This window comes from Chelon labrosus (assembly GCF_963514085.1).
Source record: "Chelon labrosus genome assembly, chromosome: 5".
In the NCBI taxonomy this organism is placed as follows: Eukaryota; Metazoa; Chordata; class Actinopteri; order Mugiliformes; family Mugilidae; genus Chelon; species Chelon labrosus.
This window is the reverse complement of record NC_140341.1, coordinates 5,007,541-5,149,796: the sequence shown is the minus strand read 5'-3', so window position 1 is coordinate 5,149,796 and position 142,256 is coordinate 5,007,541. Positions and strand designations below refer to the sequence as shown.

Sequence of the window (142,256 nt, the reverse complement as noted above, 5' to 3'; positions counted from 1 at the left end):
CCCCGAGGGCGGCCCCACCCACTCCTCTGCTGCCTGACACCTCCACCCTGCTGTCGGACAGAGTCGCCGAAGGTTTCCCTCGTAAATCACTGCGAACTCTTCCCAGAAACCCCCTGCTGAAACTCCTGCAGTCAGGTAACACTGCTTTGAGCTATTTCTAGTTTATTCTGAACTCAGAAACTGTGACCTGATAAAAAAATAACAAATTGATTTATCTGTTCTTACATTTGAGTGCTTATTGCCACTGAATATCTATTAACATTTACCATAAAAGTGCAAGTCAATAGATAAACCGATACTTTATTTATCCCTCTTACATGATTGTTATAACACGACCGACTAGTTTTGCCTTCATATATTGAAACTTGTGAGCTTGTGGTTATGACAAGGGAAGTTGTGTCCACAAAATGCTCAGTGTTCGATTGGTAGCACCGGATGAAAGTTGTGAGAACACTGCTGCTTGGTTACTGTTGACATCTAGAAGCCACCAAGGCTAACAGTTGGTGAGCTAACGACTGGTAACGACCGATTCATGTTGGAAATGCAAAGGCGTAATGAAAGGGTGAGAATGAAGAGACCTATATGACAAAATTACAATATACTGCATTAACTAACCATCCACCCACTCCCTATTTCTTAAATATCATGAACTCTGACCTTTAAGAAAATTCCCCCTTACAAAGACAAACTTTGAGTTACGCCTAAATGTGATGAATAGCAAAGACTTTATTGAACACGTACCTATAACCTGTATTTTGCCAGATACGCGGTTTCGAGCGCCGCCTCCCGCTTTCTGCCTCAATGACTTCCTGCAGAGCTGTAAAGGTTCCCAGCACAGCTCCCAGTCCACACCAACCAGCGCCAAGGGAAAAGTATCAAAAGGAAAAGTAGTCATTGTTCAGCAGAATAAGAGGGGTCTGTGTTATGTGTTAATATAATAAGTGATTTATTTCACAGGTGCACATTCAGGGCGTAGCTGCTGTAACGGCGTCATATATTATAAACTGATCCTCCACAGTCAGACATGAAATCCAAAGAGACCTTGCTGCATGTGGCCCTTTATACTGATGAACATGTTTTCTTTCATATCTGCACTTGATGATTTGGAGATTCAATCTACTTTCTTCAAATATAACAAATGATTGTCAGAAGCATCTGTTGACCTGAGTCATTGTAAATGTTTTGAATGATGAAAACTCATAGATCGCACATGTGGTTTTTATCTACTGTTTATCTGTTACTACTTTTGTTATTATATTGTTTGTTAAATTATAAAAAAAATTCACACCAAGACTAACTTCTGACTATTCATAGTCAACAATTGATTGAACATGACATTAAACATTTAAACATACATACATGCATAACAGTTTTTAATTTGTCTTGTATTGTTTTGTTGTCTGTATGTAAATAAAAGCGTGTGAGGGATTTTGATCGGATACTGAATATTCTCGTTCCTGTCATTTATTTTAGTTAACTGTCTAAATAAAATATGTAGTTTTAGAGCCAACTGTCAGCAAATAAAGCAAATATTGATTGAAACAATGAGAGTGGTTGTATTGTTTAGATATTGTGTTATTGTTATTACGAATATTATGTTTTTAACTTCTTATTTGTTATAGTACCAACAATGTAATAATAATAGTAGACATAGCATATTAGCATATTTAAAGAATACTTAAACATATTTTAAACTATCATACAGTGTATGAGAGTATAATTTACAAATCAATTGACAAAGCACATCCCTACTTGGGTTTTTAATTATATATAAATAAATAAATATATAAATATAAATAAATTGCTATTATTACTATCATTAACTTGACTTTTATATTACTAATTATACAAATAAATAAATAAAAAATACGTAAAGACACTAGACGTATACCCAATTCTGTGCCTATCAACGTAAATAAAAGTCACGTGTGGATGTCGTCGAGGTAAACAAACGCTCAGCCAATCACAGACCGGGCGCTCGGTCAGCTGACAGTAACTTCCGGTGGTGTCACGTCAAGAGTTGTGTTGTCAAAATGGCAGGACATGAGCATCACCACCACTTATCCCTGTGCTTTTGCGACTTAATGAGGTAAATGTCGTGTTTTTTTTGCACGTAAGTAATAAAATAATTTAAAACGGAGCTTGGCACGTAAATAAAACCGAGTTACGAGGAGTTTTGTGGCTAACTTTAGCCTAACTAGCGGCTAGCTTGCTGTTATCAATGTGAAACCAACGGAAGTAACTGACAAACGTTGGCCTCGCCTTCAAACTTCAGTGCTCGCTCAGTTTTCTGTCTCTCCCCCTTCGTCCTCTGCAGGTTGCTGTGGTCCCTGGTCGTACCATGCGTTTACCTCAGCTTGTTCCTGACCCTCGTCCTGCTCCTGCTGCTGCTGGGGCTCCGCATGTGGCTGCAGGGCCGACGCAAGGCCCGCCGGACCCAGGACGGCGGCCCGGCGGTGGCTTTCTTCCACCCGTACTGCAACGCTGGAGGAGGCGGGGAGCGGGTCCTCTGGTGCTCCCTGCGGGCCCTCATGCAGCGGTAAGTTTAAAGACCCCTTCCTCCCAGATCTTCGCCCAGTGAGACTACTGTATGTGTGCAGTGATCTGTCAGGAAGAAGCCAATGCCATGCGAAAAATAGTCCTATAATATGACCTTCTTCCAGCTGAGACTGTTTAAACTTGACCCTCCTGAATGTAAACAAAGCCCTCAACTCACTCCAGCTTCCCCTCACGCTCCCAGATATCCCGGCGTCTCCTTTGTGGTTTACACCGGAGATCAGGGCGTGACCGCAGAGCAGATTCTGGAGGGAGCCCGTCAGCGCTTCAACATCACGCTGCCTCGACCGGTCACCTTCATCTTCCTGCGTCACCGCGTGCTGGTGGAGGCCAGCTCGTACCCTCACTTCACCCTGCTGGGCCAGAGCGCCGGCTCCATGTTCCTCGGTAAGGCCGGACCAAAATAGGGATTGTAGTCTAAGTTGTAGGGGGCTGTAATCAAATAATACACCTCACGGCAAATATTTTATATGACACAGATGAAGTGTGTTTGTGTTTCAGGGTGGGAGGCGCTGGCGGCCTTTGTTCCTGACCTGTACGTGGACTCCATGGGTTACGCCTTCACTTTACCAATCTTCCGCTACCTGGGGGGCTGCAAGGTGGCGAGCTACGTTCATTATCCCACCGTAAGCACCGACATGCTGTCTGTGGTCAGAGAGAGGAACCCGAGGTAACGCGCCGCGCACACAGGCGATTAAACCATGCATGATTCATTCCACCCCTTATTGTCTGAAAGTGTTATCACCCGCACACACACCTGTTGATCTAAGCTGCAAGGACATCCCCTTTCTTGGGTTTATTTATGGTGTTTGTTTCGTTTCAGCGTGTGAAAATGCCGCCGTCAATTCTTCTTTTTGTTCGGTTCCTATCCACCAGAGAAAATAAAGTCCTAATGTCTTTATCTCAGTCTGAGCTGCTTCATATTGTTTTTGCATTTCCTGTTTTTTTTGTACAGACATCATGACACTGAAGATGTGTGGTTTGGCTATTTTGCGAACATAAAATGTTAAAATTAGCCAGTGTCTATATTTTCTGCACAAACATTAAAAGTTTAAATATTCCAAAGGCTGTTTTGTAAAAGCTCTTCGCTAACTTGAAAGCCGTTTTATTGCGGTTTTACTTTCAGGAAACAACACTAACCTGTCTGTCTTCCTCCACTTTTGATTCCAGATTCAACAACGCTGACTTGATCTCCAGAAACCCCGTGCTGAGCGCAGTGAAGGTGGTGTACTACTGCTGCTTCGCTCTGCTGTACGGCCTCGTCGGCTCCTGCAGCGACGTCGTCATGGTGAACTCCACCTGGACGCTGGGGCACATTCTGGCTCTGTGGCGCTCCCCGAGCCGCACCGGCGTCGTCTACCCGCCCTGCGACGTCAGGGCGTTCCTGGACGTCCCGCTGGAGGAGGAGGAGGACGACGACGAAGACGAGATGGACGAGGGCTGGGAGGAGCTCGGGCGGGAGCTGGAGGAGGAAGGCGGTGGAGGAGGAGGAGGAGGAGGAGGAGGAGGAGGAGGAGGGGGAGTAGGGGACAGGAAGTGCCACACCATCGCGTCGGTCGGTCAGTTCCGACCGGAGAAGGACCATCAGCTGCAGATCAGGGCGTTTCGCAAGCTGCTGGACAGGAAAGGGGACGGGCCTGGTGGGAGGGAGTCGCTGCGGCTGGTGCTGATTGGTGGATGCAGGAACCAGGAGGACGAGGAGCGGGTCCTGATGCTGCGTGGACTCTGCCAGGAGCTGGGCGTGTCCGACCGTGTCGACTTCAAGCTCAACATCCCCTTTGAGGAGCTGAAGAGAGAGCTGGTGAACGCTACCATCGGTCTGCACACCATGTGGAACGAACACTTTGGCATAGGTGAGGACAACACGCCGTGTTAGCATCAACTACATCTAGATTTATTCAACTATGTCAAGATACCTAAACAAAACATCTGAAATAACAATAAAACAAGACTGAATAAATAGAAATATCAATAGCAGTTAGTCCAGAAGAACGTCATTCTCCTCTTCTCAAGCTGTGCTTAATTTCTGTTGCATCAAATTTAGTGGAGTTGCAGCTGACAATTTTTGATCTACTGTTATACGGCTGAAGTTGTGGCTCATAAAACAACACGTTAAACCTCCGTCTGTCTCCAGGTGTGGTGGAGTGCATGGCCGCAGGCACCATCGTTCTCGCCCACAAGTCCGGAGGTCCAAAGCTGGACATCGTGGTGCCGCACGAGGGCAGACAGACGGGCTTCCTGGCCGACAGCGAGGACAGCTACGCCGCCGTCATGGAAACCATCCTGGCGCTGTCGCCGTCGGCCAGACTGGAGATCAGACGCAGCGCCCGGGAGTCTGTGGGCCGATTCTCGGACCAGGAGTTTGAGGCGTGTTTCCTGTCTGCTATGGAGTCTGTGATGACTAAACTGGAGCGATGAGGAGGAACGGGCGAGGCCGGGTGTCCGCCAGGGACCGGGACGTCACGTGTCCTGTTTAGTTGTGTTTAAGTAGTGCTACACAGATGTGTGGGGTGGCGGAGCAACGGTCATATCCATGTTTAAAATTAAGCTTAAGCAGTTAAGTATCAAGAGTTATACAAAAACTTCTGGTGGACGCGCAGAGCTAAAGTTATTCTTCTTATCTTATAAGCAAAAAAAAACATTTCCAGTGACTTTGCATGTGTCAAACCTGTGTGTGAATGAGTCGAGAGTAAAAATGGATGGAGACAAAAAACAACAAAACCCTGACCTTGTTTTGGAAATACAGATGTCTATGAAGGACTGATGTGAAGGATTTAAAGCAGAAATTGAAACATAGAATTCATAATTTGAATAGTTTTCATTAGTGTATATTCACCTGGAGACGACGCTTTATAACAAACAAACCGAACATTGACTCTAGAAAGGACCTTTTTGCATTTTTACATTGGAAGTATCAGCCACCATACGTTGGTCAGTTGGTTGCAGTCTTCAACCTCGCCACTAGATGGCACTAAGTTGTACACGGCGGTCCTTTAAAATGAAGACGTGATTGAAAAAGACTTAAACATTCAGAAAACTTTATGTTTAATCACATTTTTTTCCAGTGGGAATATAGGATTTCCAAGTTGGAATACTTTTGGGTTATATTAGACGAGAATATTATTACTGATTTCATATTTCTGTGATTATTGGGTCCAGAAACAGTTTAGCCTAGCCAGGCACAAACGCTGGAAGGTGCTAGGTTGCGTAAACTGATAAAAGAGAGATCTTCTTTGCAGTCCAGCTTTTGACAAATGCATCCAAGTCAGCTGGGTTTTGCTGAGATTGTTCTGTTCAATAGTAGCACAAATGTTGACCAAATTTTCCTGACTGTCTGTTTCCATCCACTCAAGTTGTGTGAATGTGGGTTAACCAGTTGAGGGGCATTGATAGCAGGTGGATCTTATTCTCCAGCCTGTGCCATTAAATCACTGTAGAAGAAGAAGAAGAAGAAGACGCGCGACGACGTCTTTGGATTTTTTTGATTTATCTCCGGTTATAATTCAATGATGGAAGTTCAATTTTCTGTTTTTACTTGTAGGAACACAAGAAACATGTAAAGAATCATTTAAAGCTTCCGGCGTTTGTGCTGTGCTAAGCTAGGCTAAGCTACGCTAAGCTAACTGTCCTTACTGCATCTCTGTAGTGGAGAATAAACCGATACTGAGCTGAGGAAGAGACATTTATTTTATATTTACATTCCCAGCCACGAAATGTTTGCTTAATGTAGAATTGATTTATATCTCGTTAACATGGTTTTTGGTTATGGCTTTGTTTCTGTGATGGTGTCGTTTTACAGTCTTTACTAGACACGAGGAGGTCTGAAGGAAGTTTAATGAAGACTTTTCTTTTAATGCTTTCTGTGCACACGAGAATCACTTAAACCACAGTGTGTTTGGGCCAACGTGTCTCTTATTTAAAGGTTTCACCTCCTGCGTTCCTGTTTGTGATGAGGTCCAAGCATGGAAATACGATTATGTGTAAAATATGAACTAATCTTTACTTTCAAAGAGGCATTACTGCTATTTAAGTCTTACCTATGTGTATAGAGGATGTTTGTTTCACTCAGAAACTTAAGTTCCACTTAGACAATTCTGCAATAAATGCAATCATTAAACTCTTCGGATGAACTGCTTGTTGTGTGCTGCTCAGGAAATAAACACGGCGCTAGAGAGAATATTCGGCTTTAAAGGACAAAATCTGGTGTGAACAAATATCTTTAAAAGACCAGAAGCAACATTACTATACGTACTGTGTATGTGAATCTTAAAAAGTCAGCTTATATATTTTGTCCTGCTGCCCCAAATACTCACTAGAGCTCTAAATGTGGATTAATCTCCCACACAAAATAGTTTCCTCCTGTTGGCATATATATATAGTTTTTTAAATTTTAGTCTAATTATGAAGTTACTGCTCTTTTAAAAAAATAAGGTACTATTATATAATTATGGGAACCAGTAGACCTGGAGCAGAGAGCCACAGACAGAGCAGGGAAGTCAGACACTATTGAGTAACACATTTGTTGTTGGTTTTGGTCTTTTTATGCGGTTTGTTCACATTAAGGAAAAAAAATACTGAATAAGACCAAATCAGCAGTTTGAGTCAGGGAAAGCTGTGTAGCAGCCATTCACACACTGACACACACACACACAAGCTGTGGTCAGCTGTGTGCGGCTGAGAAACTGAGTTGCTTCGAGCGTGTGCACGTCTTGTCTTCTTTGACTTTACATCTGTTTAACTGAGGCTTTGCACAAAGTTGTTCCAGGCTCCTTTTAAGACCTTTTAAGGCACTTTAAATGGACAGCTAGTGGGACAGTGAGTGTCTCAGGTGGAAGGTAACCTGTGGCAATATCTTGTAAACCAAAAATAGGTACACATTTGTTTAAAATAACTGGTGCAACTTTGCTTTCATTTTGGAGGCTGTGGTTTGTAGTACTGTTATGTTCTACTGTTACTTTGACATTGTAGTCAGAGGGCAACACAAACACTTTAGAGTTTAAATCAGTCCAGTTTAACAGCACAACCGATTACATCCTCCAAAATAATCATCCAGTTGAATTACCACCCTTCTGATGCTGTTTAAACATAAACAGAACATTATTCCAGGGCTGTTATATTAGAAAGTAATTTCACTAGTGTACCGGTTAAGTTTCTTATGCAGGCTAGTGAGCAACAAGAAATCAGATTTAACATAGAAGCTGTGTCAGTGAGTGAGTTTGTCCACAAGAGGGCACTGACAAGTTTTTATTTTTTAATGATTTAGTCTTGTACCCTTTAAAAGTTCCTGCTTGAGGACGTAGCGCTTTTCTAGTCCACTGATTGACAAGATCGTAGCTTATTTGTCAAACTCAAAAATGCATTAATACAGTTCACATTATTATTAAGCCTTTCTTGTTATGAATGCCTGGGAAAGCACCTAATTAACCATTTGATTGCCACCTGGCCCATTCAGATTTAATACAATTTAAAATGTTTTACTTTTAAACTACTTAAAAGGACCCTAGGTTGTGAAAAACAAAAAAAAAATGCATTTATAAATTTTTTTGCAGCATCCAAATGAAAACAGAGGTCTAGAGTGTTAAAAAAAATCTGTAATCGGTAATGAGTTTCAGGTTTTCAGAGAAAATTTTCATCTCTATTTGATCTCTTATTTGTTGACTGTTCACACATTATTCCAATAAGTAGCCCAAGCACTAATCTTAACATATTGGTGCATCGTCCTCAGTTCAAACTAAATACTTGTAAATGCTGCTTCCCAGTTTTCCACAGGGTACCTTTAAATAAGAAACCAGCTACGAGAATTTAGACCTTAAAGTTAGTGAGTTCTCAGGTACCCTGCTGATTTAAAGCTGTGTTATCATCTGTCTGGGACTCGCCTGAACACTGGGGCTGACGGTCGCCTTCTTCTCGCTCAGAGGAAAAGACCTTGGGCGTTGCTGCTGCGACATCTTCACGTGAATCCTCAACTCTTGGTTGGATTTGCTGAGGATCTTCAGCGCTCACTGCACTCCCAGCCTCCTCCTCCTCCTCCTCCTCCTCCTCCATGTCATCAGCCACCTGCATGTTTTCATCTGAACTCGTGTCGTCCATGACAAACAGGTTCCTCATGGAGTCTGCCACTGCTTCTCTCAGCTCGTCCTCCGACTCCTCAAAGTTCCTGATGAGAAACAGGTAAGTAAACTGAAATTAAACTCACTTTGGTCGGTCTGTCAGCAGTTACTAACTAGTTCTTCACTTCCTGATATTTAATAATGATAATAATCCTTTAGCTTAATGTAGAAACTTGAGCTCGACTTACGTGTCGTCGTCATCTGACCTCGGCTCCAAACGTTCTTCATCCATCTCCACATCAGAGTCCTCCTCCTCCTCTGCCTCTTCTTCTTCCTTTTCTTCCCTCCTCTCTTCTTTGACCTCCTCCTCCTCCTCCTCCTCGTCTGTTCTGTGCTCTGGATCTAAGTCCAAGAGTAGATTTCAATATTTCACATCATGTCCGTCCTGTCTGTAGCTGAAGTGTCAGATGTGAGTGTGTGAGGCCTGAACCTGTGATCACCGAGTCCAGAGTTGATGAGGTGAGTTGGGCCTGAGCCAGAGCGTTCAGCAGCGTGTTGGGGGGGCCGTCGACCCACTGCCTGCGAACTGTCTCTTCCTCACCTGGGGGGGGTGGGGACATTCACAGGACATGACATTAAGGTGACTTTTCTATTCTGAGTAATAATTGTTAAATTTCATCTCAGAGTAGTGAACATTAAAATGCATATTCACCTTGTTCAGACCCGACTGCTGTGTTGTAGACGGAGTTGACGTCCATGTTGGCGAGCGCGTCCAGCAGAGTTTGAGGAGTCCTGTGGCTCCACCCTCTCCTCACCTCCAACCAATCCCTGAGCTTCAACTCCTCCCCTTCTTGGAAGCTCAGGGTCCGATTCAGAGGGTCCACTTCCTGTTCAGAAAGAGAAGAAGAGGTGCAGTGAAAAAGAGAGAGAGAGAGATGAACTCCTCCTTCTTATGTCCTCCATCTCTCACCTTGTCCTCGTCTCCCCCTCGTCTCTCCTCCGTCTCTATTTGTGAATCTGCTGTCGTCTCTTCGTCATCTAACCGGATCTCAAACATGATTCCCTTCTGCAGAAAGAGAAAAAGAGTAAAAGATGCTGAAACCGATGTAGACTCTTGGATAAAACCTTAATTCTGTCTCATTAACTGTTTGTTTAATCTCACCTTATCTTTTTGTTTTCTCCTCTGATCTCTGTTCTCTTCTCTGATCTGCTTCAGAGCTGCTTCCACGTCCTGCAGCAGGAACCAAACACAGGAGGAAACATCACTGCTCATCTACAGAATAAATACTTTATTCCCAAACATGTGTTGCCATTAGTTTTTGTTTGAGCCTGGCTACTTTATTCAGGTGTTGGATAGATGTTTAAAAAAACTCTGTGTGATTTAAAATAATGAATGATTATATGGTGGTGGTGTGGCACATGTAAGCTATAAGGTACAGGTACATATGGCTACAGAGGTTTTGGTCTCACAGTCTCTTGTAGTTATAGCTGAAAAGGACATTAAGAGCCATGACTCCAAAAGCTGAGGCTCAAAAAGTTCACAATTAGAACTGATTCTGTTTTTAAAACACAACAGCAACAACAAAAAAGCTTTGTGCAATAATTCATAAAATAATAAGTGATTGTTGTGACGACCAATTTTGGTTTTGTAGGCGCCAATCTATGTATACAAAATGAGAGAATCTATTAAAAACATCAATAAATTGTAAAAGAAATATGTGATGAAAATACAGTTTTTGCTAATATTGCACTTTAAAACATTACAGTCAATATGACCTATGCCTTTAAAGTTGAATTGGTCCTTAAGCTCGTTATTAACAAAGCAATAATTCAGTATCTTTACTGTTCATCAGTTTTAAACTATCAACGTGTGCTATGCTCTGAAGTTTACACAGATTAGAATTATTATAAAATGTCAGCGTGGACAGAGTGAACTAATGTCTGGTCGGTGTTTACCTGTGCAGGTGCAGCTTTCTGTTGCTCCTTGTTTTCTACAGAATGAGATGGGTCTCTGGGTTTCTCCACCACAAAGGTCTCATGTTTGTGCCGTGGCTGAGCCTGACAGAGTGGAAATATGTTGACTAGAACACAGAAAGTAACTGTGGACAGGAGACGACGTGCATTTTAACCTAAAGTAGAATAAAGTGGTCCAGATATTTTCTTTATATATGAGTCTCCAACCTCTTGCATTTCTTGAATACTGAAATTATACCCAGTTGAAAGAAGAGGTAGTATATTTCAGAGATCTCTAGTTAAAAGTTGAACACATATGAAGGACTCAGTGTCAGTGACCTGAATATCAGTAGACCTGTGGTGATGTGTTTTTACTCTGACCTCAACTTCAAAATATCATACCGGGAAGTTTGTCGATCTCACCATCTGAAGGTTACATGGAACAATAACCCAGTTCTGTATTTATTTTAAAAATAAACTTGAGAGACCACTCATATTTTTTATCTAAAACCAGTAAGAGGGAGGACACTGCATCATGTTTAGGAAGATGATATAATGAGTAACTTCATAATTATATAATTATTATTAGTTTGTGTACCTCTGCTTCAGCTCTCAGCCTCATCTGTCTCATCTCCTGGTGATACTGTTGTCTGATGAGATCCAGCTGACGTACGTACTCCTACACACACAACCAACCAACAAACACACACTCAAATTTACTCTTTATTTTCTACCTTTATTCTTTCTTTCAGATTTTCATTTAAAAAGTTTTCATGTTTACATTCGATACTAAACACAGCAGAGCAGAACATTCACAGCTCATGCACCGTGCTACTCTCCTTCCCTACAACTCTATAATGTCTATAGCGAGTCTCACGTGTGTCCTACCTGCTGTCCCTCCTGTCTCCTGTCCTGGGGTGTGTGCTCAGGTCGTCCCACTTCCTGCTCCTGACCGCCAGGCTTCCTGTTGCGCTCAGCCGTGCACGGACGCAGACCCTGAGAGTCAGAGAGGAAAAGGTCAAGCTTAAAGGTTAGAGTGGCTGAAAAGAGCAATGGGGAAATTCTTTGTCACTTTAATCAACTACAGAAGCTGGCATTTACACTTTATTTTGTGTCATTTTATAATTGTATACTTCAGGTTTTTACTTTATACTGCAATGTGTTTATTTTAAAGGTTTACTTAGTATTTCATTTCTAGTAAATTTCAAGTAAACTTATAAAACTACAGACGATAATACTTCTGTACTTTGATTCATGTATGTTGGACCTTTATTTCTAATACAGGATGTTAACATCAAAGTGAAGCTTTAGACAAACACCCTACTGCACAGAAAAAGTCACAGTATACTCCTTATTATGCATTTTTTTCCTTATATGAAATGTTTTTAATCTTTCATTTGTTGCAGACTATATTTTAACTGATAAAACAAGCTTGGTGGCTTTTAAAATGCAGGATTTTACTTGTAATGGAGAATTTATTAAATAAGAAATAATACTCTGAATAACTAATCAGAGCTGCATGTAGAGTCTGTCAGTGTGTGTGTGTGTGTGTGTGTGTGTTAGCATGGAGCTGCTGAGCTTGGTCCTACCAGCTGCTTCTCTGCTCTCAGCTTGTACTGGTTGGCCTCCTGTCTCCTCTGCAGGTATTCATTACGAGCTGCAGCCACACTGACGGACACACGGAGAACAGGTGAGGATGTACAAACATACTGTTAAAGTCATTAGTTGCAAAAACAAACATAGATTGTGGCTTTTACAGGAGAAATGAACCGTTTCGAGAAAGGGATTTAGATGAGTAGAATGATACCACTATCGGTACAACATTTCTCAATTAATACAAAACAAATTTAACCCTAACAGTATGACTGGAGGTGTAATAATTATTGTTTAATGTAATGCAGTTAATTTTAACATTGTTTGTGTTGTACCCTAGCTTTTGCACAGATGAAACAAACAACAGATGATGTGTTAATTATTGAGATTTCTATGTGTTTGTAGGTGGACAGAATCAGGAAAGATATAGCCTCCTATTTCTAGAGTATTATGTATTGCCCCAAAATGTTGATGTAAAAACAAACCTGAATACACAAAACCTGCAACGTTGTATGTAGAGATGAATAAAGCAGATGATTATTGGTTAGCCAGTCAACAGAAAATGAATTGGCAGCTATTGTCGTTATAGTTTAATGGTCTTTTTTAGTCATTACAGAAGAAGTTTTTTTTAGAAGAGTTGCATTGTCAAACTAAATATTTATCAGACAAAACAAGTCACTTGAAGACGTTCTTTGGCTTTGATGAGCTTTTGTTTTCATGGTGGATGGAGAAAATAATAAATAAGTATTAACTACAGGTAGTGGCTCAGGTTATATTTATCAGAAAATATTTTCATATCGGCGACTCACCGCTGGTATGGTTGCACAGGAGGAGCAGCATAGTCTTCACATCTCTCCTGAGGAGCAAGAGGAGGAGGAGGAGGAATATCCTCCTTGTTCATCTGAAAAGCATCCAGCTGGGCGTGGTAGTGCTGGTAACGGCTGAGAGGCGACTGACCATTAAACCTGTGTTTAACAGTACATGTTATACATGTGTAAGGGAAGGTATTATTTGTCATTATACAACACTGGACAAGAAAATTGCATGGAGGGTTTGTCCTGAGCTGCTGCAACGGATCACGGCGCCACTGTGGGTCAGCCTGACCCAGCGCCTAGAACCCTAGTTTTTTTTTTTTTGATGAGTACCTGGAGGAAACATACACAAATTTGAACCAAAGACCTTCTTGCTGTGAGGCACCAGCGCTAACCACTGTCCCACCGTGCTGTAGGTGTAGATAAAGGTCCACATGTGCCACTCACTGAAATTACACACTGCAGATTTTAAGGATGATAATAGAATGTAAATTTATCTTTATTTATATTTGTACCAACTCGAAATTTGGTGCACTTCAATTCAATTCAATTCAATTTTATTTATATAGCGTCAATAACAATACAAATCGTCTCAAGACGCTTTACAAAAACCCGGCCTGAAACCCCCAGAGCAAGCCTGAAGGCAACGGTGGCAGGAAAAACTCCCTTTTAACAGGAAGAAACCTCGAGCAGAACCCAGCTCATATGGAGGGACCCATCTGCCTAAGGCCAGCCGGGTACAGACAGAAGAAAGAGAGAAGAGAACAGCAAGATAAACGTACATCTGTCATAGATACACATATCTGACTAAAGTGTACATGTGGAATCTTATGATACAAACTGATGATGTTACATGACAGTTTGAAAATGTAAGAGGAATCATAGGCAGGTTGGAGAATTGTTCATTCAGGGAGGAGTGGACGATAAGTCTGTGGACGATAAGTCTGGGAAGCTAGAAAAGTCAAATTTTAAATCTTCTGTTTGTTTGTTTTCCAGAAGAATATACAAATTTCTATGTTCCCCACTTCCACGGCAATATACTGTATGCCTGCCTCTTCCACTGAAGCCATTAACCATGGTCAGGTTATTAGTGTGTGCAAATAGTGCAAATAAATCCAAAGCAGGTGCTGCAGAAAGCGTTTAATCTGTGTGAAGCTCATTCTGAGCGGTCTTGCACCCACCTTTGTTTCCCTGCAGCATCTCTGTCTGCAGGTGGTTGTCCTGCTCTTTGATGCAGAGGCTGCAGCCGTGAATAAATTCAGTGTTAGTACAAAAGAAATACAAGAAGAACTTAACTGATGCATAAAGACAGTGTTTTAGACATTTTGGAAAAAAAGGGGGCCATCAGCAGTTAACAACAAGCGTCTAATGTCTGAATTTGTTCGCATGTCTTTTGTTTTGTTTTATTCAGCACCCTTGCTCTTTAACTGATTATTACTATTATTATTATTATTCCATGGTGGTTACTTTGTTGTGGGCAGGCGTGTGGACTCTGAGAGGGACTCTCCAGTCAGGTTTAGCAGGTAGTCTTTTGTCGGCGACACCAGGCCTCCCTGCTCCTCTGGGCTTCTGTATCTTCCCTGGGAAACAAGAGAATAACAAAAAGTGCACATTCACATATTATGTCTTTAGAGTCACATTTCTCTTAAACTGTTTTCTCAGTTTGTATGAATGAGACTGAACATGTTCTAGTTGCTCTTTTAAAAACAAATAACAGGACCAGAAATGAAACCTGAGACAAATGAGTTGCGTAACCTTTATGAAGCCAGCAGACACTCCCTGAATGATTTAAGACAGACACTGATGTTACCAAAACACAACGAGTGCCAAGACGTGGCGTGTTCACACTCTGGCCCAATCAGGATTCAGCTCGTGTTCCGTGAACACGGAACAATGTGGCCGAGGACAGTTTCCCTAAACTTTGTCAGATGTGTTCAAGGACAGTGGCGGCAGTGTCGGTAAACAACCGCTAGGTGGAGCCACAATCCTCACACATAACGAGAGCCCTCAGCGACAGAAGTGAAACTGTCTGGGGAATCCATTTTTGATTACTGCTGACTCTTTTTTTAATATACAGTATTTATGTATTAAGAGTCAGTCCGGATTACATGAAGACACAAACTGAATCCATCCATCTAATCTGAGTTCTCTGAGATGTCTGGAACAATCCACTTTGAAAGAATGAGCAGAATGTGCATCTCACCAAATACTGATTTGATTTAGCTTTTGACCTTTACTGCACTTTGTTGGAAGGCACTTGACAAATAAAAACTACTCATGTTTCTGAACGTTTTGCACCGTAGCACACTCTTTGCAGCCCTACCTCGTGTGTTCGCAGCTCTTGTTCTAGCAGATTGTGGTGCTGCCGCTCTGTTTCGATTCGGTACCGTGTGGTTAAACTCTTCCTGCATCACCTGCACACATGGGAAACCGCACACACACACACACACACACACACACACCCACACACACACACACACACACACACACACACACACGTTCATGTTATGATACTTCTGAGGACGCTCAACTGAGGAAACAAACACATTAGCTCATTTCCCCAGCAGCCTGAACATGCAGCGACAAATAAAAACTGTTCACACATTTCTGTTCTAAAAACAAAACGCCACAAAAATTATTCAGAATATATCTTACTACCAGACATGAACAAATGGTAAATGGCCTTGTTTTTATGCCGCGCTTTTCTACCTATTGGGCTTTGCAGTCACAAACAAATCCACCCATTTGCTCACACAAGTACACACACATTCACTGGGGGTTCAGTGTCTTGCTCAAGGACCCTTCAGCATGTGGCATATTCCAGGGGTCGAACCACTAACCCTCTGGTTTGTGGACAACCTGCTCTACCTACTGAGGCACAGCCACCCAACCAGTCAGATTATTATTATTTACCTGAGGGTCCAGGTGTTTGCTGATGTGCTTCTCCAAGAAGGGACGTCTGAGGACCGAGCTGACGGAGGGACGGTCCCGGGGGTTGACCTGAAAAACAGAGTTCCTCATGATTTCCGTGAAAACTGCCAGAATATTTCCAAGAATGTGATATTAATGGTAACGAAAATGTTAGTAAGTTAAGTTAAGATTTTAGGAAAGTTTAAATAATACCCATTTCCATCACCATTTTGCTTATTTTTAAATTCTGGCCTGCTGAAATTATGTGGAAATATATGTATTTGTATTTCTAACAGCTGAGTGGGTGAAGGTTAAAAGCATGAAGTGTATTTTATTTTGTTATTATTAACTTGAATCACAAAAACCATAGAGAGTTACAAGTGCAGGCAAGCATGTATTTGTGATTATCAGGAGGATTTTTAACATTAAGTCTTTTCAAAATTAATTCTGATAGTCATTCACATCAGCTTAGCTTTTATGTGACCGGGTTTATTTAGCAGTTGACTCTATTATTATCTATTCCCTTACATTTAATACCCTTTTGGCGGAAGCTTGCGCTGAAACTATCGCAGCAGAAAAGCATATTTACACTGACGGAGGCAATAATCAACAGCCTGCGTGCTGCAGCATCGACGGTGGAAGCTCCATTATGTGCAGCTCAGGCTAATTTCCTGAACAGCCGCTCAAACAGATTCTGACATTAGCTTCTATTGGAGATGGTCCAAAAAATGCTGTCAGAGTCAAAAAGAAACCTAAAACTGACCCCAGTCCTTAGAGCCTTACCGTAGCTAATGTTTGAGGTCATCGATATCGGTCAAGAACTTTTACTTCTTGTCTTTTAAAATGTATTAAAAACAGATTTTTGTTCAACAATCTCTCAGACATGTTGACTTAATATAAATTGATTAAAACAGTGTTTAAAAACAAACTGAAAACCTTTCTGTTTTCCTGCATCTGATTAGTTACAACAACATTATTATCAGCTTTATTTTCAGTAATGTGTTGTATTCTATTAGCAAATCATCTGTTTTATTGTAAAGCGACACTATTTGCCTGAAAACATTTAGAAATTACAAAATACTGTTTCATTATTTTCATTACGAAATCACACAAATTTCTACGTCTCAGTGTGACTCATTCATATCTGAGTCATCACGCTATAAAGTTCAGGTGAGTGACGTTCAAGTCCAGGGGTCATGTGCATACCTGCTGTTTGTTAATATCCACATCCGCTCTGAGGAATCTCACCTTAAAGAGCTGCGTGACCAGCAGGCGGAGCTCGTAGGAGTAGCGGGTGGGTACTGGGTTGTAGCGGCCCCTGCATATTTTACCAACCAGCTGTCTCAGGCTGCTGCCCTCAAACTGCAGGTAGATACAAACTGCTGTCAGTCGATTGAAATGGGAAGAGAAAACGGTATGAGGGGTGATTGATAGCTTTGTGGTATAAGACAGAAAGCGGCAATTTAGAAGATAGGCCCTTTCTATATGTGATGCTTCATCCTGCAGTCATGGATCATCATTACTGTCAGACTGGAAACCACCAAGCTAAATCCGGCAGCCCACTTCCACACCACGCTGTGAAAAGGGGGCGCCCCAGTCTAGTTAAAATAACTGACACAGCAGATAACTGCACAAAAGCCAGACGGGCAGTGCTGACTTGCAATTTTTCCAACATTTCACATAATCATTTAAAACAATGAACTACAAGTGGATGAAACGAGAGCTGTGTCAATCGTCTCCTTCTACCTGAGGCCTGCTATCGACATATTATGATTCCTCCTAAAAGGGGCAAAGGAACAGTGTCTATGGGAACACATGAAAACCTTGCCCCATTGTACTGCAGAAGATGTATTAGACCTTATTAGAAAGGTAGAACATTCATTCATTCATTCATTCATCTTCTATAACCGCTTATTCCTGTTAAGGGTCGCGGGGTCCGCTGGAGCCTATCCCAGCTGTCATCGGGGCAAGAGGGGGGGTCCACCCTGGACAGGTCTCCAGTCTATCTCAGGGCTAACACAGAGAGACACTCACACCTACGGCCAATTTAGAATCACCAATGAACCTAACCAGCATGTCTTTGGACGGTGGGAGGAAGCTGGAGAACCTGGAGAGAACCCACGCAGACACAGGGAGGACATGCAGACTCATGGCCCATTGATTCGAACCCGGGACCTTCTCGCTGTGAGGCATCAGTGCTAACCACCTCGCCACTGTGCCGCCCGAAAGGTAGAACAAACAAATAGAATCAACTCTTCAATGTTTTGTTCTTCAGTTTTTCAATCAAGCTCATTTTAGCTCAGCTTTGATTTCAAGATTTCAAGCATTCCAGACCAATAACATAATAGGACAATAACCCATGACTAACTCCAAATTCTTCCCTTAATTTGCACTATCTTTTTACAAAACATGTAATAAACAACCTGAAATGTAATGAACAAGTGCCATTTCAGCTAAGTTTAGTTCTGGGTGTTGTGTTCTGTCCACTACTCTAGTAGTTACTTTTATTGGACAACTGCAGATAAAGTCTTATGAGTAATTTCGTGCCGAGGGCCAGATTAGACCCTCTGATGGGCCGTATCTTTGACACCCCTGCTTTAACGGTAAGTGTCCCAATTGAGCAAACCAAAAAAACAGCTGAACTTAAAGGGGAACTACTGTTTTTTTCACAACCTGGACCTTATTTCTGGCATAAAATACGATCGTTTACTCACCCAAATAACTTTTGTGTGATTTGCACTCGTTTAGGAAATAATTAGATCAATGCATATCCTGAATATTTTTCCGATTCTGAGGTTGTGGACGAACCATAGCAGTAGCAAATTACAGGTAAACAAGCCGACCATAATAAAATCTAGATTATACAAACAGTAATACGTGTGTAACTCATGTAAAGAATTTTTAATGCACTGCTGCATGAGCCGCCTAATTAGCCTCAGTGTTGGGATTAGCACAGTGTTTGTGAAGCAGCTGCTGCTGCTGTGCAGGGTGTGGCGATTCTTACTGGATGCCTCAGGGTGCAGAGTTCATACAGGACACACCCCAGAGACCAGATATCCCTGCAGAGAGGACACACACAGGTTTGCACCGTGAAGGAAGGCCTTAAATGCAACCTGACGTTAATTTAGCCGTGTTTAAAGTCACTGGCAGACACCCTCATTTCCATTACATCACCCCGTGAATGTTCTGGCCATATGAGATTCAGGGCGTGCACCGGCAAAGCCATCATAAAACGTCACTCTCGGTTCATGTCAACTTGACATATTTCTTGTTGAAACAGGATGCAGAGGCAGGGTTTAACAGTATCCCGTTCCCTTGAGCTCGAAGGCGTAAACATTAAACACAAAGCAGAGATGTTAAGAGCGGTGAAGTCTCCGATCAGAGCACAGCCACCGGCAGAAAAGTCTAGTAAAAACGTTTTTTTTGTTTTTTTTTCTTGGCTCGAACTCAAGTATGTGTGCGCAGTGTGTGCTCTGGTACTTAACTTGGTGAGGACTCGTTTTTAGACTTCGAGAGTGGGGACATTTTCAGACATTTTAAGACAATTTTAAAGAACGGTTTGAGAGTTTATAATCAGGTTTAGATTAAGGTGAGGTGTAGGTTATATGCTGTCTGTGTGTGAGTGTGGGAAAGAGGAAGCGACTCTGACCTCGGCTGACTCAAAACAAGGTCGCAGAAGACAGAAGAACAATGATCCAGTCACAGAGACAGAGAGAGGAAGAGAATCACAGGCTTGAGATGTGCTCATGTGTGTGTTTGTGCGTGTTGTTTTTAAGATGAACTGCAGTCTCACGACGGGATCATTACAGAAAAATGCATTATTATTACACCCACATGACTGACCAGCAGTCCCAGCCAGGGACATCCGCAGACTCTCTGTCAAGAGCAGATAACCTCCTCACTGCACATACGGTTATGCTTAGGGATCATCTTTTACACCCTTACATCAAGCTGACTGACAGAGAGACGACCACACATACGTCTTGTTGTTGTACGGACGATTCTCGCAGATCTCGGGGGAGAGGTAGTACGGCGTCCCGACACAAGTCCTGGCCAGCTCCATGGTGCTGCAAACGCAACAAACTCAGCAAGGGTTCAAAATGTAAAGAAAGTGAAACCTCAAATAAATTGTAAACACATCGCTCTGTTTGTTGTTCTGTCGTCTGTGGTTTAACTCTAGAAGCTCTCCTCGTCAGATAATCTCTGTTTGAGTTAAAACTTTAGTTAGATTTCAATTCAATTCGATTCAATTTTATTTATATAGCGTCAATAACAATACAAATCGTCTCAAGATGCTTGAGACCCCCAGAGCAAGCCTGAAGGCTCCTTTTAACAGGAAGAAACCTTGAGCAGAACCCAGCTCATACGGAGGGACCCATCTGCCTAAGGCCAGCCGGGTACAGACAGAAGAAAGAGAGAAGAGAACAGCAAGATAAACATACATCTGTCATAGATACACATATCTGACTAAAGTGTACATGTGGAATCTTATGATACAAACTGATGATGTTACATGACAGTTTGAAAATGTAAGAGGAATCACAGGCAGGTTGGAGAATTGTTCATTCAGGTAGGAGTGGATGACTGCAGGATTCCATGAAGACTGGGCAGGCTGATGAGACCACGACAACAGATGTAGTATGGAGCTCTACAGGAAACGCACAACTCCAGGCCAGAGATACTCACAAGAAGATGGAGGAGGAGGGGAGGAGAGGGGAGGGGAGGGACACACAGCAGTTAACATGCTATACAGTAATGGCACAGAATTGCATGTAGTGGATAGGAAATTAGAGGGCAAGAGCTCTGTGCCAGAGAAAAGAAAGCGGAGGATGCGAGAAAGAAGAAAGAAGGAGGACCAGCTTTAAATACGACCACAGACACGTCTCTCTTTCTACATACGCCTGCTCAATTTATATAAAACTGTCGATTCTGTTGATAAAACTGACTTACAGTGAAACAGTTTGACATCTAGCAAAACTAAAAGCTGGGTATCAAAGTGTTTGGTTGTAGCCAAATGTTTCTGTGCACTAAAAACATGTGTAACAAAAGCTGGCTTTGAACGCCTGATCATACTGGTGGTCTTATTTACCCGTTTTCTGATCAGACTTTGGTTTAAGACAACCTGAGGCTACTTAAAAAAAAAAGAACAGAAAAGGAAAACCTGAACAAAAACAAACAGTGTCACTTCCCCTGCCATAAAATGAATGTACCATTACATTTGCATGAGAGGATTTCCTCTGGGACAAGAATATCTAAACACACCGTCAAGAATATTTCATACTATAAGTGTAAACTTTATCGTGCTGGCAGCGCTTTAGCCACGACTTAAAGGTCTTGCATACTTAATGTGTTATTTGTAGGACACACACACACACACACACATGCCACCCCCGTTTTGTCCCACTCTTAGTTTTGCATGTAGCAGCCAAAAGCTACAGACCGACCACTATTTCCACATTCGTATGTTTACACGTCCGGGTCGGCGGCTTGTGGAATGATAATCAGATGTTTGGACGTCTTCCATGTGCCGCTGAGCGCTCAGTGACAGACAGCTGCACAAGTCAAGATGACACTGACTTACTTATTCAACATTCTTGCGATTCCAAAGTCCCCCAGCTTTGCTTTCATCCCTCCGTTGGTTAGGAAGATATTCTGGACCAGAGGGAGAGCAGGAATGAAAGCATGTCTGTGTTCGACCAGATAAACACTGACTGGGCACGCAGTGTGTGTGTGTGTAGAAACAGATATGACTGATGAAAGACGGTGATGGCTGTGAACAGAGATCCAGTCTGTGGTCAGTTGTGAGGAGATATTTTGGGAGCTGGCACACAGCGAGGTCTTTGTTCGGGGCAAAGCTGATCTCAGGACAGTTCAGCCGCACAATCCAGTGAACTCTGTCATGATAATTCTGGTAAATTAAAAAGCTTAACCTCGGGGGTCTGCGGATTATGTTGTTTGTCGTGTATTTGTTCTGTGAGGAATGCATGACGGTGTACAGTCTGTGGGTTACAAAGCTCAGTTAAAGTGATGATCCACTCAATTTAGGATCAAACACTGCAGCCCTGAGAGGTGGCTGTGATCTGGATGGACCTTTGACTTTTACAATTTTTGCATGCAAAGAAAAACCTGTTATATTTTTGTCCCAAAACTAAAATTTGTTTAAACGCTTACAAAATTTGATCTCACAGTTATTACGTGAAATTCCATATTTACCGAAGCCTTCCTGTTCTCCTCCATCTGTCGGTATGTTTCATTCATAAACTAATGCAGCTGCCAACGTCATGTCATCAGAGCAGTAATGGGTGTGTTTGTGAATGCGTCATTGTCTCGACACGGTTATGAGCTAGTTTTGACAGTGATTTAACTGTATGTGTGTGTGCGATGTGTGATGTGCGATGTGTGTGTGTTTAGTGTGAACTGGGTCGGATACCTGAGCCTTGATGTCTCTGTGGAGGACCTTCCTGTCGTGGATGTGTTTGAGGCCGAGGCAGATCTGAACGAACCAGTCCACGATCTGAGAGACACACAAGTCATGTTTTCATATTTGTAGGCAGAAATTATTACTTCCTAACGGCCGCATCGATAGAAAACCTCACAGGTGTGTGTCTGCTTTGATTTATGAAGTTGTGAGAACATAAGCCGGCCTGCAGTGGCCTGTATTCGTCATTCTGAGTATCTGGAAAAGCTACTATTAGCTTGGAGGCTAAAAAGAGTGGGCCACTCCTGAATCATTCTAGATCAGTGGTTCTCAACCTTTTTGGGGTCCTGGACCCCCTGCATATTTTTGATCGGCCTTGAGGAACCCCCATCCGATCTGGGGGGGTGGTGGTGGTGCAATTTGATAGAAACTTTGAGGCAAACATGAGCTTTCAGTTGTGTCTCAGTCACATTTGAATAATATAATGCTATTTCTATAAATGTCATAGGATCTTTTTTAAAAGATAGTTTATGTTCACGGACCCCTTGCACTTACACCACGGACCACTAGGGGTCCACGGACCCCCGGTTGAGAATCTATGTTCTAGATGGTCATATTGTTGTGAAAATATTTGTGTTTTTTAATGTCCACTTGAGATTAAGATGTAAATTAAAAGGAGCCGTCTGTGTGCGCTACGAACTCGTTTATTCTTGTCACCTCCGTTTCACTTCTCACTGCTCAGCTGAATAGTCAATCAGCGTGGTCTCTTTTACCGACACGCTCCACCACCAATTATTCAACATGCTGAATTGGCTGAGAAAACACAGACAGGATCAAACTGGTGGCAATGGTGCAGGACACACTGCTCCAGACTAGGACCACAGAGGAAGGAGGAAACTTTATAATTTCAAGCTCAATTGTGTGTCTGTGTGGATAGATGAAGTTTGAAACCATCATAATGAAGACATTTCTATTCATATTAGATATTTTTTCTCTCTGTTTGAGGCTTAACGTAAAAGTAGGAGTGATGTTTACATCTTTAGAAAGAAAGATTCTGTTTGTGTGTGTGTGTGTGTGCGTGTACCTGTTCCTCAATGAAGGGAAGTCCTCTCTGCGTGTTGATCCTCTTCATCAGATCTCCTCCGTCACAGTACTCCATCACTATATACAGGCTGCCCCGCTCTATACGGACGCGTGAGAAAACTTTAAATGCAAGCTCATGAACTGCACGCTCTCCGCGGCGGTTCGCACACTCACCTTGAAATGACCTGATGAAAGAGACGATGTTCGGGTGTTTCATCTTGGACAGCAGCGTCACCTCCTTCTTGGACGCCTCCTTTTCCCTCGCTGACATCTGAGCGACAAACACACAATGCGGCACTGAACGTGTAAATGGATGTCAGTCCACAACAGCAGGGTAATATAGCACATTTCAGACAGGTTAGTGCAATTAAAGGTATGTTAGGAGATTGACAATCTGAAAGAAATAGTAAAGGAGACCATTAAAGGTGACAAATTAATACTAAAACACATGCCAACACCTAAATTAAAGGTTAAATTAAAGAAAAATGGCATAGAATTAAAAAGCTGCTGCAAGTCCGTCAAGAAAGAAAAGGAAACTTGAATAAACACAGGAAACTGCAAACTTAAAAATAGATATAAGTTAACGTAAAAAAGAAATGGAGAGTTTTGCCGCCGTACCTTCCTGAGGCTGATCTGTTTGACCACACATTGTCTGTCTCCACCTCCCCCTTTGTCTCTGACCAGGAAGGCCTTCCCAAACGCACCCTCTCCAATCTGACTGATAACCTCATAGTCGTTCATAACACCCGGAAGACCTGCAACAAGAAACAGAAAGAAAAAAATAAATGTTAAGATAAGATATGATTAAACTTTATTAATCCCAGAGGATGTTGTCGTTCCATGAGAGGATGCTTATCACAGCAAATGGAGCTCAATCACAAGGGCCTCTCCATGGACACGTCACCGCCATCCCACTGCAAATGTTCCTGTTGTTATATTTTTTGTATATCTGAGTGTGTATATATTTACTATTGCTATTTTATTTATGCATGCTGTGTGCAACAAACCCCAAGGCAAATTCCTTGTGTGTACAAACATACCTGGCCAGGTAATCTATTTACAAAGGCACAGAACAGAGGCAAGTGGAACATTTATTAATTTTAGAGGCTTAAACATTCACATTGACGATTAAATGACTAACCAGTTACCAAGATAGTTCATTTCTGCCAGTTATTCAGCTATGATGAGAAGCGTTGAGGTTGAAAAAAAGGAAACACACAACTTAAAAATGTTGTAGTTGGTGCCGTCTTTTAAAAATAACAATACTCCTGAATATTAGAGTACATGTCAAACGCTTCAAAGTGAATGTAAAAGTATTAAATATTACAAAAACTTCATTGATATGGCATAGACTTACAGTGAGAGCAATTTAAAACATAAAAATATTTAATTTGTATGCACTATTATGTCAAAATTTAACAAATGCTTCATAATTAATACGCAGAACATTGTTATATTATCAGCAGGGTAGCTTATAACAAATATAGTCGTTAGCTACAGCTAAATAAAGCAAATGTAAGAGACAATACTTGTGATATTGTTAGCAAAAAAAAAAAAAAAACATATATTCGTCATTGGAAAATAATAAAACCGAGCCTTAAAATCAATAAATAAATAATGATTAGTTGAAAACATGATACTTTCCTTTGATACTAGCCTATAAATATCATTCAATAAGTTAATAAACCGTTTTTTTTTTTTCCTAGTCCGGATGGAACAAGTCCGTTACCATGGAAACGGTAACACGGGCAGCTAGCTCTCAGGCTAGCATGCTAACTTAAGTTCACCGGCCATTAAGTAAAACCACGGGGTTTTCCTCTTTTCAGTGTCGCATTAAAGACTTCACTCACCTTTTAGACAGTCAACAGAAGTGGCAGAAACATCGTGAAGCAAACGGCGACTATATTTTAAAGCCACAAGAGCCTTAAAGTACTGGAATACTGTCAAGAAATACTGCCAGTACGGCAAGAGCAACGGCGAAGCTCACGGAATCCTGGGAGTTGTAGTCGTTTGTGATTTTAATAATAATAAAAAAAAAAAAAAACAGTGACTTTTCGCTGCCCTAATGGCACTTTATTGAGATTTCCTGTGGTATAACTTAAGTGTTTTAAATAAAACGTGGAAGAAGATGTAAAATGTGGTAAAAAAATTAAATAAAAAGAGATAAATTTATTGATTATTTCCAATTTCAAAGACTAAATTTTGCGTATTTAATTAAAGTAGCCATTAACCTGCACAGTTTTACTGCTTACGTGGCAAATATCACTGGTGCAAAAACAAATCTTATACAGCCAGAGTTCATATTTAAAGAAAAGTCAATTAATGTGGATTTCACCTTTGGTTAAAAACTATAGTAAAGAAAAAGTCAAGTAAAAATCCTATGTTTTACTAGTGAACAACGGTGTACGGCTTAATGATTGCAATAGAACATAAGATGGCTAAACAATGGTTTTGAGAATGACTACATTTTAATTTTTAGTAAACATGTTTTAATACACTTGGTTGGAATAAAAACAGAACCTCTTTGGAAGCTGTACTAATATGACATAGGCCAATAAGAAACTTATCTCACATGTAAACAGAGTGTACACACTGTCGGTCCATTTAAGCTCAAACCACATTCATTACCAGCATTCAGTGTCTAAATTTGCACCTTTTATCTGCACAATATTGTGAGTTTCTTCTGCCACATTCAGCTCACACCATCCAGCTCAGTGACAACATGTCCCACTCATCACGTCACACCTTGGAAAGGACCGTGTGTCTTTCACCTGTCTCGCCTGTAATCAGAGCTGAAGTCTTTGCGGCGAGTGCAAAGACACGGTCCTCCTTTAAATCCTCAGCGTGGCGGCAGAGGTTTTTTTTTTTTCCCTCACTCACAGATCATGTTGCCGTTGTCAGATTTAAGCCATCACACCCCGGAATGAAATGCCAAGGCAGCCGCCGTGTCTGGAGCATCTGAGAAAGAGTCAAGTAAACGTGATCTTCTGAAAATCTGCCACATTTATGTTTAGACGTTTTAAATTGGGGATGGGGTATCGATCATTAAAGTAAAGCAGCAACACAAACATGTAAAATACTTTGCTGCTGGTCAGATTTCCTGGGACAGATGAACTTTAAATTGCTGCCGCTGTGGCAGTTCATTAGATGTTTAACTGAATATAGCTCAATGTGGTGGAGGGAGCATCGTGGTTTGGGGTTGCTTCGCTGCCTCAGGGCCTGGACGGACCGCTGTCATCGACGGAAAAATGAATTCCCAAGCTTATCAAGACATTTTGCAGGAAACCCTCCGTCAGCCAACTGAAGCGCAACAGAGGATGGGGGATTCAACAGGTCAGTGACATAAAGCACAGAAGTAAATCAACAACACGCCAACCAGACATCCCAAGAATACAGCTGAACTGAAACCGTTTTGTAAAGTGGAGTCGTCCAAAATTCCTCCTGACCCAGGAAATGTTTGGTTGAGGTCATTGCTGCTAAAGGAGGGTCAACCAGTTATTAAAGCCGAAGGTTCAAATACTTGGCAACACTCCCTCGTTCCAACATCATATTAACAATATCACCCGTTCAGCCCATTTCCGTCTGCGCAATATCTCCCGTCTCCGTCCAACTCTGGTCCATAGCCTGGTCACGTCCCGTCTGGACACCTGTCCTGCAGCAACTCCACTGGCTTCCGGTTAAATTCCACATCTCCTACGAAATCCTACTTCTCACCTTCAAGGCCCCTCAGTGACTCACTAACATTCTCCACATTAACATTCCCGTCCGCACTCTTAGGTCATCCTCATCCATCCAACTCACTCTCCTGTCTGCTCGCTTGACCACCACAAGGTCCAGGGCCTTCAGTCACTCGGGCTCCCCACATAAAAAATTCAGACTCTGTCACCACCTTTTATTAATTTCTTCAGACAGGCCTACTCAGTTCCATACTTTCACTTTTATCTGCTGTCAAATGTGGATCAGGAACTGGTCGCGGCAAGTGTATGTTATTTTTTTATATGGTATTTTGGAGTTGTTGAAATCAACCGTGTTTATTCCTTCTTGATATATCCAACAAAGGTTCAAAAAAGGCAACTGGACTTGTAGAGTTTTTTTGAGAAGACGTTTCACCACTCATCCAAGTAGCTTCTTCAGTTCTAGGGGACTGGTGGGAAGTTTGAGTTTGAACCAGAAACTGGTGCAGCTAATTTCCAAAAATTAGCTGCACCAGTTTCTGGTTGTTAGCATAACAAGGAAGTTTTCAGGAGGAGTTCCCATATAAACCTCAAACCTCCCACCAGTCCCCTGGAACTGAAGGAGCTACTCGGATGATGAGTGGTGAAACGTCTTCTCAAAAAACTCTACAAGTCCAGTTGCCTTTTTTGAACCTTTGTTGGATATACCATGACCTGGATGACTGAGAACCTTCACAGACTTCCTTCTTGATGAAGCTAGGCTAGCAGTTTCCACCTGCTTCCAGCCTTTGTGCTAAGCTAGGCTAAACCTGCCCAGGATGCTCTTTGGAATAAACTCAATATATTTAAATACATAAAATGTAGTCAGATTTTCATCAGAGTTACATTTATGAACATATACACTCTATTTTAACTGCCAACACACATTTACTGCATTGTTCTTGTCGCACACAATAAACAGGAGCACGTGCAATCTGTATACGATAAGTATATATTCGCATTTATTGTACAGAGATAGTTTTTTGAAACTGAAATGCTGCTGTGTCGCCCCGAAATATTTCTCATATTGGACCAGTAAAGGTGCATCTTATCCAGTCTATCAAACATTTTACGGTGTAGGCTGGAAAATTAGTTTGAACTTCAAATAAATGCTTCAGGTACCTTAACACCCGGTTCTGGCGAGTCTTAAATCTCAGAAGCAGCCGACAGTTTCTTCTCTCAGGACGGTAGCTCTGAAACACGGTCAAACGTGGCCAGGAAGAGCATCAATGGTACTCAGTAAATCTTCAAATCAATGTTGAACTGCAGTTCATCAGTAGTGATTCTTAACGTGATGTAATTTGACCTCTTTTCCTGGTTCACGCTGAAATCAGCTCTAGTCTGGCGTCAACAAGAAGCTACCTGGAGTCAGAAGATTAATATTAAAGGCTTAATTAATAATAAAAGCATGATTAAACTGTTATAAGACCAGTCTGCTGCTTTTCAACAACCTCTTCTCCGGACCTCCAAGGTGACCCTCCATCCACCGCTAAACAGCTGGCCTGTTTCCCGTGACCCCCTCCTCCTGCGCCAGGGCCCTCTGATTAGCGTTTTAATCACAGACACATTTCCACCGGGGTCGAGTGACAGAGCCCGCCGTGACAGCTGATCCAGTGTCGGCCCTCTGAGGTGGCGGCCGCATGCGATGACAGTTAGCACGTCAGCGATTATTCACTGCATCAGGTCCGTCCTCGTTGAAGGTTCTCAGTCCTTCAGGTCGTGGTGTGTCCAAAAAACAGCTGAGATGAGACAAAGGCAGCCACGCTTCATCCGAGTCTTCTGTTCTAAGTGACTGGTGGGGAGTTGAGGAACATCTGTGGGTGGTGTCCACCTGAAACTCACATGACAAGAGTCTGTTAACAACCAGATAGTCGCCTGTAACTGGAGGAACTTATTTTGATTTTCTTAATCCTATAGACTCTGTGTAGTATGAGAGGTTTAGTCAAAGTCAAAAAGTCAAGAAGAGTCCTGAGTTAGTGTGTGCAGGGAGCAGAACGGGGGAGAGGGGACAGAGCAGGAAGAGTTGAGCTTCCTGACATGGTGGATGAAGCTGTCCTTGCGGGTCCCGGCCTGAAGACTCCATAGTCTCCTCCCTGATGGCAGCAGACTGGGATCACCTGCAATGCAGAGGGCTCTGTGGGTGAGACGGGTGTTGTAGATGTCCTGGAAGGAAGGGAGAGAGGCACAGATTACCTGAGAAGGCAATCTGTGCCTCTCTCCCTTCCCACCAAGAAGAAAAAGTACAAAAGTATGATCAGTGTCGGTTGTTAGGTGGGTACTCAGATCCTTTGCTAATCTGAGCTCTTAGAGGTTCCTGAACCAGAAGAAAAACATAGTAGGGTTTAATTATTATTCAACTAATAATGGACGCTTACACCGATCAGGCATAACATTACGACCACCTTCCTAATATTGTGTAGGTCTCCCTTGTGGTGACTCATCAGAGAATGGACATAAGCCTTCTGAGGGTGTCCTGCGGTGTCTGGCAACAAAATGTTGTTAGTGGGGGGGCATTTGAGGGGAGGGGCCTCTGTGGATCATCCCACAGATACTTCATCAGTTTTGGATCTAGAGAATTTGGAGGCCAGGTCAACACCTTGTGCTTTTTTTTAGTTGTTCCTAAAGCGTTTTTTTGGGTTTTGGACAGTCCTTGATGGCAGCAGCCATTGCTATGGGGTGGGGGTGCCTGGTCTGGTCTAGGTGGGTGCTACATGTCTAAGTAACATCCACACCAATGAATGCCAAGTCCAAAAGTTTCCCAGTAGAACACTGAATTGTCACAAGATGGTTTAAATGTTATTCACTTCTCCTGTCAGTGGTTTTAATGTTGTGGCTGATCGATGTATATTGCAATATTAGGAACTTCAAGCAACCACATACACATGAGCAACATTGTAGTTATCAAATACCAAAACTAGGCGATGAAATGTATATTTATATTATTTGTGTTGCTGTTCCCCTCAATTAAAACTGTATTTAATAAAAAAAAAGAAACGACAGCAGAGACACCTTATTTTTTCCATTTTGTTTATTGTGTTGGTCTGTTTCATATCTTTAAAGAGATTATATACACAAATTAGTACAAGAAGAGTTATCCAAAAAAATTACACATTCATAAAAAGACAGACAACCCTCGTGGAAAAAAGATTTTAACATAAAAGCGTGAGGTTTATTTTTCCTGTGAGCTCCTTTTCTTTTTTCTATTTTTGAATTTACATCGTTTGCTGATTTTTTTTTTTTTTTTTTTTAAAGCTAAACAAGAGAAGCACACGTCCACACTCTTAGTTTAAGATCATTTTCCAGTTTAAGAAACAACAGGTGCAGTGTATTAATAGCTACAGCAGATAAAATATAAAAAAAAAAAACAACAAAAAGTCTCCCTGGCCTGGACTGACGAGTTTACAATCGCTTCCCTTTCTCTTGAAAATTTATATCTGAGCTGAAAGAAAGGAAAAAGGTAAATTTAACCACGTCTACTGAAATAAATGTTTATGCTACTTTTAATTTTTTTTTTTTTGCTGTTACTTTGATTAAAATAATTTATTACTCAGCTGAACGCGTTATGATCTGAAAAGATTCCCAGAAGCTCCCCGTGCAGAAAAAAACAAAAAACAAATACATGACTTTTCACCTTTAATTCTTTCACAATCAAAGAACATTTACCAAACAGCTTCACATTACACTCTCCTCTCACTCACTCAAACTACCTGAAGTAAAGGACAGAAAGAAAGACAGGTGAGGATTAAAAACACAATCTCACTGCACGCCAGTGACTTTAAGAGCAGTGGAGAGACGGCGAGGCGTCCTTAAGGCTCACAGATCAGAGTTTCCACCACAAACTTGTTCTCGAAGTGACGGATCTTGTGGCAGTTGAGAGCTTCACGCTTCTGCATACCTGTCAGACCAACGGAGGATTTTTTTTTTTTTTAATAGCTTGCACGATTGCATTTTGAGACATATGATGTTGTGAAACTATTAAGCAGGGCTTAGACTACAGGAGTTTAAAAACCGCACCCAATTCCCCACATTATTTTATCCAACGTCAAACTTGGACCCTCAACAAAATTTAAAATAACAGTCCCAACACGGTGTTCAGGATATAATTTAGGTTATTGTTCTAGATCAGGGAGAACTGAATGTTTAAAAATCAGACTGGACTGTGGTGCAACAACTTGCTGTAAATCTACTAATCCACTGTCCAGACCAGTAGGTGGATGGAAACGGCTGGTTTGCCAAGTGCCAATCAAACTAGAAGAGGCCAGTTAAACCCTGTAAACCCTTCCATTGCCAAATAATCTGGATGGACCTGATTTCTCCACTGACTGTTGTTGTTGAGGAGGAGGAAGAGGAGGAGGAGAATTATGCTAGAAGAAAAAGTACGCTAAAAGAAGAAAAGAAGGCTAGAAGAAGAGGGAGAAGCAGTATACTAGAGGAAGAAGTACGCTAGAAGAAGAATGCTAGAAGAACACAAGAACAACGCTAGAAGAAGAGAAAGAAGACGTATGCTAGGAGATGAAGAGAAAGAAGTATGGTAGAAGAACAGAAAGAAGAAGAACGCTAGAAGAGAAAGAAGAAGTACGCAAGAAGCGAAAGAAGAAGTATGCAAGAAGCGAAAGAAGAGGAAAAAGTGTGCAAGAAGAAGAAGAGAAAGAAGAGGAAGAAGAAGGCTAGAAGAAGAATGCTAGAAGAACACAAGAACAACGCGAGAAGAAGAAAAAGAAGACGTATGCTAGGAGATGAAGAGAAACAAGTATGGTAGAAGAAGAGAAAGAAGAAGAACGCTAGAAGAGAAAGAAGAAGTACGCTAGAAGAAGAGAAAAAAGTACACTAGAAGAGAAAGAAGTACACAAGAAGCGAAAGAAGAGGAAGAAGTATGCTAGAAGAAGAGAAAGAAGAGGAAGAAGAAGGCTAGAAGAAGAAGAGAAAGAAGAGGAAGAAGAAGGCTAGAAGAAGAAGAGAAAGAAGAGGAAGAAGAAGGCTAGAAGAAGAGAAAGAAGAGGAAGAAGTACGCTAGAAGAAGAAGAGAAAGAAGAGGAAGAAGTACGCTAAAAGAAGAAGAGAAAGAAGAGGAAGAAGTACGCTAGAAGAAGAAGAGAAAGAAGTACACAAGAAGAATGCTAGAAGAAGACAAGAACAACGCTTGAAGAAGAGAAAGAAGAAGTACGCTAGAAGTAGAGGAAGAACGCTAGAAGAAAAGACAGAAGTATGCAAGAAGAGAAAGAAGCAGTACGCTAGAAGAAGAGGAAGAAGAACGCTAGAAGAAAAGAAAGAAGTATGCAAGAAGAAGAGAAAGAAGAAGTACACTAGAAGAAGAAGAAGAAAAACAAGAAGAAGATGGTGTAACTTTGTGTTACACCAGTGTGGATGAGAAAATACTTTGTCTCTCGTAATTTTTTGTGTCAAAGTACTGAGGTAGTCATCCAGATGTATTTATTTAGATAAATGTTAACCTAAAAACCTGTTTGACATTAATTAGTAGCTCTGATGGGTCTGTCAGCAGTTCAGGAGACTTAGGAGCAGATCTTTAAACCCTAACTTCACCAGATAATCTGAGTGACGTCTAGACCAGACCTCTCCACTGACTGTCAGGACGGTGGAATTGGGGAGAAAATCAAACTCCTGCAGTCTGAGCCCAGCATAACTGATATTCTTTAGTAAAATCTACTGAAGGCTGTTCTATTATCTGCCCCCCCCCCCCCTACTTACCCAGAATCCTGTCTCTGCGCTGCAGCTTGTAGGTCTCCTTGTCGCGGCAGAGGTTGTAGATGAAGTAGCCGAGCTGTTCAACGTGCTCCAGGCGCTCGGTCACCACCATCTCCTCGTGGATCAGGTAAGACTGGGGCAGGTAGGTGCCGGCCTGGGGGGGAGAGGGAGGGGCATAGCAGACACACAGGTTACAGCACAATGTGACTATCTTTCTATCTACATTTAGTCATTCCTGTCCACATCTAGAGGCTGTTGGCGTAAAAGACTGAAACACACGGTATCGACTTTGACATTTCACTCGTGGAGGAAATGAAAAACAGAAGGTTTTTGGCGCGTCACCGAGGCGTTACCTTGACGTTGACGAGCAGCTCCAAAAAGTCCCTGGGTGGCATGACGATGGAGGTGTTGAGTGGGATGACGTAGCACTTGTCCAGGCTCAGATCCAGGTAGGCGGTCAACCTCTGAAAAGCAAGGGAAAGATTTACAAATCAAGAAAAACAAGGAGTGTGCTATGTGTCAAACAGAATTAATAATGGCAGCGGATGAACAGCTGAATTAGTTTTCTACATGTAAAACTTGCTTGACACGTTGGTAATAGTGGTGGACAGACTGTTGAAACCATAGACTGTATATAAATATGGACAATGTGTCACCGCTTCCTGATCAGTAGCCACGTGGGCGGAGCCACACTTCCTCCAAACTCACCCACGTTTTTGTTTAATTTAATTAATACTACGCTCTGCTCCACCTCCACCAGGTACAAGGAAATGTGGGATTATAAGATGTATTTATTTTATTTTTTTTACAACCCTCACGGCCTGCTCCCAAGAGACCGCTTTACAGAGAGGTTGGCATGGCAACTGGTAGTCGCCATTAAGTCACATCCTCTTTCTAGAGCGTCAAATATTCTAACTAAAATGAAACGTATCCAAAGAAATTACACTTCAAAACTACAAAAATGTATTTGATGTGTATTTTTAGTGTTTTAGTTTGGTCCAAGTCCCGCCCACTAACATGGAGGGGGTGGAGCTTATGAGCTATACTGCAGTCAGACACCAGGGGGAGCTCTACTTGCTTTGGCTTCACTTTTAAGGAGCTGTTCATCTGTCTTTATACTGTCTATGGTTCAAACTAATTGCTTATTAACCCATCCAGGAACTACAGGTGGAATTTAGCACCTCACATTTAAAAAAAAAAAAAAAACAGCTGAAACATAGCTAAACGGGTGAAAAGTTCGCAACAAATTTGTCAAAACCGACTTAAATACTGACAATTTCATTAAGAAACGGGAACAAGTCGACTTTTATACATTCAATATAACTCTCAGTGACTTGAGCAACTCTGCCTCACCCGCTGGAAGTCGTGGACGATGTCGGCCGGGTCTCCGTTGTCGAACTCGGGCACGGGCACGCTGATGAGCTCCACCTGCTCCCTCTCCAGCACGCGGATCCTCTCCTCCAGCAGTCGCATGTGTAACCCGTTCGGCAGCTCGACCTCCACCTGCGATCCAGTTAAGGAGTCAGTAAAGTCGCTCGGAGGGTTACAGTAACCGATGCCTCACTAGAAGGACCTGTCTGAGCTCACGATGTGGCACGATGCTGACTCAACACACTCTCAGAGTAACTGCTGTACTTGTCTAGAGTCTTAGAATATATTTGGTAAAGACATTAACTGAAAACAAACACACGTAAGGGACTTCAGCTTGCAGCGGACTCCCTTTGGAGTATCGCTATGGATTCGACTCAGTTTGATTCGATTCAATATCAAATAATTTAGAGATATTTCAGATTTGAAACTATTTAAAGTGTAATGTTGTGGTACGGGTTGATAAATAAAGTCAAGAGACTGGTTTCGCACGACAAATCTTTCACCGTCGGGCCTGAAAACAGATTGGATTTTAAAAGTATTGCGACAGAGAAGCAAGGGTGTGTATGTAAGAAGCAACAACTGAGGGTTAAATATTATAGAAATACCACAAATCAAAGGGATCTCTACATAAACCTATATTAAATCAGGAAATCGGCAGCGATATCCAGTCCTAAGGCGGCCCATTTCAAGCTGAAGTCAGTGAATCAATCAGTAACTCAGGTCGTCAATCACTTACTAACACACAACATTCAAGAAGAGGACACTAACAAACGGACAGATCGTACCTCATCCTCCTCCTGGATCATGAAGTCCTCCTCGCGGTAGTTCACCCCGCAGAAAAACACCTGGCCCTCCTGCAGGGACGAGAGAGAGCAGAAGAAGGTGAGGAGGTACAGCGGTGTGACTTACAAACCCACATTACAAACGGCTCCCGAGCAAATAACCCGAGTGGAAAGATAGATCCTATAACGTTTGTTATTAAGGTGTCAGAAACACAGCAGCAGCTCCTTGAAGCCGGTGAATATTTTACATTTTTGTTCGTTTCAGTTTTTAAGAGCTGCCTGAACACGTCGAGGACAGCGTGGTGGTGTAAACAAAGCTAAAATAAAGAGACTGAATCGCAAAATATGTCAGTGTTTTCTTTTATAAAGTGCTACAGGTGGCTTTCCAAATGTTATTTTCCCAATTCAAGACGAAAACTAATGTTTAAAATAGACATATAAATGAGAAGGAACAGGACATAGAGAGGAAATAAAAGGACAGAGGGACGACTACAACCTTCAGGCCACATCACCAGACACCTATAGCAGAGAAGCGCCGATTCAGATGAGGAAGTGAAGCTTTACATTTCCGTCTGACACGTGACACCGCTGCAGAGATCCGCAAAGTCTCTCAGCTCATTTTTTTCCTTTTTTGGTCAGTTTTAATCTTTTAGTCCTCAGGAAATACGCCACAGCTATCAAACACGGTTCTGCCTCTAAAAGCTGCCTGAGAACTGTTACGTGATGAAACAGCTCACAGCGCTTTACCTGCTCCGACCTGTTTGAGAGGTGAGAACATTCTCTGCTGCAGATTAAGAAAAAAAAAAGAAAAAGCCTCATTTTGTTTCTTTCCAAAAGTAGATATATCTGAAAATATTAAATCTGTAGCGTCACAAATTCGTATTGTATTGTACGTGAATTACTGACTTTACCAGTTTTTATTATTTTATATTCTAGATATTTATTCGATGTGTGTGACGTGTTTTTTTTCCCCAGGACCTCTTCATGTTGCCTTAAGCCGTGGGGCACTGGCGTACCGAGAAGCAAACGCTCTCAGACGTCCCGCCCTGACTTTCATCTGCCTTAAAACGGCCTCTACTGTTCCCATCGGGACGCTTTGATATTTGACAATCGGTCGCATTTACCTCTGTGCTGTACGGAGAGTAGTAGCGGTACAGGTAGGCCCCTCCGACGACCACTCCGGACAGCATGAGGGCGAGACCCAGGCACATGCACCAGCACCAGGCCCGGGACTGGTGGCGCACCAGCACGGCGGCCTCGGCATCCTGAGGGAGACAGAAGACAAAGGCTCGTTAGATGTTTGATTCGTGATTGTTTCCACCACATTTCCACATTGGGGAGGATCAGATGATTGAAATTGAATCCTCATAGTTTCAGCATGTGTCTCTACTTCCCCTCTCTTAGATCCATACCTTCACTCTGAAGTGTTTGAACGCTTCACCTCCTCACAACAGGCAACGTACACCAATCAGCCACAACATTAGGACTGACGGGGCAAGTAAACAACACAATTTAAACGTTTTGTCCTTAAAGTTTAATGACAGACGCAGGACAAACGGGCGAGAACGACTTTTACAAGGACCAACTGGATGCTAGTTCTGATAAAGATCACACCATCACACTTTGTTTTGTTTGGGGCCGTGCAGCGCCTGCAAACTCTCCAGAGACACGGACGAAGCGAGAGGACAAGGCGCGACGCGAGGCATCACCGTGGATGTGTGTGTGTGTGTGTGTGTGTGAAAACAAAAGGCTTGCTTCAGATCAGACGAACGAGGCTCCACGTCCCTTTTTCAGACACACACACACACACACACACACACCAACGAGGTGACTCATCACGATGCAAAACACCGACGGCAAAAACGGAGTCAAAGTGAAAATGTAAAGACGAAACAAAACTCTGGAAAGTAAAGAAAAAAAAAAACGCAGCGAAACTGAAAGTAAGGAGGAAGTGGTGGAGGTTGTTGCTTCACTCTGGAAAAGACACAACTTCCTGTGCTCGCTGTCTAAGTTGCGATGTTGATGGGAGTTAGAAACAGCTGATCGGGGATTTCGTCTCTTCTACCTGAGGTGTATTTACTGAATATGTTGGAAAGTGTTTACCGCCATCGAGGTTTTCTTTTGAAGGTGTCTTCATTTAAGATTTTATTACCATTTTAATTTGCTTTTCAGGTGAAATGTGCTCAATAAACACAGCTGGAATGATTAACTACTTCACTTCTTGAATAAAAACGACAGAAAACACAGTAAATTAAAATGTATTGCTCCAATCAAGGTGTTCTACGCGCCGTACGTTATTAGCATTTGCATTTTGGCAGCTTTTCATCTACGACTGAGTCCTTGTTTAGTTCATTTTGCACACACACACACACACCTGCAATTGCTTTCATGCCATTTCACTCACTCAAAAGATTCCGAAGATTTGTATAAAAACGCTATAAATATTAAGATAATTGTGCAGTTTGTGTACCTTCGGATTCTCAGCTGAGCACGCAAAGGCAGATTGTGGGTAAATGTTTGACGGTGCAAAAGAACCGGGGGCTTATCAGCAAAAAAAAAACCCAAAACAAACCAAAACAAAAAAACTCTCCGTCTTGAATTGCTAACATTTCTAACATGTCTGCAAGTCTGTGTTGTTGGTTTCCTCTTAAAACCGTCACTTCTCGTTTACGGGTAGTAAGTCTGAAAATAGAATCAGTTTCATAAAAAAAAAAACACAAGTTGGGCAAGACACGCAAAAGAAATTCACACCACACACACATTGTGTCTTTTTGTTTATGTTAGATCGCTTAAATAGAAGATAAATCCTCCAAATAATGTTTTATCGACTACCTGGCTGCTCATATTCCTGTTGTCGTGCAACATTAAAGGCTGAGAAACACAGCGGTGCCAGGAAGTGTGCACTGACTTAAAATTTGAGGAACGGGGTCTTGCGTGTTTTACTCGAATGCAAGCTGAACCCAAAAGAGCGTATTATTCGCAAAAGGCAAGGTTGCGAAAACCACAGGAAATGCACGGCTGAGTTGTGAGCGAGCAGCTTATACAAAAACAGCAGCTCTCTTCAAGCCCCGGGTAGAAATTAAACTCTGATTAAAGACAAACAACCGTGCAAGGAAACAGCTTCTTTTTTTTTTTTTCTTCCTTTAAGATTCAATGTGTGTGTGTGTGTGTATAATTAGACATGCTCCGCCCAGAAGCATAATATCTGCACGCCGTATCTGCTGCTAACAGCCCGCCCGGTGTAGGCCAAGATTGCCGAGATGACAAACTTCTAGAAGTGTGGTGGATTGTGATGATATCCGACGAGACACTCGTCTAGAATCTACCACGTGCAACGCCACAAGAGAACAAACTGTCCTCCTTCACACAGCACACCACAGTAACAGAAAACAACTAGCCTTCCCTTTTGAATGTTTGTCATGATCGAACCTTCACTTCTGCAATAAAACTGGTTTTGCACCATTTCTATACTTTGAAGGACAGTCCTGACAGATCGTTTTGGGAAGCAACAGGTGGACGTTTGTCTTTGCAGAACAACTTGTCCCACTGATCGTAGTTAATACACACTAAACTGCTAAAGAAAGGATCCAAAACAGGACTTATTTGAGAAATTCTCAACAGGAAAGCACCTTTTTCGTGATCGAATAAATACTTTAAGACTCAGTAAAACATCTCAGTAATCCTCGCGGAACAAAAGCATCCGGTTTAATCTTCTTTTACCGCTGGGGGGGAAAATGTATTTCTGCAGCATTTACAGCTTGGTAAATGGTGGTGCGTGTGAGTCAGTGCTTTGATTTCAGACATTAAAACTGTTATTAAACCAGCTTTTACTCAGAATCTGCAAGAAGTCGACTCAAACAGTGACAGTCAGCCCTTTCTGCCCTTTACCGCAACGTTACACAAAGCAAAAACAAGGCCACGAGAGAAAAATGGACCGTTGAGAAAAGAGGAACCAAAGAACAGATGTTAAGAGTTGGCATGAGAGCCAAATGTGAGGACAAACAAGAGGAAGTGAGGATGAAGTCCTTAAAAAAAAAAAGTTGACTGAGGGAGCAGAGGACTCTGGGTGAGAACATAATGGCGTTAGATGGAGTCGGTCTGGCAGGCCAACTGGTGGAGAGACACTAAAAGGGAATATATCCCGAGGCCTCTCTCCCGATCAGATGGAGAGCTCGGGTCAAACCAGCCGAGCTTTGTTTGGATCACTCACTCAACGTTTGACTCAAAAAAAAAATAAAATAAAAACAGGAAATAAAAGCGAAACAATTCAGCCGAGGCTTCAGCCACAAACACTTCAGCCACAAACACCTGTACAGTGTCTTTTACTGCTAATTTAAAATTAACCAATTTAAAATAAGTGTTTGACATCGCTCTTTTATGAAGTTCAATAAGGCTGTGAAGGTTCTCAGTCATCCAGGTCGTGGTATATCCAACGAAGGTTCAAGAAAGGCAACTGGACTTGTAGAGTTTTCCGAGAAGACGTTTCACCACTCATCATCCGAGTAGCTTCTTCAATTCAGTTCTGAAGAAGCTACTCGGATGATGAGTCCTTGAACCTTTCTTGGAAGTTCAATAAGGCTATACAGGTTTGCAGAACCGAAAATTTACAACAGAAATAGATGTGTTTTGGATACCGTTGCTAGTTTTTCCAGCCATGACAACGCGCCTGTTTGAATTATAGCTATAGGTTTAAGATCTGAGGTCTCGCAACTTGTCTACTCAGAGGCTTACGCAGGACGGCAACACGTCCAAGTAGATGGTTTGTAGGAGGCTGAACAAGACAGTGCCTAGTTCGAGACTCTTGGACAAGGAAGTGCTGTTTGGACCAATCACAGCTGTTATATTTTGCATTGCTACGAAGCTAGCAGTGATGCTCGACTACAAACCAAGCTCTGAATGTGGCTTCCAGCTAGATATCCTCAAAGTTTGCTAGGTGTCCGCCTCAACTCAAGCTCCAATCTTTGCCGAGTTCTGAACAGGCTTGGAGTCAGGACTGCCAAGATGGTGACGACTGAAAGACGCAACACTAAGCCTTAAAACGTTCCTGAGAAATCCTGTGCTTGACGTCACAGCGGCTTCTTCAGCGTACACAGTCGATGCAATCAGCTCAAGCTGCCTTCTCATACCTGTTTTACAACTGTCTCGTAGTTGTTCTCAGACGACAAGACCCGGCAAGTCTGCAGACCAACATTTCATAACTCCAAAAGACGCACACAGTCATCATCGCACACCACAGTGAAGTATGCCGACATCTCACACAGCAGGAACAATATGTACAGTCGGAAAGATACAGACTCTGGGAACAAAGGGTCTTTGATTTATAAATCTATCGTTAATAATGATAATGAGCCATAACTCATGCAGGGAATCTATTAATGTAATGTTTGTACAATGTTTAATACAAAATAAATGCATATAAAGAACTAATCTACTAACTGAACAACAGCAGACCTGTGTGTGTTTTAAAACAGGAAGCGATTTTGTTCCTCCATTCCGCAACCGTCTACTTCCGTACACTTTGTTTGACTTGGATGTCAACCATGTTAACACTTGTGCTCTTATATGGAAAGCTTCTTTGTTGTGTGCTGCTGCGGGCGAGATTGATGGCCGCCGGTTAACACACTGCTGAAAGGTCAACTGAGACCGCGTTCACATCTAACGATCACAACCGGGATCAATGGCCGTCTTTGTTTGCGGCTTCAGGATGGGCCGACCGTCCGAACGCATTAACGCGGCCGCAACAAGCAAAACACTTTCCAGTTGATTAAGTTTGTGGACTCTCGCGTTGTCAAGAGAGTCACTATTTAGATCTAGATTTTTTCCAAAGGTCATTGGGTGCGACATGGAAAATAAATTGATTCTTAAACCGCTGGGATCAAATCGATGAAAATCTGTGCTCCTAAATGGGCACCCACTGTTTTTTTGGTACAAATATGTAGACCTGACACAAAGATATTCAATATACGACCCAAAATGGAGAGCGATGCATTTTCTACAAATTTTAGAGACGGCAACTAAATAATATTTATGTTTACTTTACAAGTCATTATGAATGTAGTCATTGCCGTTTGTTTTTTTCATACACTCCTCCTGCTGTCCAAGTTAATAGTTATAATAATAATACATTTTATTTAAAAGCGCTTTTCAAGATACTCAAAGACACTTTACATAAAAAGGACATCAAATTAGCAAAACAATGTGAAATATAACATCAAAAACACAATGAACTGAGCTAAACATTAAAAGCAATTTTAAAAAGGTGCGTTTTTGTCAGAGATTTGAAGGTAGGATATAATAAATTAGCTATCTCTTTATCAGTTGGCCCAAATGGACACCAATGTTTTTTAGCCTCAAAATTAAGCTAAGATACGCAGTAAGAATTTTATATAATATCTCAGTTTGACGGCATCTTGCAGCATTTTCTTGTAAATAAAGTAATTATTTGTGTTTTGAATGCATTTCCTGCGGATCAGTGGAATAGTTTGTTGGTGGGCGTGTGATTAACAAGCCACTCAACAACACATAACATCTGGTAATATATAATTATACTTTTCAAATTTCTTGCCACTTTCTGGGAGATCAGAATTATTGCCTATAACTGGTGTGAACAAATAACGCACTATTCTCGGTTGATCTTCAGTCTTCCACTAAAACGTCTTAAGCGGATCAACCTTCAGTGTCCTGAGCGTCAAGTCCACCTGACAGCAGCTTGTGTTTCTGTTTCCATGGTCACAGGTGAGTATCGGTGTCCAGGACAGGTTTGATTTCAGCACACCACAACGCCAATACATGAAACTCCATCCTCTGATCCGAGCAGTCAAGGTTGCCATTGGGCTACGTTAGTAGAAATAAAACCTACTGGGGACAGCAAATCATCATGCGTAAGAAGCTAGGACCAGTAGCTGTTTGCCATTTAGGTAATGTTTTCTGAACATGTCCAAAGTGATGAAATGATTACATGGTTGTGCTTGAGATGTATTTCATTGTGATATTCTCCAAGATCCAAAAGTAGTCCTTTGTGATACTTATAGAGCAAAGGGCTAAATTCCATCTGCTCCCAATCCTATTAGGGCCTCCATAAAGTGCTTTACCATTGGCTGAAGTGCTTTACAGGAGGTTAAAATCCTAATCCTGGATTCAAACTGTCTGGAAACAAGCCTTGAGGCTCCCAAAAACTTCCCAACTAACTTAAATAGAAGGGGGATCCCCAGTAATGGCCCCATTAAGGCAATAATGTTATCATACGCAGCCGTAAGTGCTAGGTTATAAAGGAGGAGGAGCAAAGGCTGCAGGTCTGGGCATGTGCATCTGCCTGGTTGCTTAAGAGCTCCCTCTTGGTGAATTTTAGCGATCGGCCGGCGCCCCGTGGGTGGCAGCTAAAGCTCCCCGGCTGAGTCTCTGTCTGACTGATTAAACTCTAATCCTTTTCAAGCGGCCCACATGCCTGAGACGGCAATCAGGGGACGCACAGAGTGGCTGGTCCGTAGTCCAAATCCAAGTCTATCTGAAGACTTTCATTAGCAACTATGGAATTATGGCTCATCCTGAAAAGAGAAAGGACACTTCTAATCCGTTCTTCCTAAAAAACATATAGGCCTAACACATTGTTTTGCTGCACTATTAGGCTGAAGGAAGTCGTTTTCATTTTTGACTAACTAGCCAGTCATTTTCTCCACGTTTCATTAGCTCTATGAAACTTCCTGAAGCCTCAATATGACCTCTTGTAATTGCAAACAGTAGCAACTCGGCAATGAAGTCCCACGTAGGTGTAGTGTAGTGCCGGATGAGTTGCCTGTACAAAAGCACTTCTAGCTCTTCTAAATAATGGTAAAAATGGATTTCATATAGCAACGAAGAATAAGTGGAGCCTAATGAGTGAACCAAAACTGGGGGGGGTGGGGGGATCTCGTCGCTTCAGGCCCTGCAGAAGCTTCGCCTTCTTTCCCACCATATGTTTGCACGGGATCTGCTCAGAATGACCCAAATTAAGCCGTTAAACTGTGGATTAACCCGGCCATGACAAAGCGGGAACAAATGGAGGTTATATGGCAAATGATGCCGGATTATTTATGCACCGTTGTGTTGTGTTATCCTTGCACTGAATTTTTTGTTCTTTAGTGAGAAAGCATAAAAGTGTGCCCTCGTGGAATGGTCTTGTTTTGATTTTTTGTCCGTGTGTCAGTTGTCGGTTCTAGTTCTCTTTCTTTTTGACGTGGTTAAAGTGGTAGGAGTCAAAGTCGTAGGCGCTACCTTGTGTTTAATATTTGGCGAGCTCCATATGGATTCCTTTATCAATTCTGGATAGTCCTACAGGTCCAAGGTAGCCTGACGAGCCAGACCCACATTAAATGTAGGGTCTGGGCACTCTCCATAGACAGGGCTCAACCGGAGGGGTGGGATAAACGGTTGTCTTTCAAACTCCCTCTCCACGCAATAGGATAGCGCTACAACCAATCAGAGCAACGCAGAAGGTGATGTAGTCAGAGCGACGGAAAAGAGAGTTCCTTTCTCAGAGAAAAAGCTTAACTTCAAGTCTTTCAGAGTGGCGGCCGAAGCCGATTCGAAAGAAAGTTGTTCGCTAGCAGCAGCCATCGCTCTGGTAGTTCTAGCAGGACGGGGAATTCACGCGCAATTCACAGAACTTATGGTCGCAGGTCAGTCGTCATCATGTTAAGCCCGCCCACCGACTCGTGATTGGCCCGGTCCACCTTGGATTTTTTTGAAATCTCAAGTCAACGGAGAGTAACTAGACTTCCCCTGGAAGCAGCAAATGTAATTTGCTGCCGCTAGGGGCGCGTCTAGATTCTAGGCTACGTCCAAGTCCCATTGGTCATTAATTCAACCGCGTTGCCTCAAAGTTGAGATTAGTTCCACTTGGTTCCCGCCCAGCTCGCACCACTAAAGGTTTTATTGTCCATTATTTCTAGGGGGCCGTCCAACACGGAGACGCTTTTTGGTTTAAACGCAGATGTTTTGCATCGTTTTGGCCGATCGTCCAAACGAATCCTGTAAAAGCATTGCCTTAAAACGAACTTTTCTGAAACCTGGTCCCAAGGTGAAAAAATTCACCAACGCAGCCCTTGAGTGTTTGTTTTTATACGGCGAAAACGCGTACTTGCGTTTCGACGATGTCATCGCCACACCCCTCGAGCTCAGCCAATCCACCTCTACTGCCGATTTGTAAACAGCGCTCAAGCTTTATGCGCATGCTCCGCCTCTTCCTCTCCGTTTTTGGTGAATTTCTGAAACAGCGCAACCTATAGGACTGGAATATGAAGTAGCGTGTTGAGTCGTGTTGAGATGGATCCGTTTGTACGCAAATATTCTTGAAACGATGCCAGGGAAAACGGGGGTGGGGGCGGAGGATCGTTTTGGTACGTTTGGACTTGGCCTAGGATTCACCAAATGTCTTTAGTGTTGCATGCTCTCTGGTCTTCCTGTCTGTACGCCTCTAAAGATAACTATCCATAGATCCTTGATTTGATTAAGCAAACGTCTTTACCCACAAGACTACAAATCTAAAACAATCTGACAAGAAACTTCCACTATTTCAGCTCAGCATGTTTAGTCTAGTCATCATATCAAACACGCAGATCATTCACCGGCTAAAAACACAAACACCTCCTCAGTCGTCGTTCAGTAAATTCACCTGTGGAGTCACGATGCGATCGCCAGCAGTAATCTGGCAGGATCATCCGAGTTTCATGCTTCAGGTGAGGGAACTTAACAAGCGAGTACACGCAGCTCTTAACCTGAATCGAGATATAAAAACACGCCCGCATTAAGAGCGGGTCAACATCTACAGCCAACACGCCCTGACAGAGCTGACAGAACTTCCTTCCTGCATCTGCGTTCACAACAAACCATATCTAAATATATACCCACTCCTGCTCGAGTGTTTCAGCCTCTAGAGGACCGCATTTTAAATCTTTTACAGTGTGCTTCAATAAAAAAAACATTCCAGCCAACCGCCTCAGCAAATTAAAACCATTTCAGAGCTCCGGCAATAAGCAGATTACTCTCAGATGGCGTATTATGGACAGAAGGTTAACTGTTTCAACTTTTCCTAGTGAGTAAATAAGGATGCTTTGTTAAAAGGAAAATCTACTGAGGATCAGAGCTTTTCTGGAGCCTCAACCTGCTTTTGGTTTTGTAATAGCACCTGTTAGTTTGTGCCAATAAAAGTTATATTAATCTATCAATAAACAAAAACTAAAGCAAATAGCAAAACAATATTCACAGCTCGCCATCATATATTGACAAAAATCTTCATTATTCTTCATTATAATCACTTCTCAGTCGAAACTCTTCTGCTGGGGCTGCAACAAAATTATTTTATTCTCAATTAATCTAACGAACACGGCCTTTGGAGTCCAAAATTCACGCAACTGAAACGCTACAACTATTGATTTCCTTTTTTATTCATTCACAGATCTGAATCTGACTTCCATTTTAAATCATTTCTATGTTTTTTTTTAGTGGCTCCAAACTATCCAGGCCTTCCTGTCTCATTAATAGAGAGCCGAAGTCCCGCCCCCTCTACTTCCGGGTCATGGGACCTATCTTTCGAAAAAATATGAACGGCAGTCTATGGAGAGATCATAATTATTTTTTGATAATTTTTCACGTCAAGAGATAAATTATTTGACGTGAATAAGCTGAACAACATTAGGTTTTGTATGAGATCGCTTAGTGAACTACATCTCTCGTCTCGAACAATGTACGTCACCAGAGAACTATGTCTGTCTCCTTGTTGAGCTTTACCGTCTTCTTCCAGGACGAAGGCAGAATCATCAAACGAGGTGACAATCATTATGAATCGGGTCATGTCGAGAGCTGTAGTTACACCAAGGGAGTTTTGGTCGGTTCCGTACGCGCCAGCATGCGGGTAAGCGGTAAGCGACTTGGACTTGTAGTTCGTTTAATTACGTATTTTCCATAGCGTTTTACTTAACTATCTTGCGACAAACTGACATTCTTGACATGTAAAATTATTTTTTATTCTGAAAAACAACATATGTATAATCCAAGGCACAAGTCGATCGGGACCAGAAAATAATTTATCTTTCGCCATAGACTGCCGTTCATATTTTTTTCGAAAGATAGGTCCCATAACCCGGAAGTAGAGGGGGCGGGACTTCGGCTCTCTGTGTATCATCAGTGAAGTGTGACATAGTTATCAGCGTGGACTTAGAAGTTTGGACGTGGAAGTGGAGGGTTTTTTTTTTTTGTTTGCTGATCACATGATGTGACCTGCCAATGCATCAGCCTGTTTGTAGCTGTTGGCGTACTGATTAGATAAGTGCATCAAAAAACACAGTGATTATATCTGCTGTTTGAATCTTTCCAAAGAAACTTGTCTGAACGTCAGGTGCGCAGGTGAAAACGGAACGGTGAATTATCAGATCAATACAGAAAAGCAAAATGGCCCCGCTGCATAAACAAACGTGTTTCCTTTGACATTTTTAAGTGTACAGTCAGATCAGTGGAATTTACTGGAGTTGAGAAATCATCGTTTCCACTTGTGTTTTCTCAGTCTGAAGAGTCATTTCTTCAGTAAAGTGAAAGCTGCCCTCAGTGGTTTATCATTAAATTATAATAATTGGACTGAACTCACATAACTGGGATATTCTTGAAACCCCTATTGATAGAAAAAGCTCACGGTCATAAGTTCCGAAGAGGCGTGTAGATATAAAAACTACACGTTTAACTTGAAGCGTACCCGTGTCCTCTCGTACAGACACTGACGGTCCACACCCAGCCACAGCTGCACTTCATCTTGTGAAAACTGATCTTTGATGAGCACCAACCACTCCTCTCCCCGTCCGGTAGCAGCACAGACCCAAAGTTGCTGCTGCAGTTTATTAAAGCGCGATACGTCTGTTTGGTCAGAACAGGAATTTTGGATTCGTCGTGATGAACATGGCGATTGAAATTACTTAAATTCAACTGACTATTGAGAATACAATCTGCAGATTAATCTATAATGTGGGAGACAAGACGGGTACCACAGGACAATAAGAAGAAGGTGCTGGTTGTGGACATAAAGAATAATAAAATTGTAGGACTGGTTTGTGGTCAAGGTGCATCGTTCATGCAAACCCTGATGCACATACTGTTCTTTTTCTTCCTGGCATTTAATACTATGAAAATTTTAATTTGCATCATGCTTTAAGCTCCAGATACTGACCTTCCTGAACTACAGACTACAGTGTTTTGATCAGTCGGGCATTGTCTTGCTTTGAAGCTGGGTTTATAATCCATCTTTAAGGGCCACAATAGAGTTCATCTGGTCCCTGTTTCTCTTTGTTTCTTTATAATCATCAGTTGTAACCCTAAAATAAACCTGGGCCCGAGTTTGGAGGCATTTGATTCTGTGCTGTAAGTAAATAAATGTTTCAAAACATTCAATAAATACATGCACTTCCTGCTCTAACTTAAATAGTACACGAGAATCAAACAAACAGAAAGCCAGTGACATGAATGAAACACTTGGATGTTCAACAGGAAGAAGCCTGCATCCCTGTTTGGCTCCACAGAGACGGTCTGAAAACACGTGACGCGGTGTATTCAGGGCTGAAGCCAAACTGAGCATGCGTAGCCTAAATATTTAGCTTGGTCTATTTCTTTCTGTGTAAATGTCTCAGCGACTGGTTTTAGCAACAGACTCGCTCTGGATTTAGCTGATTAAAGGCTGACTGACAGAAGCTGCCTGCAGAGCCGGACTCGGGAGGGATCCCTCTGTGGGTGCCTATAGTCGGGTGGGTTTTGGGCATCTTGGGAGAGTCCTACTCCTGGCTAATTTAAATATAGTCCAAGAGGTGAACTTGTGAGGACACCCTCTTCACACTTAAGATGGCCACGCCCATAATTATGCATCATTTAAGCCTTGATATAATTTAAACAGGCGGGTTATATATAAAAAACACACACGTCAACATTCACCGCGATGGGAGAAATTAGCTATAAAGAGCACAACCGTGTTTATTTATGCTAACTTTGGACACTTTAACACGAAGGTTAAAGTGTGGGTCGACTCACTTTCGGAACCAGCCTCAAGTGGTCATTAGAGGAACTGCATTTTTGGGCATTTCCGGGTAGTTACATCACGTTAAAGGGGCTGGTTCATAGACATATATATATACATAGACGCCTCATTGAACGCTGGACCGTACGTCAACGTCGCCGCCATATTGGAGGAGGCAGCTCTGTCCCGCGAACCAATACGAGTCAATGGGATGAACTTTATTAAGCGTCTTCTACAAAGTGCTATACACATTCACACACGAACGTATAAATTCAGGGAACCGATAGGAACCAAAAACAGCGTCTGTAACATTAACTACTCAGAATATTACAGACGTTGTTTTAGGTTCCTATCGGTTTCCTGAATATATACGTTAATGTGTGTGAATATGTAAATGAGAAGCACTAACTTACAGCACTCTGTAGAAGACGCTTAAAGGGGAACTCCGGCGCAAAATGAACCTGGGGTTAATAACACATGTGTACCGAGTTCGACCGTTCTCTGGTATTTGTTTTCATGTATTTGTTTTGTTAGTCAAATGTGACCAGTTTTCTTGCAAACCGCTAATTAGCGTACAACGCTAGCCTTCGGGGCACACCGACACATAAAAAGAAATCGCTATTTCTATACCACTAACAAGGCTCACAATATCACCACACTTACACGGTAGCATAACTAGGGTCTCTACATGTAAACCGAAGCATTGAGAACTTTGCAAGTATACAGGCAGTTTATTAAAAAAGGAACACAGTACCGTTAGCGTCCGGCTCGCATATCCAGGCGGGCGCCATCTTGGGGATCTGAACTGTCTGTTGCCGGAAGAAAGCACTGAGAAGCACTGAACGAAGACAGTTCAGTTTCCCCAAGATGGCGCCCGCCTGGATATGCGAGCCCGACGCGAACGGTACTGTATTCCTTTTTTAATAAACTACTTGCAAAGTTCTCAATGCTTCGGTTTACATGTAGAGACCCTAGTTATGCTACCGTTATACGCTAAATGGCGGTTTGCAAGAAAACTGGTCACATTTGACTAATAAAACAAATGCATGAAAACAAATACCAGAGAACGGTCGAACTCGGTACACATGTGTTATTAACCCCAGGTTCATTTTGCGCCGGAGTTCCCCTTTAATAAAGTTCACTCCATTGACTCGTATTGGTTCGCGGGACAGAGCTGCCTCCTCCAATATGGCGGCGGCGACGTTGACGTATCGCAACAACGGGGCCAACCCGCTCAATGAGCCGTCTATGTATATCTATGTCTACGGGTTGGTTGACGTAGTCGCGAGCTACTTCCTGTAGCCTGATGTCCACAGGTGGATGATCATTATTACGTCCTCGCAAATAAATGTGTCCCACGCTTTGTTACGTTATTACCCAATCAGGGCCCGACACTTCTGATTGAGTTTAACAGACCGCCACCGGAGACTGGAAGTTAAACGACAAACAGGAAACGGAATAATCGAATTAAAAAAAAAAAAAACGTTTGGATTGCATAAGGTCAATATGAACTTGACACTGTTTCCTGCGCCGACATTGAATGTTGACCCCGGGCAGACATGATCTAATGATCCAACACAGCAAATGAACATTAGACCTTATTGATTCCTGAGGGGAGGGGTGGGGTGGACTCTCAGAGGAGACACGGATGGACAAAGAGTCTGAGGAAGACAATATGAGCTGGATATCTTTTTTTTTTTCTGCCATACTGGACAGTCTTCCTGTTACAGTGTTTGTCTGTCGTACTTCACTTAAGCTCAACCTGCAGCTTCAGGTATCCCAGCTCCTACTTTTCCGTCACGTGACTCTGATCCGAGGTTTACAGATCAACACAGAATGGAAACACACCTTTATTCATTTATGACACTTGCGAATCAAGACGTGCATGCTGTGCCTACGTGTTCGTATGAGCGATTAGAAAATGAAACACAGAAATGGAAAGAGAGCCGTTTGGAGGAGGAACAAAACCCCCACTGAAACTGACGCTTATAAAAGGTGGAAATTCACTACCCTGATATTAAACCGAAAAGAGGATTCTTGTTCTCCACTCTGTTTAGATCTGTAATGACTGGTCGATTAATCAGCAATCAGATTACTCCTTTTGTGTCATTTTTTATTTTTTTTAAATCTAGAAATAACATTAAGAATTAGCTGCTTCCTGTTTGGAGCTGCGCCGTCCTGACGAGCGGCTTCCTGCCCCGGGAAGCAGAGCAGCAGGAACGTTTCCAAGAAAGCGAAAGGAGGGAAAGATAAGCTCAGCTCAGGACATATATATACACACACACACACACACACACACACACACACACACACACACACACACACACACACACACACACACACACACACAGAGGTTAAGCTGCAACAAAACAACTCGTGATTATTTTTTTTTTTTGTTGTAGCGTCCAAACCGACCGATCGCTTCCACAGGAATATAAATAAGCTCTGAATAAAATCTACATGTTACAGAGAGTCGTCGTCGTCGTCGGCAAAATGTTTCACCAGGGCTGTGTTATTGTTATTTTTACTAGGGGATTTTCTCACTTTCACATTTATAAGAAGCCTCTCTGTTATTTCCCACAGACCCAGATGACATTTAACCGTCTTGTTTCTTGTGAGTAACCGTGCAGAAGCTTAAGAAATTCACGGAAATTTCAGGAACAAATAAGAAATGGTTGGGTTTGCAATTCAACCGTCGAGTTGCGGTGAGTTTTTCCCTGCAACTAACTTTCTGTAAAGGGCTTACCAACCAACCAACCAACCAACCAACCAACCAACTAACGGTTAAACAACAGTGTACAACCAGAGCAGAGATAATTATCTACCACACAGGGCAAAGAAAAGAAGACAGCCTTCATAACTGAGAAGCTATACAATAACAATTTCCTAGTTACGTCTCATTTTATTACGCAAAATGATGCTTTCTGCAAGTTTGCTGCGTTTTAAGGGATTTTAACAGGTTCACAAAAGTGGAATCAAGCTGAATAAAGACTTGTAAGTCCAGCGATCAGCCCCGATATCTAGCCCTTGAAAAACAACTCATCTATTTAAGAAACTACTAATTAAGCTACTGTGTTCGGTTTAGCGAGGGTTTTCAGATTCAGATTAGTCCGAGCTGCGAGCACCAATGCAACCGCAAGAAATCCCCAAACACAAAATACTAAACCGAGAGGAAAATCTGCCGTGTCTGCGTTCACCTCTGCCCCCAGCAGCAGAACATTAAGCTCTGATCATCCAGATAAGACTCAGACTGAAACTCTGCAGAAGAAAAAAGTATTAAATAAATATATATATATATGTATATAAACAAGGCAGGCTCCCTCCATCGTACAGTATGCAGCCGCAATAACCATGCACGTAGATGAGATGTGTGAAAACTCATCACAGGACGAGATGATAGACATCCCCTCACACACAGATGAGAGATTAGAAGACGAGGCGTTCTCACGGATGCATGAAACCAGCTCGAACACTTTGCGGTTTTTCAATCAACTCATATCTCTGTATATATGAAACTTGACAACGATGAATCTCACAAAGTCTCAGGTTTGAGCTCCCTGGAGTTGATTTTAATTTACAAAAAAAAAACAAAAACTCGCGACTTCCTGAAAACACAGCTGCTGCTTTCACAACAGGGTGTAGGCCCGAGCAAGGCAGACTGCAAGGAGGAGTTTCTACCAAACTTTATACCCCCGTAAGACAGCGTTTTAAAAACCTAACCAGCTCCAGGCAGACAGCAACTACTCTAGCTAGTCTACAGAGTAAAGTCACACATCGCTCGCGGCTTTTTTTTTTTTTGCAAAGCCAGAGCTGTAACCCTAACACCACCTTCCAAATGCAAATGTTGTGTGAAACTCGCAGCAAGAGTTGTCGCATTTTCCTCACAGCAAACTTTCCTGCATTCAGGTGACTTTAACTGGCTCCGAATAAGATTAAAAACTAATTTTATAACCAATCCAGGACTCAACCAAACATGAAGCGTCCCCTTTGTCTTGCAAGCCACGAAAGCTGGCAAACGGAGAAACTTTAAAGAGCAAACTCCTCAGTTATTTTTCCTGAGACGATGCAGGGGGGTTAGAAAAGTGAAAATATCCACAGACTCTGCGTGTGCCGTTGGGTTTTCCCTCCTCTCGTCTGCTTTCTCTTCTGCCAAAGGATGACGCACTTTCAGATTGAGAGATAAGAGTCTGAACCACAGGTTAATATTATACGGATAAGCAGCCAAATGATAACAGGAGAAATGAAAATGAGGAGAAACAAAGCTTAAAGTTAGAAAACAACAGCCTTCAAAGTTAATTTAATGGTAGTAATATTAAATATTTTCTGGTTTTGGTTTCTCAAAGTGACAACTCACTTCCTCAAAGCTCTCGACTCACTTTGTTCTTAAAAACCTTAGGCAAAATGTGTGAAAACAACACAGACCTCCCTAATTTCTTGCGACACAAAAGCGAAATGAAAACTTAACTTGAAATCTTGCAAATGAAACTCACATGAGAATTTGTTTTAGTGAATTTAACACTTATTTCAACACCTTTTTTTCTCATTTATTGTGTTGCAGGTTAAAGGAGTAGTTCAACGCCTCAAAAAAAAAATACAAAAATTAGCAAAAACAAAAAACCTTCTACAATTTTTGCTGTTACCATAAACTGACTTGCATGTTTTCACGTATTAATAGACAAAAGGAATTTAATCCTGCCAAAAAATAGAAAAGAAAACTACTTCTTTAGTAGTAAATTCAATGTAAAAGAGTGTGAACTGTTTAAATGGTATGTTTACCGAAGAACAAATAAAACATTGAACGCCACACGAGGAAGTAACATTGTCCGAACTCGTAATTACAGTGACATAACTGACTTTAAACACAAAGTCATAATTGTGTTAAAGAAACAGTGAAAATGTTTGCAGAGGTTTAACTAAACAACACCACAACGGGGTTTATATAAACACGGAGCTTCTTTCCCGACGAGCTCAGAGCCGAGTTAACGCCAGCTCAGTTGGCCATTTTCTACTCACTTTGTCCTCCTCGGGAATTAGAGTTTCGGCGTCCTTCTTCACATCCTTCTGGGCCAGAGCCGTGTTAAAAGACACTTTAACCATCCTGAAACCAAACGGCGGCAAACTCCGATCGGGAAAAGACAAAAAAAAGCGATGGAATAGATGGAAAAGCAAAACAAAACAGAGAGAATTCGCTCCGAAGTCAAGAAGTCGCACTTCCCTCCGGCCAAGTCTGGTCTGTCTGTGCTGCGATAACAGTGGAGACAAGCTAAAGTACTACAGTTCCGGTACGCTTTCAAAATAAAGGCATAACGGTCGAAAATACCGCAAACACATTCGGTTAAATTGTCAAAAAATACAATTTATTTAAAATAAATTATACAACGCTAAAACTCTAAATCAAAATTATTTGAACGTCACGCTTTATTTAAGTCAAATTCAAACTTATTTAAGTAGTTCACAAAATCACCGGATGTCCCAAAGTACAAAGCAAACTTCCAAAATAAAACAATAAGCGAAACAATAAAATATTTAATAAAACCAAAACGAAAGCCCAAATAAATAAATAAGAATCTTAACACATAAAAATATGGCATATATTTAGAATACTCTTACTAAAAAAAAAAATAAGAAAATATAAATTATAGCACTCTAAAAACATAAAACTGTAAAAATATTGTGTTTTTGGATGATACGTTCTGCTTAGTTAATCTCTACATATATTTTTCGCCATTTTATATCCCGCTGAATAGCTCGGGTATAATTTTAGACTACAATTTATTGCTTCTTCGTCTTCATTTACCTATAATAAAATAATAATAAGAGTAGTTGAATGTGGAACCACCACAAGCTGGTTAGTCTCACAATGTGGAATTGATTTTCTGTATTTTAAGTAAAAAGGACTCAGAAAGCAAACTTGTGTGTTGGGTCGATGTGTCTATTTATCTTTGATATATATATTATATTTAAAAGTCACGTTTTCTGTCACATACTTTGAACCTATCACATTGAATTGGAGTTTGATAAACTTATTATAGTAAGGAATGTATGCACCAGGACTTGCTATAAATGATAAACTACATAATCAATGTTATCACAAGTGCCGTTACTGATTAATGAATTTCGCAATTAAGTAAACAAAATAAGCAAAGTCTGTTAATGTAGTAGCGCATAGCTACCAGGAGGCGACAGCAATAAAATACTTTTATGTACCAACTGCCGTTTAAAAAAAAAAGAGCGAAGAAGATGATTTGCGAGACGTCACTTCCTGTCTTGCGCAGAAGCGGTGAGTGGGAACGAAAAGATGGCCGCGATGGCAGAGAAATCGACAAAAGAGCGGTTGCTGTCTGTTTTGGACGATTTGGAGGTTTTATCCCGGTAAAGTCAAACTCTTTATAGTTCAGTCAAACTCACTGAGTTACCGTGATATTTAAATTGTTGTTCTGTTATTTGTAAAGAGTGTACTTGGCTCATTAAAGACGGAAAGCCGTCCGCTCCTGTGTGCTCTCGCATGTATTGCCGGACACTGGCATAACGGAGTAAACATTGACAGAAAAATAGTCAGCTCGGAGATTTTAAACATCCAGAATGTCGATTAATAACATCTACGGCTGTTCTGCATTGATAGGAGACACCGTCGGATACTTTTAATTAAAAGCAAACCCGAACGGCGTGCTCTAATATTTATAGTGACTCAGAAACAGATGAGAGATAACTGTAAAACTGTGTATTATTAGCTGTTAAAGTTGTTGGGAGAGTATTTATGTACTCAACGTTCCAACTCCAACTAAAAAACACACAATAATGGCTAAACAGCAACGATGGGCACTAATTTGCATCTCACACTCACGCTTGTCTTGCTCCTATGTGCTGATGTGCTGTGTGTTCGTGTTTTCTCCCAAATCCCTCCACCACATGTACACCAGCATGCTTTCCTCTCGGCTAAGGCTGATCAAGAACTGATTCCCGTGTTGTGTGTTTGTTTCAGGGAGCTGATAGAGATGCTGGCTCTGTCCAGGAGTCAGAAACTACCACAGCCCGGAGAGGACACGCAGGTAAACACATCACGCTCACCCCACTGTCTGAACTCTGACGGATCAACTGATGAGAAATATATGAACGAGTCCGGTTTCGTGGCATTAAGCTTCTGCAGTTTCCAGTGTTTCATTAATTTTTCACCAAGATCTTGTATTGATGATGGGAGAGTCTGACCACTGCACAAAGCCTTCTCCAGCACATCCCAAAGATTCTCAATGGGGTTAAGGTCTGGACTCTGTGGTGGCTAATCCATGTGTGAAAATGATGTCTCATGCTCCCTGAACCACTCTTTCACAATCTGAGCCCCATGAATCCTGGCATTGTCATCTTGGAGTATGATCCATTGATGGAATAACCTGGTCATTCAGTATATTCAGGTAGTCAGCTGACCTCATTCTTTGGGCAACATAATGTTGCTGAACCTAGACCTGAGCAACTGCAGCAACCCCAGATCATAGCACTGCCCCCACAGGCTTGTACAGTAGACACTAGGCATGATGGGTGCATCACTTCATCTGCCTCTCTTCTTACCCTGATGCCATGGTTCTCCACTGTCCTTCCAGTTTTTAATAATGCTATTTGCACCTTTCTTGTGTTTATTCAAATATTGTGCGTGTGTGTTTTGTCGTCAGATCCTGGAGCTGCTGGTGCAGAGGGACAGGGAGTTTCAGGAGCTGATGGAGGTGGCTCGGCAGCAGGGGAAGGTTCACCAGGAAATGCAGCTGCTGGAGAAGGAGGTGGAGAAGAGAGACAGTGACATCCAGCAGCTCCAGAAGCAGCTGAAGGAGGCTGAGCACATCCTGGTGGGTTGAGATTCTCTAAGTATGGTTCACACGTTACCGTAGGTTCTTTTAGTTTAAACAAACTTCTGTTTTTTTTTTCTTTTTTAAGGCTACTGCTGTTTACCAAGCGAAAGAGAAACTCAAATCAATTGACAAAGCCAAAAAAGGTGAGCTAACAAACCTTTCTGACATGTCGTGCCGAGTTTGATTCTCGTCCGTGAAGACAAACGGTTCACTTTGTCTCTGCAGGAAGCATCTCGTCGGAAGAAATCATCAAGTATGCTCACAGAATCAGTGCCAGTAACGCCGTGTGCGCTCCCCTCAACTGGGTGCCAGGTATGAACCAGAGTCTGTGCAGCACCTGCTGGTTTCCAGTGAAAGTCCCGTTTAACTTTGCTAACCACAAACGCAAATGTTGTCCTCAGGTGATCCACGCAGGCCCTACCCGACCGACTTGGAAATGCGCAGTGGGATGCTCGGTCACATGGCCAACCTGCCGACCAACGGCGTGAACGGACACCTGCCAGGTGATGCCCTGGCTGCTGGACGGTTACCAGGTCAGTAAGAGTAGGCCTGTCCCAGCTGTCATTGAGCAAGAGGCGGGGTACGCCCTGCACAGGTCTCCAGTCTATCGCAGGGCTAACACAGATCACCAAGTAACCTAACCTCTCTCCTCTCCTGTCCTGTCTGCTCAGACGTCCTGACGCCTCACTACCCCTGGCCGTCCTCGGACGTCTCGGCGGGGATGCTCCCTCCTCACCACGGCAACGACTTCGGCCTGGAGCCCCCGGGCCACAACAAGGAGAACGAGGACGACGTGGAGGCCATGTCGACCGACTCCTCCAGCAGCAGCAGCGACTCCGACTGAGACACGAGCCGAATGTTTGCACGTTTGAGCAGACGTCTTCTCGTCTTGGTCTTTTGAAATGAAGCTTAGACTGTCGATGTCGTTTATGCATGATAGTCCTTTATCTCCAAATTGCACTGTACACAGAACGCTGGCTCTCTGTATGCCTTTACATGTGATGAACAATAATGTCCCAGATGTCTGTTACTGCTGGGTGTTTGTGCAGGAATCTCCGATGTTTCCAGGCTGAAACAAGCAGTTTTTAAAAGTCTAACCATAATATTGCTGAAAACGTTAACCTTGGGTGAATGTGACTATAGCTATTGACCGGTTCTGGTTTCACCGAGCGTGTTTGCGTGTTGTAATCTACCTTATGAAGTCATGCAGAATCTACATATCTGTAGCTGTGTGATCCAACATCTTCCAAGAGTCGAATGAGGAGCATTTTTTAGCTGTGTGTACGTCTACGCTACGTCCAAGACGGGGTGCACGCGGTGCAACGGATCGCAAAGTTGTGCCTTGAGCCCGATTATGTCGCCATGTTCAAATGCATTAATTACTTTTTCACGTAGAACTCCCCATTTGTCTTACCGTACCTACCTTCTACCATCTCCTAGCTACTCGGCACAGACGTATCTGTGGCTAAGAAACAAAAAAATGTGACCCGTAAGTAACTGAATCCAGATTTATTTGCTTTTAATAGCCCGTATCTGCACAGGTTTGAGTCTAAATGTATCTATATGCAAATATCAACGTATTGAAAGTAAATCCTGACAAACTGAAGATGAACTAATATTATTCTCGACTTCTACATGAGGGAGAAATGAAACTGAGATCTCACAGACGGGTGCAAGAATTGTTGATCTTTGGTGATCCGGATGTGTGATTTAATTTCCCTTTTTATTTCTCTGTCATAGCTGGTGACTAATAAGGATATTTGCTGTATAACTATGTTTGCACTGTACATACTGAACCTTGTAAATAAATAAGTTTTGGATAGAAATTGCGTCTGTGTTTTATCATGGAGAGACCCAGAGTAGCATTGAAATGGAAGCAGCCTTTAGCAATTTCACATGCTGGTTAATAGTTTATTCTGTCTCATGTCTTACTTATAACATCTTAATTTGAAAAAGAAAAAAGCTAGAACCAGCTCAGTTTTAAATGATAACCATGCCAAATGAAAGAAATCACAGACTTGCAGCTGCTGATACATATTTACAATGCATTCATGTTTGGGGAGTTAAGTTTAAGTCTGTTTTCAACATTTTTGAGCTTTTTTTTTTTAGAGCTGTCAGGACTACTTTAGATAAGATAAACTGTGCAGAAGTGCCGTATTTTGCTATATTTTCATCTGAATTATTAATTGGTATTCAGACGGGCAGCGACACAGACTGAAAAACAAACTTTTCCACCTTAAAAACGTTTGATTTGGATCAGTAATTCATTTCTGCTTTAAGTACGGTGGAGTTAATGTGCTAAGAGTGCAACACAATACCTACTTGTTGACACAAAGCTCTGGAAAGTTAAGTGACAATAAGCGCTTTTCTTCATTTGTAGAGTCCAGTCACTCAGTCACACATTTTTAAACTAGAAACTTTAGAAAATTTAGGCTAAAGGTCAGAATGAGGCTATATTTACGTTGTGTCAAGGCCTAAGGAGTGATGCCTTCAAGAACTATTCGTAAACGACTATATCATAGTTTCTACAGTGTTTTCTGGGAAAGAAATGACTAACAAAAAATATTCAAACTTGTTTTTTGTCGAGTTTTATCTTTGTGTTAAACTTCACATTAGTTAATCTGAGCATTTCTCAGCCGTGTGCAGATGGGCTAATCTGAAAGTTAATTTTTAAGACGATTCCGTACTTTCCCACACTACGCTGAAGGTAGCACGGGGGTGAAGCAGGCTTTGAGTGTTGCTACGCATGCGCGTCAATCACTCCTCCGCTGTAGAGGGAGACATGGCGACGTCCCTGATCTGTAGCCGTTTGACGGCTAGCCTGAGAACTTCAGGGGCCAGAAACACTATCAGCACCGCTTCCAAGGTGAGTGTGTGTTCAGGTTGAAGGGAAGACATTTGGCTCTTTCGGACGACGTCCGCTGCGTCGCTGCGCCCTCTCAAACTGCCGCAGTCACCCTAAAAGCTCACAGGGTCAAATTTGACATTAGCACATCCCCATTGAATTTCCGTTGTTTTTGGCTAACGTGCTAACTAGCGCGCCGTTAGCTTTGGCGTGACCGGCTGTCACTGCTGCAGTAACGTCAGTGAAAAAAAAAATAAAAATAAAACACAGGGTCACCTCGGCTTCGGCTCATCCTGCCGCGGTGTTGTTGAGTATATTATGTTGAATTAAATATTTTTTTTGGAGCAGAAGGTGCTCAGTGACCTCCACCGGCTGTAGCTAGCCGTCAGCGGCTGGACGCCATGGCATCTGTCCCGCTGAGTCCACCCGGAAAGTTGTCGGGATAAATCCGCTCAGGCTCATTGAGCACAAACAACAGCTTTCACTGCTGGGGCAGACTGACAGCATAGAGCCGGGACACGGCACGAATAGCCGAGGGGGGGATAAGAGATCCAGCAGTGAGGTGGTGGTGGTGGATCAGGGTTAACTGCCCCTGAGACCCAAGACCCTCAGGGGTCTGAAGGGTTGAGGCCAATCTGGGGCCTTAAAAATAACATCCTTGGCAAAATCACAAAGACATTTAATAGCATTTAGCCACTGGTGAGCTCTGACCAAAACATGTAGCTGAGATTTATTCCAGCTCATCCATTAATCAGTCCTCCGCTGAGCTGCAGGAGTTCACCTTTTATGGCAGCTTTGGAAAACATGCCATCAGTGTGATGAATCTAGTGCCGTGTTTACATAAATCACATTTTAAAATGCTTCCACCTCAGACACCATCTCAACACCACGACAGCTCCACGTTAAAAAGCCAGAACGAGGAAGCAGAGAGGCAGAACGAGCCTTTTTAGTTTTTTTATTTTATTTCCTCGTTTGTAGCCAAAACTGAGTTACGTCCAGCGCAAATGTGTCGCGTCTAGTTTGGTTATTCCTTTTAGCAGCTGAATGGAATTCATTCTGAAATCTGATCATGTCATCGTCTCAGATTAGGATAAAACAATCCTGTGTTTTTAAGCCGTTTCAAGGATTTTTCTTTGCTTTCTTTTTCCTTTTGCTTTCTAAGACGTTTAGCGCTGACAAGGTCTAATTGTGCAAAAGGTTGAGAAGAAAACAGCTGTGTTGGAGTTAAAAATAGGAACCAAAGGTGTCTTTTTGAACTGGACACCATAGCTATGTATCTTCAGCTTTGAGTTGATAAAATTATGTGGAAAATTGTCTAAACCTGTTGGGAAAACAGTTATTTCTTCTGGTGGACTAGTTATTCAGCTGTAATTGTTTCTGTTCCCTCTTCACGGCTTTTACCTTCCAGGCTGGCATCACTGTCATCTGGAGGTTTCCCATATTGTGTGTTTTGAGGAAATCCGACTGTCGGGTGACTCGGTTTCGGCTGAGCTATGTTTCACATCCTTAATTGAGATTCCCATGTCGCTTGAGTTACGCCACAGATGGCAAACCCTTTTCTGCTTTAAAAAAAAAAAAAGAGGTATTTATGGTGTGTGTTTAGTGTCGGGAATCCGTCGCTTAATGATTGATTGGTCCTCCTCTGCTCGCTCTCTCCCCGTCCCCCGTCCAGGTTCTCGGCGGTTCCTCCGGTCTGCTCGGAGGCCATGCGTCCCAGCTGCAGCCCCCTCACCTGCAGCAGCAGCAGAGGAACCTGTCCCTGCACGAGTACATGAGCATCGGCCTGCTGAAAGAGGCCGGCATCTCCGTGCCGGCCGGCTTGGTGGCCAGCTCCCCGGATGAGGCCTACGCCGCGGCCAAGGAGATCGGTAGGCCGCACTGAGCTGTCATCACTTTCACACACACACATATACATATACTCTGTGCCGCACAGAAGCTGAGGCCAATACATGTGGAACAAACTAAATAAAAAGCAAAAACAGGATATTATATGTTGAATATTCAGGTTGTTATTTTCACTTAATCTGCCTCAGTTCTGCAGCAGTTTTGAGTGTTTTATAATCACTTGAACACGTATGTTCTTGCTCCAAAACATCTCATGTTTTTGAGCGTCTCCATTATGAGAATTTCCTGTGTTTCTTTGTTTTATTTCACTTTAAATTAAACAGTAAAAACGTCACATGCGTTGCTTGGTTAGTCGTCTGGTTGTTCCATCACTTTGTTTGCAGGTTTCAGACATTTATGTTCCCCTCCGGATGATTTGTAATATCTTTATAATAACTGTTTGCAGACCTTTGACACGTTTCATAAACTAATTAAAAAATAGTTGACGGATTAATCAGTGATGAAACTAATCGGTAGCTGCAGCCCTTGAAACATGCAACTGACGTTAAGACGTTAAGACGTGACTCATGACAAACTGAACCATTAATCTGCACATTTCTTTAGCAAATATTTGTCATTTTACTTAATAGAAGTAGTTTCTGCTCTTGGCACAACGCAAAGCAAACCCCTTCATTTCTCACTGACTCTGGAGGAGTCATCATCAGTGAATTAGACAAGTGCTAGCCTACTCTAGAGCTAGATTTATGCTTAAAGAGTCTGTAAATACATCGCTAAGGCGAGGATGTCAGTGTGACTGTGCCGAGTTTCTCTGTATGTGGCAACAGAGGCTCGAGTTGGAGCGAATAAATGAAAAGATGGAGGACGTCTGAGTTGATGGCACATAGGAGGCAGATGGAGGGATCTTCTGTGGCTGATCACTGAGAGACATGAATGACAAAATGCATATGCATCACTTTAACATGTCGTCACATATAGGGGCGGGGTATTTGCTATTGATTTCACAGATCGATTTAATTCAGATTCACAAGGGCCTGATTCAGAGTAGAAAGAGAATTCCACAGCACTGATGTTATTGGTTCCAGAGATTTAAGGTGTTTCCACAACATTTCATCTCTAATTTCATATTATATTCTTGCGTTTGGCTTTTGCTTTTCTCCAGCTCTTCCTTCGTACTTTTTAAATCCAAACTGCTGCCACATATCAGCTTCTAGTCCTGACGGTGTTCTGTGAGTTGGAGCTTCCGTCATGCATTTCATCTCCCTCACACGTCGACTAATTGTCTGTTCATTGTTGTGCAATTTTGCGAGAGAAAAAAACATCATGGGTGATTATCTTTCAGCTGGCAACAAGTTATTTAACCCCAACTGATGCAATGAGTAGCTTCTCATTTCTTAAACAACCATGTCTAAAGACACATCCTGTGGTTGTGGTAAAGATGTTAGTCTGTTTGGGTCAAATCATTGGCATGCATCAAGCAGAGAAAACATCTAAGGAGATTGAAGAAACTACTAAAACTGGGTTAAGAACTGTCCAACGTGTTATTAAAAACTGGAAGGATGGTGGGGAACCATCAGGGTAAGAAGAGAGGCAGATGAAGTGATGCACCCATCATGCCTCGTGTCTACTGTACAAGCCTGTGGGGGCAGTGCTATGATCTGGGGTTGCTGCAGTTGCTCAGGTCTAGGTTCAGCAACATTATGTGTCCAAAGAATGAGGTCAGCTGACTACCTGAATATACTGAATGACCAGGTTATTCCATCAATGGATCATATTCCAAGATGACAATGCCAGGATTCATGGGGCTCAGATTGTGAAAGAGTGGTTCAGGGAGCATGAGACATCATTTTCACACATGGATCGGCCACCACAGAGTCCAGACCTTAACCCCATTGAGAATCTTTGGGATGTGCTGGAGAAGGCTTTGTGCAGTGGTCAGACTCTCCCATCATCAATACAAGATCTTGGTGAAAAATTAATGCAACACTGGATGGAAATAAATCTGGAGACATTGGAGAAGCTTATCGATTGTATTTAAAAACAATCAATCCAGGGATTTTAATGAATTGATATTGCATCTTTCAAATGAAGATGAAGATTTACACATGAAGCTACCAGAAACCCATAATGCAACGCTTTCTGTACAAGGCTTTGTTGCACCGGTACTCGGGCCATTCATAAACAGAACAGATGTTGTGAACACAGTTGTTTAATCCATGAAGATAAGAGACAACCCCCTCCTTTTCAAACCTAATCTCCAAAAAGAAGAACCAGTATTGTTGAACTTTTGACGTGAATGCATTAGAACAAAGACCTTTGCTGCTCAACAGGAAATCAAAACATGTTCATCTGTGTTCTATCTTTTCTTTTTTCCCCCTCTTTAGTGCTGATTGTTTGCTCTTGTTGCATAGCTGCTCCTGTGCTAAGCTCCGTGTTTTTCCCTTTGTTTGCCACTGTGGACTATTTTATGATGCATTACAATGAAAGTATTGAGGTTCGACCTTGCTAACGAACCCAGAGTGTCCATTTTGACATAGTTCGGTCGTCTTCAAGGACTCAGAATACCACTCGGAGCCTTGTCTGACACCTCATGACCTTTGTGTGTGTGTGTGTGTGGGGTGTTAAATAACTGAAGCCTGGTCTGTCCCATATAGACACACACTGACCCACGCACACTCGGTCTAAACATAGCCCTCCTCCTGCTTCAGTGGCATCAGGTGACACTCAACTTGTTCCAGGATAGTAAGAAGCTGCGACTCCTCTCAGAATAAACAACAGTTTTATTGTTCATTTTTAAACACGTAACCAGAGTCTTAGTATTGCACCACTGCGCCAAGAGTATAATCAATGTAGTAAAGTTTGACTCAGTGGGCAGTGCTCACATTTTACAGGCCAAGCGTTCAGAGAAGCAGGCAGCGCTTTGTATTTTATCCATGAAAAATAAATCATTTACACATTGTTTTCTGTGAAACCCGCCTCTATCACTTTTATCATCACTGTGTTTTATTCATGGGCTGGTGTGTGTGTTTGTGTTTTAGGTTCAAAGGACCTGGTGGTGAAAGCTCAGGTGCTGGCTGGCGGCAGAGGGAAGGGGACGTTTGAGGGCGGACTGAAGGGAGGCGTGAGGATCGTCTACTCGTAAGTTACCCACCGCAAACCTAACGTCGGTAATTATTCATTAATGACCCGAGAACGCCATCGGCATCAGCGGTACGTTAATGCAGAGAGCAGTTGATATCGGCGCTGGACAACTTGTTGCATCAGTTGTTTCATATCTAGTTTAAGGCAACCTTTCCACCAATCAGTATGCAGGTTTTCTCGTTTGAGAACTGCACGCAAGCCCAGCTCTGTAGCCTCCTCGTTGGTTGAATTCCTGATGCTGATGCACAGCTATGAATTGACCTTAAACAGTAATGAAAATCTTGTTCTGTTAATCATTTAATAAACCGTTTGTGATCCGTCTCCAGACCAGAGGAGGCCCGAGACATTTCATCCCAGATGATTGGTCGGAAGCTGTACACAAAGCAGACCGGGGAGGCGGGCCGCATCTGCAACCAGGTGTTCATCTGCGAGCGCAGGTACCCACGCAGAGAGTACTACTTCGCCATCACCATGGAGAGGTCCTTTCAGGTGAGGTGACACACGGACGCACCTGTTATGTATGTCTAGATACATGTAGTCGGGTCAGACTCAACCTTATCACAGCATCCTTATGTCCCAATATCTGTTTAGAAAGATTTCTTTTTTTTAAATGATAAAAACTAAAATAAGCACGAGTGTGTTCCTTGAATGCACCATGAATCGTCATTGATTAAACAAGTCCCTTGTGGTCAGACTTGTGCTGTTTCATATCCCCACCACTAGATGGCAGCACAGTATGAAAAGTTAAACCCTGGCGGCTTCTTGTGAATGTTTTATTTCAATGTAAACTGAATTATTGGTGTTTTTAGTTCTGTATCATCTCTCTATTATCTTATAGACAAAATGACAAACCAACAGAAACGTATAAAAACATTTAATGATAAAAGTGCCAGTTGCTAATAAGAGTGCAGTGTTAGATCTACTGTCCTTAGTTGTGGTTTGGAGGTGGTTTTGAGACACTGCTGTCCTGAATTAACCAACAACCGTTCCTCCCACTTGTGTCCCACAGGGCCCGGTGTTGATTGGCAGCTCGCAGGGGGGCGTGAACATCGAGGACGTCGCGGCGGAAAATCCGGACGCCATCGTGAAGGAGCCCATCGACATCGTGGAGGGCATCAAGATGGAGCAGGCTGTCAAGGTACAGTCAACAGTACAGCGAAGAGACGAGGCCATGATCCAAGTGTGTGCTCCGGGCTGTGGTAGAAATCTAAGAGGAGAGGGGGAGGAGTGTGTTTGTGTGCATTCAGTCACGTTTCTATAAATCAGAGCTGAGGTTTGGAGCGGGTTTCATTCCTCCCACGTGTTTTTATTCCCCTTAGATGTTTGATTTATTTTGGCACCCGATAATTTGGCACCCACATTTCCTCCCACCTTCCTTGTTTTTTTATTCAGACAAAGATCTGTAATTAGTCTTCAGAAGTACAAACAGCAGCTAATTTTAGTTTAAGATGTTGGGTTTTTCACATGGTGCACAGTTCTTTGGACAAGCTCCTCTTGGCACTGAAATGCCAGCTGCATGCTCTTACCGATGAAAGACTCTAACATCCAAAGTGTTTGTGTCGCCGCAGGTCGCTGAGAAGATGGGCTTCCCACCGGCGCTGGTGAAGGAGGCGGCCGAGAACATGATCAAACTGTACAATCTGTTCATCAAGTACGACGCCTCCATGGTGGAGATCAACCCCATGGTGGAGGACTCCTCTGGCATGGGTACGTACGATACGCACACAGGCCTTCTCTGGTGTTTTAGAGGGAACCACAGTGATGTTCTCAATCTGATATTGTGACCAGTTAAACATAAAAGAGCTTCTCAGAGCTACTTCTTCACATGTCTGTCTGGTTGTGTTTGTAGTCATTTTAAAAAGGCCTCAGTGATAGTGAAAAGCTGCCAGCGGTCACTTGAAGGCAGCACGGAGGCAATTTTAATTCAATTTCAATCCATTTCCACTAGAGGTCACTGTCCTCTACAAAGAGATAGGAGATGAGTGAATCGCTCTATATGGGGACAGGGCTTCCAGTGAGATTCAACTATCACTACTGCATAAAATGTTGCTGCAGGTTACGACTCAGCCTGAGTTAATCATCTCCCCTCTAATACCTTTGTTTTTGCTCGCTAACAGTGATGTGCATGGACGCCAAGATCAACTTCGACTCCAACGCAGTGTACCGCCAGGAGAAGGTGTTCGAGATGCGGGACTGGAGTCAGGAAGACCCGCGGGACCGGCAGGCCGCCAAAGCCGACCTCAACTACATCGGCCTGGATGGAACTATCGGATGTCTGGGTCAGTGCTAACAGAGCAGTTTAATACTTTTTAGTTTCAGATGTGCCACCGATAGCACAATTACCTTAAACTTTTTAATCTGACCCACATTGCGTTTGATACCACCTCACATCGTCTTTTATCCGAGCCGTCTAAACCAGACCATCTGAATCTGACTCCTCTAGTGAACGGAGCCGGTCTGGCCATGGCCACCATGGACATCATCAAGCTCCATGGAGGCACGCCGGCCAACTTTCTGGATGTAGGCGGAGGAGCCACAGCTCACCAGGTGACTGAGGCCTTCAAGCTCATCACCTCTGACAGGAAGGTAAGAACACAGCCTGTTCAACTTGTCAAATTAAAGATTTGGGTGTTAGATGTGTAAACTGAAGGTGTCTCTTTGGGCTCTTGGATACTGTGAAGGATGTTTTTAACCATTTTATAGGCTAATAAACAAATAAATTAAGAAAATAACTGGTGAATAAACTGAAAGAAAATACTTGGCAGCCCCGGTAGCATCTGAGCTATTGCCTTTGTTATTTAGATCGTATCCAACTACATCTCTAAATATGAAGCCAGACACAGCAGTGTGTTGATCATCACATCCCACTCAGCTAAAATCAGTGTGTTTTTCCTTATTATTAATATTATTTAATGGTGGTTAGCGCTGATGCCACACAGCAAGAAGGTTCTGGGTTTGAATCCATGGGCCGACTGGTTCTTTTCTTCCACCATCCAAAGACATGCTGGTTAGGTTCGCTGGTGATTCTAAATCGTCTGTTTTTATCTGTTGTGGTGGCGTCTCTCAGGTCCAGGCCATCCTTGTCAACATCTTCGGAGGCATCATGAGGTGCGACGTCATCGCTCAGGGCATCATCATGGCCGTGAGAGACCTGGACCTCAAGATTCCTATCGTCGTGCGGTTACAAGGTACGACACGCAAACGGTGTGACATCCATGTAATACACACAGCCAAAATCAGTCTATATGGAGTGGACCTTCTTGGAGACGGATCAGGCTTTTGGTCCAGATTGACCTGGACACCTTCCACTGGAGGTTGCCCACCTCAGCTAACTGGCTCAGTACAAAATGTTCCAACTTTCCACTTTCAGTCCAGCGATTGCCGATATCCGAAGGAGGAGTAGCAGTTCTGTATCTTCATGGTTATCATGAGAACAAGTATTTACTCTGCTTGACCAAGGAAGTCTTCATCTTATCATCTGACATCTGTTATATTCGTCTAATCTCCCAAATTTAGAAGGCAGCAGCAGCAGCAACTGCTCACTGTCTTAAAACATCTTCCATCTTATAAGATAGCTTTGGTCTTGGGGATATTTTATTTCTCAGGTCAGGTCAGGAGTCTTCCTCCATGGAGCCCAAGTATCCACAGTGAAAGATCTGTCATCTGCTTCACAAACATCAACGTGTCTTGTCTTGTCTTGTCTTTAGGGACGAGAGTGGATGACGCCAAAGCCCTAATTGCTGCCAGCCCACTGAAAATCCTGGCCTGTGACGACCTGGACGAGGCCGCTAAAATGGTACACACCAACACACTCACTGAGCCTCTGCTTTAATCTGACTTGAATGCTTTTACTTTGCACTTTTACAGACGTACACCTTCCTCCAGGTGTGTGCCGCATGCACCGATCAGCTGCAACATTATGAGACAGGAGACGTGAATACCATTGACACGATTTGTTTCGTTCACAGGTTGTAAAGCTTTCTGAAATCGTCTCTCTGGCGAAGGAAGCTCAAGTGGACATCACCTTCCAGCTGCCCATCTAGAGAAAGGAAAGAAAAAAATAAAAATAAAACCTCGACCTCCTCACCCCCCCCCCCCCCCCTCGATCACCTCCTCCGGACGACCTCCTCCTGAGAAGACACGTTTAGTTTTCCCTCTTCTCATCCACCTTGTGTCTCTGTGGCGCGACGTGGCGCGACTCTGAACGGGTTTCACTTAGAGAGAGCGGCCCACGTCTCCCTCCAAGCCCGCAAACTTTTAACGTTGCACTCGAGTCGATACGCACAAACCCCTCCACCTTTTGTAAATCCTCCTCTTCCTCCTTCGCTCTCTTCCACTCGAGAGGGAGACTCCGGTCTGTTAACTCCAGTATTTGTCGGGAACATCTCCTTCCACCAACCTACTCCAAATTAAACAATAAAACGCAGCAGCCAAAGCATTTTCGTTCACTCTCTTTGCCTGCAGAGACGGACTTTAACCTCCACCCCTCCACACACACACACAATCGTTTCATATAGTTTTGCATGAGTGCCTTTTTCAGTGTTTCGTCTCTAAGTAGAAATGTATTAAAATAAAGACTGAACATGTTCACTCCATGCAAGGCTTTGTTGGCGTATATCAGCTTCAGGAAATATACAACAATAACACAACAGCATTGATCTAATAATACTGTTCACGAGTATTCATCAGCCAGTTTCATTGCTCATATCTCTTCTTTGATTTTCTTGCTGTGGACTTGAAAGTCCGGCCTGCAGAGTTCAGCCCAGTCGAAGCAGACGGTTGCGTTGCGTTGACCGACTTGAGCGCCGACGTGCACTCCTGTAGTTTGCACGCTCTGCCTCGGCGGAGATTTAAAACTTCACGTCCGTTAACTTCCCTTCCTGGACACTTCATTCTTTACATTTCAACCAAATATAACACCAGTTTGAACCAAAATATCACCTGCAGAAAGAAAACTGCTTCCACGCGCTAACATAGTCGGTTCATCGAGAGGAAAAACCAGCAGGCGGTGGCGTCGCTTCCCCAAGCCTCCGTTGTCAGATTTTGCTTTTTATTAGAGCGCCGACAAATGTTTGAGGGGAGATAAATCATTTTGATTGAGCTCTTTGTCGATCAGAACGTGGCTTTTAATGATGTTTTGTGGATCAAGCCGTTCTGAACTTCATGATTTAATTCCACCAGCCCTTTTTCCCGCCATATTTCAAAAAATGCACATAACTGAAGCACGCCAGCTGCCCTCCTGGGATTCAAAAAAATGTCTCAAACTACTTTGTTTAGCAAAAGGAAGCCAGAAGTGCAAGCTCGTGTTCGCAACTTGGTTTCCTCACAGTCGGTTTCTCCAATCAGACCAGAGAGGCTCGAAACTCCAGCTTCAGACCTCGGGTTCATCTCCGTCATATTTGAGGCGGCCATAGTTGTCAGGTTCAAAAGGAACTACTGCCACTTTCTTTTTGTTTTTTTGTTTTGTGAAAGGTACAAGAAAATGCTCGAGACACTGGAAATGTATTTATGTAGCTGCCACGTCGCCCTGATTTAAACATGAGCTGCCTCCTGTACGTTCAGCTCTGCCGTCGCGCCACAGAGACACGGCCGCGCTCTTTTAGCTCTTTTTTTTTTTGTTTCGTTTCCGTATGTAACTTCAGAGTGACGCCGTGGGCCGCGTCCTCTCTGCCTGACGGTAAAATGCTAAAATAGTTGTTTCCCTCCCTCCCTCCCTCCTTGCTCTTCCTCCTCCCTCCCCAGCGCTCCGAACACAAGCAGTCGTTGTGAGTTGTACGTCATTTATTTTATCTTGTAAATAACCACACTGATGTTCTCGCTCTGTAAAATATTTATGCTCCTCGCAAAAAGGGTTGGACAAAGGACGAAAATGAATAAATGCAGAGAACGCCGAGATTTGTGGGCTTTTCTTCTTGTCTCCTGTGTTTTTCTGTCTGAACGCTTCCAGCTTTAAAAACACTCAATTTAGTTGTCTCGAAAATAAACTCCAACACTGACACTTGCCTTTTGTTGTTTCATCACCACAACAGCTTTAGAGCTCTTTATGTACCATTCATTTTCCACCCTCTTGATCCTTGTCATTTCATTTCACACATTTCTATTTAAACATCTGTATAAAGCTGGAAAGTATGAACAGCTTACACCGATCGGCCACAACATTATGACCACTGACAGGAGAAGTAGATAGCATTGACCATCTTGTGACAGTCCAATGTTCTGCTGGGAAACTTCTGGACCTGGCATTCATTCATGTGGATGTTACTTAGACATGTAGCACCCACCTAGACCAGACCAGGCACCCCCACCCCATAGCAATGACACTCCTTGATGGCAGCAGCCATCCCCAGCAGGAAGCAGCCTTTGAGGATGTCATCGTCGCAGCTCTCCACACAGCACTAGAACATCTGGAACACCGAATGACCTACATCTGGTTATTGATCACAGCTGTTGTTTAATGCACTGAACCCACCACTGCACTCCCTTTACACAGTGACCAGACCAGTGGTTAGAAAAGTGACAGAAAAGATACACTATATTACCAAAAGTATTCGCTCACCCATTCAAATGATCAGAATCAGGTGTTCTAATCACTTGGCCTGGCCCCAGGTGTATAAATTCAAGCACTCAGGCATGCAGACTGTGAAACAAGACATTTGTGAAAGAATGGGCCGCTCTCAGGAGCTCAGTGAATTCCAGCGTGGAACTGTCATAGGATGCCACTTGTGCAACAAATCCAGTCGTGAAATTTCCTCGCTCCTAAATATTCCACAGTCAACTGTCAGCTCTATTATAACAAAATGGAAGCGTTTGGGAAAAACAGCAACTCAGCCACGAAGTGGTAGGCCACGTAAAGTGACGGAGAGGGGTCAGCGGATGCTGAAGCGCATAGTGCAAAGAGGTCGCCGACTTTCTGCACAGTCAATTGCTACAGAGCTACAAACTTCATGTGACCTTCAGATTAGCCCAAGTACAGTACGCAGAGAGCTTCATGGAATGGGTTTCCATGGCCGAGCAGCTGCAGCCAAGCCACACACACCAAGTGCAATGCAAGGCGTCGGATGCAATGGTGTAAAGCACGCCGCCACTGGCCTCTAGAGCAGTGGAGACGCGTTCTCTGGAGTGATGAATCACGCTTTACCATCTGGCAATCTGATGGACGAGTCTGGGTTTGGAGGTTGCCAGGAGAACGGTACATTTCAGATTGCATTGTGCCAACTGTGAAATTTGGTGGAGGAGGAATTATGGTATGGGGTTGTTTTTCAGGAGCTGGGCTTGGCCCCTTAGTTCCAGTGAAAGGAACATTGAATGCTTCAGGATACCAAAACATTTTGGACAATTCCATGCTCCCAACCTTGTGGGAACAGTTTGGAGCGGGCCCCTTCCTCTTCCAACATGACTGTGCACCAGTGCACAAAGCAAGGTCCATAAAGACGTGGATGACAGAGTCTGGTGTGGATGAACTTGACTGGCCTGCACAGAGTCCTGACCTGAACCCGATAGAACACCTTTGGGATGAATTAGAGCGGAGACTGAGAGCCAGGCCTTCTCGACCAACATCAGTGTGTGACCTCACCAATGCGCTTTTGGAAGAATGGTCAAAAATTCCTATAAACACTCTCCTCAACCTTGTGGACAGTCTTCCCAGAAGAGTTGAAGCTGTAATAGCTGCAAAAGGTGGACCGACATCATATTGAATTCTATGAGTTAGGAATGGGATGGCACTTCAGTTCATAGAATGAGTAAAGGCAGGTGAGCGAATACTTTTGGTAATATAGTGTATGTAAGTTGTAAGTTATATAAGAATAAGAAAAACCTTTATTTGTCCCACAATGGGGAAATTTCAGTTTGCAACAGCATACAGAAATCGCAGAGACTGCACAGCTATGTAGTAGTATCATCTGTGACCACAGTCTAGTTGGTTCCACACAGGGAGGCGTTGTGGAGGCGTTGTAGAGTCGTATATCCTGAGGGACAAACATCCTCTTCAACCTGTCTGTGGAGCAGGACAGAGACAGCAGCCTGAACAAGCTTCTCTGCCTGACTATGGTGTCCTGTAGAGGGTGGTGGACATTGTTCATGATGGACCAGAGTTTGTTCAAGGTCCTTGCATCTGCCACTGATGTCAGGGACTCCAGCTCTGTCCCATCACAGTCCTCCTTCTGTATCAGCCGTGAGGTGTCCTTCTTCTTAGTGCGGCCTCCCCAGCACACCACAGCGTAGAAGAGAACACTGTAGTCTGGTAGAACATGTCCAGCAGCTTCCTGCAGATATTAAACCACCTTAGCCTCCTGAGGAAATAGAAACGGCTCTGACCTTTTTTGTACACTGAGTCTACATTAGCCGACCAGTCCAGTTTGTGATACAGATGTAGACCCAGGTACTTATAGGTCTGAAAAACCTCTACACACTGATGGTTTATTGTAATATTTTCCGTCTGCCGTGAAGAGTCCATCTCCTGTTAGCAGACGTCTCTGCTCAGCTGCCAGCATGAGCTCGACCCCAGGCAGTGATCAGTGGGAAGAGGAAACCAGACACAGCAGCAGCAAGAGTTTTTCCTTGCTGATGGGATCATGAACCCATCTGTAGTTCCTTTCATCACACAGATATTATACAGATATTTCCATCAGTGAGTTGGTGGTGACCAAAACAGAGCTAAAAGAGTGAGACAACTGGAATTAGATTCATCAGTATAACTCTAAATGAATCATCCTTTTGCTTCATAACTTCTGGATGTACAACTGTTGCAGTGAGGGATCAGGCATAACATTATGACCACCTTACTACTATTGTGTAGGTCTCCCTTGACCACAAGGGACACGTGACCCTTTTTTTTTTTTTAGTTGTTCCTAAAGCATTTTTGTGGCTGCATCCTGCTGGGGATGGCTGCTGCCATCAAGGAGTGTCATTGCTATGGGGTGGGGGTGCCTGGTCTGGTCTAGGTGGGTGCTACATGTCTAAGTAACATCCACACCAATGAATATCAGGTCCAAAAGTTTCCCAGCAGAACATTGAACTGTCACAAGATGGTCAATGTTATTCACTTCTCCTGTCAGTGGTCATAATGTTGTGGCTGATTGGTGTGGTTTTTGCTTTCCAGCTCAGGTAGATGTATCACCAGTAACCACTAGATGGCTGTCATTTATCAGTTCAGATTCTTTGGATGTCAAGGTAACAACATGGGTGCTCACAGTCATCATCAGTTCATCTTTTTCAGTTTAAGAGCAGTGACTCTGTGGTTGATGATAATAATTATACAATAATTTAGTTGCTACCTAGTCTGATAGCTACTTCTCCCTTATCCTTTTAACTTGTTAAGTACTAAACCACGATCAGTGGCTTTAAAACCGAAAGTGTATTTGTTAGTTTTTCTTTTTAGTCATTCATTCTGAAAAACTCAGGTAACAAAGATTAGCTATAGCCACAACAGGGAATCACTCTAGGAAGAAACAGGCTGGACCGCATAAGAGAATCCTTCAAGATGATCTGGCACAGGAAGAAAGGGGAATACAGCTTATATACATGAGGGAGACAATGAGACACAGGTGAAACACATGAGGGCGGGAAAAGCAATCACAAGCAGAACTAGGCAGGAAGACAGACTTCAGTAGACTCGGACAGTCTTTAACATTGCTATGTTACATGCACATATATGACGTGGATATAATCTGCAGTGTTTCATTGGAGCTCCTTTAGCTTTGATTACAACACACATTCTCCGTGTCATTGTTTCTATAATCTTCTCCAATGTCTCCAGATTTATTTCCATCCAGTGTTTCATTAATTTTTCACCAAGATCTTGTATTGATGATGGGAGAGTCTGACCACTGCACAAAGCCTTCTCCAGCACATCCCAAAGATTCTCAATGGGGTTAAGGTCTGGACTCTGTGGTGGCCAATCCATGTGTGAAAATGATGTCTCCTGCTCCCTGAACCACTCTTTTACAATCTGAGCCCCATGAATCCTGGCATTGTCATCTTGGAATATGATCCATTGATGGAATAACCTGGTCATTCAGTATATTCAGGTAGTCAGCTGACCTCATTCTTTGGACACATAATGTTGCTGAACCTAGACCTGAGCAACTGCAGCAACCCCAGATCATAGCACTGCCCCCACAGGCTTGTACAGTAGACACTAGGCATGATGGGTGCATCACTTCATCTGCCTCTCTTCTTACCCTGATGCCCCCATCACTCTGGAACAGGGTAAATCTGGACTCATCAGACCACATGACCTTCTTCCATTGCTCCAGAGTCCAATCTTTATGCTCCCTAGCAAATTGAAGACTTTTTTCCCGTTAGCCTCAATGATTAGTGGTTTTCTTAAGGCTAGACAGCTGTTCAGTCCCAATCCGCTGAGTTCACTTCACATTGTACGTGTGGAAATGTTCTTACTTTCACTATTAAACATAGCCCTGAGTTCTAGTGTTGTTTTCCTTCCATTTGATTTCACCAAACCTTTAAGCGATCGCTGATCACGATCAATCAGTATTTTTTTCCGACCACATTTCTTCCTCAAAGACGATGGTTCTCCACTATCCTTCCAGTATTTAATAATGCGTTGGACAGTTCTTAACCCAGTTTTAGTAGTTTCTTCAATCTCCTTAGATGTTTTCTCTGCTTGATGCATGCCAGTGATTTGACCCTTCTCAAACAGACTAACATCTTTACCACAGCCACAGGATCTTGTCTTACACCCATGCAGTAATTATCTACGGAACCCGGGAGAGGTCACTTTAAGTGATATTTTTTCTGGCCGTGATAATTTGTGAGCACGTTTTCCTTTAATTGAGCCCTCGAATTAATAAAACATGACCCTGTTGTAGGCCTAAATTGAGCTCTCGAAATATGTATTTCGTGCTCACATTAATCATTTCTGACATTTTCTCAGCGCTTGCAACTTCGTGTTAAGCTATTGACATTGGACTAATATCAGGCTGTCTGTAACATTACAGTTCATATTGGCAAGTGGTGATAACCGTAGGCAGTTAATTACTTAAAGCCTTTTTAGTTTTCACCATTAGGTGGTAAGGAGTTTATAGTGGACTTCTACTCTCTGTAGCAGGGTCACCTGTTTACATGTCTCAAGACAATATTGAGTGCACGTTTTATAAATTGTGGCCACGTTTAAGTAGATCGTGCACACAATGTTCTATCACCATATTCACTAAATTGTGCTCTCGTTTTAGTAAATCGTGCGCTCGTTTTAGTAAATAGTGCACTCCTTTTATAAATTGTGCGTTCATTTTAATAAATTGTGCCCTCGTTTTACTATGCTTAAAATGAGAGCTCAATTTAGTAAAATGCGTGCACACTATAGTAAAACGAGAGTACAATATAGTAAATTGTGCACACGATTTAGTAAAACGAGTGCACAATGTAGTAAATTGTGCGCACAATAGAGTAAAACGAGCACACAATGTAGTAAAACGAGCGCACAATGTAGTAAAACGAGCGCACATTCTCTCAACATGCAAAACATTTTGCAATGACACCTCTAGGGCTCCGTAATTATCCAGTAGGAGGCTCCTACCTATTTGCTTCGTTAAATCCAGGTGGAGACTTTTGTTTTTGGCCAGGCAGTGTAGAAGACATGTGTAAGTCAATGAAGTCAATTTCAAACAGCAACGAAACCAACAGAGTGGTTGTAATGAGGTTTTCTTAAGATACATTTATATATTTGTCCTATAAAAATCACTTCACTTCCCTTCACTGTTTTATAAACAAACACCTCCACACAATCCTGCAGGAAGGATTGTATGAGTGCAAAATGAGAAGGATGAAAGAATATTTCATACATGACTCACTTATTACGTACAGTTGTATGAATTGGAGATCTTGTAAGGTGCAGATGATGTCTGCAATAATGTGTGAAAATTTCAGTCAAAACGTTGAAACTAAAATCACCAATGAAGCTGCACCGGTTTCTGGTTGTTGACACAACGACCAAGTTTCAGTAGTAGTTTCCTATTTAAACTTCAGACTTCTCACCAGACCCTTAGAACTGAAGAAGCTACCCGGATGAGTGGTTAAACGTCTTCTCAAAAAACTCCAGTTGCCTTTTTTTAAACCTTTTTTGGATTTACCATGACCTGGATGATTGAGAACCTTCATGGACAATCACCAATGATCCTAACGAGCAGACACAAGGAGAACATGGAAACTCCACACAGACTTGTCTCTTGTTAAAGTGTAACTTCACCCAAAACTGACATGTTTGTTCTTTCTAGTCTTTTATAGTCAAAACTTTAAACAAGATTTTTTTAGATCTCATTTTTTCTGTTATTGATTGGTTTATTCCATCTTTCATCAATAGATCCACATGTTATTATATACAACAGTTAAATGCATACAGTGTTATCCAGCAGGAGGAGTTACAGTTGTTGACCTCATTGAACACAAATGTCTTTACACCAGCTGACAACTAGTCCATAGTTTGTACTCACTTAGTATAAAAATGTTAAAAGAATGGGTCAGAGTAGGGTGTTAACAAGAGTTATCACTTTGGTAAAAAAAACACCAAACAAAACAATTATCATAAAATGTTATTTAATCATACATTCAAATGAGAAAACAAGTTGTACAATTAAAGGCTTTGTTTTATATAGTTTAATTTTGCCATTTTTCCCAATAAGACTTTTATATTGTGTCATGTTTTATTTTATAATTACACATTTCAATTCAGGTAAGCTCATATGAACTCTGAAGTACACACTGCATGGTGATGATTAAACATAATACTAATATAATGATCATTTAGACTGTGTGTATTTTGTTATTGTTGCTGCTCTGCTGAAGCAACACTTGAACACCAATGCTGCTACTGTCACTATCACAGTGTGTTATTAAGTAATACAACATGAATCAGAGCGTGTGGACTTCTCAAGTCTCCAGACAGGACGACTGTATTTCAGTAACTCTCTTTGTATTTGATTGACAGCCTCCTGGTTTTTTGGACATTGCAATAATCCTCTCTTAGTCTGGTGGTAGAGAACGTCAACAGCCAGGACAACGTTCTCAAAGGTTTCAGACCACTTCTTCTCAGGTGTTGAGTAGTCCACTCTGCGTGTGTGGTGCATCAGAACCAGAATGACTGGTTTACCACCTGCTGACACTAGAAGAAAGGAAATGAAAAGGAGATGAAGGTAAAGGACAAACACTAAATCTGTATTAAGAAGTCTATGTTTGTTTGTTTGTTTTTGTGAAAATGATTTCCATTCACATTGACACAAACCAGGTGGTTTTAGTAGAGCTGTGCCCACAATGAAACTCTTGTATAATAAGCTGAAGCTAATTGCACCTGAAGAAACTAAAACCTCCCTAACTCACTCATATGCTCCACTCTATAACTTAATAAACTGCATTTTTAAAAACACTGTGCAAATGTTTACTGAGATATGGCAGCTATCAAGTTCTCTCCAGCTGTAAAATCATTATTTTAAAATCACTACATCTAAATATCTTCTTCTTAACTTTCCTGTCACTTATCTCTGACCCTCACTGAGCAGCTTACATTGTAGCTGGAACCAAGCTGCACTTTGACGTTCAACCCTGGGAGCTGTTTTGTAAAAGCTGACTTTTAGAAAGAAACAGAGAGGATGGAGGCTGAAACTGAGAGAACAGATGGATTTACAAATGTAACCCCCTAAATGTGGACATACTCTGAAAACTGAAAACAAAGCAGTGATGTACTTTCATGTGTCTATGCTGAGATTTACAGAGAAACAATATAAATGACAGCTGATCAGTCTTTGTGTTACCTGATATCTCACTCATGGCTGCATCCACATCTGAGTCAACACAACTGATGGTTGGACAGAAAAGGATGATGACGTTGCATCTCTGCTGGTCTGTTCTCTCCAGCAGTAACTCCTCACAGTTCACTCGGCTCAGCAGAACTTCATCAGCTCCAAATGTTTCTCCTGTAGTGACTGTGTGGACCTTAACTGTGTATCCACCTAATAAAATATGAAGCAAAGCATGAAGATGGAATCACTGTGAGCTTCATTTTTATATCAGCTGAGACGCTCTCTCACCTTTACGGCTGATCTTCCTCTTCTGACTTCCTGATGATGAACCTAAAGCAGCAAAAGAAACTTAAATTCATATTCAACATGTACTGACTTGACTAACCCTACATATACAGTATATACTGTACTGACTTTAATTTACACTGGTACATACAGCTGATGGAGCAAAAGAATGAAATACAACTGTGATACAAGTTAAATGACTTGATCACAGAGCTGATGAAATTCAGAGGAGTCATGTGAGTGTTTCTTCACTGTTGAACACACCTGTGTCAGTGTTAGGGCCCAGAGCTGTTGCAAACAAATCCTCAAAGAATCTTTCAATGTCTGGGTTTGTGTGGCGCTGATCATAGTACTTCTTGAAAGTGTTGACAGCTACAGAGAAAGAACATGTCTGTAAATATTCTCAGTCATTCAGGTCATGGCATATTGTGGTGAAACATCTTCAAGAAAAGTCAAACAAGTCCAGTTTTCTTTTCTTCAGCTTTGTTTCAGATACAGACAACGAGCATAACGGTGTTTAAAGGCTGCTGAACGTTTCATGATTTCTGACTGACTGAGACAAAAGTCGACAATCATCAGAGAAACATAGTCAGATCTGTGGCTGTCAATCAAAACAGTGATCCTAGAATTGTGAGACATATTGTGACACATTTGGTGACCAAAAAGGTCTGTACTGGTTGAATGCAGTGGTTGATGTACATACCAGCCAGAAGTTCAAGTGGAACATTCAGTGACTTCTGTCTCTGAAACTTTAAACACAACCAAACTGTAAACCAACAGAATTTTCTTGAATCATAAAATGTCTTTTATTTGAAGCTGAGTTATTAAGCTCTGCTAAGTTCAGGAAACATACCTGAAGTATTGATGACTGTCCAGGTGAAGGGTGGTCATCTTTGTTAACTGGTGTGTTGACCTCTTCGTTAACTGTACTGATGTCATCTTCATTAACTGTGTTGTCATCTTTGTAACCTGATTTGTTGTCAGATAAGAACAGTGAGTCATTCTTGGACCAATGTTGAAGTTTGAAAATATTTTTACACATAGTAAAAGTTTTACTTCATCTTTTTATACCACAGTTGTAGCATTGTGTTTAATTATCTATAGATGATCATCATGTTTATGATGAAGGAGGAGGAATGAACTCAGTTGCCCAGATTAAAAATTAAGATTAAAAAGTAATTCTCTCCAACTAAGAAGTGGGTTTAAATGTCCCACAATGATGAACTCTTTGGACTTTTATCACATGAACAACTCTTGTGCTGTGACTTTATTTGTGCTGCATATGAATATCATGTGTGAAATATTTAAGTAGAGTTTAAAATAAAACCCACCCCACCGCCACTGCAGTAACTCAGGTCTAAGATCATTGTTGTGAATTAGAAATATTGTTATAATAAAAAACTATATCATATCAGAGACTGGTGGTCATCTGACTGTACCACTTACCTCCAGGTGACTCTGCCATGATTTAATCTGAAGATCAAGAAGGAAATAAGACACAGAAATAAGAAGCAGCAGAGAAAAGATGTCACAGACCTATATGTGCTTAATAAAATGTAAATACTATCTCTGAATTATTCATTGTCTCTAAAGGCTTGAGGTCTGTGATACATAGATCGTTCTTCGAGATCCTTTTAGACAAGGTGCTCTGTTGTCTGTCTAATAACTCAGCACTGTTCAATATAAATGTGTTTCACAGTGGAACAAATAGTTGATCTTATTGCCATTATACTGACTATACATTACATTTTTCATGGTATATATCAAACAAGATTCAAGATACTTTATTAATCCTTCAAAAGGAAATTGTAGTGATACAGCAGCAGTACTTATCATCATCATCACAGTAAAAACAACAACAAGCAGTCCATACAACATGTCATACATAAGAATAAATAAATAAGTAGAAATAGTCCAGTTCAATTTGTTGTTCAACTACAGTCCCAGATATTTGTAGCAGGGAACCTGCCCAGCCTCAGGGCGTATTCACACCAGTAAGGTCCGTTAGTTCACTTGCTTTGGTCCGGACCAATTTTTTTTTCTTTTTTTTTTTTTTTAGTGCGGTTCGCTTTCACACTGTGATTAATTGCAACCGGACCAGAATTTATAAACAAAAACACATGTGCTAAGGTCGTTCAGCCATTGGCTGGTAAACGTATAGGCGGGGTAAAGAAGGAAGCCAAATGTCCCACGTAAATAGGCTACAATGGAGACTTTGCGTACTGTAGGTCTACTTGTTATTATGCTAGCAATATGGTTTATAAACTTACAGCTTGTGCTCGAGCGTCAAGACCGTTTGATGCAACATGAGTTTAACCATATCATGCTCGTTATTTTGCAACGGCTCATCTCTACCTAACCTACCTGCGTTTGTTTGCTTCACGTGTCTCTCTCTGTTGTGTGTGTCACTGGGCTATCCTACATTTCCCATAATGCGCGAAAACTACGGGAAACTACGGGAGCTCGTCAAATCCAAAAAGGTAGATTTTTGCAACTTGGGTCGGATCGAGGTCGGGCTGCTTTCACACCATAAAGGAACCGCACCAGGGTTCGGTAGGAACCGCTCCGAGACCACCTCCTCAGCTGGGTCTCGGTCCGCTTGTTTGGTCCGCACCAGAGTTCGAGTGATTGTATTCACACCAGTCAAAAAGGTCCGAACCAAGCAAGGAAACGAACTTGAGTTCGTTTTAATCGAACTAAACAAGGCAGGTGTGAATACACCCTCAGTCTCCTGAATGAGGACTGGGTCCAGTTGGGACCTCTTCTTTCTGAAGTCCAAGACCATTTCCTTGATCTTGGTAACATTCAGTGGGAGATGGTCTTGTTGACTCCAGTCCACAAATTCACTGATTGTGTGCCTGTATTCCTCCTCACCTCCACCTCTAATACAGCCCACAACAGCCGAGTCGTCCGAAATTGTCTGAAGGAAGCAGGAGTCTGAGACACAGTTACTGAACTGCACATACTGTGGTCTGGCAGTTAAGTAGTCTGTGATCCATGAGACAAGTTCTGACTCCCAGCAATTCTGGCTGAATGCACTAGAAAGGTCAAAAAACATAAACTGCATCTGAGGTGCCAAGATGGGCACAGACTCTTTGCAGCATGTAGATGATAGGATCCTCTACACCAATTTTGTGCTGATATGCAAACTGCAGGGGGTCTGTGAACGTGCCCACTTTGGGGCGAATGTGAGAGAGAATCAGTCTTTCTAGTGTTTTCATAATATGGGAAGTTAAGGAGATGGGTCTGTAGTCATTTAGGTCAGATGGATGTTTATTTTTGGGAACTGGAATCAGGTGTGATGTCTTCCACAAGGTTGGAATCTTCTGCAGCCACAGGCTTGACAACCTCAGACTAAACAGTCCTGGCTGATTCCATCAGAACCAGCTGCCTTGCCGGGCTTTAGCCTGTCACGTTCCCTTCTGACCTGGAATGAGTGGAGCATTAAGGGGTGAAGCCGGTGGAGTGATAGGAGAGGGTGGTAGCAGGGCAGAGTGAGGCATTATGAGAGTCTAATCTGTTAAAAAAACAGATTCAAATCATCCACAAAGTCCTGGTCACCCTCTAGCTGTGGCCCTCCTTTCCTCTCCAAACCAGTAATATTTTGCATATCAGACCAGACCTGTCTTGCCCCACCATGCTGCAGTTCATGTTCCAGCTTCTGTCTGTGTGTGTTCTTTCCCTCCTTCATTTTGATTCTCAGCTCCCGTTGTATTTCTTTTACTTTGAACTTGTCACCATTCCTGAAAGCCTGTTTCTTTTGGTTTAGCAGTGCTTTAAGGTTACCATTAACCCAGGGCTTGTTTTTTTTTTTCCAAATATATTTATTGGGTATTTGTTTGCATTACAGAACAATTAAACTACTGCAACACATCACAGATATAACCAATAACATTCACACATACACGCACACACACACACAAAAACTTGCACAATCCATATTTCAATGTATAGGTTTTCAAAATTAAAATCAACGCAAAATTGTGAAATAAAATAGGCCTACATAAACGTCAATGTAACAAAAACATTTACATTCCAGATTCTATAATGCTCATATATGGTTCCCAGAGATGAACAAACTCTTTCTGTTTTCCCTTAGCAATATATGTTAGTCTTTCCAGACCAAGGCATGTTGAAAGTTCCTTTATCCACTGTTTCATAGAAGGTGCCTCTACATTCTTCCAATTAAGTGCAATCACTCTCCTGGCTTGCAGAAGTCCAAAGTCCAGTAGTTTAGTCTGTTTCTGCATTTGTGTAAAGTTCAGTGGATAAATTCCAAGTATACATAACTTAGCATTTAGTGGTATGTTAATACAAAAGGCTTCTGACAGACAATCCATAACATCCTTCCAAAACTTCTGAATCTTTGCACACTCCCATAGACAGTGAACAAGTGTTCCCTTGTTATCCAGACATTTTGTACAAGTATCTGGAATGTTACCAGACATATGGTGAAGTTTGACAGGAGTCATATACGTCCTCATCAACCATTTATATCGGAGGAGCTTACACCTTGTATTTATTGTTTGTGTTTGTGCCTTTAAACAGGCCTCATTCCAATCCATTTCAGTTATGTCTTCTTGTATGTCATCTCTCCAGGCATTTAACCTATCCATTGCTGAATCTTTAGAAGTAGATATTAATAAATTATAATAAATAGAGAGTAGGTGTTTCCTTCCCATACGCCCAAGGGAGACTTCTTCTATTTTTGATAGTGTTGTGATCCGCATAATCTGCTTGGATCTGGATAAAATGAAATTTTTCAATTGTAGGTATTTAAAAAAATGCTTTGAAGGAATTTGGTATTTTTCACATAACTGATTGAAGGTAAGCAACACTCCATCTACATACAAATCCACCACTCTCTGAATGCCTTTAGCATGCCATAGTCTAAACCCCCCATCTTTTTTACCAGGTGTGAATTTCTCATTACCCCAAATAGGGGTAAATTGAGAGATTACTGGAGAGTCCCCTATATGTTTATGTGCAGCATGCCACACTAAAATTGTGTTTTTCAGGAAGGGATTTTTTGTATGTTTTTTAAGTCTTTTTTCATCTGAAGAGTATAGATAACTATGTAGGGATAACTCTGGAACTGAATGTTGTTCAATGCTTACCCAGGATGGGGTTGAAGTACAAAAATAATGTGTAGCTGATGCCAACTGGGCTGCCATATAATACCATTTGAGATTTGGAAACTGAAGGCCCCCTCTCTCATAAGGCTGATATAGTAATTGTAGGCGAAGTCTTGCTTTTTTATTGTTCCAGATGAACTGACTGAACAACTTGGATAAATGATCATAAAACGTTGCTGGTAATGACAGGGGAAGTGTCTGGAAAAAATACAGAAATTTAGGTAAAATTGTCATTTTTATAACATTTATTCGTCCCATCAAGGATATGGGTAAATTAGACCACCGATTTAATAATTTGGTGACTTCATCTACTAGGGGATCGAAGTTTGATGGGATTATTTTATTAAGTTCTGGAGTAATTTTAACACCTAGGTATTTAAAACCCTCAGTAGTTGTTGTAAATGGTGTTGTTATGGTGGGGTTTGTCCTCTCTGCCTCATTTAGAAACATTAATACAGATTTAGAATTATTAATTTTGTACCCAGAGAATTTTCCAAAGTCTTCTAATAACCTTGTCAGATTCAGAATACTATTCTTTAAATCTATCAGAAAAAATATGATGTCCTCTGCAAATAAAGAAATTAGATGGTCTCTTCTACCAATTCTAATGCCTGATATTCCCGCATGTGATCTCACCGCTACAGCCAAAGGTTCTATTGCTAATGTAAAAAGTAGTGGTGACAAAGGGCATCCCTGTCTTGTTGATCGCTGTAGATTAAAGGGTTTTGAAATGTTGTTATTACTTAAAATTTGTGCTATGGGAGTTGTATATAATAACCGAATCCATTGGAGAAATGATTCACCCAATCCATATCTTGGAAGCAATTCCAGGAGGTAATTCCATTCTATTCTGTCAAATGCTTGGCGTGCATCTAGAGCTAACATTGCTGTGTCTTTAGTGTTGTGTTTCTCATATAATATATTTAGAACCCGTCTGATGTTGTGATAACCTTGTCCATTTCTGACAAAACCTTGTTGGTCATCGTTTATCAATTTAGGTAAATATTTGTCGAGTCTCCTGGCAAGAGCCTTACATAATATCTTGGTGTCACATCCCATGAGACTAATTCCCCTGTAGGAAGAGCATTCAGTCGGGGGTTTATTTGGTTTTAATAAAAGAGTTATAGTAGCTACTCTCAATGACTCTGGAAGCACACCCAGTTCATATGATTCATTATACATGTCTAGAAGTGGCTGTACTAATTTACTTTTAAATTCTTTATAAAATTCTATTGGCAGCCCATCTGGCCCAGGTGCTTTACCACTATTCATATCTCCTATAGCATCTAAAAGGTCCTTTACTGTTAGTGGATTATCAAGTATTGCTTTATCTTCCTCTGATAATGTCTGAAATTGTAACTGGTCAAGAAAAGTATTCTGAGCCTCTTCATTTCCATTGTATTCAGATTTATATAACAGCTCATAAAACTCTCTAAAGGTATCATTTATCTCTGCGGGGTCAATTGTTAAAGTACCTGTTTTTGACTTTATGCTATGGATTGTTCTTTCAGCCTGTGTTTTCTTAATTCGCCAAGCCAGTAGTTTACCTGCTTTTTCACTTTGGTCATAATACGCTTGTTTAGTCCACATTAAACTCCTAGCCACTCTTTCAGTTGTCAGTTTATCATATTTAGCTCTCATAATATTCAGATTTTGTAGTTTTTGGGGATCTTTGTCATGATAGAACTCACTCTCTATCTTTTTAATTTGTTTTTCTAATAACTGTATTTCTTGTTTGTATTGCTTATTTTAACCTAGGGCTTGTTATTAGGAAAACATCTGATTTCTCTGCTAGAAATGTTGATGTCTGAACAAAACATAATATAGTCAGTGGTGAATTCAGTGAGAAAGTTGATGTCATCATCCGAGGACGACTCACAGAAGACATTCCAGTCAGTTTGTTCCAGACAACTTTACAGAGATGCAATAGATTCTTGGGACCACGTTTTTACAGTCTTGGTGGTGGCAGGCAACCTCTTGGCAGCATGGATGTCCAGGAGTGACAGAGCAGAGCGTGTATAGGCATCTTTCACATTTGCATAGAAAATATCAAGTTTCCTGTCTTCCTTTGTATTGCAATTCACAAATTGTTTAAAGGTAAGCAGCGTGTTTGAGAGAGGGCCATGGTTAAAATCACCTGAGAGAAAGGTGAAAGCGTTCAGATGTCTTCCTTGAAGTCTCGCGACAGTAGAGTGAACTACGTCACAGACAGTCTCCGCATGGGCAGGAGGAGGAATGTAAACAACAATGGTGACCACTGCAGAGAACTCCCTGGGTAGATAATACGGTCTCAAACTAACCGCTAGGAGTTCAATGTCCTTGTTGCATGTTTGTTCCTTTATTGTAACATGTTAAGGGTTACACCATTTATTGTTTAGAAACATGGTGCTTCCGCCGCCCTTTCGTTGCCAGTTGCTGCAGGTAAACTCTCCATAGAATCAGGGATACAGGGCTACTTTTCCAGTACTCTATCTGGGTTCTGGTCAGACACTCCATTTCATTCATCTTATTGTTTAAGGAGCGTACATTACCCATAACAATGGACGAGAAAGCTTCCCTCCATGTCTTCTCTCGTCCATAATACTGTGCTTGGATCCAGCAGTTCTTGTCGAGTTTAAGTAGTTACTGGCTGTTTAACGATGTTATCTGGCTTTGACAGGAGTTGTCCCAAGAGTGAAAAAATCCAAAGCAGTCCCAATACTGTCCACTTCATGATTCTGAAGTTTTAAAAAAACAACACTGCTATTTCAAACACGTCCAAACAACCAAACATACTGTGCTGTGTGTAACAGGAAGGTGCACAACCGGTGCCATTACTGATGTCATCAGTCAAAGGCAGTAGCATGTAGGTCTTAAATAAGAGGGAGGCTGACATATTTAAAGAGGTTGAATTTTCAGGCATAACAATGTGTGTGTTCCTACCTTTATTTTTGTTCTGATGCTGCAGAAAGGATCCTCGAGTGAAGCTGCTGAAAGAGAGCAATCCAACACTTTCACTTTCTTATTCGTACTGTGATAAACAATGTGGTTAATGTAGCAACGCCTTCACTGCAGCTTAAAGGGGAACTACCGTTTTTTACAACCTGGACTTTATTTCATATAAAACAATCATTTACTCACCCATATAACTTTGGTGTCATTTATAGTCCTTCGGAAGATATTTAGATCCAGCAGACCGTCACGTATATCCATATAGTGGGAGTGACTGGGGCACCGAAACGCAGCCTCTAAATAACGCATTATCTGCTACGAAACTCGTTCATTTCACCAATATTTTGTTATGATACGCTAGTGCTATTCCCCATTGAGTCCGGAGTTACCAGTTATCGATTCACGGATGTGCAGCGGTTTGTTCTTTGGCCAGCTGTTCCTCTCTCTGCCTCCACATCCTCCTTTCAATGAGCTCCTCATACGTATACTCTGGCTCAAAACGGTAAGGACGTCCATCATAAACAAAGTCGTCATCCACAACCTCAGAATCGGCAAAAAACTAGCAGTAGCAAATGACAGTTAAACAAAGCAACCGATGCGGGGGTGCACCGCGCTCAGAGATGACATCATCCAGGTCAAAGGTTAGTAGGTCAATCTACAGACCCCGGATGATGATAACAAGTAACTCAGGACTCAACAGGGAATAGCACCAACGTATCATAACAAAATATTGGTGAAATGAACGAGTTTCACGGTAGATAATGCGTTATTTAGAGGCTGCGTTTCGGTGCCCCATTCGCTCCCACTATATGTATATATGCAGCGCTCCCCTGGATCTAAATATCTGACAAACGACTCCAAATGACACCAAAGTTATATGGGTGAGTAAACGATCTTATTTTATGCCAGAAATAAGGTCCAGGTTGTAAAAAACGGTATTTCCCCTTTAAGCTGACAACATACACATGTAAAACATTTAAATGCCGCAGAGTGGAAAAAAATATGAACACACCCCAGCACACCTTGTACAATTGTTGCAAATGTTGTTCAGTCAGTGGTTCATGAGTTCAGACATTATTACAATCATCATTTTATTAAGAATTTGATGACATGATGAAATTGTTGATGTTATTTATTTTATTTATTTTGACTATTTGTTTTTTTCTTTTAAAAAACTACTATTTATAGATTGCCCCAAAAATAATTTTCCTCAGTCATCACCAGAAGTGTGTGGAGGTGTATAATTTTTCTTTCTAATTTATTTTATTATGTTTGTGATATTTATTGGCTCCAATATATGAATTATTACCAAAGTGTGAGAGTGGGCTGTCAATCTGCTGTGTCTACACTTATCAGGCATAACATTATGACCACCCTCCTAATATTGTGCAGGTCTCCCTTGTGGTGATTCATCAGAGAATGGACATGGGCCTTCTGAGGGTGTCCTGTGGTGTCTGGTAACAGAATGTTGTTAGTGGAGGGGTGGTGTTCTTCATGTTTTTTTTAGTTGTTTCTAAAGTGTTTTTGTGTGTGTCCCTGTGTCAGGCTGCATCCTGCTGGGGATGGCTGCTGCCATCAAGGAGTGTCATTGCTATGGGGTGGGGGTGCCTGGTCTGGTCTAGGTGGGTGTTAAGTGTCAAAGTACATCCACACCAATGAATGCCAGGTCCAGAAGTTTCCCAGCAGAACACTGAACTGTCATTAGATGTTCAATGTTACTCAATTCTCCTGTCAGTGGTCATAATGTTGTGGCTGATCGGTGTGGTTTTTTGCTTTCCAGCTCAGGTAGATGTACCACCAGTAACCACTAGATGGCAGTCATTTATAGGTTCAGCTACAGTGGATGTCAAGGCAACAACGTGGGTGCTCACAGTTCATCTTTTCAATTTAAGTGCAGCAACTCTATGGTTGATGACAATAACAATAATTTAGTTGCTACCTAGTCTGATAGCTACTTTAGAGCTAGAGCTACCCCTCTATTCCCTTATCCTTTTAATTTGTTAAGTACTAAACCACGGTCAGTGGCATCAAAACCTAGTTTTTCTTTTTAGTCATTCATTCTGAACACGTATGACTGTCCACAGAGTTAATTATATTTTGTGAATCAATCCTCATGTTGTATTCAGTATTATCAGGTCTGTAATTAGATCATAAGTGTTTATACTTGGACCAACACAGAGAGTTTCCATGTAATGATTTTACTTTTGTTATTACTTACACAAAAAAGGTTCAAAAAGGCAACTGGACTTGTAGAGTTTTTTGAGAAGCCGTTTCACCACTCATCTGAGTAGCTTCTTCAGTTCTAGGGGACTGGTGGGAAGTTTGAGATTTAAATAGGAACTCCTAGTACTGGAACTTGCTTGTTATGTTAATAACCAGAAACTGGTGCAGCTAATTTCCATTAACGATTGGGTACTTACCTGTCGTTGAGGGGGGACTGTTTTTGTCCCTGTTCTCTTTCCTTTCAATGGACCATTGTCCGTCAGAGGCTCCAGCCTCAAGGTGTGACCAGTCTTTGCTTAAGTGTATTCCTTGGTTTGAAATAATCTGGAATGCTGTGTTTTCTGAAAAGTGTATTTGTTAGTTTCTTTTGTGTTTTTAGTCATTCATTCTGAACACATATTACTGTCCACAGAGTTAATTATATTTTGTGAATATTTTGTGTTCAGTATTATCAGGTCTGTAAGACAGATATCAGAGAGTTTCCATGTAATGATTTCACTTTATAAATATAAGGTAGTATGTGAACATCAAAACCTGAGGACTTTAACTTTTATCAACATGAAATGTGGCGCAGTTTCCACAATTTCACGGGACCTGAAGTGGACCTCCCACATAGACTCAAGGACACAAGGAAGAAGGCCCAGCAGAGGCTGTACTTTCTGTGTCAACTCAGGAAGTTCAACCTGCCTCAGGAGCTGCTGATCACCTTCTACACTGCAATAGTCCAGTCTGTCCTGACCACATCCATCACTGTCTGGTTTGGATCTGCCACCAGGCATGACAAGGACAGACTGCAGAGAACAGTCAGGGCTGCAGAGAAGATCATTGGTACCGCCACTGTTCCCTCCATCCAGGACCTGTACCGGTCCAGGGTCAGGAAGCGGGCCAGTAAAATCTCCACAGACCCCTCACACCCTGGTCACAACCTGTTTAGACTCCTCCCCTCAGGCCGGCGGTACAGAGCACTGTACGCCAAAACCACCCGCCACAAGGACAGTTTCTTCCCCCGGGCTGTCGCTCTGATGAACTCTGAGCAGTCACAGAGTGTGAGACCATTTATATGAACAATAAACAATACTCTGCATTATTGTATATAGTCACTGTACAAAATCCTGGTTTTTGGTGTGTATATCTGCTCATATCCTATTTTTCATGTGTACAATATTGAGATTTATTTTATTTTATTTTATTTATTTTTCTTTCACTTAATTAAGTTGTTTCTGTCTCTGAATTGTAAGGCATTACACTACTACTGCATTACTTTTAAGTTACTTTCACCAAATTGACTGTAAATATATATATACTTATTCTAAATGTATCTTATTATGCTCCTAGGCTTAAGGCTAACAACAGAAGAATGTAATAGGCGCACTCAGGGGTGATTCTAGGGTCAGAGCTTTAGGGGTGCTGAGCACCCCCTACCAAAGAAGACAACAATAAATGAGAGCACACATCTTCCCTTAATGTCAAACTACTGTATCACAAAGCTATCATTTGGTTTAAAAAAAAAAGAAAGAAAAGAAACTGCATTTAAATGAGAAGATGAGGTAGGAACAATAAGTGCAAAACAAACTTAAGGTCAATAAACATCATAGCAAGCTAACCTCCTGACTACCAGGAAAAAAAATATTATCCAATCACTTTTTTTTAATTCCCCAATCTTTGTAAGGTAATTAGAATGCTGAAAACATTTTTTTTTAATTAAGTTTTTATTTTTTATTTTTCATATAACTGATGGACGACATCTTCCTGAACGAGTACGAGAAAGGTACCAAAGCCCCACCCCTTTACCTTTGTTATCATTGTAAAAGCTGTAAATGTCCTCTATAGTAGGCAGTATTAGTCTTAAACCTTGGCTTTATGTGCACAAACCAAAAGCTTAATATAAACTGTGGACAGTGGTTGATTGACAACCTGCACTATTAGCTTACCAGAGAGAGAAAAAAAACGTCAGCTAGTAAACTCCTAGTGAACAATAACAACAACAGTAAAAGTTAGGGCTGTTGCTAATGACTGTAATGTGTTGGTGCTGAGTGATAAAGTAAATAGATCGTTTGGTAACTTATAGGAGCCACGCCCCTCAGGTGGTCAGACAAACCTAAGGTGTGTGCACGCTGCGTGCATGGGGGAGGGAGGGGTAAATGAGAGAAGTGGATGATAAATGTTTTGTTGGATTACGCGTGCTATTTCACAACGTAGATAAATCTTTTTTCTAATTTATAATGTGTCCACTAGAGGTGATACTGCTTAAGAGTTGTGGACATAATACAACACTGAGACCCATCTATCTATCTATCTATCTATCTATCTATTTGGAGTTGTAAATGTTGAACGCTGCAGAATCAATGCAAATGGAAGATAAAAAACAACAACAAACAAACAGGTCATCAGGTTGTTCCATCTACAGATCCACAAAGTTTTTATTTTCTTTTAGATCCATTGTTTTGGTGTAAAGTGTCAAATTATGTTGTATATGTGCTGTTTTGCAGATACTGGTCACAGTCACATCGTGAGAATTTGCTGCAGCTGTTCTGATCATACTTGCAGGATCACTTTAACAAAGACTTTATCACGTTTCCCACGCGATTCTCCATTCTCCAGTCTAGTCTCAGCCAAAAATCACATAGTGTAAAGTAGTACATCATTATGTTGTTTTCTCTGACAATTGACATTGTTCTCATTCATCAAAACCACAACTAACGTGTTTATCAGCATCAGTAACGTTAAGAGTGTTCCAGGTATGCTGACGTGTCCTCATACTATTTTATTGTTCAGCGGAAACTTCTGTTTCTTCCGTGTTCTGTGACCAGCAGAGTTTCTGTGTTTGGTTGTGGTTTTCACTTTGTTTATAAGTGAACAGGTGAAGATGTTTTGTCTATTATTTTCAGATGTTATCACAGCATACTGTGTTTTCAGGCTCACTGAAGTGGAGGTGGCATAATGATAAGAAAAGACAAAGAGCGAATAGAAAAGATAAGAACAACAAAGAAGAAAAAACATGAGAAAAGATGAGATAAAATATGAGAAGTTAAATCAACCCAACACCTGAAATCAACCTGACCCTGTACACATCCCGTCTACATCTGTGAGTGAGATCCTCTGCTCATGGTCATTTGTAGCTTATTCTATTTTTATTCTATTTTTTGCAGATACCCACTTTAGGTATGTATGCGTGTAGTATATATGTGTATATGTATATGGGTGTGTATCTTCCTTGTTTTTTTACATCTCATATTTGTACATTTTGTGTTTAAGTTGCTGCACTGTAGGCCTTTGAGGAAAGTAATTTCAGTCCTGTGTATGTGTTGCACATGTCAGAATTGACAATAAAGCTGACTTTGACTTGACTTTGATGAAGCATAAATGAATCAGAAAGTTGGAGGGCGCCCACCTACAACCACACCAACACACATATAATATCAATGTGACAAATTTTTATGAGTGAAATCATGAGTCACAGTCACATTGTGAGAATTTGCTGCATTCTGACAGTGTCTGAATTTCAACTCTACTCAACTTCATTTATAAAGCACTTTAAAAACAACCACAGGTGTAACAAAGTGCTGTACAAAGGTAAGACAATAAAAATAATAAAAACAATAAAAAACAATAAACAAAAGCACAAAAACAGTGTCTCATACTGGGTTGTTTTAAAAATGGACAGTGAGGGTCTTGTCTGATGTGCAATAGATCGTTTCACAATTTGGAAGCAGCAACAGAGAAAGCTCTGTCCCCTCTGAGCTTCTGTTTAGACCTTGGTACCTCCAGGAGCAGCTGATCAGCTGACCTGAGACATTGAGCAGAAGTGAAAGGATGGAGAAGCTCAGAGAGGTAAGGTGGAACGAGACCATTTAAAGATTTAAAGGCAAATAAAAGAATCTTAAAATGAACTCTAAAATGCACAGGCAGCCAGTGGAGGGAGGCCAGAATGGGAGTTATGTGCTCTCTCTTACGTGCTCCAGTTAAGAGACGAGCAGCCGCATTTTGGACAAACTGGAGACGTGCGAGGGACGACTGGCTGACCCCTAAATAAAGAGTGTTACAGCAATCCAGCCGAGATGTGATGATGGCATAGATTACTGTCTCAAACTGCTGATGTGTAAGGCAGGGCTTCACCTTTGACAAAGACTTTACCACGTTTCTCACGCGATTCTCCATTCTCCAGTTTAGTCTCAGCCAACAATCACACACTGTCAAGTAGATTTGATCCATCGTTATGTTGTTTTGTCTGACAAATGACATTGTTCTCATTCATCAAAACCACAACTAACGAGTTTATCAGCATCGGTAACATTAAGAGTCACAAACATTGGCAACGAGTGTTCCAGGTATGCTGACGTGTCTTCATATTATTTTACTGTTCAGTGGAAACTTCTTCTGTTTCTTCCATGTTCTGTGACCAACAGAGTTTCTGTGTTTGGTTGTGGTTTTCACTTTGTTTCTAGGTGAACAAATGTTGTCAAACTGGTGAAGACGTTTTGTCTCTTGTTTTCAGATGTTAGCACAACAGACTGTGTTTTCAGGCTCACTGAAGTGGTGTTGACATTATGATGAGAAAAGAAAAAATAATGAATAGAAAAGGAAAAAAATAGCAAACATCTTTCATTTCTTTACAGTGGGTTAAATGACAAGTTCCAACAGAAAAAAGGACAAGGACAATAGCACACATGTTCAGTGAAACAATAAAGTAAATAAGAACAAATGTAGTGATCTGAAAGTTAAGGACCATGTGACCAACACCAGTGACTGGGTCAGCACTAACAGGTTCATCTGCTAGGATATTTACTATCATTTGAACTGTTAATCCAGGATAAAGTTGCAGGAACTACATTTCACCATAAAATTAAAACTGATGAAATCTTTCATGGTAGTTTGTTAACAGTTTTGTTAAAATCAGCAGCATACCTTTATCTCTTGACAGTTTTTCCTCGTCTTCTTTTCTCTTTTTTCTAAAGTGAACACCTGATGGCTTTGACCTCTTCTTCTCCACAGTGTTAATGTGTCAGTAGAGAATCAATACTTCACCCATCAGTCCAGAGTCAGGACTAAACCAGTTCACCTTGATGGTGTTCACTCTACTTTTGTATTAACTTCATTATTTAATCCAGGACATCCTGTCTGTGACATTAAGGGTCTATGTCAACAGTAGAATGAATGAGTTCATTTGTGGTTTCTTCGTCATTTTAAAAACATAGTCTCGTAGTCGAAATCTGCTATTTGACAGATGTCTGCGCTCCCCTGCTCCCCACCTGAAATCAACCTGACCCCGTACATATCTCTGAGTGAGATCTTCTGCTCATCAATTAGAAAGTTGGAGGGTACCCACCTCAACACACACATCATATCAATGTGACAGGTTTTTACAAGTGCAATCAACGTGTGCAGCACGACAGGAAACCAACCACAAAAATTAATTTTTTTATATTTTTAATTTTGTGGAGCGTCCATGCCAACCCTAACAATATGGCTCCCCTCGTTGTCCATGCCTAAATCCACCTGTCACTACTAATGTTTAGCAAATGAAACTCCTCTATCAGGTCTCTCAGTTCTGTTATACCATGATAAACCCTGAGTAAAGCCAACCATTACTCCTAAGGTTTCTGAAACAGTAGGAGACATCTTTAAAAACTGCAAATACTTCTTCCTCCACTGCGGTTCTCTTATTATAAAACAACATTTTCTTAATGAATCAATCTAGATAGAAAAAATTACATGAGACAAAGACAGTTAATCAGGTTGTTCTGTTTTTATTTTATTTTAGATCCATTGTTTTGGTGTCAAGTGTCAAATTATATTGTATATGGGTTGTTTTTAGATATTGGTCACAGTCATCTTCGTCTTCATCTTCACCGACTTATCTGGGTCCGGGTCGCGGGGGCAGCAGCTTCAGCAGGGAAGCCCAGACAGCCCTCTCCCCAGCCACTTCAGCCAGCTCCTCCAGAGGAATTCCCAGGCGTTCCCAGACCAGACGAGAGATATAATCCCTCCATCGTGTTCTGGGTTGGCCCCAGGGTCTCCTTCCAGTGGGACATGCCCAAAACACCTCTTCTAGGAGGCGTCTGGGAGGCAGCAGTAGTAGCAGGACAAGCCTGTGACAGCATCTACACTGTAGATGCTGTCACAGGCCCTCAAACTATCACTGAGGGCAACAACTCTATTTCAGCCAGAGCATACAAGAGAGCATCATACAGTTGAAACCATATGTTTACATACACTGTGTTAAAAGACACATAAATCTTTCTTCCTCACTGTCTGAAGTTAAATCAGACTAAACCTGTTTTAGGTCAGTTAGGATTACCAAAATGATTTCTGTTTGCTAAATGCCAAAATAATGAGAGAGAGAATTTCTTTCTTTTATTTCTTTCTTCAAAGTCAGAAGTTTACATACATTTCCTTAGTATTTGGTAGCATTTCCTTTAAACTGTATGACTTGGGTCAAACGTTTTGGGTATCCTTCCACAAGCTTCTCTCAATAGTCTTCTGGAGTTCTGGTCCATTCCTCCTGACAAAACTTGTGTAACTGAATCAGGGTTGTAGGCCACCTCGCTCGCACATGCCTTTTAAGATCTGCCCACAAATTTTCTATGGGATTGATATCGCAGCTTTGTGATGGCCACTCCAAAACTTTGATTTTGTTGTCCTTAAGCCACTTTGTAACTATTTTGGCAGTATGCTTCGGCTCATTGTCCACATGGAAGACCCATTTGCGCCCAAGCTTTAACTTCCTGGCTGATGTCTTGAGATGTTGCTTCAATATTTCCACATAATGTTCTTTCCTCATGATGCCGTCTATGTTATGAAGTGCACCAGTTCCTCCTGTGGCAAAAAACAGCCCCACAACATGATGCTACCACCCCCATACTTCACAGTTGGGATGGTGTTCCTAGGCTTACAAGCATCGCCCTTTTCCCTCCAAATATAACGATGGTCATCATGGCCAAACAGTTCCACTTTAGTTTCATGAGACCACAGGGACCTCAGAGGACCTCAGGACTTTTTTATGTTGCTTTTGGAGTAATGGCTTTTCAACCCATGTCGGTACAGGACTCGTTTCACTGTGGATAATGACACTCTCTTACCAGCTTCAGCCATCATCTTGACAAGGTCTTTAGCTTTTGTTCTGGGGTTGATTCGCATGTTTCGGACCAAAACACGTTAATCTCTGGGACACAGAACCCATCTCCTTCCTGAATGGTATGATGGCTAGACATTCCCATGGTGTTTGTTAGTTATTTTGTTTACCACCTTGTTGGAGTTTTATTTTGGACTTATTAACGACCTTTTATTTCTACTGCCTCTGCGACTGAGTCCTCCCTTTTGTCCAGGCGTGTCAGAAAGCAGGTATAGAGCGGAGAAGTAAAGGCACAATGCGTCTTCGTTTCCTTCCAGAATGTGTCTGAGGGAGCGGCGACTGGTGGGGCTCCCTTACCATACCCCCTGAACACCTGGAGCGACCACAAATGTTCTGCCCCACTGCTTTCAAAATAAAATGACTCCCCTTCTCTATGTTTCTTTACTTTTCAATGAAAATAAATACATACATTAACGTGTCCCATAAACACATGGGTTTCATAAAAAATAACATTAATGCGACCATTTCCCTCTTAGGGCTGCCACACATTGTTATGTTGTTTTCTCTGATAACTGACATTGTTCTCATTCATTAAAACCACAACTAACGTGTTTATCTGCATCGGTAACGTTAAAAGTCACAAACATTGGCAACAAGTGTTCCAGGTATGCTTGGGTGTGTTCAAACTATTTTACTGTTCAGTGGAAACTTCTTGTGTTTCTTCCGTGTTCTGTGGTTTTAGATGTTAATAGTGCATTATTAGACTTAGACTTAGATAAACTTTATTGATCCACAAGGGAAATTGCTTGGTTACAGTAGCTTAGTTGTCCATAAAAAACACACTCTTAAAAACATCAGATAAAAAGAAAAGATTAAATTAAATAAAATAGAAATAAAAAATAAGTAGAATAAAATCTAGTAACATAAAATAACATAAAATGGAAATAGTATAAGTGAAACATCTTCACTAGTTTGACATTATGATGTCAAACTAGTGAAGATGTTTCATGTGCATGTTTTCTTATTTTGCATTATACTATGTTTTCAGGGTTACTGTAGTGGAGGAGTGTTAGGATGAGAAACAAAGAGAAAAGACAAGACAAGAAAAAGACAGACCTTTACAACTGGAAAAATACAAGTTTTGTCTAGAAGTGCTACAGTAGAAAATGACTTTTCCTTGTCTGTCAAAGACATGTTGGTTAGGTTCATTGGTGATTCTAAATTGGCCGTAGGTGTGAGTGTGAATGGTTGTCTGTCTCTCTGTGTTAGACCTGAGATAGACGGAAACCTATCCAGGGTGGACCCTGCCTCTCGCCCAGTGACAGCTGGGATAGGCTCCAGCAGACCCTGCGACCCTTAACAGGAATAAGCAGTTATAGAAGATGAATGAATATTTCACACATGATATTCCTCTGCAGCACAAATAAAGTCAAAGCACAAGAGTTTTTCATCTTGATAAAAGTCACAAAGTGTTCATCATTGTAGGCCATTTAAATCATCTTCTTAGTTGGAGAGAATTACTTTTTAATCTCTCTCTTGGGATTCCTCCTGTGTGAAAATAATAAGAAAACTCCATATTGGTCCAGAAGTTACGAAGCATTGTTCTAATCTGACAACTCATCAGATTACAGAGAGGCCCACCATTCATTTAGACATCTCTGAAGGCAGTGCACACCCTCAATGGTTGGCTTGTTTACCTGTACTTTGCTACTGCTAGTTTTTTGCAACATGGCTGAGTAGGATGTGGAGGCAGAGATTGGAACAACTGGCCAAAGAACAACAAACCACTATACGTCCGCGAACAGATAACAGGTAACTCTGGACTCGACAGGGAATAGCACTAGCGTATCAACAAAATATTGATGAAATTGATGGAGTTTCGAGGCAGATAATGTGTTATTTAGAGACTGCCTTTCAGTGCCCCAGTCACTCCCAGTATATGGATATAGGCGGTGCTCCACTGGATCTAAATATCTTCTGAATGACCAAAAATGGCACCAAAGTTATATGGGTGAGTAAACAATCATATTTTGCCAGAAATAAGGTCCAGGTTGTAAAAAATGGTAGTTCCCCTTTAACAGACCCATTCCTGGACCCCCTGCAGTTCACCTACAGATCAAACAGATCTGTGGATGACGCTGTCAGCCTGTCCCTCCACCTCATCCTCCAGCACCTGGACTCCCCCAGATCATATGCCAGGGTCCTGTTTGTGGATTTCAGCTCGGACTTCAACACGGTCGTGCCGTCTCTACTACAGGACAAACTATCCCAGCTGACTGGTGGGGCTGACTCCATCTGCAGGTGGATCACAGACTTCCTGTCTGACAGGAGGCAGCATGTGAGGCTGGGAAAAACATCTCAGACTCCTGTACCATCAACACGGGTTTCCCTCTAGGCTGTGTCCTTTCTCCTCTGTTCTTCTCCCTGTATACCAACAGCTGCACCTCCAGTCACGAGTCTGTCAAGCTCCTGAAATTTGCGGATGACACCACCCTCATCGGGCTCATCTCAGGTGGAGACAAGAGCCCCTACAGATTGGAGATTGACCACTTGGTGACTTGGTGCAGCCACCACAACCTGGAGCTGAACGCTTCCAAGACAGTGGAGATGATCGTGGACTACAGGAAGAACACAGCCCCACTCCTCCCCATCATCCTGTCTGATTCTACAGTCAACACTGTGGACTCCTTCTGTTACCTGGGCACCATCATCTCCCAGGATCTCAAATGGGAGCTGAACATAAGCGCCCCAATTAAAAAAGCACAGCAGAGGATGCAGTTCTTCCGGCAGCTGAAGATAGTGATGGTTCACTTCTACGCTGCCATCACTGAGTCCAGACTCTGCTAAAGACAAGAGCATGAGCTGTCGTCTGAAGTCTTCCAGGACTCTGAAGTGTGCAGCTAAGATTGTGGCTAATCCCTCTCACCCTGGACACAGACTATTTAACAGATTCCACTCTGGCAGACGGCTGACATGCTTGTAATGGGTGCAACAACACCAAAACTATTTCCTTGTATACAAGGAAATACTCAGATGACTCTGCTGTTGTTGGCCTAATCCACGATGGGGAAGATGGAGATTATAGAGCACTCATCAGAGACTTTGTATTCTGGTGCCAGGAAAACTGGCATGGGAAAAACCAAGGAGCTGGTGGTGGATTACCGCAGGCACAAGGACACGCCACGCACACCAGTGAACATCCAGGGAATGGGCATAGATACAATACCTAGGTGTTGACCTGAACAAAAAACTGGATTGGTTTGACCCCACTAAGGCTCTTTATAAGAAAGACCAGAGCACACTCTAACTGTGAAGATCACTTGGTCCTCTTATCTTATCGTAATTCAAAAACAATGAAATGTTCGTTGCATCCCTTTAAAGGTTAGCTACTCAGAGAAGACTGGAGCAGTGTCAAGAGTAATGTGAAGAACATAAGATAAGATAGATCTTTATTTATCCCCAGCTATCACAATGAGTAATTCGTAATGACAAATGCGTGAACTCAAAGGAGAGCTGTAGTCATAAACCACATTTATGTTAATATGGTCACTGTCTCTTTATGTTCAAATAAATGACTTTAGTTCAAACTTATCAGTGACAGTGACAGTTTGATAACATATGTGTAACATCTAAAAAAAGTAAGTGAAAAAAAAATACAGCCATACAAGTGTGTTATTAAGTAATGCAACACTGAACTGTAAGATAAGATGGACATGTCCCAGCATACCTGGAACACCTGGAACACTTGCTGCAAATATTTGTGACTCATGTTACTGAAGCAGATAATCCTGTTAGTCACTGGTTTTGGAAAATGAGAATGATGTGAGAGAGCGGCACAGTGGTGCCTCACAGCAAGAAGGTTCTGGGTTCTAACCCATGATGGCTGACTGGGCCTTTCTGTGTGGAGTTTGCATGTTCTCCCTGTGTCTGCGTGGTTCTCTCCAGGTTCTCCAGCTTCCTCCCACCATCCAAAGACATGCTGGTTAGGTTCATTGGTGGTTCTAAGTTGGCCGTAGGTGTGAGTGTGAATGGTTGTCTGTCTCTCTGTGTTAGCCCTGAGATAGACTGGAGACCTGTCCAGGGTGTACAGCCACCTCTAGCCCTAGTGACAGCTGGGATAGAATCCAGCAGACCCACGACCTTTAACAGGAATAAGCGGGTACAGAAGATGAATGAATGAATGAATGTTATTTACTCTTGTATTTGAATGAGAAAGCTATTATACAATTAAATACTTTGTTTTATTTAAATTTTGGCATTTTCCCCAATAAGACTTTTATATCTTGTGAAACTTTATTTCATAATTACACGTTTTATTTCTGGTATGCTCATATTAACTCTACACATTTATATATGAAGATGAAACAAAACACTAAGAAAGAACTTAATCATCAATCATTTAGACTGTGTGTATTTTGTTATTGTTGCTGCTCTGCTGAAGCAACACTTGAACAACAATGCTGCTACTGTCACTATCACAGTATGTTATTAAATAATGCAACATGGATCAGAGTTTGTGGGCTGGTTACTGGACTTCTCAGACCTACAGACAGTACCTCTGTATTTCAGTAACTCTCTTTGTATTTGATCGACAGCCTCCTGGTTTTTTGGACATTTCAGTAATCCTCTCACAGTCTCGTGGTACAGAACGTCAACATTCAGGACAACGTCCTCAAAGGTTTCAGACCACTTCTTCTCAGGTGTAGAGTAGTCCACTTTCCATGTGTGGTGCATCAGAACCAGAATGACTGGTTTACCACCTGCTGACACCAGAAGAAAGGAAATGAAAAGGAGATGAAGCTGGACTTCATGACAGGAGGAGGAACATGATATTATCCTGAGATTATCTGTCATCTGCATTAAGATAAATGAGTTTTTGTGTGGGGTGGTTTCAGAAGAGCTCTGTCCACAGTGAAACACCTGGACCAGTTAAACCCTGAAGCTCTAAGATGTCTCCAGGCTGCTTGTCTCTATCACCAGGTCAGAGTGGTAGTGGTTTAGAAATCTCCAGCCAGAACTGACACGTTTACTTCTTCACACTCCTTCTACTCATCAAATACTAGACTCAAAACTGTAAATTAGAGAGTTAATAACACTGTGTCAATGACACTGATGTTACTGAACCTGTTTCTGACTGTAAGTCAACAACATTTTATGAAACCAATGAACAACAATGCTGCATCCATTCTGGATTTAATGACACATGCTGCCTGATTCCTGTACAACCTTCACCAAAGATGTGTCACGGTCAAAGTTGAATCAGCAGCTGAGAGAGAGTTGTCGTAGACGACAAGTTCTCTCCAGCTGTACAATCATTATTTTAAAATCACTACATCTAAATATCTTCTTCTTAACTTTCCTGTCACTTATCTCTGACCCTCACTGAGCAGCTTACATTGTAGCTGGAACCAAGCTGCACTTTGACGTTCAACCCTAGGAGCTGTTTTGTAAAAGCTGACTTTTAGAAAGAAACAGAGAGGATGGAGGCTGAAACTGAGAGAACAGATGGATTTACAAATGTAACCCCCTAAATGTGGACATACTCTGAAAACTGAAAACAAAGCAGTGATGTACTTTCATGTGTCTATGCTGAGATTTACAGAAACAATATAAATGACAGCTGATCAGTCTTTATGTTACCTGGCATCTTACTCATGGCTGCATCCACATCTGAACCAACACGACTGATGATTGGACAGAAAAGAATGATGACGTTGCATCTCTGCTGGTCTGTTCTCTCCACCTCTAACTCCTTACAGTTCACTTTGCTCAGCAGAACTTTATCAGCTCCAAACGTTTCTCCTGTAGTGACTGTGTGGACCTTAACTGTGCATCCATCCAACAAAATATAAAACAGGAAATAATGATTAGAGGATGAAGATGGAATCACTGTGAGCTTCATTTTTATATCAGCTGAGAAGCTCTCTCACCTCCACGGCTCTTCCTCTTCATCTCTGTTCCTGATGATGAACCTAAATCAGCAAAAGCACAAACATAACAATGCAACAAACTACATATATAGTTAATACACACTTGATACCTGCACATGATGGATCAATACAAGTGGAATGTTCTTGAACAAAAAGCTGATTAAATTTGGAAGGAGTTGGAACGTAGATGTTTCTTTACACTTGTACCTTTATCAGACTCTGCGAAGATTTTGCCCAGAATATTGTAGAATTCCTTCACATCATTGTTGGTTTGTCTCTCAGGATAATACTTCTCCAAAGCATCAGCAGCTACAGAGAAAGAACATATCGTGTGTTAAGGCTGCTTCACATGTGTGATTTCAGTTCTTTCAGACAGTAGATGACAGTCATGAGAGAAACAGTAAAATCCTTCATCATCAGTCCAAAGCAGCATCTTTTCAGACATTTTCAGAATGTAGCAACAGAGACTGTGAGCAAAATCTGCAATCAATGAAATATAATTTCTGATAGAACAAAAAATCTGTGTTTCTACAAAGAAGGGAATTTGAAAATATGAAGAATTGAAAAGTATGAACACATCAAATTATTATTAACAGTAATATGTTGGTTCGTACCTTTCAGAAGTTGAGATGGAATATTCAGTGACTTCAGTTTCTGAAACTTTAAATATAACCAAAATGTGAATCAACAGAATTTTCTTTTTGAAATATTTTATTTTCAGTTTTATATTTGCAGTGTATAGAAACATATCAATATACCAACAGTATAGAGACCTAACAAAATGCGAGGCATTGAGCATAAACCTCCTTACCCTATAACACCCTATCCCCATCAAAGAAGAAGAAGAAAAAAAAGTCAGTGTGTCATATTAAGTATTTGGTGTAAGAGATGTACCAATATGGTCTAAATATGGCTGCCAAATTTTCAAGAAGTTGTTATATTGTTTTCTGAGACAATAAGTGTTTTTTTCCAGGGGGATGGATCCATTCATCTCAGAAGTCCACTTGTCAATAAGCAGAGGGGAATCAAATTTCCATGACACCACAATGCACTTCTTGGCCACATTAGAGGACCGCAGATACTTGTTAAGTTCCCCAATAAACAAAGTTCCGGGTCCACTGAGACATTAACTCCTGTGATCCTGGTTAAAGTGGAACAGATATTGTGCCAAAAAGACCTACCTTTCATACACAGCCAGGTACAATGCAGAAAGGAGCCAACTGAATTTTCTTTGTGAATCATAAAATTCCTCTTTTTTTTTAGTTTTAGTTATGAAGCTTTGCTAAATTCAGTCAGCAAGATTATCTCTATCATCACTCCCAACTCTCTCTTTCTCATCCTCGTTCAGATTTTGTTGTTGCAATTTGTCATTACTGTCAAACGTTTGCGGATTTTGTCCTCCTCCTCCACCATCAGTTGTCAGATTGGTTCAAAACAGTTGCAACTGTCTTCCACCCCATTCTCCTCCAGTCTTCAAGCAAGTAATGTTTTAAGTAAGAATCAACAGCCTTAAGCACCAACGCTCTGTGACAGAAGTTTTTGATTCTCTGTTTTTATATGAACAGTTGAACCCTCTACCACCTATACTTATACACTCATTGAGTGGGAGAGGAGGGGTCAAGATATTTTTTTTTTTTTGAAGCCAGCAAATGATTCTAAATTTACAGTGTTACAGTGGGTTTCCCTCTCGCTTTTTTCAGAGTGCATATTATTTTGCCCTTAATCTCACATATTATGTGACCTGAGTTCAATGAGGTTAGGGGAAGTGTTGTAAGATATCACAGGAGAACTGACCTTCTGGTCTACGGACTCCTGTCCAGGTGAAGAGAAGTCTGATTTGTTGTCACCTCTTGAATCTGATTTGTTGTCATCTTTGGAGTCTGATTTGTTGTCATCTCTGGAATCTGATTTGTCATAGTTGGAGTCTGATTGGTCATAGTTGGAGTCTGATTTGTTGTCATCTTTGGAGTCTGATTTGTTGTCATCTTTGGAGTCTGATTTGTTGTCATCTTTGGAGTCTGAATTGTTGTAATCTCTAAAATCTGATTTGTTGTCATCTTTGGAGTCTGATTTGTTGTCATCTCTGGAATCTGATTTGTTGTCATCTTTGTAATCTGATTTGTTGTCATCTTTGGAGTATGATTTGTTGTCATCTTTGGAATCTGATTTGTTGTCATATCTGGAATCTGATTTGTTGTCATCTTTGGAATCTGATTTGTTGTCATATCTGAAATCTGATTTGTTGTCATCTTTGTAGTCTGATTTGTTGTCATATCTGGAATCTGATTTGTTGTCATCCATGGAATCTGATTTCTTGTCATCTTTGGAGTCTGATTTCTTGTCATCTTTGGAGTCTGATTTCTTGTCATCTCTGGAATCTGATTTGTTGTCATCTTTGGAGTCTGATTTGTTGTCATCTTTGGAATCTGATTTGTTGTCATCTTTGGAGTCTGATTTGTTGTCATCTTTGTAGTCTGAGTTGTTGTCATCTCTGAAATCTGATTTGTTGTCATCTTTGGAGTCTGATTTGTTGTCATCTCTGGAATCTGATTTGTTGTCATCCATGGAATCTGATTTGTTGTCATCTTTGTAGTCTGATTTGTTGTCATATCTAGAATCTGATTTGTTGTCATATCTGGAATCTGATTTGTTGTCATCCATGGAATCTGATTTCTTGTCATCTTTGGAGTCTGATTTGTCATCTTTGGAGTCTGATTTGTTGTCATCTTTGGAGTCTGATTTCTTGTCATCTCTGGAATCTGATTTGTTGTCATCTCTGGAATCTGATTTGTTGTCATCTTTGGAGTCTGATTTGTTGTCATCTCTGGAATCTGATTTGTTGTCATCTTTGGAATCTGATTTGTTGTCATCTTTGGAGTCTGATTTGTTGTCATCTCTGGAATCTGATTTGTTGTCATCTTTGGAGTCTGATTTGTTGTCATCTTTGGAGTCTGATTTGTTGTCATCTTCGGAATCTGATTTGTCATCTGTGGAGTCTGATTTGTTGTCATCTCTGGAATCTGATTTGTTGTCATCTCTGGAATCTGATTTGTTGTCATCTTTGGAGTCTGATTTGTTGTCATCTTTGGAGTCTGATTTGTCATCTTTGGAGTCTGATTTGTTGTCATCCCTGGAATCTGATTTGTTGTCATCCCTGGAATCTGATTTGTTGTCATCTTTGTAATCTGATTTGTTGTCATCTTTGGAGTCTGATTTGTTGTCATCCCTGGAATCTGATTTGTTGTCATTTTTGGAGTCTGACTTGTTGTCATCTTTGGAGTCTGATTTGTTGTCATCTCTGGAGTCTGATTTGTTGTCATATCTGGAATCTGATTTGTTGTCATCTTTGGAGTCTGAATTGTTGTCATCTCTAAAATCTGATTTGTTGTCATCTCTGGAATCTGACTTGTTGTCATCTCTGGAATCTGATTTGTTGTCATCTTTGGAGTCTGATTTGTTGTCATCCATGGAATCTGATTTGTTGTCATCTTTGGAGTCTGATTTGTTGTCATATTTGGAGTCTGATTTGTTGTCATCTCTGGAGTCTGATTTGTTGTCATCTTTGGAATCTAATTTGTTGTCATCCCTGGAATCTGATTTGTTGTCATCTTTGGAGTCTGATTTGTTGTCATCTCTGGAGTCTGATTTGTTGTCATCCCTGGAGTCTGATTTGTTGTCATCTCTGGAATCTGATTCGTTGTCATCTCTGGAATCTGATTTGTTGTCATCCATGGAGTCTGATTTGTTGTCATCTTTGGAGTCTGATTTGTTGTCATCTTTGGAATCTGATTTGTTGTCATCTTTGGAGTCTGATTTGTTGTCATCTCTGGAATCTGATTTGTTGTCATCCATGGAATCTGATTTGTTGTCATCTTTGGAGTCTGATTTGTTGTCATCTTTGGAGTCTGATTTGTTGTCATCTCTGGAATCTGATTTGTTGTCATCTTTGGAATCTGATTTGTTGTCATCTTTGTAATCTGATTTGTTGTCATCTTTGGAATCAGATTTGTTGTCATCTTTGGAGTCTGATTTGTTGTCATCTCTGGAATCTGATTTGTTGCCATCCATGGAATCTGATTTGTTGTCATCTTTGTAATCTGATTTGTTGTCATCTTTGGAATCAGATTTGTTGTCATCTTTGGAGTCTGATTTGTTGTCATCTCTGGAATCTGATTTGTTGTCATCCATGGAATCTGATTTGTTGTCATCTTTGGAGTCTGATTTGTTGTCATCTTTGTAATCTGATTTGTTGTCATCTTTGGAGTCTGATTTGTTGTCATCTTTGGAGTCTGATTTGTTGTCATCTCTGGAGTCTGATTTGTTGTCATCTTTGTAATCTGATTTGTTGTCATAGTTGGAGTCTGATTTGTTGTCATCTCTGGAATCTGATTTGTTGTCATCTTTGGAGTCTGATTTGTTGTCATCTTTGGAGTCTGATTTGTTGTCATCTCTGGAGTCTGATTTGTTGTCATCTTTGTAATCTGATTTGTTGTCATCTTTGGAATCTGATTTGTTGTCATCCATGGAGTCTGATTTGTTGTCATCTCTGGAGTCTGATTTGTTGTCATCTTTGGAGTCTGATTTGTTGTCATCCATGGAGTCTGATTTGTTGTCATCTTTGGAGTCTGATTTGTTGTCATCTCTGGAGTCTGATTTGTTGTCATCTTTGGAGTCTGATTTGTTGTCATCTCTGGAGTCTGATTTGTTGTCATCTCTGGAGTCTGATTTGTCATAGTTGGAGTCTGATTTGTTGTCATGACTTGTTGTCATGTTGTCTGATATTTCATCGCTGGAGTCTGATTTGTTGTCATCTTTGGAGTCTGATTTGTTGTCATCTTCGGAATCTGATTTGTCATAGTTGGAGTCTGATTTGTTGTCATCTTGGGAATCTGATTTGTCATAGTTGGAGTCTGATTTGTTGTCATCTCTGGAGTCTGATTTGTTGTCATCTTTGGAGTCTGATTTGTTGTCATCTCTGGAGTCTGATTTGTTGTCATCTCTGGAGTCTGATTTGTTGTCATCTTTGGAGTCTGATTTGTTGTCATCTCTGGAATCTGATTTGTTGCAGATAAGAACAGTGAGTCATTGCTGGAACGATGTTGAAGTTTACAATGATGAGCTCTTTGTTACTTTTATCACATGAACAACTCTTGTGCTGTGACTTTAGTTGAATATGTGTGAAATATTTCAGTAGTTTATACATGATCCAGCCCTTTGATGTTGTTGTAGCTCAGGTTTAAGATCGTTGTTGTGAATTATAAATATCATTATAACAACAAACTAAATCGTATCAGAGACTGGTGGTCATCTGACTGTACCACTTACCTCCAGGTGAATCTGCCATGATTTAATCTGAAGATCAAGAAGGAAATAAGACACAGAAATAAGAAGCAGCAGAGAAAAGATGTCACAGACCTATATGTCCTTAAATGTAAATAATATCTCTGAATAAATCAACAGGAGCTTTAACATTGAAGCAAACTAAGATGACCAGATTCTTCAGTTTATCTCTAAACACTATGACCATGGAAACAATAAACAATCACTAAAACAGTTTCTAGAAATAGGTGAAGACAATTGAATGAGTGAATTATTCATTGTCTCTAAGGGCTGGAGGTCTGTGATAGAATATAGAATACAAAATAGAATTAAATCTATATACACAATATTTACAAGAATAATAAAATAATTAGATATTAAAATTAAATTAAATGAATTACACTAACCAACAAAAAACAGCCATGTGCAATATGTTACAACCAGTTCAGTGTCATCTGTCACAGACAGATGAGGAGTTGTACGACTGATGTCTTGAGGCAGGAAAGATTTGTTGTAGAGTTCTTTGTTTGAGCCTTTTAGAGAAGGTGCTCTGTTGTCTGTCTATTAACTTATAAAATATAAATGTGGTTCACAGTGGAACAAATAGTTAATGCTTATTTCCATTATACTAACTATATATTACATTTTTCATGATTTCTAACTAACTAAGGCAGTAATAACAGCAGCAATAACAGAAGAATGGTCTTAAATGAGAGGGACTCTCATTTAAGACCTACACATGTTGAAGTTTTAGGCATAACAATATGTGCATCCAGGTAAAAAATCAGAATTCCCACCTTTATTGTTGTTCTGATGCTGCAGAAAGGATCCTCGAGTGAAACTGCTGAAAGAGAGCAATCCAACACTTTCACTTTCTCATTCCTACTGTGATAAACAATGTGGTTAATGTACAACTCCCATTCATAAGCAACGCCTTCTCTGCAGCTTAAACCCAAAACTAGAGTGCTGTTCTAGAGAGGATCTGATCCACTCTCACTCTCTATTGCACTGTTAAATTTTGAATCCCCAATGGAATGTATATGGTTAATTCCTGTAACTTAAAATTTTATTGCCAGTGTAAATCACAGTAAACTTGCTAGTATATTATCCCATTAGCACCAGCTCTAACTAAGCCACTGCAGTTGTATGGCTGATAACTTCCAGGTCATAACGTTGCCTCCACTACAGTAAGCCTGAAAACGCAGTATGCTGACAAACTGACAATAAGTTTAACATTTAAAATCAAAGTGAGAAAAAAAAAATCAAATTCGACCTCCAATGTAAGACTTGGCCTTCTCACAGCTGAATATTTTCTGAAGGTTTAATCATTTTAAATACATACTTCTGATAAATCATTCTCAAAAACATCCTCATTTTTGAACTTTTCAGGATTTTCTCCATTTAACATCCACTCCTTATCATGAAACAGAAACTGAAGACTTTTGTGAAAAAGAAAAAATTGTAAAAGCGCTCTTTTTTAAATGAATGATGAAATAACATTTCATGATAATGAATTGAATCTTGGGGATGGAATGGGGATGGAGGAGGGTCGCAGGACTTTCAACATGACAGCATGAGGAGAAAAATATGTGTAAGTATATGTATTTATTTATCTTCACAAGGTATGAACACGTCAAATTAGGAACAGAAGTAATAAATTGGTACGTAACATTTTGAAGTTCAGGTGGAACATTCAGTGACTTCAGCTTCTGAAAGTTAAAACATAACCAAAATGTGAACCAGCAGATTTCTTTGTGAATCATGAAAATCATTTTGTTGCCATTTGTGTTGGGACTTGTTCTGGATGGTAAGTTCATATGCTCAGTGTGTATATAGGGCACACAACTGTACATTTAAAGTCCAGTTATGAGCATAGTGCACCAAGCAAGTGTTGTTTTAAAGAAGAATCTATTGTTGTCCCTTAGGTGACAGTAGGTAAGAGCCATTAACACTAAGGCTGTATAAAACAAGTATTCTCAGTGTAACACAGCCCATAATTGATCTCAAACTTTATTTCTATAAATGTTAAACATTGTGTCATATTTGATGTCATCACAGTATAAATCATGGTGGTTTAGAGAAAACAACTCTTTTCTACCTGCTTTGATATCCATGGTGTTTCCAAGTTTTAATATGAGAATACGTGATGATAGAAGTGTAAATGTGGAGTTAACACCACTCACTGCCTCTTAAACTCAAGACTATGCTTTCAGCATGTTGCCCACTCTCTTCCTTTTCACTGCTGCCTGACACATTCCTCTTCCTCTCTTAAAGGACAGGTGCCCACACTTTTTTGAAATTACAGTTTCAATTATAGTTTATATGAGAATATATTGCAACATAATAAAACTTACAAATAGACAAAACACAAGAAACCTCTTTCCTTGTTAGAACACCTTTCTGTATATACAGTCAGGTCCATAAATATTGGGCACATCGACACAGTTCTAATCTTTTTGGCTCTATACACCACCACAATAGATTTGAAATAAAAACGAACAAGATGTGCTTTAACTGCAGAGTTTCAGCTTTAATTTGAGGGTATTTACATCCAAATCAGGTGAACGGTGTAGGAATTACAACAGTTTGTATATGTGCCTCCCGCTTTTTAAGGGACCAAAAGTAATGGGACAACTGGCTGCTCAGCTGTTCCATGGCCAGGTGTATGTTATTCCCTCATTATCCCATTTACAAGGAACAGATAAAAGGTCTAGAGTTCATTTCAAGTGTGCTATTTGCATTTGGGAGAAGAATTCACCATAGTGAATACAGACGGTTCACCACAAGATGTAAACCACTGGTGAGCCTCAAAAACAGGAAGACCAAATTAGAGTTTGCCACAGAACATCTAAAAAAGCCTTCACAGTTCTGGAACAACATCCTATGGACAGATGAGACAAAGATCAACTTGTACCAGAGTGATGGGAAGAGAAGAGTATGGAGAAGGAAAGGAACTGCTCATGATCCAAAGCATACCACCTCATCAGTGAAGCATGGTGGTGGTAGTGTCATGGCGTGGGCATGTATGGCTGCCAATGGAACTGGTTCCCTTGTATTTACTGATGATGTGACTGCTGACAAAAGCAGCAAGATGAATTCTGAAGTGTTTCAGGCAATATTATCTGCTCATTTTCAGCCAAATGCTTCACAACTCATTGTCCATCTGCACTTCATAGTGCAGATGGACAATGACCCGAAGCATACTACGAAAGCAACCAAAGAGTTTTTTAAGGCAAAGAAGTGGAATGTTATGCAATGGCCAAATCAATCACCTGACCTGAATCTGACTGAGCATGCATTTCACTTGCTGAAGACAAAACTGTCTATGTGTTCCAGACTTCAGGCTGTAATTGACTGAACAGATTTGGAACCAAGTATTAAAAAGTGAAAGTTTGATTTATGATTGTTAATTTGTCCCATTACTTTTGGTCCCTTAAAAAGTGGGAGGCACATATACAAACTGTTGTAATTCTTACACCGTTCACGAGATTTGGATGTAAATACCCTCAAATTAAAGCTGAAAGTCTGCAGTTAAAGCACAACTTGCTATTTTCATTCATTTCAAATCCATTGTGGTGGTGTATAGAGCCAAAAAGATTAGAATTGTGTCGATGTCCCAATATTTATGGACCTGACTGTAAAACATGCTGTAGAATTTTAAAGAGATTAAATTACAGTTTTTGTGACCACTGTAGTCCCTGTCATAACCTCCCCTAAAGAAAACACAGTATCCTGCAACATAAGAAAACATTTAAACAGACAAAACTCAGGAAACTTCTTCTGACACTGTCAAACTGTTTTACATGTGTGTTGCATGTTCTTAAGCTAACAACATACACAAGTAAAACATTTAAATGCTGCAGAGCGGGATAGAAAATATATCTAATGGAAAAAATATGAACACACCCCAGCACACCTTGTACAACTGTAGCAAATGTTTATGACTTATCATGTTACTGAAGCTGATAAACCTGTTCAGTCAGTGGTTCATGAGTTCAGACATTATTACAATCATCATTTATTTACTAAAGAATTTGATGATGTGATGAAATTGTTGATGTTACTTCTTTTATTTATCTTTACTATTTGCTTTTTTTTTTCTTTAAAAAATACTATTTATAGACTGCCACAAAAGTAATTTTCCTCAGTCATCACCAGAAGTGCATGGAGGTGTATCATTTTTCTTTCTGCTTTATTTTAATTTGTTTGTGTATGTTTGTGAAATCCAGTAAACATGAATCAGCATTACCACCACCATTACCAGCAGTGATACTTTCTGTGTTTGATTGACAGCCTCCTGGTTTTCTGGACATTCCAGTAATCCTCTCTCTGTCTCGTGGTAGAGAACGTCAACATCCAGGACAACGTTCTCAAAGGTTTCAGACCACTTCTTCTCAGGTGTAGAGTAGTCCATGTTGCATGTGTGGTGCATCAGAACCAGAATGACTGGTTTGCCACCTGATGACACTAGAAGAAAGGAGATGGAAAGGAGATAAGTATTTTGTGTGTGTGTGTGTGTGTGTGCAAGGCACAGTTCAAAAACTACAGAATATGAACCAAAGTGTTAATGGATGAAACATATTCCCTTGTTACTGGTGTGCTGCATAATTTTACATACATGATCTCAAACGCCATAACCGCACTAAATTAACTTATCCCTCTCCTGCTGTACAATATTTATGAGTCGTGCAATACTGCAGAATGTGCATGTGTGAATGTGAATGCTAGTGCACATGTGGTATGTTTTTATCCTTTTCTTTCCTTTATGTTCTCTTCTTTTTATGCACTTTAAGAGACGGTACTTTTAATTTCGTTGTACTTGTGCCATGACAAATAAAGACATTCTATTCTATTCTATTCTTTTTGTCTCCTTTACATGTAAAGCACAGAAATAATAAATGAACACCATGTGACATAAAACCTTAGGACTGTCAATCAAATAAACACGTTCTATATTCAAAGCTCTGAATGATGAAATTATCAGTCAAATGTTTTGAGTGAAGTATCAACACAGTATTTCTACACTGAGATCCTTTTATTTAAGTAAAATATTCAAGTGATTCTTCACCATTGCTACTCTCATACCTTTAAATACGGTATTTCCTACTTGTCTAAAATAAAAAAAATTACATTTCAGGGTTCGTGTGCATGTATGAACCTGCAGAGCGTAAAATGGATGAAACAAACACTCAGTCAAGACAGAAAGAGACTTTAGAACCATAGTTACACAGGACAGGAACAGAACAATGACTCTTGTTACACTGAAATGAATCTTGGTCTGATGTACTGGGATCATGTTCACACCTGAGGCCAGCTGATTATATTTTGACTCTTTGGCTGATCAGAGATTCATGCAGACAGAGTCTGCTCAGTCACTATGTTCAGAAACAGGGCGTTCCTTAGAAATGGGCGTTGGACATAAACTACATCAAGGTATGAAAAAGAAAGTGAAAGTGACAGACTGCTTTCTTTCAGCAGCTTCACTCGATGATCCTCTCTGCAGTATCAGGACTACAATAAAGGTAGAACCCACATTAATACATGATCTAACAAGTCTAGTGTTGTTTACAGCTTTTTGAGAAAGTATTCGTTTATTTCTTTAATTTTGTGCAGTTTTTTTTTTTATAGATTGCCATCGGTTGCCAATGATTTTACATCATGCAACCTCTATAAATATGTCAGTGTAACTATTCCCTTTCATTTAAGACCTGCATATATGTCACTTTATAAAACATTAGTCTGTTATTACTACTGCTGTCTGATGCTCTTAGTTTTAGTTAGTTATTAGCTTTGGTTAACCTACATAAAAGAGACGCCATGATTTAATTGTTCCCAAGTGTATGAAAATAAAGTTTATCTTCTGCTGCATAATGAACCACATTTATATAGAATGCAAAGAAATGTAGTATTAATTCTGGCCCAATCCCTCTTTTAATTCATTTTTCCTCTAACATTTTCTTTTTAATCTTCCAGGTCTGGTTCTTCTTCTTCTTCTTCTTCTTCTTCTTCTTCTTCTTCTTCTTCTTATTATTATTATTATGATTATTATTATTATTATTATTATTAATAATAATAATAATAAAGTCTCTTTCTGTCTTGACTGAGTGTTTGTTTCATCCATTTTACGCTCTGCAGATTCTCTTCTGTTTCTGATTTTTTTTCTGATTGTCTTTAGATTTAATCATGGCAGATTATTCCTCTAAAGGTATGTGGCACATTTGGATGTTCCATAGTGTCTCTAAAATGATTGACACAAGATGGTCAATATTATTCACTTTTCAGTCAGTGGTCATAATGTTGTGGCTGATCAACATATATATATATATATATATATATATACACATATATATATACACACTCTGTTAGCTTTCTTGCAGTGGATGGTGAACACAGCTTAATGTTTGTTGCTTTAGGTTCATCATCAGGAAATCAGAAGAGGATGTTCAGCCATAAAGGTGAGAGAGCATCTCAGCTGATAGAAAAATGAAGCTCACAGTGATTCCATCTTCATCCTCTGATCATTATTTTCTGCTTTATATTTTATTAGGTCGATGCACTGTCAAGGTCTGCACAGTCACTACAGGAGAAACGTTTGGGGCTGATGAAGCTCTGCTGACCAAAGTAAAAAAGTCTAAGAAGTTTCTTCTGGAGAGAACAAACCAGCAGAGATGCAACGTCATCATTCTTTTCTGTCCAATCATCAGTCGTGTTGGTTCAGATGTGGATGCAGCCATGAGTGAGATATCAGGTAACACAAAGACTGATCAGCTGTCATTTATATTGTTTCTCTGTAAATCTCAGCATAGACACATGAAAGTACATCACTGCTTTGTTTTCAGTTTTCAGAGTATGTCCACATTTAGGGGGTTACATTTGTAAATCCATCTGTTCTCTCAGTTTCAGCCTCCATCCTCTCTGTTTCTTTCTAAAAGTCAGTTTTTCCAAAACAGCTCCCAAGGTTGAATGTTAAACTGCAGCTTGCTTTCAGTATCTTCAAGGATTGTCTGAACAAACAACAGAGCTGCTGCAGAGACGATTTTACAACTGGAGAGAACTTTGTCTGTACGTTTTCCTGTAGTCACATGTTAAGAAACATTGACACAGTTGTTAAGTTGATTTTGAACATGAAATATCAGGTGGCTGTTACCATTTCCACCCTGAAGGTTCTTGTACAGGAACCAGGGTGACGAATCCCAAACTGACACCATTTAGAGGGATCAGCACATTCAAGGAAAAGGCTGTCATTTACTGCTAGGTCTAAAATGGATGGAAATTTGTTGTGTTTCATTGTAGTTGCATCCAATTATGTAAATTTGTAGACAAAAAAACGGCTTCTTTAAAAACACTGACTAATTCAGTGGTATGAGACTGTTATTGATGCTTTCATTTACAGTTTTAATTACAAAGAGCTCTAGAGAAACCTCCTTTATGTCCATGTGGATGCAAATCATGTTCACATAACACATTTAGACAGCTCAGTGCAGATAGTCTTTGAACTGTGCCTCATACAGAATGAAATAAAAAAAGACTAGTTCCATGCTGAGGACAATAAGTTCCTCCCCTTGAAGTCCAACTCTCAGCTGAAACTTACTTTCGTTTCCTTTCTCCTAGTGTCAGCAGGTGGTAAACCAGTCATTCTGGTTCTGATGCACCACACACGCAAAGTGGACTACTCAACACCTGAGAAGAAGTGGTCTGAAACCTTTAAGAATGTTGTCCTGGATGTTGACGTTCTCTACCACGAGACCAAAAGAGGATTATTGAAATGTAGAAAAAACAAGAAGGCAGTTCGTAAAATAAAAAAAAACTTTACTGAAATGCAAAAGCAGTGGTTGTAGTATTAGTGTGTGAAAACAACATGTACTGTACAAAATAATGGTGATACTGACAAAGACAACACTGGTGTTTTAGGTGGAAGTGGCTACAGCAGCAAAAAATAGCAACTATGAAAAACATACGCTGTCTAAATAATCACTATATTTCTTATTAGTATATCATTTCTTCTACATATATAATGTGTATACAATGTGAAGTGTTAAACGACTTTGTACCTTTACTGATCCCCTGTTGAAAAAAGCCCAAGTGACACAGCAGCATCACAATAATAAGAAAATACAGTTCATACATTTGCATATATACATGCTTTAAGAAAATTGAAAAAAAAGACAGTAAAAATAATGTGTACAGCCTATGTATTCATGCATAAATCCACTATAACAAGATAAATACATCTGTGTGTAATCTGTATAGTATAAATATGGATATGTAAAAGGAGTAAATTGTGCAATGGCTGTGGTGGGACAGCCAAAATCAATTGTGTGTATAAGCATGTGCAAGAAAATTAAAGATTTTATTTAATGAGGCTGATGGCGATACGTGGTATACGCCTGTTACGGCTGGAGGTTCTTGGTGATGTGGCATTGTGGAGTCTGATGGTAAGAAAGAGCCTAGTTAACTCTTTGAGTTCACTATTTAGGGCACTTGTGTACATGTGGTACACGCCCTAACCAGATGCTTCAGTCTCAACTTTTGTGATAAAATAAAAAAGAAAGTGAAAGTAAATTGTTTCTCTATAAAAGAGCTATTTGTTCTTTCAGCAGCTTCACTTGATGTTTGTCTCTGCAGCACCACCACAGTAAAAGGTAGGATTGGTTATTATTGTTCACCATCAGGTTATTAAAGATCTGTAGTGATTAAGGTAATTATATTTTATCTGTAGAGGTTTGAATGTGATACATTTTAAGATAAATTAATTAATTCATTTGTGCTTTAGTTTAAAGAATAATCACAGTTTTCTTTGTCACTTATTGTCTTTAGCACCTCTGAGAACAAGTTTTTTCCTCATTGATAGTCACCTATTTTGATACTGAGTTTATTTTAAGTTGCTGAGAATTAAATAGCTTTCGCTTATTCATTTTAGAGGGATGCTTTACAGGGACAGTTTGTGTATTTATAATTTATTTTCTGTTCTAGCCATGGGATGTTCAGCATCAAGTAAGTAATAAGAAACCACCTGCATAATGCTGTTTAAGTTTCACATGAGTATTAGATGATGTAGCAGGAGCAATGTGTATATTTCTAAAAGAAAGTGTATTTTTAAATATATAAAAGATGAAATTCTTTCCAACTCAAATTAAGTTAGAACATGAATTCTGAATTTTTATTTTAAAATATCAAAGTTTGATATTACTTTTTCAAGAAAAGAAATGCTTTTAAGCTAATTTTCTTTTGAACTGTAGAAACTTCATGGAGAGAAGAATCTTGGCGGTGAGTAAATGTTTTGTCCACATGAAGACAGTTCTTTCATATATGAGATCTGGTGATTAAAAATCACATTTAAGTAACAATTGGGTGGTGGCTCCACTATAAAAGTAAAACCCCCACAACCTTATCCCACCCCACCCAGAGGCAAAAAAACACCTTGGCAGCTCTTGTGGCTGGCTGACAGTGCAAATAAAGTAACGTATCACATTTAACTGTCGTGCATCAAAAATACATGTATGTATTATTTAATTATAAGATTTGGCATAAAGGTCTGTTTCTGTTTTAATTTGCTAAGTACCTATCAAAGTATCCTATAAAATTTGTGCAAAATAAGTGGAAAAGCAAAAAAAAAATAATAACAATACAGAAGCTAATAAATATTTGAAAAAATGTAATAATAACTTTGTGAGTGCAAACTGCAGTGTCTATTGTGTGGATGGAATATGGTTTTAAAGTTTAAGAGTTATAACCTTGGTGATTATCTGACCATAGTGATGGTGCATCGGAGATACTTTGTATTTAATGCTAATTAGCAAATGGTCACATTCTAACACACTAGCAATATAAAACATATGATAACAGTGAGCAAAGTACCATGGAGTATGTTGAAGACTCAAAGAGCTGCTGGAATTACTTCACCTGTACATTTGTTGAAGCTATTGTCGTTAATCTATTTCAACCTGATTTCAACAGAGACAGTGACACAGATCTGAAGTATGTACAGAAATATAAACCTCCAAATGACCAAGTTAAACATCTCAGAGTCTTACTCTATGGGCCAGTCGGTGCTGGAAAGTCCACCTTCATCAGTTCTGTCAGCAGCGTCGTACGACAGAGAATGGCCATTCCAGCTTTGGCCAATGCAAACAACTCTGACCAAAGTTTCACCAAAAAAGTAGGTAAACCCTGCGTTTTTTGTTTCACATAATTTCTGGTTCCCTTGAACTAAATTAACTTCCATACTACATTTACACCAATCAGCCACAACATTATGACCACTGACAGGTGAAGTAAATAATACTGACCATCTTGTGATGTAGCACCCACCTAGACCAGACTAGGCACCCCCACCCCATAGCAATGACACTCCTTGATGGCAGCAGCCATCCCCAGCAGGATGCAGAGACAACTAAAAAGGCACAAGAGAGACCTGCACAATATTCCATGGTCATAATGTTATGCTTGATCGGTGCATATGTCTAATCACCTTAGATTTACACCTGGTTAGCTGGTTGTTTACAAGATGGGACATGTTGATTTATTTAATACTAGAAAATGTTTATCCATAAAAACAGATAATCTGTGTCTTTTAGTATACAACCCATTACATCCTGAAAAAAGGTCCAGAGGACCCTTACCCTTTTGTCTTCAGTGACATCATGGGTCTGGAGGAAGGGTCTGGAAAAGGAATCCATGTGGAAGACGTCAAACTGGCCTTGAAGGGGCACGTTAAAGAGGGTTATAAGGTACAATTACCACGTTGTTTAGTTCACATTTTTCAGTAGAACTAGTCTATTTTAGGTCAAATGAAACTATGAAAAGTGTACTCTGATTTTTTTTTTTATTACTGACCCTTTGTAGAAGAGGATTGGCACACTTTCCACCTCCTATTAGTTTAGTTCACAGTAGAACACATTTTTGTTCATTGCATGGACTTTTCTTTCAGTTTTATGAGTTATTCATTTGGAATGTTACAACATTTTTCAGTTCCAACCTGGATCTTCACTGTCCTCTGATGAAACTGATGGCTACAACCCTTCACCCTCTCTGGATGACAGAGCTCATGTTCTGGTGTGTGTGTATTCTGCTAACACATCTGAAATTAGGAGCTCAATTATAGAGAAGATGAAGACCATCAGAGAGGCAGCCAGCGACTTGGGTAAGAAAAGAAGGGTGGGGAATTTCTTCTTTAGAAACCCACTGTAAAATATCTTTATCTATTCAGGATTTAACAACAAAAATGATACAGTCAGCCTTTTAATTCTTAGGGTGCTGTTAGATGTGGCTCCCCTACAAAGGCATACATAAAATAGAGTATAGCTCCAAAACCAGGTCTATATGCACTGAAAAAAGTCTAACATTGCTGTTGTTCGTTTAATGTGTATTTTCGTGCTCTAATAGCCTAAAATTATTATTTTTTTCATTTAAACTAAACGTTCTAATTTATTTATGGTTGAAACTATTTTTTTATTTGGATACAATATAAATTGCCAGCGGGACACAGAACTGAATTTATTCATTGGATCAAAGCATTTTTATTAGATTCAGCATGATTTGCACATGCGCATTGTTGAGTTTGAGATCCCGCTCTCTGACCTGTTTAGGTCAAATAAAGGAATAATAAAAAAAAAAACGTCCGTCACTGAACAATCAGTCGCGACGGTTCACTCCAACAGACCCCTCGATCCAGGCTGCGACACAGAAGAACACAACGAGCAACATTGATACTGGTAAGGTAAAAACATTAAACTTTGTCTACCGTTAACGTTTTTTTCCAAGTATACCTGACTGGCCTTGACTCTGGCCGTAATCTCACCACTCCCGCTTCATATCTTACAAATGCGCTAACGTTAGCGTTCTTCATTCCGACTATAAAGTTAACTTACGTTAGCCGTCCTCTGGTCGTGGGTGGGTTATATTATCACAGTTCGCTAGCTAACTAAGAAATTCAAGCAATTATTTGTAAATGTAATGTTATTTTGTGGCGGCATTGATGGTAGCTACCACGTTTAAGTTAGTTAACGTTACAGCTAATGTTATATTCGTGACTTAAAATGCGTTTGCTCTGCTTAGTGTTTTTAATTGTTAACAGTGGCGTGAAGAGCCTAGCAAATGTTTATTTGCTGACATTACTGTCTTAAAGTGCTCTGTGTTAAAGCTACTGAAGATAGTACCAACCATGACATGCTAGCTTGTCAGGAAGGGGCTTAACGCTCCAAAGTTTGTTGTTGTTGTTCTGCTGTCAATAGCATAAGGGCATCTGTGATCTTTTATTCATCCTCCTACTTATCTTGTGTTCAGTATTTATCAGCCATAATATTACAAGGCCCAGCTAGTTCTTGCTGGTAATGTTCATTTGCTGCACTGTTAACAGAATTTACATGTGGTAGAAAAGTACCAAAATGTTAGCCAGCTTCCCTAAAATCATAAAATAAAGTATATCTGTTAATGTTAAAAGTTGGGTAATTTGTGCATCATGTTAGTAGCTAACACACTTGATGGCTAACTTAAAAACTAAATAATGTATTCTCTTTCAACTTAAAGGAAGCAGCCACCAATCAGTCGTGTTTCTGCTGTGCAACCATGTGCATTTGGAAATTCCTGCCAGTGATTATTGCTTGTGGTAAGTTCTATTTACAATGTCATAAGGATATTATGATCTAACATGAAATCTGGAGATTTCTGTAACAATGATATGTCTTTTTTTTCTTCTTCTTTTTTTAATGCAGGAAAATGAGGTTGAAGAGCTGGAGCAAACCATGGCGATCTTTATCACTGAGAAAGAGGATTCTCTCCATCCACGCACAGACATTAAGATTGTCATCGAAGGAACAGAGGTTCTGAACGAGACTTTTTTTTGAGGCAACCTAAAATAGTTATGCTCCAACCTAAAAATAATAAGATTGCTCCAACCTTTAAATAGTGGTTACATGGAGTTAAACTTTTCAGTTTAAACTAAATAAAATTATTTGCGTTGAGTTAATGTCAGCTATTTCGTGTGATTGATTACCTCAGTTGTTTTACGTTGATCCAAGGTTTTTATTTTTTCAGTGTGCATGATCTCAGTCTCTATACATTGGTAAGATGGCAGTGTATTCCCAGTGTCAGTGATTTTGTGTTACTATGCCTGATTACTATGTGATAAAACAATGGTAGCCATGATGTGTCTGAACTCATTCTACAACCTTGACTACAACTGTAGTTTATACTAATACAAAGGTTTATAGAAATACAACACACACACATTCGAAGAAGGATTTTAATAAGGATAATAACAGGTGAACCCTCCATTTGGATAATAAGTACCCAAAGTCTGCTTAACAGTATTTTTACCTCTTTAAAGGGAACATGGTTACAATGGAGACGATAAGTACACAATTCACCCATCTGTCATTTATTTAGTCTTTACATCATCAGATTTAACCACTGTGAACACTATAACATCAATAAAAAACAACAATGTCACTATTTGTAGAGGTCTTATTGTAACAACAAAATCTACATTTCTAACACAGGTAAGTTAAAAACAGAATCAAAAGTTAACTGTAAATGCAATATAAAATATTTGCATCGTAAGTGCAGCATTACACAAACTCATTGTCTCCTTATTCATCATTGTCATTGTGGAAAAAGAGTACACCGTCCATCTGTCAATTCATTAGGTACACTTGTGAAAATGACAAACCATTCTAATATAGCAGTCCTGCAATAAATCTTCTCTTCACGAAGATTCTGGTGTTCAGCATTTTTATAAAATAACTGATAGCTGAAGATTCAACTTTATTTTCATTTTGGAGGCTGTGGTTTGTAGCGCTATTGAACTACATTGTACCAACACGTATATTATTTTGATGAACGCATTACATCCTCCAAAACAGTCATGAGGGTGAACTTAGAATGCATTAGTTTTCACTAGTGTACCTAATGTTGGGCCTGTGTACTACGGGCACTAAATATTGGGGTTTGGCTATCATGAATAATTAATAATTATCAAAAATAATTATTAAATAATTGGATCCAAATTACTTGATCACCTCAGGGCACCACACTTCTGAGAAGGGAAAACTTAGCCAATTATTCAAATCAGTCTCATAAAATGTACTAATGTCACTTTGGTACTCTGATTAATAATGAACTAATAACTATAACCAAAATGATCACATTAACAACTAGTTATGGTGAAGGAATTTGGTGAATAGAATAGAATAGAATAAAACTTTATTGTCCACCGAGGTGGAAATTTGGCTTCGGCTCACCAACACAAAGAACAGTACTAAAATACCAAAGTTGACAAATACAGACAAACAACATTACATTGACATAATAATAAATACAATAAGACAGTGGATGGCAGTTCAAGATTTCAAAAGTTTGAAGTGATTAAAAAGAGGGTGGGAGCTATCTGCCAGGATTCGCTTAGCTTTCCTCCCCGTCCTCTCAGTATAGATGTGGGTCAAAGTCTTTTGGGGTTTTCTCACAAGTATGTTCAATAGACATGTATTAACAATGAATAAAAGCAAAGACATACGATCTAACAACAGTGTAGTGATATCAGCTAAATTGGGCCACTTTTTGGTAAATCGCTTGGGACAATAATACAATACCATATATGCCTTTTCCATGTGTTTTTATGATTAATAATGACTGTTTTTGATATTTTTGTGTTGAAATTATGTAATAAAATATAATTATTTAGGCCCTACAGTTCTTGAAACATCAGCTGTACCAACTTTTTTTGCATAGGCAGTTTCAGGTAAAATGGGCCAGCTGTTTCAGGTACAATGAGCCAGTCAAACTGCAAAGGGAAATAGTAATTTATCATCAATTTTCAAAAACACAATTGCTTATACAGCCACATAACATTTAAACTGCATTAAACAAACATGTGTGGCATTAAAAACAAACACATTTTGGGTGCAAACCCACATATTCAAATGTGCAATTAAAAAGTCCATTTTGGAACAGCATAGATCAGTGAACTGATGTGCTGTGTGTGTGCGTGTGTGTGTGTGTACAACACATTTAGAAAGAAATGTGCAAATTACAAAAATTCACATTCAAAACTGATAACTGATGAGTGTGTGTGATGAAAACGTTTTTCAAACACAGTCTTTGCAAATGAAACCATCGTCATCACAGATACCATTCTCTTCACCACAGCTTTCATGAAACCAGGCAGAACATGGATCGCATTTTACCCATTCCTCAGTAGTCTTAGGGTCATTTGGGTCACAATAATGGGTTTTGCAGACTTTGCAAGGTGATTTGCTTCTCTTGCCCTGCTTTTTTCCCCCTTTTGGTTGCTTGCTGCCCGGGTACTTGCTGGCTTGCTTGGCTGGTTGCTTGGATGACTTTTTTGTTTTAATATATTCCGCCCTGACGCATGTTCACTGCCAGTCACCTTTCCACTGATGCGTCTTTGCAGTGTGGATCGCGGCACACCCCATGCTCGTGATAAGAATTGCACACTCACTTTAATTCCTTTCTTCACTCCCTCCCTGTATTCATCTAAGGCCCCCTTCATCCTCTCCTCTTTCCACAGATTGTAGTTTGGCCTTCCTTTCTCTCCCTGTTTTATCTTTGTATCCTTTCCTCTCTGGTCCTTGCTCCTCCTCTCTTTTCTCTCTTTCTGTCTTCTTTCATTTCCTCTGCATTCCTTTCTCCTCACCTGTTCTCTCACTTCCTGTCTCCTCTGCTTGTCTCCTCTCTCATCCTTTCTCTTCCTCTCACTTCCTCTCTTTCCTTCTCCCTCTCTCCTCTCCTCTCGCTTCCTTCTCATTTGCCATACTTACTGTAAATAAAATATTTACCACCATTATTACTGTTGGGGGGGGGTCATGGTGAGTGTGTATGTGTGTGTGTGTGTGTGTGCGCGCGCGCGTGCATGTGTACGTGCGACCTGTGCGTGTGTGTGTAGACATAGACATATATACATAGACGCCTCACTGAGCGCTGGACCGTACGTCAACGTCGCCGCCATATTGGAGGAGGCAGCTCTGTCCCGCCAATTAGGGATACTCAGATACTGAGAGAGCTTGTAATGAAACTTTCTCAGTTGTGGAATAAAACCAAAACATAAAATCAATATGGGGTCATGGCAGCTAAGCTGTAAAAGCTTTAAAGCAACACAAGAATAGTATGAGATGATACACAGCACATAGAACATAAAATAAAAGTATTGGATTTGGTAAGAAAGATAACAGCAAAACACTAGTTGAACTTCAGACAGTCACCATGCTTGTCTGTATGTATCAACGTGTCATGATAAAGGGGGACAGCTTTACATTAAATAATAAATAAAACTAACAAATGTGTAAAATACAGAACACACACAGCGACATACTCATGAACTTGATTGATAATTGTGAAAAAATATTCTCCTCCTGTCCTCATACTGTCTGGACCACATAGAAACATGTGTCAGTAAAACACAATTTAATAGTACAAACACACCATGGCCTCCAAATTGAGAGCACAGTGACTCAACAGCTCTCAGATATTTTAAACATCATAACCTTCATGGAGATGAGATTTGGTAGCCTGGAGTAGCCATACTTCATTCTTCTTCTTCTTCTTCTTCTTCTTGGAACGATGCAGAAGTTTATAATTCATTTCACTGTGAGTAGATCAGGATCATTAAGCTGAAACTGTGACATATTGACTGTGAAATGTATACTTTGGCTGCGTGTTGGATATGAAACTGTTGCTAGCTGGTTAGCTTCAGCTACATAAGGCACTGTGCTATTTCATTCACTGTCCCTTATGTGTGATTATGGGTTATTATTTTCTGACCGAAATATGGAAATTATTGTCAAATAAACACTGCTTGAACAAAACAGACTTGGACTATTTTGGTAGAGTTAAAGTCTTGTCTTTTAGAGACTTTTAGAAAACACCATGCATGCAATCATACACAACGAGCAACTATAATAAGTGCCTGTGCATTTTGTTAAAGGACTCCCAGACAGTATAGTCACCAAGGACGGGTCTTGTTTGGCTCATTATTTGAATGAAATATTTAGATAAAATGCCAGTTTCAGACTGTTACTCAACATTTGTTCATATTTCCAAACTGTACAATGAAATGTAGATTATCCAAAGTTCTCTATATTGACAGGTATTCCCCAAATTGCTGTCATCACCAAAATTGATGAGGCCTCTAGGGAAACTGAAAAGGATCTGAAGAACGTGTACAAGAGCCAATATGTGAAGAAAAAGGTGAGTTTCAACCAGACCTGAGGTAAAAGACCAACCAAAGTCACAGTTGAACTAAAATATTGTTTGTTTTAAACATAGATGATGGACCTGAGCACAAACCTGGGGATTCCACTGAACTGCATATTTCCTGTAAAGAACTATAGTGAAGAAACCAAGCAGGATGCTGATATTGACACTCTGATCCTGAAAGCTCTGAGAATGATGATTGACTTTGGAGATGACTTCATTAAAATGTCACAGAATAGGGACAGACCTTAGTGTCTGGATAAGCTGAATAAGGCTTCTGACATTCATTCAACAAAAAAAGGCTAGCATGTAAACCTCTTTATATGTATTATCACAATATTATGTTGAATGTTGTACTTTAAATGGTTTTGTAAAGTTTTAAAATTTAACAACAAACAAATTGTGACCCGAGGAGGAGAAAAATAATGTGTGACGTCTGTTTTCAGCATCTGTCTTTGGATATTAACTGTAGAACGAATAGAGTAAATATTGTGATTAAATAAAGACTTCTATTACATGTATACTGTCGTGTATAGCGTATAAAATGTGTAGTGAAGGTACTTTTTGTCAGTTGTGTCTGGAGGCATTCCTCTCAGGCTGTATACAGCCTCAACAAACTGAACCACTCATGACTAATAAGAGACCACTAGACAATTCCCCTGCGGGAAATCGCGAGAGTGATGCAGTGGCCGCAGCAGTCTGCAATACCATGCTATATTGCTGCGACAGTACGATGCTACGACGCTATGATGATGCTACTATGCCAAGATGCTACTACAATGCTATGATGCTAAGATACCAAGATGCTATGATACTAAGATGCTACAAAGCTAAGATACTATGTTGCTACGATGCTAAGATGCTACAATGCAATTGTACTAAGATGTTATGATGCTAAGATACTACAATGCTAAGATGCTTTAATGATGCTACAATGCTATGATGCTAAGATGCTACAATGCCAATTTGCCACAATGCTATCATGCTACCATGCTATGATGCTAAGATGCTTTAATGATTCTACAATGCTATGATGCTAAGATGCTTTAATGATGCTACAATGCTATGATGCTAAGATGCTTTAATGATGCTACAATGCTATGATGCTAAGATGCTTTAACGATGCTACAATGCTATGATGCTAAGATGCTTTAACAATGCTACCATGCTATGATGCTAAGATGCTACAATGCCAATTTGCTACAATGCTATCATGCTACCATACTATGATGCTAAGATGCTTTAATGATGCTAAAATGCTATGATGCTAAGATGCTACAATGCCAATTCGCTACAATGCTATGATGCTACAATGCTAAGATGTTTAAATGATGCTTTAATGCTAAGATGCTAAAATGCAACAATATACCTTTAACTAAGCTGAAACTATAAGATAAGTGATAAAACAGCCATAAACAGACAGTTTGCAACAGAAATTAAGTTTATTTTTCAACAAAACAATCAAGGAACACGAAAACATCTGATGAGTCGGTAAAAAACTTTAATCTAACAAGAAACAAAGTTGTAAAAACACGGCCACCGAACCCATCAGGAAACTAAAGATACAAAGGAAAAAAAAAAAGTCCTCTGGACGTCTTCTTCCTGGATCTTGGGTCCTTGATCCTGGATTTAAAAGATCAATCGGTTAGAGGTTTCAAATCATCATGGAGACATTTGATCACAAACTTAATGAAATATTACTTCCCTTATTGTTGTTGTGTTGCTGTCATCTGGGCGTCTTCTTCCTAGATCTAGTTCACACAATTTAAACAAAAACAGACATAAGTTAAAGGTTCAAAACATTAAGTTAAAACATTTGATCAAAAAATGTGAAATATTACTTCCCTTTTTTTTTGGTGTTGGTTCGCTGTCTCTACTGGAGAGAGATTAGCTGTGGTCCTCTTGATGTCTCCTCCTGTTGAACATGAATGACAGTAAAGACAGAACAGACAGACAGGAGAAGAGAAGGGAGGTTAGTTCAAATATTCAATGTGATTAATCATTTTAAAGAGAGATACTCACCTTTTGATGGACCTGGTTGACACGTAGATTGTCGACCTGTAACTTACATGATTTTATTTACAATACATGATTTACATTATTTAGGTTAGCTAACGTAATTTAAATTTAAATAATTACTTTAGCTAAGCTAATTACATTATACATTATACATTGAAAGCCGTTCTCATCATCTATTGAGATGATGAGAACTTGATAAGATAATGCTGACCCCTTTGTTACATTAATAAATATAAAAAAAACACTACATCAATACATGATTCAACTATTTCCAGCCAACACATGCCATTACAACATCATGATTAAAGTTTACAATTTAAACATTGATAAAATACAACACAATTTAAAAGCCTAAACAACATGAATATAAATAACAATTACATAGGAAATAAGAAACAACACACACACGAGTATAAAATGACACAATGAGAAGATTTAAACAAACATTTATTTGTTTAAAGTCAATTAACATTACAGAGGAGTTTACAATAACAAACAATAGAACAACCTACTCATTGAACAGGCTCAATGAGTGACTAGAAACTACATAGATATACTACATATATATAATACTAGATAACATTTACATATCTACAAAATACATAAAGTCACACTTACTTTTCTATGGACCATGTGTTGGCTGGAGAGACTTAGTCAGTCAAAATACAATAGACTGGACTGTGGTAACTGTAATAAGTTTGGAGAACACCTGATTGAAGACATTTATCAGGATGTGAAATATAAATGTGATCAATCAGAGTGTTCTTCTCAGTGGTGGATTCACTAATTAGTTGAGTGTAACCTCTGGCCTGAAACAAGTCTTTTATACTTTTTTTGCCTTTACTGAGGAGATCCTCATTAAAGTCGCCACAAACAATGATGGGCTGGTGATTTATCACGTCCAATGAGTCTAAGAGGTTTCTCAAGTTTTGTAAGAACATAGCCAATCGGAAATTTGGTGGTTTGTAAACAGTCGCTAAAAGTAGTTTGACTGGAGCCTCAATTTTGATGACAACAAACTCCAAATCAGTGACCTGTTGCATGTACCTGCGAGGCTCTGCTTGCACGTTGCATCTACAGTACACTGCAACTCCACCTCCATCTTTTCGAGCCATGTCCACACAGCTGTTGTAAGACAGCAACCTACTGCGTGTGAACATGGTGTATCCCTCCAGGTCGAAAATTGGGGATACAGAGGACCCTGACAAATGTGTCTCTGTGAGGCACAGCACGTCTGCTAGTTGCAGTTCGTGATGAGCCTTCAGGTCTGAAATGTGGGACGGAAGTCCCTGAGTATTGTGGTGGATGATTGTCAAGGTCTTTGGAGTTTGTTCCATCAATCTATAAAATGCTAACAATGGTCGACAGCTCTGGAAAGAGGCTTGAGGCATACTTTCCAGAGCTGTCTTGATTTCGGGGTCAGCATATATCTTTTTCTCGTCGAAGTCACAGATAGTGAGACCTCCCAGCGAAGTTGTGCGGCTGAGCGCTACATAAGCCATGCCCGGTTCAAACACGCGCTTCAGACACACAACCGCTGACGCCATCGTCATACCTTGAACCTTGTGGGCCGTACATGCAAAAGCCAACTTCATGGGGAACTGGCGCCGAATGACCCCTTTTGTGTTACTCAGGCTCTCCTCAGATCTTTCAATGTAGGCCAGATTGTCTGAGGGACCCAAGATCTTTTTGCGGAATCTCTGTCCTGCTGTGGGATTGTCCAGCTCGAGTCCAATTAATTTAACAGACTTTGGCTCGCTGTCCGTCATTACAATGTGCGAGATGGTTCCGAATGTTCCATTAACAATTCCGTCCTCCACGTCGAGATTCCTGGTCAACATAACGCGTACTCCTGGAGCAGCCACTATGTTGTCAGGCAAATCTCGCTTGGTGCCGTTAACGTTCGACACTATCGTCATGCAGCCGGTCGTAGGCATTTTCCTATAATCCCGAGCTGCGATGTCGATAGCGTCGTCGTGGAGGGAGGCTACAGTACCAGAGTTGTGACGGTCAACTTCTTTGTTGGTAGCAAAAATGTGTAGCCTATCTACTGGACAATCTTTGACGTCAGCCACTGCCTGTGTGAGCAACTCTCTGTCCTCATCACTCAAAGGATCCAGCTTTTGCTTCACTCTGAGGCGGTTCAAGAGTTCAGCAAAAGCTCGATCGTCCTTCTGTCGCATGATCTCTGTAAGGATGACCATCTTGAAGTGATCCTTCCAGAGATCAAACTCAGTCTCCTCATACACACACAGTGGCTTGGCTCTGCCTAAAGGCGGCAGTTGGTAAAAGTCACCAACAGCGAGGACAGAAATCCCCCCGAACGGCTTCCTGTTTCCTCGGATCTGTTGAAAACGCCAGTTGACGTAAGCAAACAGCTCCTTGGAAACCATGGAGACCTCATCGATGATGAGAATCTCCGCGTTGGAAAGTGTCGCTCGGACCTCATCCAGGGCGTTGCCGAGACCTTGATACGGTGCCTTCAAGGACCTCGGCAGTTTGAGCAGTGAGTGCAACGTGACGCCTGAAATGTTGAAGGCTGCTGTGCCAGTGAAGGCAGTCAGCAGCACTGCAGGCTGCGTCATGTCTGCTTGGTCCCTGAATCTGGGGAGCTCACGCAGAATCCTCGTTGCCTCCTGGTGAACGCACTTGATTACGTGCGATTTACCACAGCCAGCTCCCCCTGTCAAAAAGTAATAAAACGGCTCTACATCGCGGCCCCACACCAGCTCAAAGCACCACTGACGAATGCTGTAGAAGATAGAAGCCTGCGTTTCGTTCAGACTTTGATACATTTTTCTAACAAAGTCTGGACTCAACTGCGGCGCTTCTATCCTCGGCATGGAGCTCCCCCTATCTCTAGTGACCTGAAACTCTGGGACCTCTCCTGGGTCTTCGTGCTCGGCAGGTTGTCGCTCTGCAAGACACTCTAACCGTTCAGCTTCTACTTCAGGCGCAAAACAGTTCCACTCATTAACTATAGGGCCCAGCACCTGATACTGTTCTAACGCTTCGTCGATCCTTTTACCCTGACCTTCGTAGCGTTTTTTGTTACGGGTTACGAGATCTCTAACACTCATACCCGGGATCTCGCCACACGTATAAAACTGCTCATAAGTGGGGTTAGCTTCATCTCTCAGGTCGTCATCAGATCGGTGTGGGAGATAAAGTTTGAGCAGTCGTCTATAAAACTTCTCAGGAGCTTTCTTCTCTGAGAAGCGAGGAAATCTGATAATTGCCGGCTTTCCAGCAGTTCTTTTCTGAATAAAGCCCATTTTATTCAGGAGGGGGATGGCGCTTTTACTTTTAGTTTGCTCACCGTACAGCACCCTGTACTCTGACGCAAACTCGGCCATGCACATACGCGCAAACTCAGCACCGCGAGGTCTGTTGACGTATTTTTCTGGCAGGCCGGACATCCACACCTCCTCTGAACCCGGTTCCATCTGTTGGAGTCTACCGATAGGGTGACTCATCCTCAGACCGTCCTCGTCGGTCTGAAGGAACACCACGGTCCGGGAGCACCTCTTCAGCCGTAAGCTGCAGGTGCGAGCAACAGCCTCTTGAGCGCTGACTTCCCTATGTTTAGCATAGGCCTGCATGATCTGCTTCATTTCGTCACGCTCGTTAACATTGGACTGTTTAACATTTCCGATGACGTTCTTAAGGAATTGCGTCATCTCGTGCTCCGGCTTGGACACGTAGGACATCATGTACATTATGCAGCTATAATCGTCCACAACGTACTGAATGTCCATGTTGGCGTTCCAGGCTCGGAGCAGGTCTGGGTTATAGGCGTTAACCCAGCAATCGTTTGGATGCCGCTTCAGGATCACGACATGGCTGCTCGCCAGGCGGTGGACAAGGGCTCGGTATTCCGTGTACGTCAAGCCGCACTGGTCGAGCAAATCTGTCAAACTACTGAATGAAGCGTTTGCATCCAAGAGCAAGTCTCTAACTTGCTGAAGTTTGACTTTGGCTTCCTTTCGCTTCTTAGCGAGTGCCCGCTTCTGCTCCAGTATTCTGGCGACCTCATCTTGGTTCTGGTCTTGATCTAAAGGTTTTGAGGTGCCAGCACTAATGGGGGGTCTAGTGATGAATGTATCATCCATGGGCTGCTTCGGGAAGCCAAACCTACAGGCAACGTTGCCTTTTTTGCAGGACTTGGAATGTTTCCTGCTGTGAACCTGAACCTCTGAGACAATTCTGTGGAGCTCCAGGTCTGTCTCAGGATCAGGCATCTTGCATGTTATGTACCTATCTATGAAAGCCGCGACCTTCTGGTCGGACTCTTCTTCAAATTTAGGTGCATTTTTAATCCAAATTAGCATGTGGATGTGGGGACTTCCTCTAGCCTGGAACTCAACCCTATAAAAATAATCCTCCACCTCGCCAATGGGCTGCGCTGGTGAGAGGAGAAGGTTGGTCATCAGAGCGTCGACTCTCTTTTCAAACATGCGCATTACTGTGACCGGATTGCTCCGCAGAATGTCGCACTTTGATTTCCAGTCGAGCTCTGAAAAGTCCCCGTGTTCTCCCTGCTGAGCTTTGATGACCTCTATGACCTCAGGCCATCTCATCTCAGCAGCCGAGAACGTGACAAAAAATGTGGGTTTGCCTATTTGTCGCACCATGGCGTGGACGTCTTTCAGAGTCTTGGTCCAATAGGCTGGAGTGCCTCTGAGAGGCTGCATGAAGCGAGTTGCATCTTGGCTCATAATGAGCCGCTGCACCTCGTCTTGGTCCAGGAGCATGAGGTTGTTAATACGACGGCCGTCTCTAGCTCTGGACTTTCCTTTGCGCATCTGAATTGACATGCTGTTTGTCGCCAGGTGGGTTTCTGTGACAAACTGCGCAAAGAAAAGGTAGCTTTGGTCGCTAGCGAAACGTGTATCGACAGCAAACAACCTGCAGTTAAAATACATGCTAGGTGACAGGGAGAAGGTTCTGGGTTCATCCAGTGTGTTCTCTCCTGTCGGGAATTGCACAGGGAAAGCCATGGCTTCCAGCTTTGGTATGGTGAAGAAGCCTACTGGTCTGTTGCCCTGGGCGGGGGCAATGCTAAATATTCCATCACCATACGAAAGACTCTCCTGTGCAATGTCAGGCGGCTGCATACACGTGTCCAGAGTCAGGCCAGGCCTCAGCTCCTCCTGTTCGTCGTCAGCTCCCTGAGGCTGCTGACTTCTACTAGAGTCTGGGTCGTTCTGACTAGAAAAAACTTCCTCTAAGTCTTTGTCCATGTCTGGGTCTGGCTGCTGCCTTTGTGGTTGGTCTGGGTCGTTTTTCCTATTAAAGACCTCCTCGAGGTCCACGTCTGCCTCAATGTCTCCCTGATGCTGCTCTGACTGAGCAGCATCAGCAACATTGAGTTGTGAGTCGTCATCGTCGACTGACTCATCAAAAACAACACTATCGTCTATGGATACATCCTGATACTCAGAATGTATCCTTTTAAGTGTGGCGAGACTAGCTAATACATTTCTCATATTAACAGTGTAAAAGTGCTGGTAGCCCTTGTAGTTAATGCGCCTCTTTAATTTAACCTGAAGTAGTTGTGACTCAGATCTGGGTCTTGGGAGACTGTTGACTGTTGCTTCCACCTCTGATGGAACACAGACAACAGCTCCATGGACTGCTTTTTGTTGTCCTTTCGGCAGAGCGACAACCTTAGCAAAAGGCAGTATTTTAGCAATTAGCTTGTAACGAGCTAAAAAAAAAAAAAAAAATTAATTAAAACGGCTCTTTGATCTGACGTCGCCGTCAATATAAAGAGACGTTAGGCAGCCGCTTCCGGCGCTCCTGCAATGACGTGCTGGCAGAGCGACGTTCCGGTTCGGCGTTGTAGTCCGCAAACTGCGGCAGCATAAGAAAAAGTTTATATAGAGGTAGTTAATCCCTCTCGATCGATTGCAATGAACTGAATTGGAACCGGACCCATTTCACTGGCAAGTGGCTAAAATTGTGGATGTTTGGGTGAGCTGGATTACCGCTATTTATGTTTTTCCCTGCTGTTTTTGTTTTTTTTTGACGGACGTTGGAGGATTATGTATTTTTTTTTTCTCTCTCTCTTTTTTCTCCCTCTCCGTCGTTTTGGATGTGGGAAATAAATAGGAACTAAAGACTAACGGACTTTTGCCTTGAAAAAGGAATTATTGTTTTGTGTTTTTGAGAGACTGCCTACACCCGGAAAAGTGGACATTGTTTTTTTTGTTTTGTTTTTGGTTGTTGTGTAAATACATTTAAAAGAAAAAAAAAGGACAAAGTGGTATTTTGGTTTGTGTTAACTTTATTTAAGGTTGTATGAGTTGGTATTTAATTTATGCATCCTTTGTGTCGGTTTGACTGAAAAAGAAAAACAACTTATATTTAAATTGTCAGGCTGAGTCCTGACTGGCACCCCAAAAAGAAAATAAAATAGGATAATAAGTTGCTTTAAAAAAAAAAAACCGTCACAAGCTGCCTCTCGAGCACGTTGAGCCTCGCTAACTCTGGGGGGATGGGTGACAACTCTAAGTTGTTCGCCGTCGCAACCGGTGGCATCCGTCCTCTCTTCAAGTGGCTGTCACACGTGTGACAGATCCACTCTTTTAGTCGCTCGTGTGTAACAGAGCAATGTGCAGCGCAGTCGTTGTCACAAAAGTGGACATAGTTTCCTGTTAAACAGGATGCTGCCACTGCAGGTTTTTGTCTATATTTTTCTCTTTTGCACAATCTGACCTGATTAGGAAACATTGCTCTGTTACACACGGTGCAGACATACGTCGGCCCGTGTCGAATAGTTTCACGAAACACTGTGATGGCGGCTTCCATCACAGGATTTATTAACGGCTGCGGTTGGGGGGGGTTATAGGGCACGATCCTTCTATATTTTTGTTTGATCCTTAATGCGTTTTGCATCTTGTTAAAGATGCAAAAAGTAGCATTTGTTGCGAGTTTAGTTACTCTGCGCTGGCTACAGCGTTGGATACAGCGTAACCTAAACTCAGGATCATTGTGATACCTTCTATTTAAACTTTCTTTTTTCTTTTGTCTAAGTCTAAGATTAGATTTGTACCTAGTTAACATGTACATTTTCTTTTTGGTACAAAAATCAGGATCTGCCCTATATTTCTGTTTAATGTAATTTTTGTGCCTACTCTGAAAGGCAGGGTCTGCCTTATACTTTTCTTTAATATATTTTTTTGCCTAGTTTGAAAGGCAGGGTCTGCCTTATACTTTTCTTTAATATAATTTTTTTGCCTAGTTTGAAAGGCAGGATCCATGTTATATTTCTCTGTAAAAATTTTTTTCTTCCTGCTCTGGAAAGCAGGATCGGCCCTGTATTTGTCTTTATAATGTTTTTTTCTACTGCTCCGGAATGTTGTGTCTTCCTTATATTTTTGATTAAGTTTTATTTTTTTTGTATTTTTAACTTTTGAATAATAATTTCTGAAATACAGTAACCGTTGTTTCCTATGATTACTGTCTTGGGAATGTTTTATTTTGTTTGCTTCTATTTTTTTAATTCTAAATTCCGGGCAGTTGTCATACCTATTTTTTTCATTAATGTTTTTTTCACTTTTGATAACATGGCTGTCACTTTCCCTCCTTTTAACTTTTTGTCTTCGTTGTTTACCTAATTTACCTAGTTTTATGACTGTTTTTTTAGCTGGAGGGAGAGCTGTCCTGGAGACTTCTAAATCTACTTCTACCGTCGGTTGTTGAAGACCTTCACTGGAACCGACGGCTTCAAATGACACAGGCACAAGCTCATAGCTGGCAGAAGGTCTACGATCAGCAAAGAGGTTGTGCAGGTGTTCAGCCAGGTCACTGATTTCAGTGAAGGTCTTCATGATTGCAGTTCCGTTGAATTTTGGAAAACCTGCCGAATCTCTGGTGTGTGAATCAAACACACCATACGTCCCTGTTTGGGTACGGAACACTGCAATGCATTCTGGATTTACTATGATAAACGCATGCCTCACATCTCCTGACAGACACTGCAGCTCTTCAGCAAGGGAAATTAAGTCGCCGTTTCCGTCGCTGGAGGCTTTGACGGTTCCACATTTAACTTCGCACATGTGGACATCGTACATTGCAGTGTCTGTCAGGACTTGTTTAGGCATTTTCTCGACGGTGAGATGATCATTTTCATACCTGTGCTCCAGGATCAGCTGTTGTTTCACTCCTACGTAGAGTGAATCTCCCTGAGCCAGCACTCTATCGAGGGTAGCTGTGTTAAAGCTACAACCCTCATTCTCGAAAGCGAGAAAAGTCAGGGACATGCAGGTACACTGACTGTTCCTAGAGAACTTACTGTACCTCCTGTCCCTCTGACTATGACTAGCCCTAACAGTGACAGCCTGACCCCCACTTACCTGAGTACCTACCTTTATGCTTGCCTGTAAAGATGTTCAATGGTTAATTATTAGTAGGTTAGTCATAATTAATTTTATTAGTCTATTAGTATTAAAATACTATTAATTACTACACATTATTAGTATCAGTATTATTATAGTTAGCTTTATTATTATTACTAGTATTAATAGCAGAAGTAGTAATGAATCAAGTTACAAATTGTTATAGAACATCAATTCCAGCAAGTTTTTCAGATCAACTAAACATCTATAAAAAGCTGACACAATCTTACACACATATCATGAGCACACTTGACTAGAACACATTACTGGTATTCTGATCATTATTAATATCTTGGTAAGTTTACCAAGATATTAATAATGTTCAAAAAACAAATTAAATCTCTCCTTCATTTCCTCAAGTTTTTTATACATTACAGTTTAAAGGAAATTACACTCTCCCTCAAACAAACACTTTATTGAGCCCACGATAAACCAGAAGGTAAATGTTCTTACCTCTTTAGCAGAGGAGGTGGACAGTCCGTCGTCGATGATCCAGGGCCAGGAAGTTGATGAGGGGAACGGTGTCCGGGTCTGTGACAAGTCATAAGACCAGTATTAGAACAAGCACTAAGTTGTTACGAGAAAAGTTTTCTAAATGTATTTTTATTACTCACTTCCTCTGCATTTATGAACTGCAGAGGAAGATGAACCAGGTTAATGTAGTTACAGCTGATTTTACAGTAAACGTTGTGTGTGTGTCAGTTGTGGATTAAATACCTTAGCTGGGCGAGGAGAGGAGCGGGCCACAGCGGTGAGGGAAAGGGAAGGTCCAGCCGGGGAAGGTGTCTGGATCCTGGCCACCTGAGAACAAATCATAACAACAATTCAGTAGAATGAAGACTTTGATGACATCATCAACTTTATTCAATAGGAATAATATGTACCTTGGCCACCGGTGAACAGGTGGGGGTCTCCGGAGATCCCAGACTGCAGGCCAACCTGGTAGGAGGGGATCCAACCAGCTGTTGACACATGAGAATAGACATGTTAAAATTCACTCAGTGAACACACTGTGTGTTCTGTGTCACATTGTGTGTGTTGTGGCAGATAAAAACGTACATTAGTCACTGTAGTCTGGGGGCGGGGGGTCCTGCGTCGTCTGGCTGCTGCTGGGGAGGCCACCTGCACAGTCAGATAGAACATAGCAACAGTAACTGTAGGGAACAAGGAGAAACTTTACAGCTGAGAAGAATCAGACAACTTACCTTCTTCCGCGCTGGAGGAGACGGGGGGTCCACGACACCAGACAGCTGAGAAGGAGACACTTCCTCCACAGCACGAAGAAGCGTGCTGCTGAACCAAACAGGGTTCAGTGGGAGGAAGGACTCCTTCTCCTGCTGCTGAGTCGCGCTGGCCGGGGAGGGAACCTGGAAAAGTTCACATCACATTTGATTAAATAGGTGCTTTTTAAGACTGTGAACCCGATCTCCAACATGTTCACAAACACATGTAAACACACATGATGATACAATAGTAAAACTTTACTAACCTTGCTGCTCTGACCAACGACCTTCCAACGGAAGGGGTCAGAAGCCAGCGGAGCACGTACCTCTCCCCTCACAACCAGCTTAGGGGAAACCTTCCTAAGTGGCTGTGGAGGAGTAGGAGACACCGGGGGGGGAGGTGGTGTCTCCAGGTACCGCTCCGTCGCGGACCACAGCAGGCTGGTCAGGATGGCCATCCCCTCACGGTCGCTCAGGTGAACCTGCACACATGAACACAAACCCACAAAGACACATACAAAGTTCAGGTATAGAACAGTAGCTCGTGTTGAATGTTTCGTATCAACACACAAGACATTATAACAAATTTGACTTTTTCTATCACACATTGATTTTCTACTTACGCCGTCTCTGCTCCAGAGCTCCAGGCGCGTCAGGGGGAAGTACTCCGCCGCAGAGAAGTACCTCACACCTGAAAATACACAAAAGAAAACAACAAGCAATTACAACATGTACCATGAATCACAGACATTTTTAAGTTCTTTTTCCTTGTCTTTATTGACATGATAATTTGTACACACCCATACGAGCCGACACGCAGTGGTACTCCTGGCGAAGAAGGTCCTGGTACGTCTGGTCCTCCGTCAGGCGGGGGGGGAAGTCCACCACAAAGACCTGTAATAAAGCAAAATTTTCCAAAACAAAACATGTTCGCTACCAATTGACATTTTCTTTCAAAATCACACACGTTACAATAAATACACATAAATTTTTTTAAATCTCTTTTTTTAAATCTCATACGTTTAAGCAGAGTCAATGAACTTCTAATCTTGTTAAACTACTACAAATACAGGACAAGTGAGACATGAAATTAAACTTACCTCTGGCCAACGGCTCCTCACCGCAGTGAGGAAACGGGCGTAGTCGACGGCCGCCTCCTCGATGGTCCTGCTGGCTGTCAGGTTGTTACTAGGAGCAAGAACACAAACAGCATCAGGTGAGAGAGGTACATTAGCATTAAGGACCTCAGTCCGCAACTGAGCGGCATGGGCCCCAGGGGTCGACATGATACCGAACGAATACTTAGTGTCTGGCATCACGGCGAATCCGTCGGCGATGGAGCGCAGGTGGGAGTCCCCGACAATCAGAACGAACTGTAACAACCAAGAAAATGTAATTAGCATGAAAATCATTAATCCCTCTAAACATCAATCACTTTCTTCATAAAGTGGCTAATAATATCACCTTCTTGTCAGGAGACTCCGGTGGGATGACCAACTTGTGGCTCCGTCCAGTGAGCGACGAAGTTGGCCACCGCAGGACCCGATGGCGGTAGCCGGTACCGCGGCCTGTTTAGTAAACGACAAAACACATCACGAGATAACGGTGTTACTGAATTGAAAACAAACCAGGAAATGTCAACAATCATTTGTTAATATGAGTACAACAGGACAGAAAAAAACAGTTTAGAAAGTTAAATACTGATGCTGAATTAATTTATTGATCATTGAGAGATACTCACGAGCACGAACGGGGGGACGAGCTTGAGAGCAGGGTTGGTGGGAAGGCTCCTCTCCGGCCGGGGGGGACGTCTGATGAAACATTAAGACCAAACACATACAGAACTCAGCAGTTAAGGAGAAAACAATAGATGTAACATTTCTAGAGCCATTTTCACGCAGACAGATGTCATTGTGGCACAGAAGCTTATCTACTGTGTAAATACCTCCAGGGGGGAAGGGGTGGACCTCAGCTCCTCCAGGTCGAGCCTCCTCCAGCGCTGCTTCACCGCCATGGAACGTCTGGTCTTCCTAGGCATCCTGCTGACAAAAAATAGAAAAAAAAACAAGACAAAATACTTTTCAAAGCTTAACAGGCTATCAAACCTATCAAACTAACCTAAACCCTAACCTTTACCTAAACTCTAACTACCTAATGTAAAATAATCTAATCTAAGACAAATTAATGTAATATGTTTTACTTAAATTAAATCTGTGTAGATGAAGGTGTGGTGAATGTATGTGTGTGGGTGAGGTGGCGATACTGCTCTGCGATGGTTGAGGGCGATGAATCAACTCTCCGCTGTCGAAGCACAGGAACCCTTTAATCCTATCAAAGACAACGCAAAAAAATTGAAATGTCTTTCAAATGTTATAAGTAAGTGTAAGCAACAAGCTAATAACAAAGCAGACACATGTTAAACATCTGTATTTGTCATAAAGTGTGTGTTTTTGGGCACAATATTTCTATATTAAAATAACTATGGATGATAATGATACTACTATATTAATTTATTTTAAACAGTATCATATTATAAGTTTTTTTTTCATAAAAACAAATAATTACTATGACAAATAGATATTCCACACAAGTAAAGATAACATTAACTTCAGCAAATGTACAGGATTGTATCAACATCTGAATGAACATTTATTACCAAAAGTAAAAAAAATAGTCTTGTATCAAAATGCTTTTCTATTTAATGAAGGTATGATATAAAAGTGTTTAACATATTAGCCTAGCTATTTTAACCAAGCTCTATCTACAGCCAGTTAGCCCCGTTAGCTTTTCATTAGCATAATGGCTGCCGTTCGCGCCACAGCCAGTTAGCGTTGTAGGCTTTTCATTAACACAGTAGCGGCCCTTCGGGCCTTTACCGGAGCTCCGTCTACAGCCAGTGAGCTTCGTTAGCCCTACATTAGCATAATGGCGGCGGTACAGGCCGCTAGCTTAGCTCTGTCTATAGCCAATTAGCTCCGTTAGCTTGTTAGCTCGGTTTAATGTTCTTGTATTGAAACAAACCAACCGTAAAATCACCAGAAAGTAATATTTAGCTTTAATAATCTCTCTTTTGATAAAGATATATACATATTACCACAGTTAGAGCTGTTTGCTTTTGTCTTTGTTTAATGTTTTATATAGAAAAGGCACAGTCACTTTTACCGAGCTTTTACCGCGGCTTAATATTCTTTAATATAAACACACCGAACATAAATAATTAAATACATTTACAGAATAACGACAGAACAATATCTAGCTTCAATAATATCACTTTTCTTTAACAATTTAATAAAATATTTGTTATCTAAAGAGGAATGAAACGTACACTTACCTCTGCCGAGAAGAAAGGGGAGGAGCAGATTCAGACGAGGGTATTTAACTCCGTAGTAACGGACCTGACCAATCAGAGTCCTCCCCGTGAACACGTCATTGCTACTGTCCAATCAGATGGATGAATTTTTCGCGGGCTTCACAGATTCACAGACACGCACACACATATGCGCGTTCACGATCTCTCTGTCTCTGTCATGGACACAGGTTAGATTCCTGAGCTACGCTATGATGCTGTTATAGATAGATGTGTGTGTGTGTGTAAATGTATGTATGTAAATATATATATATACATATTTAGTGTATATATATATAAGTATATATACTATTTATTTTAACTCATACTATTCTTTTTTTTTAAATAATATCATTAATGCAAAGGATTATTGTAGCATCATATCATCATATCATCTTCGTTATATCATAGCATCATATCATATCACAGACTGCTGCGGCCACTGCATCACTCTCGCGAATTCCCGCAGGGGAATATTAAAGATGTCTATCTATAGTCTATCAAAGATGAAATCCTCATGAAATTATTTACAACTGACCTCGCAAATACTTTCCTTGTTCATCCGTTTATCGAGTCAGGTGAACTAACGTCTAACGTGACTAACGTCGCCAATCATTTCATTTTCACCTGTTCATATAGTCATGATATAATCCTGATGATTTCCTTTTTTTCCTGGCTATCTAGTTTGATGACATCCTCATGAAATTATTTACAACTGACCTCGCAAATACTTTCCTTGTTCATCCGTTTATCTCGTCATGATATAATCCTGATGAAAGTATACTTTCATATACTTTCATACTTGTATATATTCAATACTTTCCTTGTTCACCTGTTTATCTAGTCATGATGAAATGATTGGCGACATTAGTCGCCAATCATTTCATTTTTCACCTGTTCATATAGTCATATTATAATCCTGGTGAAATTATTTGCGACTTACGTCGCAAATAATTTCATGTTTGACTACAAAAAGTAATGGTCACATCAAGACAGGTAGACTGCTTGTCTATGTTCAATACTTTCCTTGTTCACCTGTTTATCTGTTTATCTGTTTATTTGACTAACGTCGCCAATCATTTCATTATTGGCCTGTTCATATAGTCATGATATAATCCTGGTGAAATTGTTCGCGACTTACGTCGCAAATAATTTCATGTTTGAATACAAGAAGCAACGGTCTGGTCAAGACGCACGTTTTGATATATGATTTGTGTGTGTGCAATCAACCATCATGGAGATAATAAAGTTCAAAGTGTTTTAACAGAAGCTGCTGAGCCAATTTGCTACAATGCTATCATGCTACCATGCTATGATAGCATGGTAGCATCATTAAAGCATCTTAGCATCATAGCATTGTAGCATCATTAAAGCATCTTAGCATCATAGCATTGTAGCATCATTAAAGCATCATAGCATGGTAGCATCATTAAAGCATCTTAGCATCATAGCATTGTAGCATCTTAGAATCATAGCATTCAAATAGTCATTTAAGGCCTGGTTCCTACTGACTGGATGGGTGTGAGTTTGATGTCATGCAGGGTACAACAAACCAAACAGGATGAGGAGGATGCAGTAGGCCTGGCTGAGAGAGAGAGACACTGAGAAGGGTCGTCCTTTACGCCCTTCTACAAACTGAAGGGCAGGTACAGGCAGCAGACCCCTCCCAGCTCCACCTGAAAGCCAGCATCAAATAAGGAAGAGAGTGGGAGGGATCGTCACACCCCCACCAGGATCATATTATGACTATATGAACAGGTGAATTATTATGATTAACGATCAATTATTACAATTTGCTCGTTAATCATAATAATTTTAACAATAAAACTCATTACTCCTACCTGAGCAATAGTTTAACAGTTTACGGCACAGTCTTACAGTTAGAAAAACATCAATATTAAACTTAACACATCCAGGCTGTAACAAGGAATCAGCGATTAAGTGAAGACCTTCAAACTGTCCTGCGAGTCCAGCTCTTCGTCTCATGTTGGACGTCACTGCAGTCTGTCTGGATCAGCTGGAGGAAAACTATAGGCAGACAAATAGACATGTCAAATAATGTTATGTAACATACTTAATATAACTCTTATGAGTGTTCAACAGCTCATTATTTATTTAATTAAAAACATCATATTATATTAAATTACTCCAATTATATATATATATACTGTCATTAATGTTGTTGCAAGCCATAAATGTTTCCTACTTTATGTGGTGGAATAATATATTTTTCAGTTTGACACAGTTTCATTTAAAAATATCTTCCCTTTAAATTGTAAAACTTCAACATTATTACTGTGATAAGCACCCACTAGCAACGCGGCGAATTAGCCGGCGGCTAACCCCACTAGCCTCCGCGTTAGCTCACGGCTAACTGCCGCGGCTAATTCGTGTTTAACTCCCGCGGGTCCGCGGTTAAATCCCGGTTAGCTAGCGGTTAGCTCGAGGCTAACTCCGCGGTTGAGTCCGCGGCGTTAAGGTAGCGGCTAGCTAGCTCCGTTCGCTCCGCTAGCTTGCTAACATACATGAGCTATGCTGGAAGGCTAGTCGTCGGCTAAATCACTGGGCGGCTAGTCGTTAGCGTCTGTTAGCAGTTTAGCTATTCACTGACCTAATAAGATGAAGGAAACGGGTCAGGGATGTTGTGTCAGGAGTTTCAGCAAAGCAGCCAGATATAATTTGTGTTTAAAATAAAGGAAAAGGTCAAACATGAAGTTGTCATTCAGTCAATGAGAAGAGCTATAGCTAAGAGGCCCAGCAGCTGTGTGAAAGGGGGGTTTTAATGTTTTGGCAGATCATGTTTTCCACTGAGAGCTCTTTTCCCGCCTCTCCTCCCCAGCAGCTGCGTGTGTGAACGTGTGTAAGCTGGTTGGGGTCTGGTTGTCATGGCTACCAGGGTCAACTGCTCCTGTTCGAATGTCAGTTGGAAGACGGGGAGAGAGAGAGAAAATGCTGAAAAATCGCCTCGAACAGGAAGGACTTGTGGCCAAACCGTATTTCCAATCATTGAACCGACTTAACTTTGGGCATCTTGAGGCTTTCCTGAACGTCTACATATGCAGTTTGTGGGTAAAATGAAGAAATGTGACCTATTTAAAGCGATTCAAAGAAAGGTTACGTCTGCTTTCCTCCAGAAATTTCCCTGCCTTTTTAACATGGCAGCCTATGGAGCTGTGGATGGGTGTTGCTGGCGCATCTTTGTGTCTGACGCCAAAACTATAAGACTTACAGCTTTAGCAGACGAATTTGAGTGAGAAGACAAATTTTCCTACGTTTCTATGTATAAATTATGTCTGTCGTGTGAAATTTGTGGCCACGGGAGCAGTTTCTGTACAGTTTTTTGACTAATTTTCGTCTCCCCTCCTCACTCTAGCTGATGATGTCATCCACTCTAGCACAAACATTCCGCGCAATACACACCCATTATAAACCCTGAAATTTGAGTAAAAACCTACACAACTCTGAGGCTTCATAGTTTAAAAACGGTAAAAGTTGTCGATAAGTGAAGTGAATCTCTGAAGAGAAGGCAAGAGTACCTACGTTTTAAAGTTGAAATGAAGTCTCTCGGTTAAAGTATGCCAGAGCAGTTCATTGTTGAAAATGTCTGTTGAATTTTTTTTTTTTTCGTGCTTCTCCATTCATTTCAATTGGGAAATTTGTCGCAGTTTTTTCGCGACTATGTCGCGAAAAAATCTTGTTTGGAAGAACTGTATAGAAGCACACCGAGTCCGATCGAGACGCACGTTTTGATGTATTTTGACCTGTGTGCAACGAACGG

The 142,256-nt window shown here is 41.0% G+C and overlaps 8 protein-coding genes across 12 annotated transcripts; 4 read left to right on the top strand and 4 right to left on the bottom strand.

Moving 5' to 3' along the window:
- The first annotated feature begins 2,012 nt into the window (after window positions 1–2,012).
- On the top strand, window positions 2,013–7,885 carry LOC311488155 (GDP-Man:Man(3)GlcNAc(2)-PP-Dol alpha-1,2-mannosyltransferase-like). The gene is made up of 6 exons (XM_084544680.1): window positions 2,013–2,089; window positions 2,318–2,539; window positions 2,741–2,943; window positions 3,058–3,226; window positions 3,727–4,409; window positions 4,691–7,885. Exons 1-6 carry the CDS (start codon window positions 2,034–2,036, stop codon window positions 4,972–4,974), a joined length of 1,617 nt encoding a protein of 538 aa, XP_084400806.1. The 5' UTR covers window positions 2,013–2,033; the 3' UTR covers window positions 4,975–7,885.
- A 497-nt stretch (window positions 7,886–8,382) lies between these two features.
- LOC311488761 (serine/threonine-protein kinase Nek5) lies at window positions 8,383–23,607 on the bottom strand (the record flags this gene model as incomplete). Its single annotated transcript, XM_084545610.1, has 22 exons — window positions 23,550–23,607; window positions 23,377–23,474; window positions 22,305–22,388; window positions 21,456–21,526; window positions 19,855–19,941; window positions 18,879–18,933; window positions 17,123–17,236; window positions 15,878–15,964; window positions 15,288–15,378; window positions 14,432–14,544; window positions 14,146–14,204; window positions 12,962–13,117; window positions 12,149–12,227; window positions 11,448–11,555; window positions 11,158–11,238; window positions 10,563–10,664; window positions 9,769–9,837; window positions 9,577–9,672; window positions 9,319–9,493; window positions 9,097–9,207; window positions 8,855–9,008; window positions 8,383–8,713 (listed from the first exon to the last, which is right to left on the bottom strand). The coding sequence occupies exons 1-22, from the start codon at window positions 23,590–23,592 to the stop codon at window positions 8,383–8,385; spliced, it is 2,364 nt and encodes a 787-aa protein (XP_084401736.1). The 5' UTR covers window positions 23,593–23,607.
- A 6,491-nt stretch (window positions 23,608–30,098) lies between these two features.
- Window positions 30,099–53,219, bottom strand: LOC311488158 (integral membrane protein 2B-like). Its single transcript, XM_084544684.1, has 7 exons — window positions 52,985–53,219; window positions 36,069–36,209; window positions 34,948–35,016; window positions 34,145–34,294; window positions 33,145–33,255; window positions 32,795–32,945; window positions 30,099–30,983 (listed from the first exon to the last, which is right to left on the bottom strand). The coding sequence occupies exons 1-7, from the start codon at window positions 53,066–53,068 to the stop codon at window positions 30,895–30,897; spliced, it is 795 nt and encodes a 264-aa protein (XP_084400810.1). The 5' UTR covers window positions 53,069–53,219; the 3' UTR covers window positions 30,099–30,894.
- Window positions 53,220–54,053: 834 nt separating this feature from the next.
- Window positions 54,054–57,635, top strand: med4 (mediator complex subunit 4). The gene is made up of 7 exons (XM_084545283.1): window positions 54,054–54,343; window positions 54,954–55,020; window positions 55,636–55,806; window positions 55,895–55,952; window positions 56,035–56,121; window positions 56,211–56,342; window positions 56,481–57,635. Exons 1-7 carry the CDS (start codon window positions 54,270–54,272, stop codon window positions 56,651–56,653), a joined length of 762 nt encoding a protein of 253 aa, XP_084401409.1. The 5' UTR covers window positions 54,054–54,269; the 3' UTR covers window positions 56,654–57,635.
- Window positions 57,636–58,555: 920 nt separating this feature from the next.
- sucla2 (succinate-CoA ligase ADP-forming subunit beta) lies at window positions 58,556–69,528 on the top strand (the record flags this gene model as incomplete). Its single annotated transcript, XM_084545461.1, has 11 exons — window positions 58,556–58,675; window positions 60,327–60,522; window positions 63,535–63,634; window positions 63,964–64,126; window positions 64,647–64,775; window positions 65,206–65,344; window positions 65,755–65,916; window positions 66,081–66,223; window positions 66,705–66,825; window positions 67,345–67,433; window positions 67,606–69,528. The coding sequence occupies 11 exons, from the start codon at window positions 58,556–58,558 to the stop codon at window positions 67,678–67,680; spliced, it is 1,437 nt and encodes a 478-aa protein (XP_084401587.1). The 3' UTR covers window positions 67,681–69,528.
- A 6,305-nt stretch (window positions 69,529–75,833) lies between these two features.
- Window positions 75,834–85,816, bottom strand: LOC311488549 (uncharacterized protein). Of its 3 annotated transcripts, XM_084545321.1 has the most exons (8): window positions 85,728–85,816; window positions 79,117–79,143; window positions 78,524–78,639; window positions 78,374–78,419; window positions 77,935–78,042; window positions 77,674–77,715; window positions 77,398–77,595; window positions 75,834–76,751 (listed from the first exon to the last, which is right to left on the bottom strand). In XM_084545321.1, exons 2-8 carry the CDS (start codon window positions 79,133–79,135, stop codon window positions 76,483–76,485), a joined length of 798 nt encoding a protein of 265 aa, XP_084401447.1. In that variant the 5' UTR covers window positions 79,136–79,143; window positions 85,728–85,816; the 3' UTR covers window positions 75,834–76,482. The 3 variants fall into 3 exon arrangements, with proteins under 3 accessions (XP_084401447.1, XP_084401445.1, XP_084401446.1); XM_084545319.1 differs by lacking the exons at window positions 79,117–79,143; window positions 85,728–85,816 and having other exon boundaries at window positions 78,524–78,741; XM_084545320.1 differs by lacking the exons at window positions 79,117–79,143; window positions 85,728–85,816 and having other exon boundaries at window positions 77,410–77,595; window positions 78,524–78,741.
- Window positions 85,817–97,598: 11,782 nt separating this feature from the next.
- LOC311488760 (uncharacterized protein) lies at window positions 97,599–104,813 on the bottom strand (the record flags this gene model as incomplete). Its single annotated transcript, XM_084545609.1, has 6 exons — window positions 97,599–99,791; window positions 100,672–100,857; window positions 100,962–101,003; window positions 101,169–101,270; window positions 101,576–101,621; window positions 102,756–104,813. The coding sequence occupies 6 exons, from the start codon at window positions 104,811–104,813 to the stop codon at window positions 99,520–99,522; spliced, it is 2,706 nt and encodes a 901-aa protein (XP_084401735.1). The 3' UTR covers window positions 97,599–99,519.
- A 6,909-nt stretch (window positions 104,814–111,722) lies between these two features.
- LOC311487883 (interferon-induced protein 44-like) lies at window positions 111,723–124,016 on the top strand. 3 transcript variants are annotated; one of them, XM_084544286.1, is made up of 13 exons: window positions 111,727–111,802; window positions 112,456–112,485; window positions 112,694–112,735; window positions 112,828–113,028; window positions 113,269–113,342; window positions 113,892–114,922; window positions 115,254–115,274; window positions 115,520–115,547; window positions 116,238–116,439; window positions 116,858–117,010; window positions 117,252–117,423; window positions 123,382–123,482; window positions 123,561–124,016. In XM_084544286.1, exons 7-13 carry the CDS (start codon window positions 115,256–115,258, stop codon window positions 123,738–123,740), a joined length of 855 nt encoding a protein of 284 aa, XP_084400412.1. In that variant the 5' UTR covers window positions 111,727–111,802; window positions 112,456–112,485; window positions 112,694–112,735; window positions 112,828–113,028; window positions 113,269–113,342; window positions 113,892–114,922; window positions 115,254–115,255; the 3' UTR covers window positions 123,741–124,016. The 3 variants fall into 3 exon arrangements, with proteins under 3 accessions (XP_084400413.1, XP_084400412.1, XP_084400411.1); XM_084544287.1 differs by lacking the exons at window positions 113,269–113,342; window positions 123,382–123,482; window positions 123,561–124,016 and adding exons at window positions 118,809–118,887; window positions 118,994–123,359 and having other exon boundaries at window positions 111,723–111,802; XM_084544285.1 differs by lacking the exon at window positions 113,269–113,342.
- The last annotated feature ends 18,240 nt before the right edge of the window (window positions 124,017–142,256 follow it).

What these genes read in the sequence shown, in the direction of transcription:
- LOC311488155 (XM_084544680.1), top strand. Translation starts at nt 2,034, where the DNA reads ATGGCAGGACATGAGCATCACCACCACTTATCCCTGTGCTTTTGCGAC. An exon ending in CTGCGGGCCCTCATGCAGCG is followed by an intron (nt 2,540 to 2,740) that starts GTAAGTTTAAAG and finishes TCACGCTCCCAG; the next exon opens with ATATCCCGGCGTCTCCTTTG. An exon ending in GAACGAACACTTTGGCATAG is followed by an intron (nt 4,410 to 4,690) that starts GTGAGGACAACA and finishes GTCTGTCTCCAG; the next exon opens with GTGTGGTGGAGTGCATGGCC.
- LOC311488158 (XM_084544684.1), bottom strand. Translation starts at nt 53,068, where the DNA reads ATGGTTAAAGTGTCTTTTAACACGGCTCTGGCCCAGAAGGATGTGAAG. An exon ending in TGATCCAGGAGGAGGATGAG is followed by an intron (nt 34,295 to 34,947) that starts GTACGATCTGTC and finishes ACTGGATCGCAG; the next exon opens with GTGGAGGTCGAGCTGCCGAA. An exon ending in GCGCAGAGACAGGATTCTGG is followed by an intron (nt 30,984 to 32,794) that starts GTAAGTAGGGGG and finishes TTGGTCTGACAG; the next exon opens with GTATGCAGAAGCGTGAAGCT.
- med4 (XM_084545283.1), top strand. Translation starts at nt 54,270, where the DNA reads ATGGCCGCGATGGCAGAGAAATCGACAAAAGAGCGGTTGCTGTCTGTT. An exon ending in AGGAGGCTGAGCACATCCTG is followed by an intron (nt 55,807 to 55,894) that starts GTGGGTTGAGAT and finishes TTCTTTTTTAAG; the next exon opens with GCTACTGCTGTTTACCAAGC. An exon ending in GGCTGCTGGACGGTTACCAG is followed by an intron (nt 56,343 to 56,480) that starts GTCAGTAAGAGT and finishes CTGTCTGCTCAG; the next exon opens with ACGTCCTGACGCCTCACTAC.
- LOC311488549 (XM_084545319.1), bottom strand. Translation starts at nt 78,712, where the DNA reads ATGTGTAAAAATATTTTCAAACTTCAACATTGGTCCAAGAATGACTCA. An exon ending in TCCACTTGAACTTCTGGCTG is followed by an intron (nt 78,043 to 78,373) that starts GTATGTACATCA and finishes CTTTCTCTGTAG; the next exon opens with CTGTCAACACTTTCAAGAAG. An exon ending in AGCCATGAGTGAGATATCAG is followed by an intron (nt 76,752 to 77,397) that starts GTAACACAAAGA and finishes CCTTTCTTCTAG; the next exon opens with TGTCAGCAGGTGGTAAACCA.
- LOC311487883 (XM_084544285.1), top strand. An exon ending in TGGAGAGAAGAATCTTGGCG is followed by an intron (nt 115,548 to 116,237) that starts GTGAGTAAATGT and finishes TGATTTCAACAG; the next exon opens with AGACAGTGACACAGATCTGA. An exon ending in GCCAATATGTGAAGAAAAAG is followed by an intron (nt 123,483 to 123,560) that starts GTGAGTTTCAAC and finishes TTTTAAACATAG; the next exon opens with ATGATGGACCTGAGCACAAA.